The sequence below is a fragment of the Acomys russatus genome, chromosome 2, assembly GCF_903995435.1.
Source record: "Acomys russatus chromosome 2, mAcoRus1.1, whole genome shotgun sequence".
In the NCBI taxonomy this organism is placed as follows: Eukaryota; Metazoa; Chordata; class Mammalia; order Rodentia; family Muridae; genus Acomys; species Acomys russatus.
Window position 1 is genome coordinate 19,737,663 of NC_067138.1, and position 121,896 is coordinate 19,859,558.

Below are 121,896 nucleotides of genomic sequence, written 5' to 3' on the forward strand. Positions count from 1 at the left end.
GTCTAAGGCTGTGCACCTTAGTTCAGAAAGACTATAAAAGAGCTTTCTTCATGTGACCATATATATTCACCAGCCACTAGTCTTTGCCTTCGCTAATGTTCCTTAGGCAGAATAGCTAACGCTGTCTGCATCAGACGCCTAAGAAGCAGAGAGAAGGAAGGCAGAACATTGGTGCACTTGGTGCTCGCGTCTACGTCTTTAGTCTGCAAACAGCTGGTAAGGGGTCCTGGCTAACAGCAGAGCATCACCTCTGCACAGCCTTCCTTCAGTCTTTTACACAAATCTATTGCTTGGATTTATCTGACCCATGAAGCAATAAAAGACATTTTGGTCAAGGTGTTAAAGAGAAAGCTTGACAGTAAGATTATGAGGCTAGGAGAGCATGAGGCCCAAATAAAGAGGGAAGAGAGAGACCAAATAAGGAGAGAAGAAAGAAGCCTAAATACAAAGGGTTGGTCGTGAAAAAAAGAAGAAGGCTAGAAAAACTAAGGAAAAGAAATAGCAAAGAGGACCTCCTTTAGATTTCAGCAAAAGCCTATGCTTAAAACAATAATGATAATGTGTCAAAAACAAACTACAAATATTTTCTACCTACTATGCAACTGGCTACCACTAAAAGCAGGTAAAAAAAAAGACAATGAAGAATAGTGAACATTCAGCTGTTTTTCTAAATGGTCTCTTTCATTCTAATGTTATTTCCTTAGTCTTATCTCAGAGTTGTAATACACAGTTTTACATGCATACATTTTACATACATACTAAAAATGCATACTTTTCTGGTATTCCAGAGTATCATATTTTATTATCCCACTCCAAAAAATTGCTAATATTAAGCTTTCGCATTAAAAAAATTTTCAAAAGACTACAGACTTCAGTGATTTGCAATTCTACCACAAGAAGTTCTTTCTTATGAAAACTAAATTTCCTTTTTTGAAACAGGTTTCCATTAGTGCACAGGTGAAGTGATAGCCACACCAAACTGAAAGCAAAATGGGGAAGGAAAGAGCTCACCCATCACCATCATCACTGAACATGCAGATTCAGGTAAGTCTACCACTACCGTCTGTCTGATCTACAAATACAGTGTTATCAACAAACAAAACACTCCAAAATGTGAGGGAGAGGCTGCCACATATGCCTTCAAGTATGCCTGCATTTTGGACAAAGGTGAGAACGATCATGGTACCACTATTGACATCTCACTGTGGAAACCTCAGACCAACAAATAATGTGTCACTGATGCCACAAGAGAGAGAGAATTCATGATGATGAAGATGACGATGTTTTGGTTGATGATGTTATTGGTGCTGGAGGTGTAAATTTGAAGCTAGTGTCTCCAAGAATGGGCAGACTTGCAAGCACGCCCGTCTGGCTTACGCACTCGGTGTAAAACAGCTACTTGTTGATTTCAACAAAATGGATTCCTCCATGCCACCCTACAGTCAGAAGAGATAGGAGGAAACTAAGGAAGTTAACACCTAGAGTTAATAAAATGCCTACAACTCCAACACAAGAGCATCTGTGCCAATTTCTGGTTAGAATGGTGACAAAAAGGCTGGGGCCAATAGTCAATACGCTTTGGCTTAAGGGATGGAAAGTCACCTATAAATATGGTAGCGTTCATGGAATCACACTGCTATAAGTTTTGCCTTATCACCAAACATATCCATCCCATAGGCCTTTGTGTCTGCTCTTCCAACATATCTATAAAATTTGTGGCATTGGTGCTGTCCCAGTGGGCGAGTATAAGCTGCTGTTCTCACACCTAACATGGTAGTTATCTATGTACATGCAAATGTCACAACTGAAGTAAAGCCTGTTAATAGGTACAATGAGAATTCGAAGGAAGCCTGGGACAACATGGGTTTCAGTGTAAAGATTGTATCAGAGACAGCAGATGCGGTGACATTACAGATGGTAGCAAGAATGGCCCTAGAATGGAAGCAGTTGGCTTCAGGGCTTGGTGAGTGTCCTGAGCCACCCAGGCCAAATTGTGCTGGATGTGGCCTGGGACTAGGTTGTCCAAAAGCTTACACAGCTTGCAAGTCTGCTCAGCTGAAAGGAAAGTTTTCTCACTGTTCTGGAAAGGAGCTGGGAGACGGCCCTGCATTCTTGAATTGCAGTGATACAGCCGTTGTTGATAAGGTTTCCAGGCAAGCCTGTGTATGCTGAAAGCATGCCTGTCCTCCTCGGGGTCATTTTGCTGTTTGTGACATGAGGGAGACAGTTGCTGTGGATTCATCGAAGGCATGGACAAGATGGCTGCTGCAGGGCTGGGGAGATGGCTCAGCAGTTAAGAGCACTAACTGCGCTCCCAGGCGACTCAGGTTCAATTCTCAGTGCCCACATGGTAGCTCACAACTGTCTGTAACCCCTGTTCCAGGGAATCTGACACCCTCACACAGATATACATGCAGGCAAAGCACCAATGTACATAAAATATAAATAAATAAATTTAAAGAAGAAGGAGGAGAAGGAGAAGAAGAAGGAGAAGGAGAAGAAGAAGAAGAAGAAGAAGAAGAAGAAGAAGAAGAAGAAGAAGAAAGAAGAAGAGAAAGAAGAAGAAGAAGAAGAAGAAGAAGAAGAAAGAAGAAAAGAGAAAGAAGAAGAAGAAGAAGAAGAAGAAGAAGAAGAAGAAGAAGAAGAAGAAGAAGAAGAAGATAGAAAAGAGGGAGGAGGGGGAGGAAGAGGAGACTGTTGGAGCTGGCCAGGTCACCAAGTCTGCCCAGAAGGCTCAGAAGACCAAATTAGTATTATCCCTAACACCTACCACTGTCAGTGGTGGAAGGCAGGCTCGGGACTCTCTGTCTCAGCTGGCCTTTTAAACACAATCTTAAAAGACTGGCTAATGATAGTGACGCATCAAAACCCCTTGGAGGAAAGCACACTTTCTGTATCTTTTTAGCACTTTTAAGCTATTCGTTTTTAAAATCAGCACTGTTTGTTGGAAACAATGTGACCAAAACCTACCACAGAACTTTGAAACCTTACCAAAACATAGCTTAATGAAAGAAAAAAAATCATCTAGATTTGAAGTTCCTTGAAAATGTAGGGCTTACTGCTGCTTTAGGCAAAATAGTGCCACGGACAAAGTTTATCTTCAGTGTTCCTGGGATCTCCCTTCAGTGTCACCCCCAATGATCTGTCTAAACTCCTATCCACTTGGTCAAGGATTCAGTCCCTCTTGTTCCTTTGTATTTTCTCCTACTCTGCTCCCACCCGAAGAGTCTCCTGGCCTGGAGTGCTCTCCCAATCTCACACGTGTACCTTGTTGACACATGAAAACATTCAGAATGCTAAGTGAGTCGTCATGCCTAAGCACGGAATCTTTTTCTAGCAGTAATTTTCTTTAGCAAAAGATACTGATTCATGAATGCTTTTCTAATCGAGGAGAATTTGAGATTCTGAGTACACACGTTGGTCATGATGTTTCTACTAGTGGTAACAGAAAAGGAGGAAGTAGGAGTTGGGAATAGGAAAGGCAGTGTATACAGCAGAATAATGTCAGCCGCCTGTGCCTTGATCTCGTCAGAGATCACAAGAGCTGAATGAAAACTAACCTTGAGCCATGGGACTAACCTGCTGCTTTTCTATAGAGCTGATAAGGTGAGACATACATAAGAGCTAACAGCATTTTATGCAAATTTCAGTGGTCAACACTATGACTATAGAGTCTTGGATTAGGGACATGATACCCACTTAGTTATGTCAAATGTGTAAGAAGAAGGCTGGCCTCAGGTCACTGTCAAGCATCTAAGTTTCCATGTGTTTGTGGAACTACACTGAAGCCTGAAGATAGAGCCAACAGCTCTGGACCATGAAGATGTTTGGACATGACATCAGACACCAAAGAAAGCCTCGTTTACGAGAGCTTTCTCCCCTAAGGCCAACTGAGATTTTTTTTCATCCTACTGAATTTCTAGCATGCAGAATTCTTGGGGTTTTTTTTTTCTAAGAAGCAAGCAATGGTGGCTGGAAATCAATTGCAAAGTATTTATTATTAATATGGAGCAGATGGAATGTTGTGGTTCTCTGTATTTCATATATTGTGTTTGTTATTTTATTTTCTTGACTTTAAGATTATTTATAATAACTTTTACAGGTTCCTAAAACTTCAATATGTCTACTTACCTGATAATGCCTTACATTCCTACCTGGATTTTTTGCCAAAAAGTTGTTCAGATATTCAGCCCTGTCAATGGAAGAGCCTACTCTATTTGGGTTGTAAGGGTGGGTAAAATCTTTTTGTTGCACATATACTAATTGTGTGAATGGAAGCATTTCACCGGGGCATGTCCACACGAGTGTGCAATGCAGTACAGTTTGTATTTACCCTCTATTATTTTCTCTTTGTTTCTCCCCCTGCTCCATCCCCTTCCCTGGCCTTAGTGAAGAAGAGATGCCCCTCCAGAACTTATAATAAAGGGTCTTATAAATTAAAGGCTAAAAACTCTCTGACAAAATTTAGACAGATTATACAAGATTGATTTTAATTAAAATAGTAAAATAACCTGCCCCGGGAGGCATTTCAGGTGTGGCTGCTGTGTCACTTGTGCGTCAGTAGGTGGCAGTGAGGAAAGATGCTATGTCTACACTCCCTGCTCTGGCCTGTGAACATCTGAATGATTAGTAGCCTAACAAGCCCTGAAAAAAAGCAATCTCGAATTGACCCATCAGTCCAGCTCGGCATAGGCCCAGACAGGCTCCCAGGTGGCGAGGGGGGGAAGGCGGGGGCAGGGGGGGAAGCCAGAGACTAAAAGAACCCTGCCTGGGCCCTGGACAGGAGTAACCCCAAGACAGACAACCATCACATGAGGCCGTTAGGGGAGGTCTGAGTGGGAGAGCAAGCCCGAGAGGACCATCAGTCCAGCTCCATCCAGGGCCAGAAGGGCTCCCAGGGCAGACTGTGGGGCCTGGATCGGAGTGAGGCAGAAACAGACGACCCTCGAATGGGGACACTCGGGCAGGAGAGGAGCAAGCCCCAAATGACCAGCAGACTGGTACAATGTGGCCCAGACAGGGAGCTAGCCTGAGATGACCACCAGTCCTGAGCCATGCAGGCCTTCGAGAAGGAGACCATGTGCAAGGTGACCCCTACGCGGCACCATAATGCACGAGCGGGGGCGTAGCATTCCTGCTACCACTCTCGAGACGACCCCAGACACTCAGACCCCGGGCGCCACTAAGAAAAGCAAGTAAGTGGTGGAGAAATGGAAAAGAAACAGAAGCATGTGGGCACAATGAAGAGAGGTAAATTGGAGAGTCGAGGGTAGTAAAGAAACAGCCTGGTGTGAGTAGCCAGGGACATTCGGGGCCATGTCTGTCTAGGCCCGTGGCCCTGCAGCAGCAGGGGTCTGTTACCACCAAATACCAGGTGGGCATCTGTGGTTTGGGCTGCTGCCGAGTACATGTCGATGTCTGAGGCTTGTGCAGAACTGCCCCCACCCTTTACCTGGACATCGTGGGAGAGCTGGCCTTGGAGGTGTAAGAGCAGGAGAGCTGACTCCACCCCTAGTCAGTTGCAGCAGATGCTCTCCCGTACCCTCACCCCTTGCCATTTATGGCAGGTCGGAGACTTGGCCCTGGGGTCATGTGAGCACCACAGTTGGCCCTGCTCCTCATCTGCAGCTTTTGGGAGAGTGGGGCCCTCTACCTTGCCTAGGCAGCACATTAGAGCTGGCCCTGGGTGCTGGGGTTGCTGGTGAGCTCGTGCTCAAGGGAAGGGCCTGAAAGCAGGAGAGCCGTCGGCTTAACCGGCTCAGATACCTCTCAGGCCCAGACCCAGGAATTTGAACTGGTGCACGCCAACATGAAGGGGCCAGTCCTACAGATCCAAAACTGTAGGATCTCCAGGACACAGAGCAACAACAGGATATCCAAGAGGAGTCCCAGTGAGGTTCCTGTATTGATAGTGCAGCAGAAGCCAGAGGCCTCGAAACAGGCCAATGGGTCATTGCATAAACATCTGCCAGCAAAGAAGTGTGGGCAAAAGGGTACACTGTGGGACACCCTGAGACACACTACAGCTTCCAAAGTGAGACTTTTTTCCTCTGTTGTTGGGGAGGTTGCAAAGATGAAGTTCAGATACAAGGGGAGGGGGACATGAGTGGGATTGGGGTGCATGATGTGAAATTTACAAAAAAACAATAAAAAAGTTTTAAAATATTATAATAAATAGTATGCAGTGCAAAGAATTATGCTGATTTTTTTTCAGAGCATGTGGATATCAAAACTCAGTTCTATATCACTTTACCATGTTGGGGTAAGTCTATTATGCATGTGTAATGTCCTTTCATGGATTTAGACAAATATCACCCTCAGAAATATACACTGAGGAGGGAATAAAGCTTCCATGTTTGCCAATCATGGGCTGGCGCTGGTAAGCAAAAGATAAAATATGAAAGTGTATTTAATGTTTTTTAATGACACAGACTTCAAATGAAGACCTTTTTTTTTTTTTTTTAAAGTACACTCGTCTATTTTTGTGTTTAGATCTTAGAAAGAGTAGATGCACATCTGTGGGAAAATATGATTAGTTTGACAAAGAGATAAGGTCTATTGTTCATAAACAGAGGCGAACGCGGCAGCAACTCTTCAGACTCTCCTGCATCTCTGTGTCCTGGGGACTAGGGATTTCTTCTGCTTTTGAGGCCAATGCCTCTCCAAGGAGCATCTTGTGTGCTAAAATTCACAGCCAAACATTGGGAGGAACGCAGGGAGTCTCATGGAAGAGTGGGAAGAAGGACAGAAAGACCTGGAGGGAACAGGAGCTCCACAAGAAGACCAACAGAGCCAACAAATCTGGGTCCGGGGGGGGGGGGGGGGGCCCCTGCGGAAACTGATGCACCAAGCATGGAGAGGACCTAGGCCCCCTACAAAGATGTAGCCAATGGCAGCTTATCTCATGTGGGTCCCCTAGTAAAGGAAGTGGGGGCTATCTCAGACAAAGACTCTGTTGCCTGCTTTTTGATCACTTCCCCCCTGGTGGGGCTGCCTTGCCAGGGCACAGGGGAAGAGAATTCACTCAATCCAATGTGACTTGATAGGCTGGGGTAGATGGGAGGGGGGACTCCCCTTTTCTGAGGAATAGGGGAGACTGGATGGGAAAGAAGGAGGACAAGTGGGGCCAGGAGGAGAGGCTGGAGAGGGCTGCAATCGAGTTGTAAAGTGAATAAATAAATTAATTTTTTTAAGGAGGAGGAAGAGCAGGTGAAGAACATGGACTTCCTCTTTCTGCTGTTTCCTATCTGTAGTCTGTGGTTCCCAGGAGGCTTGTTAGAAGAGCTTTGATGAGTAAAGGGCTTTTCAGCCTTCCTTTGACTGAAGGTTAGTAGACTGAGAAGTACTTTAAAAGACCCGAAAATTTCTTCTTCACTTTCTTCCACATATCATCACGGAGACTGACACCTGTTCCGTCTAGGAGCAAGTGTGGCCCTAGAGGAATAACTAACTCACAGTGGTTGGAAAACGCTGACATTTGCTGTACAGAAAAAAAGGGGAAGAAAGAAGCCTTGGCAAGCACAACAGCACTTTACATTTGCAAAGAGCTTCACAGGATGCAAAATATTTTCATTTCCATTCTTTTATTTGGTTCTTAAGACACCCTATGAGGTAAGCAGCAGCTGGTATTTCTATTTTTCCTAAGGAAATTGAGTCTATGGGGTGGTAAGTGGTTTGCCTGAAGTCCTCAAATTGTTAAGTAACGTGGTCACACTGTGAACCCTTCCAGCAACAGCCAGCTTCTCAGCACCACTCAAAAGCAAGCATCTGAACACGGAAAGAGCAGTGGGCAGCATCCTGAATGCAGTCATCCTAGGACAGAGAGTGGGAACCGCACGTGACTAACATATGAAAAGTGTCTAAGAGACATGGCCCTCTGTCCCCGTGCTGCTCCTCTCCCCCATCCGCTACCTTCCCCTCTCCCTAAAACAGTACTAAATCTTTCCTTTCAAAGAGCAGGGGAGAGACAAGAGTCCTGTCTTAACTTCCAGCCACTGCATGGGAAACCATGCCATCTGCAGCTATCTCATCAGTGAGTTAAGACACCAAGAGGAAGCTGAAGTCTCGTTATAACAGACAAACTGGGAAATCTGTTTCTGTGCAGTGCTAAACAAACAACTCAAGGGAGAAGAGAAGGGATCTAAGCTGCTGCTCAACATGCAGCCAGATCTCTTTCTTCAGAGCTTCCTGGTGTACGTCTTTGCCTGTAAGCAGTGTTATGAAATAGTGTGATTTTAATCAGCTCTGACTGCACCTTGCTCTCAAGGTTTATGCAGTGTGGTCCTCAGAGGCACATTACTACTCGGCTCCACTCCAGGGAAGAAGTCTGTTCTTCATCAGGGTGAGAAAGACAGGAGTGCTTTTGTCTCACTGTTCAGAGCCAAAGGAGGACCAAAGAGCCAGATGGCTCGCCACGGACTTCATCTCGTCAAACTGCAGCTACATTGTAAACAGAGCAATGTGTAATTCAATTCTCTAGTAATGAGTTAGCAAAGATATGTCAGAAGACTGGAGGTACAGTCTCCGAAATCCTGGTACATTCTCTATAGTGATTTAGTACAAATAAAAGCCCCAGGCCATCAGGAATATTTGGCAAAATCCAGCACGAATGCTGCCCAATGTATACATCTTTCTGCCCATAGATTTCACAGATGTCTCCAGGATTTCTGCAGATGCTAATGCCTGGTACAGGTCATTAATTTGTTATTATACAGTGAGTAAAATCATAATGTCTTGGACTCACAGACTAAGGGATTGATGACTCTGTGGGTAAAGTGCTTCCTGTACAAGCATAGTGGCTTCAGATAAAGTCTCCATCACCCACATAAAAAGCCAGGCACAAATACATATGCCTGCAGCCCCAACATGGGGAAAGCAGAGACAAGCAGACGGCAGGGCCTCGCTGACCAGCCAACCTACCCAAAACTGTGAACTCCAGGTTTAGGGAGAGACCCTGCCTCAAAAACAATAGACAAGTAGTTAAGGAACCTATCCTTAGATCAGCTTCTGGTTACCACATACACCCACAAGGACAAAGGCAGCCACACACATGCACACACTGTCTACACACATGAAGTTTGTCATCTAACCAATGGATTATCAAACCAGAAAACAGAATTAAATGTGATCACAAAGTAAAAGAAGTATGAAGGTTAAACTAAATAAGGGAATGTAATAGAAAGTTAGATAACATTGATGAAGTAGTTTTTTTCTATAAAATAACCAAATGTTTTTATATAGGATAGAATTTCAGGGGACTTAAGCTAACACTTGGAAGTCGGAAAGGAGCTGATTGTGAGAAGTGCACAGAGAAAGTACTCCAAATTAGTGATCTGAGGGAAGGTGACGAAGATCAAAGGCCTGCAAAAAGTCAGAGTAACAAAGGAAGGAATGTTGAGGTTGGAAAGGTGAATCTAGCCCATGCAAGACCTCAGAGTCTGTAGTCAAAATGTTTACGGTAGTCAAAAGATGAAAGAGTTAACTCTTTAAAGTTGGAGACGAGCCAAGACCTATCTATACTGCAATCATATTTACCTGTTAAACCTAGAATGTATATTCTTGTGATGGAAATAGACTAGTAATTGACATGACCATGATTTTGGTCAGCTAACAATTAACATGTATTACTTACTTATCCTAAGCAGCCTGCAATAGCACTTCCAAAGTATTAGAAGTAAATCTCGTATTATAGTTGAGTTGTATGGGTACAATACTTGATATTAGATAGAAATATATATATATATAATGTGTGTTAAGAATAATCTTAAAGCCGGGCGTGGTGGCGCATGCCTTTAATCCCAGCACTCGGGAGGCAGAGGCAGGCGGATCGCTGTGAGTTCGAGGCCAGCCTGGTCTACAGAGTGAGTCCAGGATGGCCAAGGCTACACAGAGAAACACTGTCTCGAAAAACCAAAAAAAAAAAAAAAAGAATAATCTTAAATTTGAACTCTACCATGTATCAAAATTAAACTTGTTTTGCATCAATATTCTATTCTATAGAATTCAAAATTCTATACCATTGAATTAAAAAGCTGCTTGCCTGCACTTCCTGTCTACTCAGATAGTTAATTTTATTCTTTCTAAAGTCTCTGATAGGGTTGAAGACCAGATAGTTTATTTTTACAATTAAGTTTAGTTGTTTAAGGGATAAGACGTTTTTAGGTCTAGATAGATGTTTTAAGTTGATAAAGATGAAATACGATAAATATCGATTTACATTCAGAATTTTAGATGCACCAAAATAGGAAAGATGTTCTCTTCAAAGTTACCAAATACAAATAGTCAAAACACTATGAATGTAACATTTATATAATCTTGATTGTTTCATGGTTCTTCTTGCTGTAGGTAGTTTATTGTATATATGTGTAATAATATAAATGTATATGTAAAAAAGAAAAATAAATAAATGGTTACTAATTGAAAATGAACAAAAAATAAAGTAACATACTTCCACAACAGACACCAATCACCCACTTCCTGTAATGAAGCATCTTTCTTAAGATCTGAGTATACAGACTAGATCCTTCTATAAGCAACTAGCAACTACATTTGTGTCTGTCCCTAGAGAGAAGCCAAAACATCAGAGCAACTGAAATCCTGAGCAAGCTTGGTTCTATCTATTTCCATCAGTGCCCCTAGTCTTCATAATAACTGCTTGCCACAGACCTCTGCTGTAGGCTTAGATCTTTCAAAACCTACTTTATTTAGGGTTCTTAAACACTTCCACCTCACTTCTAACACACCAACCAGAGGAAGAGGAGAAAGAATGTTAATAAGAAAAAGGGGGTTGTGGACCTGTTTAGAGGTAGATCCTTGGGCAATTCCATGCTGTGTTGTCAGGATACCAGCAGTCCAGTCCAACAGCCAACAGCTAAGAGCAACATGAATCTGCAGCAGCAGCAGCACAATTCAGCAAAAACAGCAAGGTTCCACCAAATTGGCACAAGTCTCTGGAACATTTCTCTCTGCAAAGCAAAGACCAGCGAAACATTGCATGGTGACATAGCAATGCAAAAGTGTCATCCCACTGTCCATGGTGTTTGTATTTATACCCTTTCTAAACATCGCATGCCCTCTCACATGTCTGCTCCCAGAAAAACATGACATGCCTTCTCACAAGACATCTTCCAGAAAAACACCAAACACACAAACTGAGTCTTCAAAAGAGCAAGAGTGCCTCAGTAACTTTGGTTCCTCCCTTTTGCATCATAAATCAGAATTATAGAAACACCTATGCGTACTGATGAGATTCAGATACCTAAACTGAAAAGAAACACAACAATTGTCCAATTAGTCAATTTGGTTGGTATATTTCAGCATGATTGGCTACACAAGTACTATACAAAACCTCTTAGTATTAAGCTATTTTTTTAAGAGAAATCAGCTGGGCAATGGTGGCGCACGCCTTTAATCCCATCACTCAGGAGGTAGAGGTAGGTGAATCTCTGAGTTCGAGGCCAACCTGGCCTACAGAGTGAGTTCCAGAATGGCCAAGGCTACATACACAGGAAAAAAAACTAATTTGAAAAAACAAAACAGAGAAGGAAGAGAGAAATGGACATATATATATATATATATATATATATATATATATATATATATATATATAGAGAGAGAGAGAGAGAGAGAGAGAGAGAGAGAGAGAGAGAGAGACAGACAGACAGACAGACAGACAGACAGACAGACAGAGACAGAGAGACAGAGAGAGAGAGTCAATATATTTCATAATTTATTGATCTTGCTCGTTAGCCATGGAAAATACACCACCAGCTACCCTTACTATAGCTTAGGTTTCCAAGTTGTTTCTCGACTACTGTAGGAGGCATGACGTCCTAGTGTTCACAGATGAGCACTAGGGCAACCAGGCTTGTTAAACATGCAGGAAGATATGTGGACCTGTTTTCTACCCAGAAGGCCAGAGCAGAGGTGGGTAAAGGTTTAATGGCATTTAATTTATCTATCTGTGTGGCCTCGGCCACACTGGCTCCTCCTCCAGACTCTATCATGAGCTCTTTTTTCCCCAGTCTCTAAGAGCCTATCTTAATGAAAGACTCACACATACTTTACAAGAGTTCCCATGTAGGCATGTCTTAAGCTTTATTGCTCACATGGGATTGAGCTAATTATCACCCAGAACTTTTTCCAAGTTGTGCTGTGCTTAAATATGCATACAGTGAGTTGCCAAGTGTCAGACTTAGCATTTGATGCAACACCAGCTGCTGAGTCATGTTGAACCAGACATCCTTCTTGCCCCTGGTGGACTGACACTGCTGGCCATAGTGTTTGCAGAGACCCTCTCTAATTATAACCAAACAATAGCAATGGCATTTTACCACAAGTTGTGACCTTAAGAGAAATCAGCACTTCACTTTACAGGCAAGGAAACTGAAAGAGAAAATTAGTATATTTGACCATGTCCCCTGGAGGGGGAGACCTGGTGGCACTCAGAGGAAGGATAGCAGGCTACCAAGAAGAGACATGATACCCCCATGAGCATATAAAGGGGGAGGAAATCCCCCTCAGGCACAGTCATAGGGGAGGAGAGTAAGGGGAAAATGGGAGGGAGGGAGGAATGGGAGGATACAAGGAATGGGATAACCATTGAGATGTAACAAGAATAAATTAATTTTAAAAATTTTTTAAAAATATATGAAATGGGTTTTTGGTAAACCAACATTTATTTTTTCCAAAAGCTTACATCTGAAAAAACCAATACAAAACCAGTGAACATAGTATGGGGCAATACTTTCTGTGAAGGAAAAAAAAATGTAAAACTACATTGTAGTAATAAAAGAAAGGTCGTTGAAATCTAAAAGTATTTTACAAATGAGAACTACAATAAAATCTCCCTTATCCCCCAGGGCTTGAAAGACTTCACCATGTCATTTAAGGCCCTCATCACTCTGAATTTAAAGATAACATATATTATAAAAATGCTTGGTAGCTATTATTACTACTTGTGGTGTCCTTGGTTCTCATTTTCCACAGACAGTAAGTGTTTCGGACGCAGTCCTCCTTCGCCATTAGTGGTACTAGTTGAGTCTGGGTTCTCGAGTTCCTCACGTGACATACAAACGCTAGTGTTTACATCGTTCTTAATCTCTGCTGGGCATCTTAAAACTGTGATAACTAACATAGCTCCCCCATTTTATAGAAGGAAAACTGAGGCAGGAGAAGTCAGTGAATTCTTTAAGATCACATGCCTGATAAGGAGTGAAACTAAAATCATAAAGTAGGTGGTCTGATTTGCTAAGGTCAAAGTTCCTATCTGACTTTGTATTGACTTATAGCCAAGAGCTGTGGAATTAAAGATGAGCGCTAAATAATTTAGAAAACTGGTCTGACTGATTTATGCTGTTGTTTAGCTTTTATTAATTCATTTTCACTAGCATACAAAGTAAGAGGTTTCATATACGTGTCAGTATTAACTGACATATCATGAACCTCTTTCTACTTTAATGAGACAGATAGATATTTAAATGTAGACTCCAGATATGAGAAATATGTGATGTTTGTCAGAGATTGGCTTATTTCACTCACCGGATGATGACCAGTTTCATCCATTCTCCTATAAATATCCTTATAAGTGAGCAAAATTCCACTGTGTACGTGTACACACTTCTTTTCCCACTCATTTGTTGAAACGCGTCTAGGCTGGTTCATATCTTGACTACTATGCACAATGCAAAAGTATCATAATAGCCATCATCTAGAAAGCAAGTGCCCACACATGCTGCTGAAGTAGTGGGAAAAGTCGAGCCTTTTTATGCTGTTGCTGAGAAACTAAACTGATACAGTCACCTGGAAATTAGCATAGAGGTTCCTCTGAAAAGGACTAACATATGATCTGGTATACCAGCCCTGGATATAGATATAGATAAAAATATAGATATATAGATATATCCACGGGGGTGAGACAGCATGCCACAGAGATACTTGATACATTGATCTTATTTTTTTTTAATGTTACTTGAAAACAATGTATGCAAGACATTGTATAAAAGACATCTCAATTATAAAGTGTCCTGGTTAGCTTTACTTGTCGACACAAAGAAGAGTCATCTGAGAGGAAAGCCTCGATTGAGGAATTATCTAGATCACTCTGACCTGTGAGAGTACCTGTAAGGGATTATCTTATTGTCAATTCTTATGTGAGGGCTTAAGCCCACTGTGGACTGCTTCAGCCTTGGGCAGATGGCCCTGTACTGTACCAGAAACCTATCTGAGCATCGGCCAGCCAGCACTCCAAGGTTTCTGATCAAGATTCCTGCTTCAGAGCCGGGCATGGTGGCGCATGCCTTTAATCCCAGCACTTGGGAGGCAGAGGCAGGTGGATAACTGTGAATTCGAGGCCAGCCTGGTCTAAAAGTGAGTCCAGGGCAGGCAGGGCTACACAGAGAAACCCTGTCTCAAAAAAGATTCCTGCTTCAATTCTTTCCCTTTCTTACCTCAGTAATGGACTATGATCTGAGAGTGTAAGCCAAGTAAATAAATCCTCTTGTCCTCTATGTTGCTTTTGTTAATGCTGTTTTTCATAGCAACAAAAAAAGAAACTAGAACAGTGCAACACCATTTTTCCTCCCAACCTGTCCTTTGTGTTTGACAAAGTATTGCTACATCATACCCTCAAATAGTATGATTACTGGAGAGAGAACTTACTTAAATGAAGCTAAAAATTAGGGTCCCAAACATTAAAATTAAAGCTAGAGTCATCCTTCTCCTGAGTCTAGGCAGATGAGTCCACCTCATACTCCCATCAATACAACCTGCCCAACTCCACACGTCTAGTCCAGGTCTCAAATCCAATACACCTACCTAATCTGGCCACCCCTCCATGTAAGACAATCAACATCTAGGCTTCTGCCAAGACTGCCCTACATGCTCCAATGCATCAGCCATTGCATACTGCATCCAACCTCTCTACAGATCCTACACAACCTTCGCTATAGTCTATCAAGGTGAACCTACCCGGTCCTCCCACCTATGCATCCTCCCCAACCACCAGACCTGCCCCAGCCTCCAGGCTTACATGAGGATTTACGTCTGGTATACCATCCCAGTCCCTGGTGTCTACCTAACTTCATTCCACTCCATACCCAAGTTCTAGGCCCAAACTAACGTACACGTCCTCTCTTCTACCCTAAACTTCCCTATTCATGTCAGACATGGACCTAAAAAAGAAATCCGCAAGCCCATATCTCATCACAAAAATGCATACATATGAAAGATTAAGGCACTATCTCCCCCACAAAAAAAAAAAAAAAAAACAGTTTTATAGAGATGTTTCCATGTGAAAACTACTTAGGTGAACCCCAGGAACAGAATTTCAAAGAATAATTACAAACTTTAAAGAATTCAAAGAGTATAAATAAGGTACAAAGAATTAGTTCAATGACATTAAAGAGAAAGAATGTAATAAGAATAAATGATTTATGATGCCCAACAATAAGGCTGATGGAAATAAAGACAATCCAGCATTTTAAAATATAATTTGATAAAGAGGTAACAACACAGAAGAAGACTCAAGCTGAAATGTAGATGGGCCTGGAAAGCCCTATGATGTAGCAAAAACATCTCAGAGAAAGCCTTACAAACAGAACGAATCAAGAAGAAGATATACTATCAGGACTCAAAGATAAAGCAAAATATCTAAATGAAGTAACCAAAGAATATTTTAAAATTTTTCAAGCACAAAAAAATGACATGCAGAAAATGTGGAACACCACAGAAAGAACAAATTGTTGAATTATATAAAGAAACACATAGACCACCAAACACACAGGACCAGGAAGAGAAACTCCACATATAATATAATTAAAAACATGAAGTATACAAAGCAAAGAAAGAACACTGAAAGCTACAAGAGAAAAAACACAAGTCACAGACAAAGAAAGACCCACCAAAATAAGAGCTGATTTCTCAACAGAAAGTTTGAAAACCAGAAGAACCAAAAACAATGTACTCCAACTCTTAAAAGACCACAAAGGCTAACAAAGACTAATATACCCAGCAAAACTGGCATATTTTAAGGAGAAAGAAAAGCTTTCTGATAAAGAAGCTAGAAATATACAATGGAAAACAGAAAGCATCTTCAACAAACGGTGCTGGTCTTACTGGGTGTTTGTACATAGAAGAATGCAAATAGATCCGTATTTATCACCCTGCACAGAACTTAAGTCTAAGTGGATCAAAGACCTCAACATAAAACTGATACACTGAACCTGATACTAGAGAAAATGGTGAAGAGCCTTAACACATGGCACAGGAGACAACTTCCTAAACAGACCAATTTCACATGCTCTAAGACCAGCAGTTAGTAAATGGGGCCTCTGCAAGGCAAAGGGCATCATCAATGGAGCAAAACAGCAGCCCAGAGAATAGGAAAAGATTTTCACCCCCACATCTGACAGATGGTTGACATCCAAAATATATAAAGAACTCAAGAAACTAGACATAAACAAACTAAACAATCCAATTTAAAAATGAAGCACATATTTTAGGTTGATGATGTTGAGATAGGATAGATACTGATTTACATTCAGAATTTTAGACGCACCAAGATAGGAAAGATGTTTTTTTTTTCAAGGCTGCCAAATACAAATAGCCAAAACATTAAGAATAACATTTATATAATTCCTGATTGTGTCATGGTTCTTCTTGCTGTAGGTAGTTTATTGTATATTTGTGTAATAATATAAATGTATATGTCAAAATATTTAATAAAATAAATATAAAATAAAAATTAGGTACAGAACTAAGCAAAGAATTCTCAACAGAGGAATCTCGAATGGCCTAGAAGGACTAAAATGTTCAGCCTCCTTAGACATCAGGAAAATGCAAATCAAAATCATTCTGAGATTCCATCCTTCACCTGTCAGAGTGGCTAAAATAAAAACTCAAGTGACAGCACATGCTGGATGGGAAAGTGGAGCAAAGGAAACACTCCTCCACTGCTGGTGGGAGTACAAACATGTACAGCCATTTTGGAAGTCAATATCTAGATTTCTTAGGAAATTGGGAATAGATCTACCTCAAGATCCAGCTATACCACTCCTGGGTATTTACATAAAGTACACTACATCCTCTCACAAGAACACTTGATCAGCTATGCTCATAGCAGCTTTATTTGTAATAGCCAGAATCTAGAAACAACCTAGATATCCCTCAACTGAAGAATGGATAAAGAAACTCTGGTACATTTACACAATGGAGTACTGTTCAGCAGTTAAAAACAATGACATTATAAAAATCTGCAGACAAATGAATAGAACTAGAAAAGAAAGCATCCTGGGTAAAGTAACCCAGATCCAGAAAAACAAACATGGTATGTGCTCATTTATAAGTGGATATTAGCTGCAAAGTAAAAGACAATCATGCTACAATCCACAGACCCAGAGAGGCCAAGAACAAGGAAAACTTAAAAGGGTGAGCAAGGATCTCCCAGAGAAGAGGAAATAGAACAGATTTTGTGAGTGGACTGGGGGGCAGGTAGGATTGGGAACAGGAAGTATCAGGTTGGGGGCAGGAAGGGAGGAAATACTGGGGAAATGACTAGAATTTGGTGAAATTTAAGGGACAAAGTGGAAATCTAGTGCAATGGAAACTCCATGGAATCTACAAGAGTAAATCTACAGACTCCTAGTAATAAAGGACACAGAGCCTGAACTGTCCATCTTCTCTAACCAGACAAGTCCTCAAGTGGAGGGACAGAGACACCAACCCAGACACAAAACCCACCTACAGTGTGTCCTGCCTGAAGAGTGTTCGGAACCAGAACCTGGCAGAGTTGTCATCAAAGAGACTAGAGAGACTTCATCCAGCAACTGATGGGAGCAGGTGCAGAATCCCACAGCCAAACATTAGGCAAAGCTCATGGAGTCCTGCAGAGGAGGGGAGGAAGGATCAGAGGAACCAGAGGGATCAAGGACACTCGAAAAACATAACCCACAGAATCAACTGACCCAGATCGTGGGGACTCATAGACATCAGGGAGCCTGTAGGGTTCTGACCTGGGTCTTCTGCATATGTGTTACAGATAAATAATGTAGTGTTCTTGTGGGAATCCTAACAGTGAGATCAGGGGCTGTCCCTGACTCTCTTGCCTACTTATGGGATCCTTTTCTTCCTACTGGGTTGCCTCTCCCAGCCTTGATGTGATGATATGTGCACAGCCTTATTGTAGTTTGTTATATTGTGTTTGGTTGCTGTCCCTGGGAGGCTTGCTTTTTTATGAGTGGAGGTGGAGGGGGTGGGTCTGGAGGAAAGAAGAGGTGGGGAGGAGATACTAGGGGGAGTAGACAGAGAGAAAATGTGGTTGGTTTATGAGAGAATAAAAGAAAAGCAAGAAGAAATTTTTTCCATGATATAAATTCTCTGTCTCTCTGTCTCTGTCTCTGTCTCTGTCTCTGTCTCTCTCTCTCTGTCTCTCTCTCTCTCTCTCTCTCTCTCTCTCTCTCTCTCTCTCTCTCTCTCTCTCTCTCTCAAACAGAATGTAAAGAAAATATAGGAATGAATATTCCAGGCTGAAGATGAGAATGAGCATACCCACAAGACCATAGAAAAAATACAAAGCCATAATTACTAAAACACAAAGTACCACTGAGTACAGAACACCACCAAAAATCAACAACGCAACAATGGTAGTTAATATACCCCTTTCAATAAAAACTTTAAATATTAACAACCTCCAATCTCCATTCAAAAGACAAGGGGTAACTGAATGCTGAATCAAGAAACAAAATCTATCTGTTGTCTCCAAGAAGTATACTGTAGCTTTAAACATAGGTACCACCTTAAGAGTAGAAGAATTTGGAGGGTGGAGTGGGATTACTCCAATCAAACAGGCCAGGAAGGAAGAGGTCATCCCTGTCTTAATAAAGGACAAATAGACTTCAAAATAAAACTAATCTGAAGCAATAAACAGGTATACTTTCTTTGAGCCAAGGGAACAGCTAACTAAGAAGGCGTTACAAGCACAAAACTCCAGTGCACTTGATATCACGAGAAATCTACTTGTGCATTTAATGGCACAGATTAACACCAATCCATTGATTGTGGGCGATTTCAATAAGCAGGTCATCTGGATACAAAAATAAGAAGGGAAACTTAGAATTCACTGGCATCATACATTAAAGAGAATTAACAGATATCTATAGCATATTTCATGCAAACATCGAAGAATACGCATCATATTCAGCAGCACATGGAAGCTTTGCTAAAACAGACCACACCCTGGAGCACAAAACGAACCTTTACAAACTCAAACACATGAAATAATCTTATGTATCCTACTTGAAGATGATGTAATAAAGCTTGAAACTGACAGCAAACAAATCTCTAATAAGTGCACAAACTCATGGAGGTTACACAACGTATTACTGAATGGCAAATGGGTCAAAGAAGAAATCAAAAAAGAAATTTTAAAATGTCCTGTAACTAAATGAAAACAGCAAAATCACTCCAGGGTTCTCGTGTTTCACACTGGCCATCTTCCTTTTATATATTTTTCTCTCTGTTTCCAAGTATTTCTCTCCTTCTGGTCCTGATTATTAAATTAAGTAATCCAATAATCAATAATGAACAAACAAACTGGGCTATTGTTTTTATGTGCTGTTGATTAAATTAGACTTACAAAGATTGTACTCCCAATAAGTCATTTAACAGACAGGAAGGGTTAGAACTGTGACATCTTTGCCAAGAAGACCATCATCCACAGCACAAGAAATTTCACTTCTAGCTCCTAACCTATAAGAACTGAAAATAGATGTTTAAGAAAATCAGTGTATGGATGATTGCTGGAGTGTGATTGATAGTAACAGAAGTGTAAGTAACTCATATGACCACGAAGTGATGAACAGATAAAATTTAAAGTGACAGGAAGAAGGGACGTATTGATAAATACTGTGACACAGATAGACTCTGAAAATACTTTCACGATGAAAAGTGAAAGATTCCACACTCAGATAGTTATATTATGTAATTCCACTTATGTGAAATGTTAAAGGCAAATGAACTCAGAGTCAGAAAACTAGGTGTGTGTTCTCCAGGGAAAAGGAGAAAGAAAAGCAGTAGCTGTCTACAGTCTCTGGGGTCATGAGCAAATGTTCTACTGTTAGTAGGGTGGGCGATTTATTGTATCTGTGAAAATAACAGAACAACCCTAAGATGTACACTTTAAAGCAATCTGGTTTTATTTATAAAGTTTGTCTTCATAAAAATAAATTTTAACAAGTTGTAAAGTTGTAGATGCATATACATCTATTAATGCAAATCTACAATGAGAGTATACTGATATTTCTCGTTTTAAAATGCCTCTACAAAAAACCCCACAAAAACAAAAAAAATGCCTCAACAGAAATGAAGACCTATAAATAGGTCCATGCACCTATAGACTCCTGATTTTTATTTAAAAAAAGAAAAGAAACACACACTGAAAAAATTACCATGTTCAGTAAATGGTGCTGGTCAAACTGGATGGCTGAGTGTTTTAGAATCCAATTAGATCCATACTTATCACCATGTACAAAGCTCAACTCCAAATGGACCAAAGACCTCAACATAAAACCAGGTGCTCTGAAGCTGATTTTGAGAGAGAGAGAGAGAGAGAGAGAGAGAGAGAGAGAGAGAGAGAGAGAGAGAGAGAGAGAGAGAGAGATGGATAAAGAAACTATGGTACATTTACACTATGGAATACTAATCAGCTATTAGATAGAGAGTAGCTAAAATATATAAAGAACTCAAAAAACTGAACTTCTGGCCAGACAGTGGTGGTGCACATCTTTAATCCCTGGCAGAGGTGGGTAAATCTCTGAGTTAGAGGCCAGCTTGGTCTACAGAGTAGGTTCTAGGACAGCCAAGGCTACAGAGAGAAACCCTGTCTCAAAGAAAAAAACTGGACATCAAGAAAACAAACCAAATAAAATAAAATAAAATAAAAAATAAAAAAAATTGGGTGCCTATCTAAACAGAGAATTCTCAATAGAGGAAACTCAAATGGCTGGGAAGTACTTAAAGAAATGTTCATCATCCTTAGTCATTGGAGGAATGAGAACAAAAACTACGTTGATATTTCACCTTAAACCAGTCAGAATGACTAAGGTCAATAACACAGCTCATTCTGGTGAGGATTTGGATTAGGGGGACACTTATCCATTGCTGGTGGGAGTGCAAACTTGTAAAACCTCTGAAGAAATCAATGAGGCAGTTCCTGAGTTCTGGTCCTCACCCTCCTCTCCCAACACCTGACCCCGCCCCCACCCACCCACTCCAGTTACCCACTCTAGCCCCTCTCCCTCCCAGTTCCCTCTTTCCATCTACTTCAGATATATATTCTATTTCCCCTTCCTCTTAGTACTGTTTTCATTGTGTTCCATAAGTTTGGGTATGTTGTGCCTTCATTATCATTGAATTCTAGCAGGTTGTTAATTTCTTTTTTATTTCATCCCTTACCCAGAGGTCATTGAGCAGAAAATTGTTCAGTTTCCATGAGTTTGTAGGCTTTATGTTGTTGCTGAGTCCCAGCTTTAATCCATGGTAGTCTGATAAAACCCAAGGGATTATTTTGATCTTCTTGTTTCTGTTGAGGTTTGTCTTGTGACCAAGTATATGGTCAATTTTGGAGAAGGTTCCATGAGGTGCAAAGAAGAAAGTGTATTCATTTGTGTTTGGGTGGAAGGTTCTGTAGATATTGGTTAGGTTCATTTGATTTATTATCTCTATTAGTTTCATTGTTTCTCCATTTAGTTTCTGTCTTGATGATCTGTCTATTGGTGAGAGTGGGGTGTTAAAGTCTCCCACTATTAATGTGTGGAGTTCAATGTGTGATTTAAGCATTAGTAATGTTTTTTTATGAATGTGGGTGCTCCTGTACTTGAGGCATAGATGTTCAAATTTGAGATGACCTCTTGGTGTATTTTCCCTTTGATAAGTATGAAGTGTCATTCTTCATCTCTTTTGATTAGTTTTGGTTGAAAGTCTTTTATTTGATACTAGGGTGGCTACTCCAGCTTGCTTCTTGGGTCCATTTGTTTGGAAAACCATTTTTCAGCCCTTTAACGTAATGTCTATCTTTACTGCTGAGGTGTGTTTCTTGTATGCAGCAGAATGATGGGTTCTGTTTTCACATCCATTCTGTTAGCCTGTGTCTCTTTACTGGGGAGTTGAGGTCGTTGGTGTTGATAGATATTAATTACCAGTGGCTATTGGTTCCTGGGGTTTTTTGTTTTGTTTTGTTTTGTTTTGTTTGGTGGTGGTGGTGATGGTGGTGGTGGTAGAGTGTGTGTATTTTCTTTCTTTTGGTTTTGAAGATGTGGGGTTATTTATTTATTTTGTTTTCCTGTGTAAAGTTACCCTCCTTCAATTAGAGTTTTCCTTCTAGTATCTTCTGTAGGGTTGGTTTTGTGGTTAGGTACTGTTTAAACTTGTTTTTATTGTGGAATATCTTGCTTTCTTCATCTATGATGATTGAAAGTTTGGCTGGGTATAGTAGTCTGGGTTGGCTTCCATGGTCCCTTGTGTCTGCATGACATCCATCTAGATTCTTCTTGCTTTCATTGTCTCTGTTGAGAAGTCAGGTGTAATTCTGATAGGTTTGTCTTTATATATGACTTGAAATTTTTCTCTTGCAGCTTATAATATTCTTTCTGTTTTCTGATGCCACACCAACTCAATAGATTTTGTGTGACAAGTTCCACAGACTGAGACATTAACTTCAAAGGAAGGAGGTCTCCTGGAACCAGTTGTGGAACTCTTGGCTGGAGAAAAAATATTGAGCTGTAATTCTCATGACAATTAATCTATTATATTCCTCATCTTATCTATGAGATGTTCCTTATAGCCTAGGCTTAGATTTTTAGTGAGAAATTGGATAAAAGACCACCCCTTGAGATGGAGTCACTAGCCATGACCTTATCTCTGGGAGAATCAGTACTTCACTTTATAAACCATTTATTAAATTAGAAAATAGTATTATGATTGATAAAAACTTTCCCAACAACAAAAACATATGGTTATACGTGTGCTGTCAGAAGTGGGCTTTGGAATATCATTAAGAGAGCCTTAAATTAAAATAGTTTAAAATCACACCATGAAGATTCACAGAAATATAGGCAAGATACTACTGATCATAAGAATTTTTCACCTGCTCTTGGAATTATGCCATTCTCCCTGGATAATTTTGTACTTTCCTGTGCCAAATAACTATGATGTTATCTGTCCTATCCATTATTGCTTTACTACACACATCTTCTGTGTCCTATCTGTGATTGCTTCGTCACTGATCATGTCTTCTAAGAGTCGTAATACTCGTTTCATTGTGTATAAAAATTTTTGCTTGAGAGCTGCAAGATACATTCAGATTCAAACTGCCTCTGTGTTTATTTCTATTTGTCACCACTGAATCCTTACCCACCTAGTCTTCGAGGACCCTCATCCCAGGGACCCCCACACCCAGCTGGGGTGGTCCATGGCATTTTGTAGGTTTAGTGTTTTGATTATTATGTAGAAGGAGGACTTTCTTTTCTGGCCCAACATATTTGGAGTTTTGTATTCTTCTTGTATATTTATGGACATTTCTTTCTTTGGGTTGGGTAAGTTTTCTTTTATGATTTTGTTGAGAATATTTTCTAGGCCTTGGAGCTGGGAGTCTTCTTTATTTTCTATTCTTATTATTCTGATATTTGGTCTTTTCATAGTGTCCCAGATTTCTTGGATGTTCTGTGTCAGGAGCTTTTTAGATTTAACATTTTCTTTGACTGTTGTTTTGATTTCTTCATTCATATCTCTATGCCTCAGATTCTATCTTCTGTCTCTTTTATTCTGTTGCTGATGTTTGTGTCTGTAGTTCCTGACCTCTTCCCTAAGTTTTCCATTTCCAGGATTGTCTCAGATTGTGTTTTCTTCACTGTTTCTATCTCAATTTTTAGGTCTTGAATCCTTTTATTCATTTCCTTCTCCTGTTTGATTGTAGTTTCCTGTCTTTCACTAATGTCTTTAAGGAGTTTGTTCAATTCTTTCATCTCTTTCTTTGTACATTCCTGTTCTAGTTTAAGGGGTTTATTTTCCTCCTTTAAAGCCTCTATCATTTTCATAACCTCAGATTTGAAATCTTTCTCCTGTGCATCAGATGTGATTTTATCTTCAGGGCTTGTTGTAGTGGTGGAACTGCCGGTTTCTGGTGGTATCAAATAGTCCTGGGAGTTGTTGCTGGTGTTCCTATGCTGACCTCTTCCCATTGTGGTGTCTCTGGTGTCTGATGTTAGGAGGTTTGGTGGTCTCTGATGGTCAGACAGTTTGGGAGTAGGTATAGACAATGGGGCTTTGGTCCCACATCCTACTCTCTTCTGCTGAGATCACTGTCTCTGTTGGCTCCCTGTTTATGACCCAGGGAGGCCAGGCACCTCTGTGGAATTCACTGTCTCTGTTGGCTCCCTGACTGTGAACCAGGTAAGCTGGGGAGCATGCAGAAAGATATCAGAGCCGAGAGCTGTGGGCCTGCTTGTCTCCAGGGCTTGAAGGGCAATGTGCGACCCTGGTGCTTTAGCAGTCCACAGTTGTCTGGGCCCCGGTGTCACAAATTTCACTCCCACCAGGCATGTTATGTCTTGTTCTTAGAGCGTACCTGTGCCTGAATGGACCCAGGAACTCTCTATGGATTGGCCTATTGATTCAAGGTCATACTTACCCATGTGCTAGGCTGTGTGGTTCCCTGTGGGCCAAAAACCTCAGATATTCGAGTTTCAGCAGGCCACATCTCTCTCTGAGTCCTGGAGGCCAGAAACCGTGCTCCCACCACGCGTGCTCCAGCCAGCCCCTGGAGTATGCCTATGTCTGCAGGGACCAGGGAACTTTCTGTGCATTGGGCTGTGGAAATGAGGTCAGATGCACTTGTTTTCTAGGCTATGTGGTCTCCATTGGACCTACATCTCCAGCTGCTGAAGTTTCAGCAACCCACAGCTCTCTCTGGGTCTCGGAGGTCAGAAATTGTGCTCCCACCAGGCATGCTGCGGCTCGTCCTTGGAGTGGGTACCCATGGATACAGGGACCCAGGAACTTTTCTCTGGATTAGATGGGTGGCCTGAGGACAGATCCACCTATGCGCCAAAGGGTTTTCACCCCTCTCCCCTGGGGATCAATAGCACCAGTGTTTTGTAGTTCTCAGTTTGGTCCTTAGGTTTCTGTACAGTCACTGCTGGCCTGCTGATCAAACCAGGTGTGTGTTTTACCAAGCCATTCTTGTTCCATATATTTTCACTATTCTGGTAATGACACATTTTAACAGACCCACTTCAGGTAAACTCGTGTCATCTCAACGTATTTGAAACTTTTCTTGCCTGAAGTCATTTTCTGAAGACTGCAAATAGTGACAACACTTTATCATCTCAAACCTGATAGTCATTCTTCAAATAAACAAGAATGGGAAAATGTCAGTATCCCCTTTCCCTTCAGAAAAGATCATGCCTCCCAGGGATATCAATCAAACATGGCATAATAAATTACAATAAGACTAGACACAAACCCTTATATCAAGGCTAAATGAGAGAACCCAGTACAAGGGACCATGTCCCAAGAGCAGGCAAAAGAGTCAGAGACACCCCAGCTCCCACTGTTAGGAATCCAGCAAAAATTCCAAGCTGAACAACCACAGTGTATATACAGAGGATGTAGCACAGACCTATGCAAGCTCTGTTATTGCCACTTCAGTCTCTGTGAGCCCCTGTGAGCCATGCTCAGTTGATCCTGTGGACTGTGTCCTCTTAGTGTCTTTGGCCTCCCCTTGCCAGGAGATTCCTCCAGGCTCCACCTAATGTTTGGCTGGGGGTTCTCTGTATCTGCTCCCATCCGTTGCAGCAGGAAGCCTCTTTGATGACAATTGGACTAGGTACCAATCTATTGTTATAATATAAGAATTGCTACACAGATGAGTAACAATCTCAGTGGTATATTGATGGTTTAATGCCATACCCCAAGTCTGACCACTGTCAGGGACACAGCAGACTCAACAGCCGAACTTGTTACATTGGTCTGCTTCTAAGTCAGGCTTTTTACAAGAAAATCCATAACCAGGTAACAGCCAGGTAGCCAGGTGGGAAGCAAGAGGGAGGGCAGCATTACATCACTCTGATAAGCTAAACACAGGAAGAATCAATTTTGTTCTGAGCACAATGTCCAGGTAGCGAGACAAAGAAGGCATTTCAAGCTGATTGGCTGGGATCTAGGCTTGGGGACTTTCCAATTTCCCATCACTCTGAGAGAAAGGAACACGGCAAGGTATTGTGGCTTTGGTTAAGCAGAATGTAAATCATTATTTCAAGCAGAACATTCAGGAAGTATTGAATTGTAAGTAAGAGGCTGTTCAAGCTCCCAGGCAGGTAGAGTCTGAGAACCTGAACGTAATCTCACTTTATGATCAAAATGGAGAGTTGGGGGTAAAATGGCTTCTGATGTGCTAAAAGTGGCAGCAGGTGTTAATAGAAGAAACACAGTTGTGCTAGAAACTAAAGTAGGGCTCAATGGAGGGGCTATAGCAGGCCAAGCAGGTTGCAGCAGTATGGGCAACAGCAGAGCATCAATAGGAATCACGTCAATCATTTCATTAGTAATAGCAGAACATCAATAGGAATTACATCAATCATTTCATTGACATGTGTATTCTTATTTTTTATTTTTTTGCCAGTTGTGATTGGTTCTACCTTAGGTCTCTGGGCTAGCCAGGCAGTGTCAGGCGTGGGCTCCTTCTGGTGGTTGGGCCTCAAGTTAGACCAGTCATTGGTTGGCCACTCCCACACACTGAGCCAACATTGCCCCTAAAAGCCACAATCCTGCAGGCAGGACAACTGTGTGTTGTAGGGGTCTTGGCTGGGGTGGAGTCTCAGTCCCACCACTGGTAGCCTAGGCTGTCACTCTGTTCTGTACTAGCCCTTATCATTGCTCCAATAGCTTCACCAGAAAGGCAAATAATCTTAAATAAATGGCTTTATCTAGACACAGTTCCTCATCTGTTACAAGCAAACACGATTTGCTTAATGCCGCATCAGTAGTCCTTGCTGAGCTAACAAGCAAACCATTTACAGAACCTACTTTGGGCAAAGCCTGCCTTATTATTTTTGGAAAGAAGTGTTGTGATGAGGTAGTCTCTGTTGAATTTTCTGACTTTTTTATAACAGCTGCTTTGCTGAGCTTGAAATACTGTGACAAATGATCTGGTTATGTAAGAGCTTGCTGTCAGCACAGCTACAGTGTAACTGCATAAGAAACACACTGTTTGACCAGCTGATTTGCTAACAAAACAATCCAAACTTCACAGTGCCTTAGAAGCATGATATCCAAAATCCGCTCTTCTGGTTTTGACATGATATGGTTGTAGTGGCAATTAAAAAGTAAATTGAATGTCACGGCGCAATGATACATGGGTAGTAAAATGCTGCTGAGTTGTAACTAAATCGCTGCAGTTTAGTCACCAAACAGCAACGGGAAGCAGCAAGGCCTCACATATGTTCTCCTTCACACCCTTCCACACAGATAGCAGAGCATGGGAGGCACCACACGCAGCATAGAAGCAAATGAGTGTGGCTCCGCTCCAGTAAACTGAAAGATGAATTGCGCAGGATAGTAATCCGTCAAGAAACATCATTTTGAATGTTTTTAATCAGATAAAAATGTAAAAGCTTGACATCCCCACTCCCTGGGATCTAAATCAGTCCATGAAAAGATGAAGTTATGAGGGCTTTGCTCTGGTTTCTAGCCCCAGCCCTGTATAGAGAGACCCAGCATTGCAAGCCCTCCCCCGCCCCCCGCAAAAGGAGATGCAAGGAATAACAAACTCCTCCTCTCTGTGACCCAGCCCATGAAAGATCTGTGGCCCGACCTTGGCTGTAAATTGGACCATCCAGAGTTTTGAACAACTGCTGTGACCTGCTCCATGAAGGAGCACCAAGGAGTATGACAGTCTTCTGCAGGCCCAGAAAGGAATGTTAAAGTAAGGTTACAACCAGAAAAGACCCCATTCAGACTCTGTAATTCCCACCAGATCTCTGGCCTTCATATTCATTTCCCCCTTTTCTTCTTTTTATTCTCTATTCTTTCCTTTTTCCTCCCTCACCCCTACCCCGTTTTTTTCTTTTTCAAAGACTGTCTGCCAGCTTGCTTTGTTACGACTCAGGTGTCAACTTCTTAAAACCTGAAGTGCTCTTAAATTATCTGCGGTTCCTTACTTCCCTCTTTTCATGCCACCTTTAGCCACAACTACCTCAACCCTCCCACATTCCCCTATTGTTTGCCCCTTCACTTGACTTCCCTCTCCTCCACTACAAACTCAGTCTTCCTTTTTCCCTCCCACTGCTGCCTACAGCAGCTAATATCTCAGTGCATACCGTGCCACCAGTATGAGAGTTGAAGGAGTACAGTGACGTCCTGCTATCAGCATTACTGTATGCTCACAGTTGGTCTGTCTTTGGATGGGTTTTTTTTTTTCAGTTATATATGGATGGCTTATTGAACACAATACCCCAAGACTGACCATGGTCAGGGACACAGTGGACTTGGGAGCCAAGCTGTGGCATCCTACTTTTAAGTCAGCCTTTTTATAGAAAAACCAAATGTAAGCGATGAAGGGAAGGCAGTAACACATTTTGGCTAACTGTACAAAGCAATAGGGATTGTTTCTAAGACAGTATTCTGCTTTTAGGGGAGGACAGAAGACTGACACTGGTACTCTAAACCCAAGTATAGCAAAGGAAACCGACACCTCAGCCCTGATAAACTTAGCCACTCTGGAACATTGCAAACACTTCTGAAGTGTTGTATGCTACCTCTCCCCACATGTACAAGTCCAGATGCAAAAGTACAAAAACCATGGAAAACAAAAGCAATGTGACTCCTCCAGAAATCACCAACCCCACATAAACTTCTCTCATTAGAATGAGGTAGGTGAAATTAAAAAAAAAAAAATCCAAAGCAAACACGGGAGACACAAGAAAACATCTGAATAGGTTCCAGGAAAGCCCAAACCAACAAGCGATGGTAATGAGAAATCTCATGTAGAATATGAAAAAGAATTTAATAAAAGTGACAATGAAAGAAATCGAAAGGAGATTTTTTAACTGGAAATGAAAATTAAAAGGCCTATTGAAAGCCTCACCAATCGAATGAATGGAGAGGAGAGCAGAATCTCAGGGCAACAGGAGAGGGTAGAAGAACTGAGACTTCAACACATTAAAAAGATTCATTTAAGCCAGGCATGGTGGTGCACACCTTTAATCCCAGCACTCAGGAGACAGAGGCAGACAGGTCTCTGAGTTTGAGGCCAGCCTGGTCTACAGAGTGAGTACCAGAATAGCCAGAGCCACACAGAAAAACTCTGTCATGAAAAACTAAAAAATAAAATTAAAAAAAAGATACAGATGCATTTATAAGAAGTACAAGCATAATACTCCTGTTGTATGGGACAGTGAAAAGACCAAATACATAAGTTATAGGCACAAGAGAACTTTATCTGAATTGTACAGAAAGGATTTTTCAATAAAATTATACCAGCAATTTTCCCAAATCTAAGAAAAAAGATGCGCATTGAGGTACAAGAGGCATTTAGCTAGAAGATCATATAATGGTCAAAACACTGAGTGTGCAGAACAAGGAAAGTATAGTGAGAACTACAAGAGGAAAATGCCAAGTTACATATGAAGACAGACCCATCAGAATGAGAGACTCAATAGAAACTTTAAAAGGAAGGAGGGTATTGAGTTCTCAAATACTAGAACCACCCTTCCAGACTGCTGGACACCACGAAATACCTGTTATGACTGGAAAGGAAAGAAAGATTGTCTGTGATGAAAAAGATGAAAGGAATTCAGGACCACTAAACTAGTGCAGAGAAGATACTGGAAGAACTGATGAGCAGGATAAAAACTGTTCATGAGACTAAAGAAAAGACTATACCACAGTAGAACAGTAGTTATGCAAATGAAGATTCAAAAGATGCAAAATCAAGAAAATGTCAGGAACTTCCAAACACCTTTCACTAATAACCTAGAATATCGGTGGTCCCAATTCCTCAATCAAAATACATACACTAACACTCTGCCGATGCCGCTGTTTCTGTTGCCATTTACTGAGCCATGATCAACCTGTATTTACTGAGCCATGATCAACCTGTATTTACTGAACCATGATCAACCTGTATTTACTGAGCCATGATCAACCTGTATTCTTCGACATCTCAGCCCGTGGCGAGTCCTGGGGCTATGTCTCCTTTGAGTTGTTTTCAGACAAAGTTCCAGAGACAACAGAAAACTTTCATGCTCTAAGCACTGCAAAGAAAGTACTTGTATATAAGGGCTCCTCCTTCCACAGAATTATTCCAGGATTCGTGTGACAGGGTGGTGACTTCACATGCCATAATGGCACTGGCAGCAGGTCCATCAATGGGGAGAAGTCTGAGGATGAACACTTAATCCTGGAGCATACAGGTCCTGGCATCTTGTCCATGGCAAGTGCTGGACCAAAACCAAATGGTTCCTGGTTTTTCACCTACACTGCCAAGATTGAGTGGCTGATGGTAAGCATGTTGGCTTTAGGAAGGTGAAAGAAGGCACAAGCATTGTGGAAGCCATGGAGCACTTTGGGTCCAGGAACGGCAAGACCAGCAAGAAGATTACCATTTCCAACTAAAATTCTTTTGACTTGTAGGCATCTTACCTACCAGACTCTTCCCTCTGTAGCTCAGGAGAATGCCCCCACCCCATCTGCTCACAGTACCCAATAATTTCCACTCTCACTGACGTTTTTTGGGTTCATTATTTTTCTCATTCCCCTGTAAGTCTAGCTGGATCACAGAGTTACTTTTATGATTATGAATAAGAAGCAAATTAAAAATACATAGACTATCAAGTTGGTTTTTAAGATGGGATTCAGGCTAAGGAGATGATTTGGTAGGTAAAATGCTCATTACACAAGCATAAAACAGAAGTCAGTATCTCCAGAACCTATATAGTGCCAAATATGACCATGTCTGAATGTAAGCCCAGCATCCCCACAAGAAAATATGAGGTCAAGACAATAAGAGAGGGTAGACCTAGGGGAGGAGAATAGGGTGAAAGTGGGAGAGTGTGGGGGAACAGGAGGATACAAGTGAAGGGATAACAATTGAGTTGTAATCTGAATAAATAAAAAAAGAGAGGCTTTGTCTCAAACAAGGTAGAAGGTAAGAATTAAATCATGAGGTTGTCCACTGACCTACACACACTTGCTGTGGCATGCCTTCACTCACACACAAATGTATACATACAAAAAACACATGCTAAATAAATTTTTAACAGAACTCATTTCTTTGTGGTGTCTTAGAAAAGTCTTTGCCAACAAAAATCAAACCTTAGGGCTAAGTAATGGAAAAAGGTTTGTGGAGCAAATAGAACTGGGAAACAAGCAGATATCTGTGTTTGAATACATGATGAAATACACTTCAATCAAAGTTGGTCAGAAGAACACTACATACAGATAAAGGAAACAATCCCTAAAGACAACATTTTAAACATATAAGCATGAAACACAGGATACCCAGTTTCATAAAGTAAATACTACTAGATTAGAAACACAGATTAGGCTGGAGAGATGGCTCAGTGGTTAAGAGCACTGCCTGCTCTTCCAAAGGACCCGGGTTCGATTCCCAGCACCCACATGGCAACTCTCAACTGTCTGTAACTCCAGGATCTGACACCCCCACACCAATGTCTACAAATTAAAATTAAATAAATACTAAAAAAAAAAAATCCAAAAAAAAAATTTCTGAATAACTTCCTGTGTATGGACAGCCTGAAGAAGCTGCTGCAGGACACTGCCAACCTGAGACAACTGACCAGGGAGATGTACCCTGCCCCCACTGAGGTCTATGATGAAAGAGGTGCTGTCCTCCCAGGAAGATTTACACAATGCTGTTCTGAGCTTATGAGCATGCTCATGGCTATAAGGCAGCCAAAAGAGGCCTACTTTGTGAGTGAGAAATGCAAAAACTGTCACGAATTCTGCATCTACAAATCTACATTGGAAGATGGAAAGTTCTCCTTCATTCGTGCATCAGGAGAATTAACATAGTAAAAATGGCCATCTTACGAAAAGCAATTTACAGATTCAATGCAATCCCTATCAAAATACCTACAGAATTTTTTAAGACATTGAAAGATCAATCCTCAACTTCATATGGAAGAACAAAAAACCCAGAATAGCTAAAACAATCCTGTACAATAAAAGATCCTCCAGAGGAATCTCCATACCTGATCTCAAGCTGTACTATAGAGCAACAGTAATTAAAACTGCATGGTACTGACACAGCAATAGGTTGCTTGATCAATGGAATTGAACTGAAGACCCAGAAATGAATCCACAGACATATGGTCACTTGATTTTTGACAAAGAAGCCAAATCTATTCAATGGAAAAATGATAGCATCTTCAACAAATGGTGCTGGTCTAACTGGATGTCTACATGTAGAAAAATGCAGTTGGACCCATATTTGCATGCACAAAACTCAAGTCCAAGTGAATTAAAGACCTCAACATAAAACATAAATTGGTTAGAAGAAAAAGTGGGGAAGAGCCTGGAACACATTGGCACAGGAGACAACCTCCTGAACAGAACACCAACATCCCAGGCCTTAAGGTCAACAATTAATAAATGGGACCTCATGAGGCTGAGAAGCGTCTGTAAGGCAGGAGACACTGTCAACAAAACAAAGCGACAGCCTACAGACTGGGAAAAAATCTTCACCAACTCTACATCTGACAAAGGTCTAATATCCAAAATATATAAAGAACTCAAGAAATTAAACACCACCAAGCCAAATAACCCAATTGAGAAATGGAGCTCAGAAATAGAGAATTCTCAATGGAGGAATATTGAATGGCTTAGAAACACTTAAAGAGATGCTCAACATCTTTAGTCATCAGAGAAATGCAAATCAAAATGACTCTGAGATTCCATCTTACACCCATCAGAATGGCTAAGATCAAAAATTCAAGTAACATCATATGCTGGCAAGGATGTGGAGAAGGAGGAACACTCCTTCATTGCTGGTGGGAATGCAAACTAGTGCAGCCACTTTGGAAATCTATCTGGCACTTTCTCAGAAAACTGGGAATAGAGCTTCCTCAAGACCCAGCTATTCCATTCCTTGAAATATACCCAGAAGATGCTCCACCACACAAGAAGGACATATGTTCAACCATGTTCATAGCAGCCTTATTCATAATAGCCAGAACCTGGAAACAGCCTAAATGTCCCTCAGTTGAAGATTGGATAAAGAAACCATGGTACATTTACACTATGGAAAACTACTCAGCTATTAAAAACAAGAAAATCCAGAAATTTGTGGACAAATGGATGGAACTAGAAATGATCATACTGAGTGAGTTTACCGAGAAGCAGAAAGATTCACATAGTGTATACTCACTTATAATTGGGCACTAGCCCAAAAGGTATGTCCCATGAAATTCTTTACTTATCAGGAGATTGGCATAGATGTGAGGACATCCTACTAGGACTCTAGGTAAGAGAAATATAGGAGATGGAGAAATAGAAGGACCCAGAGGGTCCTAGAAACCTACAAGAAGAACATCGTGATAGGTGGATCAGGGCCCAAGGGCGGTCAGCTCAAACTATTGCATTAACCAAGGGCAATATAAGTAATAAACATCGAACCCCTACTCTGACCTAGCCAATGGACAGGACATTCTCCACAGTTATGTGAAGAGCAAGGACTGACTTAGACATGAACTCTGGTGCCACATATTTGACCACCTCCCCTTGGTAGGGAGGCCTGGTGGCACTCGAAGAAAGAATAATCAGGCTACCAAGATGTGACTTTATAGCCTATGACCATATAAAGGGGGAGGAGGTCCCCCTCAGTCATAGACCTAGGGGCAGGGAATAGGGTGAAAGCGGGAGGGAGGGAGGAATGGGAGGATACAAGTGAGGGGATAACAATTGAGTTGTAATCTGAAAAAATAATTAAATAATTAAAATAAATAAATAAATAAAAATTTTAGAAAAAGATGAGAGAAGAAAAACAAATTTTCGGGAATGGCTTCCAGACTTCTTTTGAAATCTAAGATTACTTTTTAGGGCACAAAGTTCAAATTAATTGAATATATGTACTATTATTGTTTTTACATGAATGTGTTCTAAATCTGCATTGACTATAGTTATTGTATGTACTAATTATACCTAAGGACATTTTCATACAAATATATATTAAATGTATTATTATTTATGAAAATTATTTATTATAAAGAATAACACCAATGAGAATTCACAAGGACCAGAGCAACAGTTATGAATTCTCAAATTTTATTTCAGATGAAACATGCATGGAGCCTCTGTGCGTGTCTGTGTGTGTGTATATCTGCATGTGTATGTGTGTGTGCGTGTGTGCGTGTGTGTGTGTGTGTGTCTGTGTCTGTGTCTATGTACACACATATATAAATACACTGGGGACGGAATCCACACCACACTGAGATATATCTCCAGCACCTACTGGGGGTTCCTGACGTTATACTTAGGTCTCTAGAGATGGTAAAATACAGAAGACAAACTCACAGCATAGCCTCGTGGTCTGTGTAACAGAATGGTTCGTGTTGTCACCCACAGAAGTCGGGAAGGGTTCTTAAACATATACAGTAAGAAGAGCTCCTTAAGCATGTGCCGTGCTTTTAGATTGCCCCGGGGCTGCCAACCTCCAGCCACTTGCCACCATTTTCTGGAGTGCAGAACTGTCGGCTCCATTATGTCAAGACTAGTACCGACCACTGGGGAAGCACTGAACAGGCCTGCATCTCATCCAACCTGCCTTCGAAGCATCTGCCCACATCCCCTGCCATGCCTAACACAGCACCCTAACCAAAGAGCGGTATCATCGCAGGCCTTTGGAATGCCCGAATTTCCATTGCCTTCTGAAGCTGACAATTTCATCGCCTTCTGGCTGGTCTCTGCAGGACTGGCTATAACACATTTTGATTTCATGGGCTTGTGAGGCTCCTGAGTCTCCACTACCATCCGAGACCTGTGGTCTTCTTCTAAAATATCTGAACTGTAACACTCTGTGGAAAACTCACTTTCCACCTCCCGTGGTGAGACCGCGAACCTGGCCTAGCGCCAGGGCCATGAGTCTCACCCTGCGTGCTCTGAGCTGCCCCTGAGCAAGAAAGGGGGCCTTGGGACTTTGACCCTGAGGTCCGTCCATTCTCGGCCAGAGGCAAGCAGTGCCTGGCCAGACCTGCGGGACATGGGACCCAGGACACCCACTCGTTGCTGAATGACAAGAGAGAACGATTTTTGGAATGGCTTAAATGCAAAACAGACAATAAAGCTTTAGGAAGCTAGTGAGGTTATTTCAAAATTGAACACAGAGGAAAATGTTGGACATAACACTATCCTATGATTCATCAATTTAGTCCTAAAAGAACTCAGAGTGGGACGTGGGCCTGTACAGCAACATTCACCCCAATATTCTTCACAAGATCCTAAAGACAGAAGCAACCCAGTCATCTATTGGTGGTTTTGAAACAAAATTAAACACATGAAAACAAAGCAAACCTCTGAAAACAAATGTGATCACACATACAATAGAAAGGGCCATAAGAAGCAGTAAAACACTAACGTATACTGCAATACTAATGAACCTTAAAAACACTGTGAGTGAAATGAATCAGAAACAAAAAGACAGTCCTGTGTGATTAAATTAAAAAAAAAAAAAAAGGTTTCTAGAGTAATTAAATAAAAAATATCAGAAGTCAAAGAGAGCTTGCCAGGGTCTCTCAGAGAAGAATAAAAAATTATTCTTTAGTGGCTACATGGTTTTTGTTTCCAGCGGTTGAAAACACCCAGGAACTAAATAATGGCAGTAGTAGGGTCATGCTTAGTATAACGAACGCTACTGAATTCTAGATGTAAAATGGTAAATATACATTACTTCTCGAATAAAAGGTGGTAGCAACTATTGAGCATTAAAATAATAGCTCATAAAGTACTTTGTGTCGTGCAGTGGACTGACTCTAAGGCATGAGTTCCCGAGCTGAAAATGTGGCATACGTTGTTGCTGCATGACAAACAAAGATTAGTCCGTTATTATCCAAACATTTAAAGTAGCTGGATGTTTAACTTAAAAATCAGTAATTATCTTATCCAGGACTTTACCACCCTACAAACTAGCTGCAAGCCAGGAGGTATGTTCTATTTGTCTTAGAAGTAAACAGAGCAGGCAAACATCTGTTGTCTTAAAGGAATTGGAAGTAGCTACAGACTGGTGCCTGAAATCAATAACTGAACAAGAATTTTAAATGCCATTGGATTTAATCAGTCACAAATAACTTAGTGATTACATTAAGTACATATTATTTCAAAATAACAGTATAGTAGGATATGGCAAAAACACATCAATTAGAATGTTAGGTCCCCTGAGGAGTTAAAATGAGCTGTACTCTCCTAGTGTCCACGCTCCTAGAAACATGGCTTCATAGAGTTGATTTGTTTATAGAGTGTTTTTGATGATAGGCAACTCTTGGTTGAAAGTTAAGTGCTGTTTTATATGAATAAATAAAGAAGGCTTTGGTCTGAACTAATACATTACTTTGACAGATGTTTATTGGAAACCCAATTATGGGTTCATAAATCAGAGTTCTTTGTGGTCCATCAGGTGAGCTCACCAAAGCCACCAGATGTTATGGTGTATACCAACAGGATCATTAAAACAAGCCCATGGGATCCTGTCCCTTTCCTACACAGTGACAGTAGTCAAAACAGGAAGAAATGGCTTATTAGCGCCTCTTTAGCTTACTGGAAATATTACTGCAAGGAATCGTAACAACAACTTCAAAGACTTTGGAAAAGCACTTGTTTTCTGTTTATTGTTAGATTCAAGTGGCAAGGTCAGGCACATGATATTCAGACATTTCCCACAGTGAAAACGATTCATCTGCATCTGCCCATATCTACACTGTATTCTTAGAATTCTTTTTCTTCTTGTTCCCTTTTCACCTTTCCTTTCCCTATGCTCCTCCTTTTAAATTCCTGTCATTCCCCACCTCTTTCTTTCATTTTAAAGATTCTACCCATTCCTGAAGAAGGTGCTCTTAGTAAAGCTTAGTTAACCAACAGAAGGAACAGTCAATGGCTGATAGTGTGTAAGCCTGAGCTACGAGAAAATTTCTATAATGGAAGCATATATTCTTCCATAACAAAGTAGGAATGTTGGCAAGGCAATTCTTGAGTACCTGAAAATTCACTTTCAACTCAAAATTGGAAGAATCCTTTACCCCTCAGAGTTTTGGCACATGCCTATGAGCCACCATTTGGGAAGCAGAAACAGGAAAGCCAGGAGTTCGAAGCTATCCTCTGTTACCTAGCAAGTCCAAGACAAGCCTGGGCTACACGGGATCCCATCTCTAAACCAAAATAAAACAAAACACAAGGCTTTTGAAAGTTTCTGTGATGTCCTAGTCCTGTCAACCATGCAAAGGAAGAATATAAGGTACTTAATTAAAAGACGCATTTGCATATTATAGCTAAGTGGGGGAGACACTGATATTTGGTCATCTTATCTTGGTAAAAATTGTAGAAAAGAAACACACCTTAGTGATCAGCAGAAATAAAATACAATAACTATGAACTGGGTCTCCCAGAACATCTTTGATTGTACGTCATCTAGGAAGACTTGAAAAAAAAAAAAAAAAAAAAATATATATATATATATATATATATATATGATTAAATAGGTCCTGAAAGGCCCTGAATTCTTACAAATAGAAGACTTTAATGACATATGTTATAAAAAATCTTCTTAATATCATATCAGTACACAGTTGTCAAGCACATCGGTGTGCCATGACAGCGTGTCCTAGTTCACTTTCTAATGATGTAAAAAACACCCATAACCAAAAGCAGCTTGGGAAGGAAAGGGTTTGTTTGTCTTACACTCAGAAATCCCAGTCTATCATTGAGGAGAGCTAAAGCAGGAACTCAAGCATGGCAGGAACCTAGAGACAGGAACCGAAACAGAGACTGCTGAGGAATGCTGCTTACTAGTTCACTTCCCTTGGACATATTCCAAGTACCCTTCCAAGATGTAGTGGTGCCCACTGTGGCCTGGGCCTTCCCATACCAATCACTAATCAAGAAAATTCCCCCCACAGACTTGCTACAGGCCAATCTGTGGAGGCATTTTCAACTGATGCTTTCTCTTCCCAAATGGTGCTAGTGTGTATCAAGCTAGCCAGCACAGCACCATGAGGAACTCCATTGGCCTACTTGTCAGACTGTGGGATTGTCACTTTAAGATACTGGTCACTATGCATGGACTGGACCTAGGCCCCCTACACAGAGGTAGCCAACGGGCAGCTCGGGCTTCTAGTGAGGGGAGCTGGGGATGTCGCTGACATGGACTCTGTTCCTGCGTGCCTTGCCAGACCACAGAGGAAGAGGACACGCTCAGTCCTGATGCGGTTTGATGTGCTGGGGTGGCTTGGTGAAGGGGGAGGCTCCCGTTTTCCGAGGAGAGAGGGAGGGAAGGGGAAGAGGAAGGGAGCCTGGGACAGGGAGAAAAGGAGAGAGAAGGCTATGATCAGGACGTGAAGTTGATTGATTAGCTAACTTTTTAAAAGATACTGATCACTGGGTCACTTTGGGGGGATGAATGAAGATACTGGTCCCTCTAAGAGACTAGGTAGATCTACATCCTGGAGAGATCAGACCATACCCCTCCTCTCTCCATCAGACAGAATTAAGAAATGGCCATGCTACACGGAGAAGAGTGTGGGGCCATGGCACTGCATCAGGCTGCAAGCACAATAACAGTCATGCCTGGAGCAGCAGGCAGGGAGATGTGCAGCAGCCTGGAGCTTCTTTGGATGCTGTGCTCAGACTCACTGCCCAGTTGAAAAATCACCATGATTCTGGGCCACAACAGGATATCCAAGGCAAGTCTCAGCCATAGTGCAGTAGGCATGGTACTTCAGAAACTAGAAGCCTTGAACCAGACCAATGATTCACTGCAGTAAGTATTTGCATGTAAAGCTGTTTGGGCAAAAAATATATACTATGTAGCACAGCAGTTTGTGATGCCATTTTGATGAATAAGTGTGGGATGAAGAGATGGGAAAAACGGCAGAACAGAGAGAAGTGGAGCTAGAGATGTGTGGCACCTGCGGCAAGTGTAAGAGGGTGGCTGTGGTGGGTGGGGGTGGTGTGCAGCAGCCTGGAGCTCCCACAGGCTCTGGCCCCTAATGTGTGGCTGCTGTGGTCCGTGCTACCGCCAGAGGCTGTGCGGATGTGCATGGTCCGTGCTGCCACTGGCTGTTACAGGCCAGGAAGTTTCTTCTGAAGTGGTATCAATGATTACAGATTCATAATTGAGAATGGGAGACCTTGAAGGCTTCTTGACAACCCCCAAAAAAAGAAACAGCCCAGCCAGGAGGCCATTGAAGAGAGTCTTTTAAAATTGTGATAGGTTCCTGACGTGTAGCCCTTCACAGACGACGGCTTCTGGCAGAGGAGGTGGGGGACAACTCAGCTGTCTTTAAAGGGCTGGCCACTGAGAGTTAGGTCATACTTCAGTGAGTACAAGGAAAATGCAAATTGGACTTGATGTGTTTTCTTTTTTCTTTCTTTCTTTCTTTTTTTCTTTCTTTCTTCCTTCCTTCCTTCTTTCCTTTCTTTCTTTCTTTCATGGAGGGGGTAAAGGTGGAGGACCTAGGAGGAATGGAAAGTGAGTATGATAGACTACATTGTGTGAAATTCCTAAATAATCAATAGAGATATTGAGGAAAAAACAAAAAAAAAAATGTGTTTTTAATGCTGTGCTTAAATTCTTTTTTAGTATTTTATTAATTTATTCATATTACATCTCAATTGTTATCTCATCCCTTGTATCCTCCCATTCCTCCCTCCTTCCCGCTTTCCCCTTACTCCCTTCCCCTATGACTGTTCCTGAGGGGGACCTCCTCCCCCTGTATATTCTCATAGGGTATCAAGCCTCTTCTTGGTAGCCTGCTATGTTTCCTCTGAGTGCCACCAGGTCTCCCCATCCAGGGGATGTGGTCAAATATGGGGCACCAGAGTTCATGTGAAAATCAGTCCCCACTGTCGACTCAACTGTGGAGAATGTTCTGTCCATTGGCTAGGCCTTATTCATAATAGCCAGAACATGGAAACTGCCTAAGTGTCCCTCAGTAGAAAATGGATAAAGAAACTGTGGTACATTTACGCTATGGAATACTACTCAGCTATTAAAAACAAGGAATTCCTGCAATTTGTGGACAAATGGATTGAACTAGAAATGATCATAATGAGTGAGTTCACCCAGAAGCAAAAAGAGTCAAATGGTATATACTCACTTATATCCGGACACTAGCCCAAGGGGCATGTCCCATGAAAGCTGTGCTTAAATTCAATTAAAATTCGGAAAAAGAAGAAGAGGAAGAGGAGGAGGAGGAAGAGGAAGTAAACTTGTGCTGTGGCTTCACTGACCCCCTCCGTCCTTCAAAGCTGCAAGAGAGATCAGCAGCACCTGACTTGTAGGCTCTGTTGAATTAAACCTCCCGGTGTAAAACTTCCCGCCAGTCCACCAGGATGAATAAAACCAGACTATCCCTTTTGTTCATGAATTGTTTCTGAAAGCCTGCTTCCCTCCCGCCCCACAATGCCTATGGTGGCTCTCTCCTTTATTCCTCTGCTTAAAGCTGTATTTTATAATGTTCTCACAATGCCTGTGATGTTTTCCACTCAGGACGGGATCATGGCGCCCATGGACACGAGGCTCTCTCTCCTAATAAAGCTCATTTTTTTTAAGTGAGCCATTTCAAGTCAGCTTCCTCCCGCACCTGCTGCTCATCTCTATCACAACTTCCGCACCACCACCACCACCCGAAACGCTGGTGGAAAGTCTTTTAAAAATATGGCTTTGCACGCAAGGAAGACAGTCTACCTCCAAGGCGCACAAAACTTCGCAGAGAGCAAAGGCTACACCCCACCCTCCCATCTCAGTGCTGCCAACCCAGACAGTCACAGCCAAAAGAAGCTCCAGGGATCCGTACTTCCCAGCTTCCAACAGCGCCGTGCTCCTTCCTAGGAGGAACAAGTGTTTCTTATCTTGCTTCTGGCTCTCTGGTGCTGAGTCCAATCTAGACAGGTGTGGTCAAGTGGAGGAGCTTCCAACTACGGAACCAGGTCCCGGTCCACTGAGCATAGCGCACCAATAATACTGAGGCCCCAAAGAGACGCAAAGGCCTCGGGCCCACTCCAGCTGCCCAATACAGCTTCTCCAGGGAAGGGGGCTTGTTGCAGTCCTCAGCTCCCAAAGCAGGCAATAAGACAGATAAGTGGCTCCTAACCAATTCTAAGGCGCCTGACTTCATTTGCAACGCGTTAAGGTAAAATTTAACGTAGTAGTACTGTCAAAGCGGTAGAGTAGGCCTGGAGCGAGGGCTTAGTGGTTAAGATGGCTTGCTGCTCTTCCCGAGGATCCCAGTTCTGCTCCCAGCACCCACAGCAAAGGGCTCCAGCTTCAGGGGCTCCGATGCTGTCTTCTGGTCTCCATGGTGTTACACATAAACATTAAAAAAGCAAACAGTGGAGGTTATGTGAAAAACCAATGAGGAATGAAGTCTTGGGTTCAATCTGCGGGACAGAAGAAAGGATACTGGCAGAGAGGAGATGGAGAGACGGGAGTGGAGTTAAGGAAAAGAGACTAGGAGTCTGGTGAATCCAACTAAGAAGTCTAAACTTCCTAGCTAATTCTAAAGACGAAAACTGAAAAATAAGATAGATGGGAGGGTGCCCCTTGGGTTTAGGTCAAACGTCAAGTACTGACGACAGGAAGAATTGTTTTCAGACGGTCACGGTGTGACTGGGTTGGTATGTAGGAAATTTTACACCCCCGAGTGCTGCTGTAGACAGCAGGCAGACGGGCCAGGTGCTGTTCAGCAGGAGTGTGGTCAGGGAAAGAGTTGAAGGCAGCCTTACCACTTACCACTGTGGAGGAAGGAGCCACCAAGAAGGACCGAAAGAGCCAATCACTGAACAGATAAACAAATAGCAGTACTGCAGCCAGAGTAAGGGACCACTACCTACATTACCTATCCAGTATTACTACCTACGGAAAATTAAGAGGTACACAAAACTCCAGAAAAAAAAAAAAATAGGTATTGCTTGTAAAAGTAACCAAATGTCCATTATCACAAAAAAAAAAAAAAAAAAAAAAACAATTGTAAATAGCCATCTGTTCTAGCTTACTTCTCTAACTGTGATAAAAGACCAACTAAAAGCAATTTATACTTCCTCCAAGTAACAGTCTGCCATTAAAGGAAGCCAAGGCAGGAGCCCAGAGGCAGGAACTAAAGCAGAAGCAGAGCAGGAAAGCTGCCTGTTGCTCGTTCCTGCTGCCTAGCTCAGCCACCTCTTTATTTATCCCAAACCCACTGCACCACCCACAGTGGGCTGGGCATCCCACATTCATTAGCAATCAAGAAAATGCCCACCCGGGCATGCCCCCCGGCCAATCTAACATAGGCAATTCATCGATTGAGATTCCCTTTTCCCAGGTGTGCCTAGGCTTGTTGTCAAATTGACAACAACTGACTATTACACCATTGTCGCACAACCCAATGATATAAGTGCCATATCGGGTTGTGAAACTTAGCACATAGATGGTGCCACCAGCCAAAATGAAAACAAAGACCTAATCCACCAAAGCCCATAGTTCTGGGAAAGTCTCTAAATGTACTAGCCTTGCCTGTTGGCTGCTGTAGTTCTGCTTCTGGTGAACTGATCTTATTAACTGAGGTATGACAACCCTGAACATGGCTTTTGTGCTTGAAAGCTCACCCTGAGAACACTGGGTGCTTGAGATCCCAGTGTAGCACCAAGATACATTTATAAAGACTTTCTATTGGCTTAAATCCATGTCCAGTCTTCTCTGGTGAATATCCCACAATAAGCACCTTAATATTTATCTGTAGATGTAAATTAAAATATGATATAAAAAGCAAATAAAGGTATATTCCAGTATTATACCAAATAGAGATTACCAATAAAGAGATGAAAATTACACAAAAAGAATAAATTAAATTAAATAATATACAAATAAATTAAATTAAATTTTAAGCTGTTAGATAGTCTAAAGAGTATATTTGAACTGACAGAAGAATTAGTAAGTTCAGGATTATCTGATACAGACTATGCAAATCAAAGAAAAAGGAGAAAAACGAACAGCAATGTGGCAAAGTATGAAGTGTATCAATATGCACAGAAAAGCCAAGGGTACTTGCCACCAAGCCTGATGGCCTGAGTTCGATCCTCAGGATTCACATACTGGGGAAACACTTTGTTTCTTTTTTGCTCTGCTTTTTTGCTTCTCTCTCTCTCTCTCTCTCTCTCTCTCTCTTACACACACACACACACACACACACACACACACACACACACACACTCACTCACTCACCCTATAGTTCTGAATAAAAACAGTAAACAGTAACCATGATACAGCCTCATGGAAGCCTGCAGAAAAACTTTGCTCCAGAAGACAGCACTTCAACGTCCCACCACTGCTCAGCTCAGCTGTGCTTTTTTTTTCTTCTATGGTATCAACTGGTTGAGTTCACCAAGCCTTTCCACCCTGGACGGGAGCAGATTTTCCTTGCCCAGCGCACAGAGTCAAGCACCTTTCTCCCCTGCCTCACAAACACACCTAGAAACAATGCTTTGCCACTTACTTTCCATCATCACTGTGACAAAACTGCCAACAGTGGCAAATGAAGAAGTTTAGTTTGGCACTCAGTTTCACACAGTATAGTCCTCTGTGCCAAGAAGGCATGGTGATTAGAATGGCTTGGTTCACTGTGCCAGGAGCTTGCCATAAAACCTATTTACGTGTTGGCAAATTAGGAAACAGTGCTCAAGCCAACACCAGAAGTGTATACAACCTTCAATCTCTGCTGGCTAAGCCATGGGTGCCCAATGGTCCCCAACCTCCCAAAATAGTGCCCCCTGCTGGGAACCAGGTATTCAGATATGTGAGCCTGTAAGGGTCACTTCACATCCAAACCATAGCACAGGCAATCTGAATATCCCTTAACCCATTCTTGCTGGCATTACATCTATTTTGGAGGCTGGCAAATCCAAGATCTCCACTGTGGGCCAGTAGACTGCAGACACAGAATGAGCCAAGGCTGCAGTTCAAGTCCAAAGGTCAGAATTTTTTCTTGTCTATCAGAGGTCAATATTCTTTCTATCTAAACCCCAAGTCTATTAGATGTGGCCCATCCACACTAAGAGAAGGGAGATGAGCTGAGCATGGTGGCTCACAATTTTAATCCCAGCACTTGGGAGGCAGAGGCAGGTGGATTGCTGTGAGTTCGAGGCCCGCCTGGTCTACAGAGCAAGTCTAAGACAGCCAAGGCTACACAAAGAAACCCTGTCTTGAAAAACCAAGAGGGAGGGGGGGAGATAATGTTTCAAGTCCATTAGTTGTTGATGTCATCCAAAAGTATTCATAAAAATGATAATAATGTTTGGCCACATGTCTGTCCCTGGGGGTCTAGGCTATGCTGGCATGGAAAAGTAACCATCACAGAGGTGATAGCTAATACTAAGGGTTTCTTTCTGAGGTGGCAAATTGTTCTCAGACTGACTGCAGAGATGGTTGAAGTTCAGGAAAAGGTCAAGGCAAAGGACTCTAATTAGGTCAACTGTGTGGTGCATGACTTGCATACTGATAAAGCTGTTTTAGGGGAAAGAACAGACTACAACAGCCATTCTCATATCCTTGACAATTGCCAAAATGTCACCTACAATTCTTTTTAAAAAAATAGCTTTTATCTACTGACCACGGAAGAAAATACAAATCACTCTCTGAAGTAGTGCTCAACTGGTTAAGCAACCAGCATTTGCTAGGACATTCTAGCACTGTACTACTAGCCAGCCCTCAGGAAGACATACTAATAGACTACTTGATTGCCACGGTCACAAACGTCATCAACTGGACACAAACCTAGACTCACCTGGGAAGAGAAGATTTCAACTGAGAAACTGCCTCCTCCAGATTGTCCTGTAGGAAAATCTGTGGGGCATTTTCTGGATTGTTGATTGATGTAGGAGGGCCTGCTATGAGTGGTGCCATCCTGGGCAAATAATCTTTGTTGCATAAGACTGCTGGCTAATCAAGACTCAAGGATCCTCCCTTGGCCCCTTCTTGGCTTCTTTGGGTCTGTGGATGGTAGCATGGTTATCCTGTACTGCATGGCTAATGTCCACTTATAAGTGATTATATACCATGTGGGTATTTCTGGGTCTGGGTTACCTCAGTCAGGATGATCTTTTCTTGTTCCATCCATTTGCCTGAACATTGCATGACACCTTTGTTGTTGTTGTTGTTGTTTTTTAAACATTTTTTATTATGTATATAGTATTCTGCCTGTATGTCAGAAGAGGGCACCAGATTCTCATTATAGATGGTTGTGAGCCACCATGTGGTTGCTGGGAATTGAACTCAGAACCTTTGGAAGAGCAGGCAGTGCTCTTAACCTCTGAGCCATCTCTCTAGCCCGACACCTTTTTTTTTAATAGCTAAGGAGTATTCCACTGTGTAAATGTACCACATCTTTTTCTATCCATTCTTCGGTTGTGGGGTATCTAAGTTGTTTCTGGCTACGAATAAAGCTGCTATGAACATAGTTGAACAAGTGTCCTTTTGGTATGGTGGAGCATCTTTTGGGTATACCGCCCAATAGATACTTGAAGTAGATGGAGGGAGGGAGCTGTGTGGGAAAGTGGGTGGGGAGGTTAATGGGTGGGGATCAGGTGTGGGGAGAGCAATGGAGGGTGGAGAGGGGGAGGGCCAGTAGAGAGAATGGAAATAGGTGGGGGAGCATCTCTGGGACAGGAGAAGCCCCTGGGAGTCTATGGGGCAACCCTAGTGGAGATTCCTAACAGTGGGGGATATGGAACCTGAAGCTGCCACCTCCTATAGGCAGACAGGACTTCCAATGGGAGGGACAGGGACACCAACCCACTCATAAAACCTTCCACCCAAAATCTGCCCAGCCTACGAGAAATGTAGGGATAAAAATGGAGCAGAGATTGAGGAAATGGCAAACCCATGACTGGCCCAACTTGCAACTCACCCCATGGGAGAGAGCCAACACTTGGCCCTATTAATGATACTCCTCTATGCTTGCAGACAGGAGCCTTACATAACTGTCTTCAGAGAGTTTTCATCCAGCCGCTAATGGAAAAAGATGCAGAGACCACAGACAAACAATAGGCTAAGTTTTGTGGAGTTCTGTGGAAGAATGGGAGGAAGAATTGAGAAAGACAAGAGGGGTCAAGGACACCTACAGAGCAAAGTAATCTGGGCCCATGGAGGCTCACAGAGACTGAACTACCAACCAAAGAGCATGCATGGACTGGACACACACCCCTTACACATGTGTAACAGATGTGTAGTATGGTCATCATGTGGGTCCCCTAACAATGGAAGAAGAGGTTGTCTGCAACTCTGTTGCCTGCCTTTGGATCCCTTTCTCCTACTTGGGGTGCCTTGTCTGGCCTCAGTGGGAGAGGATGTATTTAGCCTTCCTGTGACTTGAGATGCCAAGGTGAGTTGGTACCCCTTAGCCCCCCGCCCCCGCCTCCCTTCTCTGAAAAGAAGGAGAAAGGGAAATGGGATGAGAGAATTGTGAAGGCAGGACTGGGAAGAGAGTGCGCTGAGATCAGGATGTAAAAGTATTAAATAAAAAATATAATTTAAAAAAAAGAGAAGCTGGAAAGATTGCTCAGTGGTCAAGAGCATTGTAAGATATGTATCCCTTTCTTCCCCCAAAGTGTTTTTTGCTCAGTGTTTTATCACAGCAATCTCAAAACCAAATATGCTGCTTGCTGACTGGCTTGCTTTTTTTTTTTTTTTTTTTTTTTTTTTTTTTAAGAGTTTCATGTAGTTCAGACTTGCTTCAAATTCCCCAGGTATTCAAAGAGGACCTTGAACTTCTGATCCTTATCTCTCCACTTTTGAGTTCTGGGTGGCAGGCATGTTTTACCACACCAGCTTATATGGTGTTGGATGTTAAACACGGGGCTTTGTGCACACTAAACAAGTACTTCACCAACTGAGCACATGTTCATTATAGAGACTCAAGAAGAGGAGCAGTGCTCTGCTACTAAGGGACAACCCTTCACACTCTATGCAAAGTTGTCTGAGGGACATGGAATTATAGCCCCTTATTCAAGAGGACTATACTCAAATTTGCAAGCACACAACCACAGAATAAAATGTAAATTGTGCTCTGCTAGGTGAGCATTTCCCAGTGAATAATCTTATAGCAACCATAACTCCAGAAACCTCTGGTCTAAAAAAAAGTAAGAAAAATATTTGTATCAATATACGTTGAATAAAATCTACTATCTAGGCGTATGCATGAATACATACTCCACAAACATTCTCAGGTGCTTCCAACTAACTAGCCATCTGAGATGTCTTCACTATCTCCTTCACTATGAGTTGGTTGTACTAAGGGTCTGTAGGCCAGGTGTGGTGGCACATGGTTTTAATTTCAGCATTTGGAAGACAGAGGCAGGCTGGTCTCTCTCTGACTTGGAGGTCAGCCTGGTCAACATAAAGAGATCCTTTCTTTCTCAAAAAAAGAAAAAATATCCATATACTACAGGAGAGGGAGGGTAAAAAGGAAGAAGAGAGGGAGAGAGGGAAAAGAAAGGAAAGGAAGGGAAGGGAAGGGGAGGGGAGGGAAGGGAAGGGAAGGGAAGAGAAGGGAAAGGAAGGGAAGGGAAGGGGAGGGGAGGGCAGGGGAGAGGAGGGGAGAGAAGGCAAGGGAAGGGGAGGGGAGGGGAGGAGAGGGCGTTTGGGGGCTGAGGACCTTTTCCTGCCATGATGCTCGCTCTGCTGCCATTCCTGACACAGTCAGGTCTGCTGGCTCCATGGGTGTGAGGGCAGCTGGTTGCTTCTCCTTCCATGAAAGGGCTTGCATGGACTTAAGGCCATAAAGACACGGCTGACAAATTACATGATTGCTCTCCAGTGTGCCCCAGCTAAGCGTATCCCCCACTGCAGCCTCCTTTAAACAACGCTCCTCAAAACCCCTGCTTTCCTGATGCCACTCAACATAGAAGTGAGCAGGGTGCAGTCGGCCTTCACAGGTCGGGGCATTTTACAGAAAGGTGTAACATGCAAGCTCAGTGATGCTCAGCCCTGCCCAGGGTATTGCAAGAGGCCTGCACAAAGGAATATCCGCACGTCTTCAGAGTGATCTGCTTGACTGTGAGACTACCCTGACTCCTGGGCAACATGGCTCTGCATTTGCACTGACTGCTCGGAAAGCTGGGTTGACCAGCAACCTGGGAAGCCTTCAACTAGCAGTCTTTATCACTTTATTTGGGCTCACCACATGGTACTGGATAACCAATTGGTGTGCTCTTCCCTGGGGGAGACTATTTCTCCCACTCTCAGCATTTCTTCGCTGCCTATAGTTATCACATTTGCTCTACTAAAACCAGAACGTTTGCTCGCTCGCTTGCTGACATGATGGTGTTATTTTAAAAAGACATTTACTTCTCATGCCACCAGACTCTGTATGGAAGTGTTAGTCTCACTCATAAAACAGCCAGCTCAGTCCTCCTTGGTGTTCTCACAATGTGGGTAAACTTGTCTGGCCCTGGCAGCTTCTTGTATGGGAACCAGCAATCGATGGCGTGCAGCCAGGACAGCAAGGAACAGCATCTCAGAAGCAGTTGGTGACAGGAATCTCTGGCAGAGATGGGTGTCATGGGAAATGGGCACACTAGGAGGTTATGCATCAAAAAAAGAAGAGCTGAGAGCCCCCTCCCCCAAAAGAGAGAGAGAGAGAATCCTGAAGCTGGGCCTGTAGACACACAGAAGAACCCAAATAAATTTGGGGAGCTAGTGTGAACAAGTGGGTGGTAAGAGCTGGAACAAGAGGGGCAGCTAAACTGGCTATGGTGCTGTGGTGTGAGAAGCAACAGGTGGCGCAAGAGCAGTCAGCACGCAGGCCGCTCCAAGTGAAGGATTTCCATCTTTCGCAGGATTCGAGTGTTATTGCTGTCTTCTGAATCCTTCATATGTAAAGGGTTACTGTGTCATACCTGTGTCCAGCATTGATAAAATGTCCATCCAATCAACACATCACAATAATCATATAATGGTAATGGTAGTGGTATTTGCAAGCGTTGACACAGTTTGTCAACGTAATACTCAGTATGAAATGATAGTAATTATATATGTATGCATATATAGATATATACATATATATGTGTGTGTGCATATATATATGCCATATATATATATATGGCATAAGAAGATTAACAGCAACGGAAGTAGTACTACACAGGGTAAGAAGGGAGTATGGTTGAAAACACTATGAACATGCATAAATGATCACAGTGAAACCCATTGTTTTATACAATCAATATATCCTAATTTAAAATGTTAAGTTCTACAATACAATAAGAAGTAATTGTTGGTCAAGTCACTAATTAAGAAGGATGTTGTATCAGTGTTTCATTGCTGTGACAAAACTCATGGCAAAAAAAAAAAGGAAGGGTTTATCTGGACTCCCAAGAAAGCAGTCTGTCGTGACGTGGAAGGCTGGGTGGCAGGAACAGGAGTCAGGTGCTCACTTGCACCCACACGCAGGAAACGGGACTCAACGACTGCTGATACTCCTCCACTTGCTTTCTCCTTTTAATCCTGTCCAGCAACTAGAGTGGGTCCTCTTGAGAGAAGCTCCGGCACGCATGCCCAGACTCTGGTCTCCCAGATGACGCTAGACCCTGTCAACTTGACACCCACCGCCTCAGCACAAACTCTGCTCTACAGTACAACTGGGAGTGAACAATAATGCATTAAATTGATGAGTGGTTTTAATAGTCTCGTGGCTTGTGGTAGTAACAAGTTAGCAGAAAAACTGAAGGAAAAAGCAGTGCGTCCAATTTGTCTGTGCTTCCACTGCCCTCTAGTGGTTACATTGAAAGTAGTTCTTAACAGCTGTTGATTCTAGCATCAACAACACCTGGGAATTTCAGACATCAAAGTTCAAGCGTCACCTGGTGACGACACCATCAGTCTATTTTAGTGGCTGTCCAGGTAATTCTGATACAAGCTAACAGTTGTGAGCCATCATTCTAAACGGAAAGCATCCATATTTACAGTCAACATGAAAGATTTAGGCATATTTGTATGTCATTAAGTAAGACCATTGTTCATTATTCTCTTTTCTCTTTTAGAATTGTATTACATTTAGTGTGCATGTTCATGTGTGTGCATGTGCCTATGTGTGCGCGTGTGTGCATGTGCCCGTGCACGTGTTTATGTGCATATGCCTGTGTGCGTGCATGTATGTGCACCTGTGCCTATGTGTGTGCATGTGTGCGTGTGCCTGTGCCTATTCCTCTCGTGTGTGTGTGTGTGTGTGTGTGTGTGTGTGTGTGTGTTAGCATGACCCACACAGCATGTGTGGAGGTATGAGGATGACTTTCAGGCAAATCAAAACTTTTTTTTGGTTTTTCAAGACAGGGTTTCTCTATGTTAATCTACCAATTTTTAAAAATTTGTTTATTATTATTTTTACAGTATTCTGCCTGCTTGTGCGTACAACCAGAAGAGAGCACCAGATTTCATTATAGATGGTTGTGAGCCACCATGTGGTTCCTAGGAATTGAACTCAGGACCTTTGGAAGAACAGCCAGTGCTCCTAAACTCTGAGCCATCTCTCCAACTCCAAAAGCCTTTTATATATACAGAGTTATGGAGAAAGGGCTAAAAACTTAATACTTTAAAATCTTAAAGGTTCAAAGCCATAAGTGAATGAGACAGGAAAAGGGATAAATAGATAAAAAAGAAATGTATTAGATATTAAAATTAGTTATTAAATTTTCATCTTTAGAGTAGACAAACTAAGCAAAAGTCTAACCAGGCTCTAGCCGCATATTTAAATATGTGGCTAACTATTGTTCGTACTATCAGGGACGTCGTCCCAGCTCTCTTGTGCCAAGGCTGAAATCACTGGGGCATTGCATGGACAACACTCCCTAGGGGTGAGAGTGTGCGATGTCAGAGAGATCATTGTTTCAACTAACGTTTTGGGTAAGTTTACACTATTTCTTGGAGTCCCTACAACAGATAACTTCCAATTGGGGATCTAAAGTCTCATGTTGGATGGGTCCTTACAGGGTGGACGGCAATGACATGTCTTTGCTCTTTACCGAAAGCCTCCAGCTAGATGGTACTCTTATGAGCTTTTGGGCAGTTTAGAATGTTGTGTTTCCCTGGGGCCCAGGGTGCAACTCAGATCCCATTCTTTCAATTAGCCATCAGAGTTCTGCACTCTGGGTTTCTGGCATCACAGGCTGCTGACTGGGAGGGAAGACTCCATCCTAAATGCACTCTCTTGATCTGCTAGTATCTGACTGGGAACCTAATATGTATCCCAGTTTTCTATGTCGCCAAGTCGTTATAAGGGTTAAATATGTGGACATAAGAGAATTAAATTGTTAGCTAAGAACACTTTAAATGAGGTGTTTACTTAAGGTAATATCATAATAAGATTGGCAAATATTACAGAAACTGAAGATGTAAATATGCAATCATGGCTACTGTCCAACTCCCATAAATAACCACTATGAACTGTCCAGGAGATACCCCAAAGCACTCCAAAGATAAACAAAACAACAGGAAGAAAGAAGAAACAGTGCAGAGACCCCAGACAGAGCTGGGCTGATGGTTCAATTAGAAAAGCACCTGCTGCTGCTGCTGCTGCTGCTGATGCTGCTGATGCTGCTGATGCTGATGCTGATGCTGATGCTGATGCTGCAGCCTGGGGAGCTTGGTGAGGATCCCTGAAGCCCATGGGAAGTGGGAATGAAGGCACAGCCTTGTCAGAAGAGCTGGTGCTGTGCTGAGACAGGCAGAACCATGAAGCTCACTGGTAACATGGACTGTCGGAATTAATGAGCTCCAAGTTCAATGAGAGATCCTGGAAACTGGTCAAGGAGAGATGCCCAAAAGAGACCTCTGGCCTCCATACAAATATGCAGACACACACACATACAAGACAACATACACACACAAAATACACACCACACACACATAAAAATTACAAGCGCAAATAGAACTCTTATTTTTAAAAAATCACTACTATTAGAAAATCTACAGTCTCAGTGGTATTAAGGCCCAAGTGACAAAATGTGCTGTGACCTGAGCTATTCAAAGGGGAGAGGGAACTCTTGGAAATGAGAAAGCCAGCAGAGATGAAAACTTATTCCATTTACTAACCATGCTTGGCTATCTGGCTGGTTCTGAATTGTATACATGAAGGACATATTCTAAGCAGCCTCCTAAGGATAAACATTACTTAATATTCAAAGTTTAAAGTTCAAGTAAGATGCCTGCCAAAAAGAAAATAAAACTGCTGTGAGGAACAAACAGAATCAAGATAGCCTGGTATTTGGAGCAGCCAAGATGGCTCTGCAGGTAAAGATGCCTGTATCAAGGCTGACTGCCTAAGTTCAATCCCTTGGGCTCACCTGATGGAATCAGAAAACCCAAAAGTATCCTCTGATCCCACACACATGTAAGTCTACACATACACATAAGTCAAATAAGTGTAATTAAGAGTTTCAAAATAAAAAGGAAGGCCTGAAGGAGATATTCATAAAGCCAAGACACAATTCAAAATTAGTATATATTCAAGGAAACATAGAAATGTGTTCCACTCACAAAAAAAGATACAAGAAATGGAGACCAATCCCAAAACGACCTGGATATCAGAATTTTAAAAGTATAAAGCAGTAGGATGAAGGGAAATATGCATATGGTGAATAAAACCATATAAAACTTTAGCATTTAGAAACCATGAAAATTCTATAAAACAATCATGTAATATATGAATTTTAATTAATGGAATAAACATAACAGAAAATTTAAGGAAGAAAAATAAATTAATAAATTGTAGACAATTCTCATCTGAGGAACCAGGAAATAAATTGGGAAAAATAAGCTTCAGAAATATGTAGGCTGTTAATAATAAGGCTAGCATAGCTGTGAACAGAGCTAGATCAGAAGCAGAGAAAGGGAGGAAAACGGGTGTGAACGACAGCCAGATGCTTCCTACCTTGGTGAAGACCAAAAATGTATATTTTCTAGAAACTTGAAGAAACACAAATTGAGATGAATATAAGGAAGAAACCGCACTCATTAGCACAGTGGTCAGACTAGTGCAAAGCAAAACTAACTGTATCTCAAGCCCCACCAGAAAATAACAACACATTCACAGAACAATTTGAACGGTCACCAATTTCTTATCAGAAAACATGGAGGCCAGAAATAAGTGGAATCGTTACCTAACAATGAAATAAGTACCAAAAAGTTGAAAATATCCTACCAACCCAGAATTCCGTATCTGGAAAAAAAAAAACTGTTAAAAACAAAGAAAAGAAAAATCACAGGATTCAGGTTTAACAGTAAACATGTTACAATCGTGGGCCCAAGGTAAACTACAGATTCCCAGTTCCTCCGAAAGGAAATGGTTCTAGAAGGGGAGATTGCTTGGTCGGGAGCAGCCTTGTGTGAAGTATGAAGACCCAAGTTCAGATCCCTAGAATCAATGTTCATAAATAACGCATCTATTATTGTAGTGCCCCTGACATGAGACAGGAGACAGAAACAACAGAACAATCTCCAGGAGCCCTCAGGCCAGGCATCCTGGCACACAGCAATAAACAAGGTCCAAAGTTGTACTCTGACTTCTACGTGTGCACTGTGGCTCATGCACATCTGTACTCACCCACATGAACATAGAGGGAGGGAGGGAGGGAGAGGGAGGGGGGGGGATAGTTCTTCCACACTGCTGTTTACTTTTACAGCACAGGGGGTGTACTTCAGTAAGCATTCTAAAAGACGGCTGTTGGCTTTTGTCAAAGCTTCGGCATGTGCCCTTTTCAAGCAGCAGACTCTGTCCACATCTGTCCTGGATCCCCAACAGTGCCCAGCATAGAGCTAGTGCCAAATGTTTTCAAACAGCTTTGATTCTTGGCGATCTATTTTATCCTTTAGGATTCCTCTTCTAAAGAGTTACTCAACTGTTTCTTATTGTTATAAGACTAAGTAGGGTGTGTCCAGTGTTTCTATTAGTAACAGAAAAATGGATTTTTAAGGATTCATCCATCAAGGCTCAAAGTAAAGAATGAAGAACAGAAGCCAAGGCAGCTCGGTGGGGAGGTTTGGTGTTTCCAGGAACCCGGCCTCATATAAGTGTCCTCTTAATTACTCCTAGGACCAAAATGGACTCCTCAGAACTGCCAGGACAGGGCTTGGTCACTTCCAATACTCTGCTCACTTTAAATCAGCGCATGGGGTTGGTGGTTGTTGTTTAATTAAAGTTCTTTATCTTGGACACAAGCAAATCCTTATAGAAGGTGGGCCAATAGCCATAAACACATTAAAATGATGTTCAGAATCCCTACACATAGAAATTGGAAATTAAACAATAAAGATATCACTTCATATCCACTGGGATGGCTGAGAGAGACTGAGGAAGACAGACAGACAGACAGACAGACACAGAGGGGGCCACAGAGAGGTGGCACAGTGTACAAGTGCTTCTTGACAAGCACAGCGGGGGGGGGGGGCAGAGTTGGGATCTTCGGCAAGCATTATGGCCTCCCCAATCTCAGTGCTTAGGAAGCAGAAACAGGATCTCCAGAGCAAGCTGCCTAGCTAGACTAGCCGAGTCAGCGGAGTTCTGGGCTCAGGGAGAGAGATTCTGCCTCCATAAATAGTGATCAAAGAAGACACTTGATGTTGAGCTCTGAATTTATTTGCTTGGAACCAGTGATTTGGCTGCAGGTACAACTCCGTGGGGATATGCTTGGGTAGCATATATAAGGCTCCAACCTTCATCCTCAGCAACACAAAGAAGAAATCATTTTAAAGAATAAAATATAATATGCCCTTATTGGCCCTGTACTATAACTCATTTCAAGTCAGAGGTGAGAAAATAAATAACAATACATGCATATGACAGACATTTTCTTTACTAGGCAATGAAACAAAAAATAAAACATCTCTCATAAATTCATAACTTAGTCCATTAGAAAATATCTTATTCTGCAATCTGTCTGAGGCGCTTTTCCATCAACTTCATCATGTTGTGTTTCTGTATTTCTGTTTGGATGGAAAATTCCATAATAAACAATTAGAAAAATAATCCCAAGAAGAAGACTGAGAACTATGATTGCACTAATAGGGATGAAGTAGTCTGAATTAAAAATAAAGAGAGGGTAAACCCAAAACACAGCCAAGATGCCCAGGGTGCCTAACACCCTTACAGTGTAATAGCAAGACATTGGCCATCTGGTGTTCTGTCCCTTGATATTAAAAAATGTAAACACGAGGATGAATCCAACAACAACCCTATATAAGAATTCCATACCTGCAGAACTGCAAAACTGAGTTCGGTTTATAAGTGCCCATACGAATCCCATGATCCAAAGAAATGACAACAGAACCAAAGCAACCTTCACATCTAAAAACAGCAGAAGTACTACAGTCAGCATCCATGATAACAAGGTAAACAACTTGTAAAAGAGATACATGAGTTTGGGGCAGAGTCCACTGAGGAGTCGTTTATCAGGTAATGATTTCCTTAGAGCTATTTGAAAATCAACCGTTGACCAAGAAATAGCACAGCAGGAAACCATGATGACTGCATCTACAAAACAAAAAAAAAAAGGCGTGCTGGTTTAGAAACGGTAACAATATTATTGGTAATAGTAATAGAAAATTAGCATGTGCCATGCATGCTTTAGTGCTGTGGACACACAACAAAACATCAGGTGGTTTACTTATCTAATCCTTTGAGGGCAGGTTTTGATAGCCTCATATTGCATTAGGGGAGCTGAGGAAATATATTACTTGATTTTTATCATGCACTAGAATGTGAAGGAACTGAGACTTGAAACTAAAATTATCTGAAAGTTGGTATGCTAACCAACCGTACTCTACTGCTCCAGAATTACCTTGAATAGATTCAGTAAACAATACTTTGATTAAACAGTACAATTATCAGTCTAGGCTTCCCGTACTATTTGGTTTTGACCTTGTTCACATACTGAATTCACTGAGAGATGGCTTAATGGTGTATGAGACAGTTTAACAGAAAATTTAACATAGGTGTACACCATTAACAAAACCTTTTCTCATAACCTGCAGGCCCTTAGTCACATGAATAAATATATTCTGAAGTTCACAATGTCCTATAGGTTTGACACCTTTACCTATTTTGTTCCAGCAAACAGCAGAAGAAGTTCATCACTGTTCTGGAAATACAAGCCGTCATTACCTCACAGTCAAAGCAGGGAGTGGCTTAAAAGGCGAGTCAAATATATGAAAAGTCAAATGAAATAGTGGCAGAGACCACAGAACGTGAGTGACTCTGAGTGAGCAGCATCCAAGATCTGCACGTGCACAACCACATTTCCAGTCATGTCTCCTGATGAGGACAGGCTAGGAACACCGTTCTCCTCTCGATTTTGGCACAAACCAGTCCAGATTTGGACTAATTTTTTTCCTCTTGTTTTGTTAAAATATCACTCTCTCCTAAATTGTCCAGGGATTTTTTTTATATGTCTTTTTTTCTATGGATGCTTTGCCTGCACGTACCTGGTGTCCAGGAAGGCCAGAAGAGGCCACAGAACCTCCTGGATCTAGAGTTACAGGCGACTGTGGGTCTTCACACAGCTTCTAGAACCCTGCGCAAGAGCACTAAGTGCTCTTAACTGCTAAGCCATCTTTCTATCCCACGTGATTGATGGTTTTTATATTGGGGGGAGGGGTTTGTTTCGTTTTGTGAAACAGTCTCACTGTGTAGTCCAGGATGCTTTTGAACTCGCGTTAACCTGCCTTCCTCAGGCTCCTGGGTGCTAGACTTATGAGGGCTAGACTTATAAGTATACACCACCACGCCTGGCTTCGATCCCCTCCAAATTAACGCATCCACGTGGTTTTAAAAGTTCTGCTAGCCTTAAGGAAACCCAGCAGTCAGTTCCTGTTGTTCCCGACACTGAGCTGTAACGGCAGGAGGACATGCCTGTGAGCTCCACTAGCTGCCCCTCTGACGTGCACTAGCACGCTTCACAAAACACACAGCCTGAGTTAATCTGCAGGAGACACTGCTCACTTGACTTCTTTGCAGAAAAAGGAAATTTTAACGCATATAAACATGGCCTTCCTAAAATTTCCTCTCCCTCCAACAGCCCAAATGTGAAACAAAATGGTGTTTGGTAAAAGCCCTCAATGTTCACCTTATTACAACTCTGTAAATAGGAATTACTAGTTATGGAATCTGACACTGGAACTCATATAGAGATCACGACAAAATTGGACATCGCTTTTGGTAACACAGTCATTTTCTCCATATTAGTTCTGCCAAGCAAGGACCATGGGAAATCCTTCCATTATCTAGTACCTTCTTTGTTTTGCTTTGATTTTTTCCAATATCTTGAAGTTTTCATTGCACAGGTTTTCCTCTTCCTTAACAAGGTTTATTCCTAGGTGCTTCATTTCTCTAGTGTCTTTCTCTGTGAGGTCTTTGTTGTTTGTCTGAAGGCACTGGTTTTCGTATATTGATTATGTGTCCTGCAGCTTTACTGGAAGTACTTTATTAGGGCTGCAAGCTTTGTGATAGAGTCTGTGGAGCCTTGTAGTGTAGAATCATACAGTCTGCAAGTAGGGACAGTTCGACTTCTTCCTTTCACACTTTTATCCCTTTTATGTCTTTCTGTTGTCTTGTTTATCTGACTAGGACTTTGAGCTCTCTTCTGAGTAACAGAGATGAGAACAGAAGTCCTTGTCTCGTTCCTAATTTTAGAGGCGATGCTTTCAGTTTTAATGGTAGCATAATATTGGCTAGAGGTTTATTGCATATGGCCTTTACCATTTGGAGGAACGAGCCGTCCATTCTTAATCTCAAGACTTTTATCACAAAGGCATGTTGCACCTTTTAAAATCTTTTCTGCATCTCCTGTCCCTAAGTTTATTTATATAATATATTATATTTATGGAATTGAGTGTGTTAAACTAACCTAGTATCTCTGAAATGAAGCTCATTTAGCCATGATGTATGATATTCTACCACATTTTTACATTTGGAATAATTTTTATGATCATCAAATAACATCCAAAAACATTAAAAAGATGAAAAAATTTCATTCATCTTTCAACTAGTAGTAGAAGCCATACTTAACATTTTGGCACACTTTCATTCAAATTTCTTTCTTTCTTCTAGTCATTTGTATCCTTAAGAATATGCTGATGGAAAACCTCATAAACAGTTTCGATTAAGTTTGATCTTATAAATGCTTATGCGTTAAGTTTTCTTTGTAAAGACTCTTCTAAGAGTTATATGTTTTATTCTAAATGCCTACAGAAACTTATTTACCAAGTTCTCTGTTGCTAAATAATATTTCCTCCCCCCCCCCACTATTTTTAATTAACTTTCTTCAAATTCTTCCCTTAAGAAAAAAAAAAGAACAAGCTGGGCGGTGGTGACGCACACCTTTAATCCCAGCACTCAGGAGGCAGAGGCAAGCACTCTCTGTGAGTTTGAGACCAGTTTGGTCTACAAAGAGAGTTCCAGGACACCCAAGACTACACAGAGAAACCCCGTGGAGGGAGAGGGAGAGAGAGAGAGAGAGAGAGAGAGAGAGAGAGAGAGAGAGAGAGAGAGAGAGAGAGAGAGATATGAAACAAAGAAACAAAGAAAAGTGGAAACCCAGAAGTCATATCCATTTGATAACCATTTGCAAATGAAAATTTAGTTTTCTCCAAGGGAGTCTCAGTGGGGAACCAAAGCACTCTTAGTGTAGGTCACATACCCAGCAGTAAATGGTAGATGCCAGCAGAAAATGAACTTAAGGTTATCTTTGGAGGTTCCTTGTTTTATAAAGCATGTGTCGGGTTTTTTCTTTTTCTCTTTTTAACTTTTGACTTTTATCTATTTGTTTGTTTATTACGCTATAGGTCCTTTGTATATATATTATGGCTTCTGGTTTTGTATTTTTATGGTATCACTGTGTATGCAAACTAGTGGGTTTCTGTGCCTATATCTGCATCTCGTCTCCTTTCTTGGACTCTTTTCCTTCTGTTTGTTTATTTTATACTATTCCAATTTGTTTGGGGTTTTATGTTATCTTATTAATTATTATCCCTTAGGATAATATCAGGATATATTGTTTGAAAATATATATTTTTTTAAATAAAAAATATCAACTGAAAAAAGAAAAACAGCTACAATAAGGACAGCATTATAACAGAAAGATGCAAAAGTTAACTTGTCACATCATTTAATAGTCAAATATTCTAAAATACAGCCTAAATTAATATAAATATCAGAGTGGCTGGTAAGCTGTGGTTTATCTGTCATTTGTAGCACGCTGTGTGTGCTAAGAAGGATGGGGAAAGCCAGTTGCTATTTTCTTGGTCTTAAGGGAAAAGATAAAAGAAAAGACAGCATACATTTTCCAGGCTCTCTGGAGGACAGCAGTAGTCCCCCACTGGACAGACAGAGAAGGAACGTGAAGAACAGAGAGAGAGATTATAGCTAGACACATTTCTTGGTAATCGAAACACGTTGTGAACTTCATTTCAAAAGGTGGTTTTTAGGAATTAAAGATTTTTAAAACAATGCTAAGATTTCCGTAGTTACGATAGGATCTTGGTGGCACACATGTAGCCCAGAGCATTAAGAAAGACTTACACTGACTTAAATTTGCCTGGCCATACTGCAGGAAGGCATAGAGTTGGAGGATGAGTTGTGGGCACCCTTCCAGGTAGGTCTCAAACAGCCTGAGCATGCTCAAGTCAGTGGCTGTGTCGATAGCTTCTTTGTGAGGATCCGTCTGTTCCTCCACGACATTGCTTGTCCTGTGGCTATGTTTGAAAGCCACATGGTAACCTTGTCTCAAGGCAAACCAAAACCTGTAAAGTAAACATGAGCATTTCTCTTCAGTCATACACTTTTAGACATTAAATTCATTTAAAATAACATGTAAGAGATAAAATACATATTTATGAGACATGGATGCTTCAAAACATGTGCACGTTCAATGTTTAAATCAAGTTAAACATAACACCTCAAATATTTGTTACTTTTTATAATGAAGATTTACAAAAAGAATTGTTCTAGGGTTTTGAAATACATATAATATTATCCACAGGCATCCTACCATACAATAGACCTTATTACTTTTCTTCTCTTACTATTATTCAGCACCTATTGATCGACTCAATGCAGTTAAACATTTTGTGGCCTATTCTTCTGGGGAGAGAGCGAGAGAGAGAGGTAATGTGTAAGTACAGAATTTTTCCACACATATTCTCCAGTATATCTCCTTATCATCAGTTCACAGGCTTCACTGAGATTTGGACATCATGAAATGTAAGTGTCTGTGTGATGCATCTACTAAGTACAGATGATTATACCTCATTTTCACAATAATCATGAGATAGTTAGGAGCTTTTTTCATTTCACAATTGGAAAAACTAAGGCTGCAGACAGTAAAACAATTCACTGACACTTATATGGAGAGCAGTAGGCCAACCTAAAGTCCAAACCCAGATTCTGGAATTCCTGATGACTGCAGTCCAAAAGACAAGCTCCAATTTAGTGCTTATTGGTTTATCTTAACCTCAGCACAGAACATTTCCTTTCAGAATGTGAAGGCTGAAGAGGAGACTGAATCTTTCTCATTTTTAATTTATCAAAGCATTAATACCAACTGACAAGGGGACTCTGGGCATTTTCATAGTAAAGATATTTAAAACAAAAAACAAAAATCTCAAAGACATTTAAAGAATACATGTTCTTTCTTTCTTCTAAAATAACTTAATTAAATACTCTTCCTGCTGCCTGCTGATCTGGATGTAGCACTCCACATCACGTCTACCTGTGTACCACCATACTGATAATGGACTAAATTTCTGAACTGTAAACCAGCCCCAATTAAATGGTTTCTTTTATAAGAGGTGCCTTGGCCATAGTGTCTCTTCACAGCAATAGAACAGTGGCTAAGACCACCTCACTAGGCTTTAACCTGCCAGGACCTCAATAGTCTCTAGAACTGTGAGATATAAATTACTTTAGCTTAAAAGCCACCTGGTCTGTGGTATGTTTTAAATGTACGTATTGAGCTAAGGTAATAGCTCAATAGAAACCAAACTAAAGCACAGAGAGAAAAATAAGAGTGTGGGTACCTATGAGATGAACTTCAAAACACTGTGCAGAATTTTAAATAGCAGAAGAAAAGGAGACTAAAAGAGGAAAATCAACTTGACAAAATATTTATGAAAATATATTTTCCACATGATCAAAAATAGCAATTTGCAGATCCAATAAGTTTAATGAGTCTAAGCAGAAAGAATATAAATAAAGCCACCCAGGGCCACATCCTTGTTAACTGCTGGGAGTCCAGTATAGAGAAGATAGGTCTTCTACACAGGAAAGCAATGAGAATGCTGCTGATTTCTAAGGTAAGCCAGAAAAAAGAAAAAAACATTATCAGTATTACACTGAATAGAAATAGATTAAACACCCCACCTAAAAGAGGCTGACAGATTTTGGTTTTTTTTTTTTTAAGGGGGGGGCACGGCAGGAAAAATAGTTCAAAGATTCAAATCACTGGCAGACTTCCCCCTCGCCCGCCCCCCCACCCACCCCCCCACCCCCCCCTCACCCCCCACCCCCCCGCCACTCACTGCCGTCTGTAACTCCAGTTACAGGGAATCCAACACCTGATGGCCTCTACCGGAGAGCTGTGCATGTAGAACATAGACATAATGCAGGCAAAACACTCACACACATAAAACAAAAACAAATAAATCTTTTTAAGATGATGCGAATCTATGTGACTAGCACATAAAACACAAATAGTTTCAAAGAAAATCTCTGATCTCCAAGACGAAACAGACTAGGGAAGGAGTAAGCAGGATGAGGAGGAAGTGCCCTACTGCTGTCAGAATTGACTCTCCGTGGTAGCACAGCTGCCCAGGTCTGCATCCCCAGCCCAGAGATGCACCAGGTCTGCATCCCCAGCCCAGAGACGCACCAGGTCTGCATCCCCAGCCCAGAGATGCACCAGGTCTGCATCCCCAGCCAAAGACGCACCAGGTCTGCATCCCCAGCCCAGAGATGCACCAGGTCTGCATGCCCAGCCCAGAGACGCACCAGGTCTGCATCCCCAGCCCAGAGACGCACCAGGTCTGCATCCCCAGCCCAGAGACGCACCAGCTCTGCATCCCCACCCCAGAGACGCACCAGGTCTGCATCCCCAGCCCAGAGACGCACCAGGTCTGCATCCCCAGCCCAGAGACGCACCAGGTCTGCATCCCGCCCCAGAGACGCACCAGGTCTGCATCCCCGCCCCAGAGACGCACTGTACTTAGATGCAATAGGCACACACACACACCTGATAAACGATACTCGGCAGCGTTCCTTACATCTGCCAACACAAACACTATTTAGTCTTATTTTTTAAGAAAATGATCCCACAATTCAGGAAATATCAAGTTTTCTATACAAACCTGTGGATTTAATAAAGTGCTCTAACTTTTTTTGCTTACTTCTCACTATTTGTCTCCATAGTCTGACGTGTTCTAGACTAAGGAATTAAAAAGTAAAGATTAGAAGATGAAGGGACTTTTGTTACATGTCCTTCACTAATGGCCAACAGAATTCAGTGGATTTTCTTTCTCTACTTCATTTAATTGTTTACCGAGGATTGTTTAAGGCAAATGTGTTGATTAATCTCTACCACATTGGACTTTTTGATCCCCACCCTCCCCAACGACCACAATGCATTATTATTAGTTTCCTGCGGACGTTCTCAAGTTCTTTATGTGCATACAAGCAGATATAAGCATTGACCCCTTTCACAACCTTTGTCATCAAACGATCACAGCATGCGACTGCAGCACGTACCATGTCTTAACACCTGACTTTTTCCTCTCAGTATTATTCATTTGTTTTAATAGCAATGCAGCTTGCTGCTGCATAGATATACCATGACTCTATCAGTGGAAATTAAACTTGTATTTAACTACTACAATGTTACAATTAAATATTTGTACACATGTGTACGCATGTGGGCAAATACAGTAAAAGGGACTTTATTATACAAAAATACATATTGTAGTATACTTACTTGCAAAATGGTCAAACTACCCTCTACAGAGACTCCAAAATCCACATTTTGATCAATAAATTATAAAACTATCTATATATATTATCACTAGGATTTTTGCCAATCTGATAAATTACAAATATTCAATGTAGTTTTTACATTTTTATTATGAATGAAGTTAACCATCTTTTAGACGATTGATAAACCATTTATACTTCTGTATGTATGGCTATGCTTCTTTTTTCTCTCTCTCTTTATTTTCCTATCAAGTAGACCATCTTTTACTTTCCTCCTCTGCCACCCTCACCGATGTGGTGCTGGGGACAGAATCTGGAGTCTTCTGTCTGATGGGTGAGCATTTTCCTACTGGCCCACATGCCTAAAATTCAGGCTATAAATTCAAATGTTTTTCCTAATGTCCCTCTTCTTTGTGCTTTTGGTTGTTTGTTGTTACTGTAGTCTACTGGAAAGTGCTTTGGTTTATGGTTGAATCTACACTACCTTTCTGGAAATTTAAACACCATCCTGAAAGCATCAAGATGCTGAGCCACAGGCTTTCCCCATTCTAAGAATATAAAGGAATTCTCTCATTTTTCTTAGTTCTTTTATACTTTAGCACATATTGAATATTTTTTCAACAAAGTGTATCCTGTTGTCTGGTTTCCTACCTAGAAATACAGCCCCTAAAGTGCCATTGACCTTTATCAATTCCAAATGAATCCAAACCTTTCCTGTCTCCTTCTACATACGCTTTCCTCTGGGACTAGTCCCCCCTAAACCTCAGGAACCAAGTCAGAACTGTACACGTTTCATTCTGCACTCTTTCTTTTAAATTCCCACCACAGAATCCCACTCAGCTCTGCTTTTCTAGTCCCAAAGTCCAAACTCTTCCACACACCTCCCACAAACCAGTCCCCAAATGCTATCAGCCACACACCCAGGTTTATCAGAGATGTGGCCACATTTCTAGGACAACTTTCCTATATTAACTGGTTTTCCTCACTGTTGTGACTAAACACCTGAAAAGGCAACTTATTAAAGGAAGAGTTTATTTTGTCAAACAGCTTAGGGGTGCAACCCATCACAGTAGGAAAGGCATCAAGACAGGATCATAAAGCAGCTGGCCACATAGGAGCCACAGTCCAGAAGCAGAGATCCATGGATGCTGGTGCCTGGCTTGCATTCTCCTGTTTGTTCATACAGGATTCCAATGCATGGAACTCTGCCACTCATCTTCCCATCTCAACTAAGCCAAGCTATATGCTCTCCCACAGACATGCAAGGGGCGTCCTCCCTGATGCTCTAAATGTCATCAAGTTGACAATGAAGGTTATCCATGACAACCTTCCATACCCATGGCCTTACAGAAAGACAAAGGAATAGACTAGAAGAGTCAAAATTAAACCCACAGAGGTACAGCCATAGGACTCCTGACAAAGTCACACACCCAAGAGAAAAGAACCTCTTCAGCAAGCAGTGCTGGGAACCAGATATCTGCATGAAGATGGTTAAATGAGATCTTTATCTCTTACCCCACATAAAAGTGCATTCACGATAGATAATCATGTAAGACATGAAACCTGTGACATTTATTAAAACGTAGGGCAAACATTTCCATATATGGACACGGGCAAGGACTTTCTGAAAAGGACTCCATCAGCTCATGAAATACTTAAAAGGAATGAGAAACACGATTCCATGAGATGAAAAGCTTCTCTGCCATGAAGGAAACAATTACTAGGGTGAAAAGACAGCATGCAGGAGGAGGGTCTTTGCCAGATACTGACTGATCTTAGAGGAGACTAAAATCTAGAACCTACAAAGAACTCAAATAACTAAAAACCAAAACAACCGATCATCTGTCTTCGTTAGTGTTTCCATTGCTGTGAAGAGTCACCATGACCACAGCAACTCTTACAAAAGAAAACATTTAGCTGGGGCTGGCTTACAGTTCAGAGGGTTAGTCCATTATCATCATGGTGGGAAGCATGGCAGTGTGCAGGCAGACACGGTGCTGGAGAAGCAGATGAGAGTCCTATATCTGGATCCTCAGGCAGCAGGAAGGAAGAGTGAGCTACTGGGCCTGGGTTGGGTTTCTAAAGCCTCAAAGCCCGCCCCTAGTGACACACACACTCTCCAATGAGGCCATATCTCCTAATAGTGCCACTTCTTATGGTCCAAGCATTCAAACACATAATTCTATAGGAGATATACCTAGTCAAACCACCACATTATTTAATTAATAATTGGTCAAATGTATTAACTAGAGAGTTCTCAAAAGAAGTACAAAAGGCCGATAAGTATATGCAACTCAAAACTCACAGAGATTCCATCTCAAACCAGTCAGAAAGGCTACTGTCTTTAAAATAAAAACTAAATATGTTGGTGAAGATACTAGGGTAAATGAACATTTACAGAGTACGGTAAATAATTAAATCACTGTAGCCACTAAGTAAACCATTATGGAGCGCTCTCAAAACATTAATGATTAAACAACCACAACAGTCCAGATGCTTATTAACAAACAAATGGGTAAAGAAAATGTAGGGGTCTGAAGACAAGGCTCAGTGGGTAAGAGCACTTGCTATTTGGATCCTAGCACCCATATACGAAACCAAGCATGACCAAGTGAGTGCCTGTAGCCCCAGGGGTATGGGTGACGGAGATAGAAGACTCACTATCGCTTCCTTACTTCCGGTCTGGATTCAGGTGCGGGAAGAAATTCTGTCTGGAGGTACTAAGGTGAAAGGGAAGAGCAGTATCTTCTTCTGGCCGTGCACGCATGCACAGGTGTGTGCAGCTGCTCACATGTGCAAAGGCACATACAACACACATATAAGCAACACACACACACACACACACGAAAATGTGATACGTATTAACAATGGCATTTTAGTCAGTCATAAAGAATGACATTGTACTATTTGCATGAAAATAGATGGAACTGGAGACCATAATGTAAGCAAAAGAAACCAAACTCTAGAAAGAAAACTGTTATATTTTGCCTACTACACCAAATCCTGGATATGTATGACAAGAAGGTGGAGGAAGTACTATTCAAGGGGAGGAAGAGTTAAAAGGTGAAAAGGATGGAAAGAAAAAAGATGTAAAAACTAGGAGAGAGGCAAGCATCACACATGGTTTCCTATATATGGAAAGCCAAACCTGTAAGAGTCATGAAAACAGAAATAAGACAATTTTGGTAGAAGAAAGAGATGAGGAAGAGGGACAAGAGAGGATAACAAAGGGGAGAATGCGTGTGAGCACAGCACAGTGATATGCGTGTGTAAAAATGTCCTGAGGAAGCGTACTACATTGACTGCTAATGAAAAGATTAACATAAAAATAAACGTCTTCAAGTGTAACTCATGTCTTTTGATTAGTTTAACTGCATAACTTTTATTGCTTATATGTGCCACACAGTAAATCTTACCTAAATATATCTACTTGCGTGTCAGCACTAACCGCTACACCATTCCTTTTCACCTAATTGAAAGTGTGAACTTCCAGGACTAAAAGTAAGTACTGTTTTTTCAGCTCCCCTAAAGCCAGTAAACTCCTTTCTAATTGCATGTTTTGTCTCTCTTAAACAAAGCAACATGTTCTATTAAATCAAGAACCTGTATTAATGAATCTGGAAAATCCTGGCACTCCAGCAGTGACTCATAGAAATAGCAATACCAAAGAGCAAGTGACCTTTGCGCTATCTTCAAATAAAGAACCTTTGTACCTTTACTCATTTGATTACTCAGCTTCAAAAAATGGTCATGTCTGTTTGGATTAAAGAGTAACAACGTTGGTTACTCTCACACTCAGTCCTGTAGCAGCCAGTTTGTAGAAGGCCCTCCGCCCACCCCCAGCTCCATTCACTGAAAACTCCACCTCTTAGTGCTGACCCAGACTGACCCTGTCCCTTCCATGCCTGTCTCTCATCCTTTGTCCTGTGACTTGTCCTTTGTCCTCCTGCAGCCTTTGTTCTATGTTAGCCTGCCTGCAAGAGCCCCTCCCCCCACCACAGGTCTAGTCCCTGGGAACTGCTCTTGGTGTTGACCCGGTCTCCAGCCCCTCTCACTTCAGTTCTTTTCTGTCACCACCAACTTACCAAGGCAATCTCTACCAGGAACCAGACAGCTACGACATTTGCCTAGGATTCAGAGAAGGTAACTGAAGACGGGAACACCCACCCAACAATAACAAAAGCAAATATCAACACCAAGAAACACCTCAAACATCATAACTCAAGACACTTAGACTTGAGTGCAAAAACATAAACATGAACAGCCGTGATAAGATGTCTCTCCGAGAAGGCAGTAGCCGTATTACTGCAGGCCCTGAGAAATGCCGTCTAGCTGAAATACAAGACAAGGACTTCAAAATAGTAATTATGAATATGTTCAAGGAGCTTAGCAAGACTATGAATAAATTCCTTAATGAAGTCTGTGAAAACACAGATAACTGAATAAAAAAATAAAATCAATTCACAAAGAAAGAGAATCATGGGGCTGGAGAGATGGCTCAGTGGTTAAGAGCACTGCCTGCTCTTCCGAAGGACCTGGGTTCAATTCCCAGCACCCACATGGCAACTCACAACTGTCTGTAACTCCAAGATCTGACACCCTCACACCAATGTACATAGATTAAAGTTAAATAAAAATATAAAAAAAAAAAAAAAAAAAAAAAAAAAAAAAAAAAAAAAAAAAAAAAAGAAAGAGAATCATTAAAGAAAACCAAACAAATAAAACCAGAAATAAAAATGTCAGGATTTCAAGCAAAAACCCCAGAGGGAATCTTGCCAACTGTGGTGGTCTGAATAGGAGTGGCCTGCATAGGCTCACACATTTGAACGCTGGGTCAACAGGGAGTACTTCAGAGGGATTACGAAATGTTGCTTTGTTGAAGGAAATGTTTTACTTTGGAGTGGGCTTTGGAGTTTTAAAAGCCCAAGCCAGGCCCACTTCTCTCTCTCTCTGTCTCTCTGTCTCTCTCTCTCTCTCTCTCTCTCTCTCTCTCTCTCTCTCTCTCTCTCTTTCAGCTACCTTGTCTGCCTGCGTCCCACCATGCTTCCTGTCATGAAGACAACAAGCCTCTGAAGCTGTAAGGCAGCCCCAGCTAAGTGCTTTCCTTTACAAGAGTTGTCATGGCCATGGTGTCCCTTTTCAGCAATGGAATACTGGCTAAGACACCAACAAACTACAAGACACAGAAGAGAGAATCTTGTGTGTTGAAAGCAAGTCAGAGGACATTGAGAGCTCAGTAAAAGAAAATAGTAAATCTAGAAGAAAATGCAGGTTCAAAAGATCCAGGGGGTGGAAAAGCAGATCCAGGAAGTCTAGGACATTATGAAAAGAGCAAAGACATGAATAAAGGAGTAAAGTAAGAAGTAGCTCGGGTCAAAAGAAAGCATTTTTAACAAAACAATAGAAGAAAATTTCCCCAAACTGAAGAAGGAGGTCACGATTAAGGTACAAGAAATATACATAACACCAAATAGACAGGAACAGAAAGGAAAGTTCCCGTGACACATAATAATCAACACACTAGATGTACAGAACAACCACGGCAACAAAGAGGATATTAAAAACTCTAAGGGAAAAAAAACGAGTGATATATAAAGGCTGAACTATTAGAATAACACCTGGCTTCTCAAAAGCCATAAGGACCTGTAAAGAGGTTCTACAGATTCTGAGACACCCCAGGTGGTAGCTGACACTACTACAGTCACCAGAACTATCAACCACAATGACACAGAGAGAGAAGAACATTCCAAGTAAAACCAAATTTAAGCAATATCCAGCTATCAATCCAGTGCTACAGACAGCACTAAAAAGAAAACCACAGTCTGATGAGGATAACAACACCCAAGAAGAAGAACTGATAAATGTCAGGACAGAAATAAAAACAAGGAGAAAACATATGCACACAACAGCAAAATAGCAGGAATCAATAAACAAGACTCATTGATAATGCCCAATATTAGCAGTCTCAGTTCCTCAAACAAAAGACACAGATTAACAGACTGGATTAGAGAACAGGAGTTATCCTTCTGCTACATCCAAAAAATAAACCTTAGCACCAAGAACAGACATCAACTCTGGGGGTAAGGATGGAGAAAGGTATTCCAGGTAAATGGACTCAGGAAACAAGCAGGCATAGCCATATTAATAGACAAAATAGCCTTCAAACAAAAAGTAATCAAAAGAGATAGGGAAGGACACTACATACTCATTAATGGAAAAAATCACCAAGAGGATAATTTGATGATAAACATGGGGCACTCAAGTTCATAAAAGAAACACTGCTACAGCTTTAATCACACATGCACCCTCACACGCTGATAGCCAGGGACTTCAATACCTCACTCCTGCCAATAGAGACGTCATCAAGACAAAAACTATTGAAGATAACTGACATCATAAATCAAATTGACTTAACAGATATTACAGAACACTTCATCCAAACACAAAAGCATACAGCTTCTTTCAGTACCCCATGGAACTTCAAATTGAACACATCGAAAAGATTATCAACCATAGCCTTCATCCCAGAGATACAGGAATGGTCAGCATACTTGAATCAGTAAATATAATCTGCTACATGAACAGACTGAAAGGTCAAGTAATACGATCATCTCATTAGATGCAGAAAAGGCCTTTGACAAAAACCCAACACCCCTTCATGATTGACAAGCACAAAAAACAAAAAAGCTGCACCAGGAAAATTTTCCAGCTGATAAACACTTTCAGCAAAGTAGCAAGATGTAGATTTAACACACACACACACACACACCCCACCACCACCAACACCAACAACAAAACCTCAGTGCCTTCCTGAGAAAGCTGAGAAAGAAATCAGAGAAGCAGTAAATTTTGCAATAGCCTCAAAATATGTGTGTATCTTAGGATAACATTGCTGGAACAAGTAAAAGACTTTATAATAAAAACTTTAGAACAGTGAATAAAGGATTGAAGAAGACATCACAAAATAGAAAGATCTTCCATGTTCATGGATTGGTAGGATTAGTATTGTGAAAAGGACCATTCTACCAAATGCAGTCTACAGAGTCACCACGTTCCCAATCAAAATTATAGTACAATTTTTCACAGAAACTAAATAATATTCAACTTTATATAGAAATTCACAAACACACACACACACACACACACACACACACACACACACACACACTCATTCAAGGATAGCTAAGAGAGTCCCGAATAATAAAATAATGTCTGCAAGTGTCACCATCTGAGATTTCAAGGTATACTACAGAACTATATGTAATAAAAACAACATGGTATTGGGATAGAAACAGACATAATGATCAATAGAATGAAACTGAAGACAGAAATATAAATCCAAAGACCTATGAACACTTGATTTTTGACAAAGAAGCCAAAAAGGCACACTGAAGGGAAAACAGCATCTTAAACAAACGGTGCTGATCAAACAAGATGGCATGCAGAAAATGCAAATAGACCCATACATGTCACTCTGAACAAAACTCAACTATAAATGGATCAAGAACCTACACTTAAGAACAGATACCCTGGCCGGGCACGGTGGCGCATGCCTTTAATCCCAGCACTCAGGAAGCAGAGGCAGGCAGACAGATCTAGGCCAAAACAAAAAACAAAAAAGCTGCACCAGGAAATTCTAGGTGAGTTCTAGGCCAGCCTGGTCTACAAAGTGAGTCCAGGACAGCCAAGGATACACAGAGAAACCCTGTCTCGAAAAACAAAAAAAAAAAAACAAAAAAGAAGGAGGAGGAGAAGAAGAAGCTCTGAATCTGATAGAAAAGAACATGAGAAATAGTCTTGAACTCACTTGTACAGGGAAAGTCTTTCTGAACAGGACACAGCACAGGTGCTATATCCAACAACTAATCTCTGTGCAGCAAATATTGGCCATCATCATTCAGGCTACTGAAAGGGGAGAGGTCTCTACAAATTGCATACACCTACTAGAGGGTTAGGATAAAAAATTATAGAGAAATAAAAAACTAGCCATCAAGAAAACAAATAACCAAATTTAAAAATAAGGTACAGAACTAAGCAGAGTTCTCAAAAGATGAAACACAATGGCTGAGAAACACATAGTGACATGTTTAGCAGTCTTAGCCATCAGGGGCTTTGAGAATTCCTTTTTCTCCAGTCCGAATGGCCAATATCACTAGAACAAATGACAGCACATGCCGGTGAGGATGTGGGAAAAGAGAAATTCCCCTCCATTGCTGGTGGGAGTGCAAATTTGTACAGTCACTATGGAAATCAGGAGTGTGGCAGTTCCTAGGGAAGCTGGGCATAGATCAGTGTAGAGATCCAGCTGGACCACTCTTGGGAATGTATGCAAAGGATGCTTCATCCTGCATCAGAGGTATTTAACCCTCTCATTCAAACCACTGCAGGAGGCAATGGGGGGGGGGTGACGGAGGAAGAAGGGTCTATTGATGAATCCAGAAAAAGCCTAAGAGTTCAGCAATGACTTACATAAAACTAATGGTTAAGAACCAAGTAATATTTGTTCTACTTGCAAAGAGGGAACCTTGAGATTTGACTATCTAAATTTAAAATTGGACCTTCTGCTTGGATAAAATAACAATGCTGAGGATTAAACATATGCACTCACCTTGTAAAAACTCCTCCTTGCAAGCAATGAAGTAGAAGAAAATGTTCACTTTCTTGTCCTGCTTTCTTTAAGTCAGCCTTCAACCATGAATAGCTAAAGCATTGCACTATCAATGTTCCACAAAGCACAAAGCTTAATGTTAAAACGCCAAAATCATATTGTCCATCATGGAAATACCTAACAGATAGGAGGATGTCTGCAACTAAATCAGTTACATAGATTATAATGCCAAAAACTGACATCATAAAATTGCATTTGGTGTATCTCATTGTGAATGACTATGGTTCTTGGATAGCTACTCTTTTTCAGATACAAAAATAAGAAAAATGCCAGGATGGATATTAGTTTTTCTTTCAGTTTAGCTCTGACACTTGCTGTCTACTCTCTTGAGTCTACATAGAGAAAAGAGTGTGGAGCTTTTGTTCAGAGTGTTTATCTAATATCCATAAGGTCCCATATTCAGTCCCTACCACCAAAAATAAATAAACAGGTATTTTGAAATTGGAACACTAAAACAAAAGTGAATAATTTTAAAGTTCTTTTTTTTAAAAATCTACTGTAGATGCAGTGAAACCAGAAGGCTTTGCTGTATCTTCTCCCTCATCATGATCTTCATTAGACAGTGATGCCTAAAACAAAAAACAAAACATGTTTCTAACTCTTAAATGTAAATCTTGGCCCAAGATTTTGTCAAGACCCTGTGTTTGTAAACAGAGCATATTTGAGCTAAATATGCTTCTTACACTTAGAAAAGTCAAGAAATATAATTACTAGCTGATATTGTCATCAAACTCAAGTACTTAGAATTTTAAGCTCTGTCTTCTCAAAAAGATTTTATTATAGGACCATTTATATTTGCCAAATAACATGCAAACAACCCAAATAGTACCTGGTTCCAAATCCCACCACAGAGCCCCAGTAGCAAAGGCAGCACACCCCTGGCTCAAATACACACACATGTATACCAACACGTCAGACTAGAGAACCCAGAAATAAGCCCACATAGCCACAGCAGGCAGGTCCTTCACAGGTACCAAAAACAGACGCGAGGGGAAAGGCAACCTATTAAAACAAAAGGTGCTGAGGGGTCTGGATGTCCACACACAGAAGAATAAAATTAGATTCCTATTTCTCACCTTGTGCAAGAATCAATTAAAAATGAATTAAAGGACTTAATGTAAGTAAGACATGAAACTTTGAAATAAATAGAAGTTAGGAGAAAAAAATCAAAATACAGACGCAGGCAAGGGCTTTCTGCAAAGGACTCCAAAGGCTTGGAGCTGAGCGAACCTGAGAAGCATCTACACAGAAAGGGAAACAGCCACTAGAGTGAAGATTCTCCATGAAGAATGGCAGAAAAGCCTGTGTCACTTACTAGGGATTAATACCTAGATTCTATTTTTTTAAATCTAGAAAAATTAAACACTAAACCAACAAAGCATATAAACAAGGGACAAATAAAGTGAGCAGATAGTTCTCAAAGGGTTAAATAAAACTAGTCATAAACATATTTTCTAGGTTCAACACCCTTTGCAATTATAGAAACATTCATTAAAATCACATTGACGGGCTAGAGATGTCTCTCAGCTAGTGAGAGCATGCACTGCTGTCCCAGCAAAGGACCTGAGTTTGATTCCCAGCACCCACATCAGGCAACTGACAACTGCTTGTCAACTTCAGTTCCAGGGATCTGACTTCTGGACACTATGGGTACATATTCATATATGTGTAAACCTAAAACCCCCTACACACACACACACACACACATATATAATTAAAAATAAAGACTAGATCTTAAATAAATAACTACATTGAGATTCCATCTCATTTAATTACAATGTTTTTTTAAAAAATCACTAAATACCCAAACAACAAATAATATTGGTGAGGATGTGCCAAAAAAAAAAAAAAAAAAAAGGCTTTTATACTATTAGTGTCCATATAACTTTCTGTGATCACTATGGAAACCAGTGTGGAAGCTCCTCATCTAGATGCCAGCAGAGATGTCTACTAACGAGGGAGTGGGCAAAGAGAATGTGGAGTCACTATAGAGTATTATTTAGCCATTTGCAAGAAAATGAGTGAAATTGAAGTTTATAGTGTTAAATACAAGCAGCCTCAGGAGAGACAAATACATCATGCTTTCTCTCATGTGCAGAGTCCGGACTTTAAAACAATACTGGAAAGCAAAAGGAATACTATTAGGAGAGGGAGAAGGCCCATAGGATAGGGAGGGGAAGTGGTTATGGGAGGCGAATCAGATCGAATTGCATGACACACATACATAAGGATAAACTAAGGAAAGCCATTGCTCATTGCTTTAAAATATACAAATAAGATTATTAAAAAAGTATCAAGATATAGCTGGGCGTGGTGGCACACACCTTTAATCCCAGCACTTGGGAGGCAGAGGCAGGTGGATCACTGTAAGTTCAAGGCCAGCCTGGTCTACATAGCCAGGACAACCAAGGCTACACAGAGAAACACTGTCTCCAAAAATCAGAAATCAAAAAAAAAAAAAAAAAAAGTATCAAGATACATTTAACAACAGTACAATAACTGAAAACTCTTAATGTGCACTTGACGCAGAAATACCATACAGGGTGCCAGCCTAGGGTTATTTTTATAACTAGGAACAGAGATATGTACTCTTTTATAATAATAAAAACAGGAGGCTGCCTAAAGGAGAGGCCTGGTTCAAAAAACTATGATACATATTTATAGTCAAATGATGCAATCTTAAAGAATTCTAAGTAACTTCATTTGCGATGATCTCAGAAGATCTCTAAGGCATATTTAGTGAACACAATGAGTGTGAGAAAGATAAATGCTAATTATGCTTTTTAACTGTATGTGGAGAGAGAAGGGAGGTGAGCATGGGAGGAGCATGCAACTTCAGTCACTGGTCACTGCCTTTTATGCTTCCGTGTTGTTTGAGCTTTTCTAGGATGCATACATGTACTTGTGTGATATTTGAAGAGTAAAACAGGAATAAATAACAAGAGCAAATTGGGTTACTAGAGAAAATGTTCGCTCTACCTCTGAGCTAAAATTAGCAAAAGTGCCTGCCTGAAGCTGAGCTAAATGTGGTTAACTGCCCCAACTTAGTTCTTACAATAAATGTAGGCTGCACCTACTGCTATGAGCCCTACCGTATAAATGTGATGAATGCAATCTCAGAGCGAGACTGATAGGACTCAAGCACTTTTATGTTCTTTCCTAATTACCAGTAGTTCACCAAACAAATGGACAAAAATTCCAGGTTTCTGTCTGCTACTCTTTGGCTCAGATTTGAGAATACTGTATTGTATGAACTGCAGCATTCTTACAATATCTATAAAGTTTACTGCTCTTACAGTAACAGTGATTTAATTATAGAAAACAAACATTTTGAACATTTTTATGCTTTCGTTCCCTAGCATGTAACTATCAAGTCCATGTATCTTTGGATTTTGTTGTGTTCACATGCTTGATTTTTAAAAGTATTATTTGAGTTACATTTTTAAAAAAAATAGAAGCTGGGCGTCGTGGCACACGCAGGCCTGTAATCCCAGCAGTTGGGAGGCAGAGGCAGGTGGACCATTGTGAGTTCGGGGCCAGCCTGGCCTACAAAGCGAGTCCATGACAGCCAGGGCTGTTACAAAGAGAAACCCTGTTTCAAAAACAAAACAAAACAAAAAAAGAGATAAGTGACTTTTGGCTTTGGGTTAGGGAAGAAGCACTAAAATGTCATTGACCATTTCTGCCATTTTGTGTTCTGTAACTACACAAGACGCACACCCAGCCCTGACAACTGTAAAGTGCTATCGACTCCGAAAACTTCTGAAGGTGCTCATTGCCCTGCAGTGCCAAATAGTCAGCCAAGCACATCCATCTTATCACTATACACATCTTCCTTCATTTTTAATAAAGGGTAAAACTATATGTCTACTAAAAATTGTCATAAAATGAGTTTTCTTTATAATTTAGTGTCAGTAAATGTCAGTAAGTGATTTCAATTGCCTTGATGCATAAAGCTGTTGGGATAATCTGATTTATTTTGATGCTAATTACTACCTGTTGCCTCTGATTTACATTTTGCTTAATAAAAAGCCATCCCACCTGGGCAGGGCAAAGGAGATAGGTGGGGCTAGGAAAGAGGAAGGAATTCTGGGAAAAAGAAAGACCGCCACCAGGAGAAGGTGAGAGACCTGAACGGAGGAAAGGAAAGCTGCCATGGGTTAGCTGGAGGAGAAGCATGTGGCTGGCGTGGATGGAGAATCCAGCCCAGATGAAGAACATGAGCAAGTATATGGGATTATAGATGGGAGGTAGCTTGATAGAAGTTACTAGAAGCAGATGACATGAGATTGAGGCAGGGATCCCATGCCTGACCCACTTTGGGAGGTAGTTTAGAGGACTGATATTTTCTGTGCCCCAGGTTAACTAAGGCTATTTTAAAATATAACAAGCGTCGGTGTCTTGATTGATTGCTAGCCAGGCCTACAGATAATACAGATAATTTTAAAAGCAATATAAAGCTGCATAAAATTTTCACAGATCACAAGTGGAAAAGCTGAAGAAGCTTTGCCTTATTGGATTGTTATACAGGTTAAGAAAGACAACCCACACAGCCACAGAGCCCACACAGCACTCAAGACGTGGCCCTTGGTTTGCTGTCTGCCTGGTTGTCTGACCATAAGCAGCTGAGTTTACCTCGACCCTGGCTTACTTTTATTTAACAAGAATTGAAAGGTTCTTTTTCAAAGTGTCCCATGGTGTGACCTCAGAGTTTTTGGAACACTGTAGGAAAATGTTTAAGTGTTGACTGTGGTTTGACCTGAGAAATGAACATTTCCCAGGACTGGTCAGGAAAATGTTTAAGTGTTGACTGTGGTTTGACCTGAGAAATGAACATTTCCCAGGATTGGTCTCCTTCATCAAGCTCTACCGTAGGCTTTACATTAAATTTGTCCCCTCAACATTTATATATTGAATCCCTAATTTCCAAGTTTGACCATATTGGGAGATGGGAACTTTAAGGAGAAATCAACATATCACCAGCTTCTGGGGGTGGTGGGTGCAATAAGACCAGTCACCTTAGAAGGGCTGGCAGTGCTGCTCAGGGTAGAGAAAACTTGCCTAGCTCCGCCTTTGATCCTCAGTGTCCCAAAGGGGCAGCTCAGGGGTGGGGAGGAGAGACACCAGAGAAAGGGCCATGTTAGGATATAGTAAGGAACCGCCACCTGCAACGGGAGGAGAGAGACCTTCTCCAGAAACCACCCCTGCGGCAGTCGATCTTAGACTTCAGTCTCTAAAACTGTGATAGAACAGATCATGCTCCTGTGCTCCCAACAGTCCCTGCTGCTCTACGATTGGCTCACTACTCTCTATAACGAACACTTGGTGCTCTGAAAGCCCACAAGGGAAAGGGTTACAAAATGCATACATGCAAACTAGTACCTACTGTTTCATATTATTTTACCACTTACAAGCATTTTGTTGAAGAGTCTACAGAATAATGCTAGGAGGCATTGTACTCTACTTATGGAACAAGAGTAAAATTCTTTAATTCACTTACCGCCTCTTCCAGCAAAACTATAACCAGGAGATTTCAGAATATTAAACCCAAAATGCAATCGTTGAACTGAAATTTCACGTAGGATTTCTAATATCTGTAGCTTACTCAGAGTTATAGGCTATTACACCTAAGTAGTCTCTGTGTATATTTGTCAGCCCATCCATAAAGAGAATCCCCTTTGCCTGACATCATTAAGGAAAACCCCAGAAAATTTTTCATTAACATTTTACAACTTAGAGTCATTTCCAAGAAACAGAAACTGTATCATTATCAGAATATTAGACTTAATAGATTCGTTAACATAGCAATGTCCACATTCTTGATTCTGTCAGAGAGAACATAATTCCAACAGGAAGTAAATCTACACAGCAAGCTGATAAACAATGTAGCCATCATGCAGACATCCCACGACTCTCTGAATGCAGAGTTCTATAACTTGTATTACAGATAGTTCGTCTTTACCTCCACAGTTGATCACTATTCCGATACCACCCGAGTGAAAGTGACAGCACCTATAAAATGTGGCTTCTACTTATGGACCTAATAGAATAGCCCGGTGAATTTCATTAAGAGATCAGCCCAGCTGTGTAGCTAGCTGGCTGCCAGCCAAAATATATAACCTTTGCCCCAGTGCATGATCATTCTGCAATAAAGCAGACATTTAAATAAAATAAAATAAAACTAAAAAAGTTTCGCTTACAACCAAACTCAATTCAGGTAAAACTAGACTTACTTGTGACAAATGTAAAAAGGCTTCTTCAATTCAATGTCCTTTCTTCAAAATCTTCACCTTATGAATTTTATTTTTTGACTGAACACACGGATATAGAGTGCACAGTTGTTTAGGATCAAGTACTAAAGGGAAACCAAAGTCACCTGTTAGTCACACGGAGCACTCTAATCTGTTGATAAGATTCTGTACAACGCAATGACAGTGCACCTTGTAAGCCTGGTAGAGAGAAATAGCATGCTTCCTCTTTATGTTTAAACTTCAAGGTTTAACATGGTTATCATTTAATATTAAGAAAATATAGGAACAAATCTAACCAACGAATTAAAATAAAATGAACACATAGACACTGGAGGGTGGAGAGAGAGTGAGCATGCTTGTGGAGAGACAGATCTAACTGTGAAAATGGTGATATTGCCAAAAATGATCTACAAATTCAATGTACTCCCATCTGATGCCCAATGACTTCTTCACAGAATTAGGCAAAAGTCCTAAAATTCACACATAAGCACAAAAGGCAACACGTAGTTAAAGCAAACAGAACCATGCTGGAGGTATCACAATATCCAATCTCAAATAAAGTCACAGAGACATAATAGTCTACAGTGTGGTGAGGGCAGAAAAACAGGCATGCAGACCAGTGAGCAAAATAGATAGCCTAGAAGCAAAGCCACAGTTATGGCTTAAACGTGGAGAAAAGACAGTCTCCTTAACAATGTGCTGAGCCGGGCACTGAGGCATACATCTTTAAACCCAGTACTCAGAAGACTAAGGCAGGCGATCTCTGCATTTGAGGTCAGCCTGGTCCAAAGAGTGAGTGCCAGAACAGCCAGAGCTACACAGAGAAACCCTGTCTTGAACAAACAAAACAAACAAAAAACCATGGTGTTGAGAAAACCAGGTTTCCACAAGTAGATAAATGAAACAGTTAAGTCTCAAACTCTGAAACTCTGGGACTAATGACTGAGGTGCCTATTTAACATTATCAAAGTGGGCATGACCACCAGGCTCTCCCAGCATCCCTCAGTCCCAAACTGTTAGCAGCAGGCTGGCATACCCCACCCTCTACCCTCAGCCCTTCCCCCTGAGGCTCTTCCCTGTATAATCCAGCCCTTTGGTTTACCTGTGCTCTTCTGTACCTTTGGCCTTCTGACTGCCTGCCGCACCTGGTTTCCTCTCTTCCCTCTCCGTTCCCCTCCCCCTCTCCCCACACTGCTCAGCTCAGTCCAGTCATGTCCACTCTGGACTCTCCCTAATGTCCCTGCCTCTGCTTATGCTCTCCTACAAACCTATAATAAACTTTCCCCTCCACCATACACTCCAGGGGGTTTGATCCAGTTTGTTTTCTCTGCCAGTTAAAGAATTAAAGGGCAGGAAACTTTGAAGCACAACAGGTGGCAGCAGACAGACCTCGAACTTTGAACTTCACAGCCAGAGCCAGCAGTTGGAGAAAGGTGTTGATTGGGGGGGGGGGGGTGAGAAACACACTGAGCAGCACACACTGAGCAAAGACCCTCTGCAAAGCAGAGCGGAGACTCAGACAACCAGTCTCCCCTTGAGGGTGTGGGCTTGAAAGCCTCTCAGCGGCTTTCCTCCCTGAGTGCAGGGTTGGTCAGTTTGAACACAAATAGGATGGTTGAACCACTGGTCCAGAACTGTGTGTGACAAGTCCTGATACAGCCTTGAACTTGTAGAGCCAGTCCATCAGCGGGGGGTCCTGCTGGTCTCAAGAAAGGAAGATGACATAGGGGAGGGGAGTAAGGGGAAAATGGGAGGGAGGGAGGAATGGGAGGATACAAGGAATGGGATAACCACTGAGATGTAATATGAATAAAATTTTTAAAATGCAAAAAATGAATAAAAAGAGATTAAAGAAATAAAGAAATTAAAAAGAAAAAAAGAAAAAGAAAAGAAAGAAAAATGAGGAAGGAGCTGGCCATCTTGGAAATTTACCATCTTTGTTCCCTAGCCATCTAGCCATGGCCCCTCTCCCTGTCTGTCTGCCTCCCAGGAAGTCTGTCTAACTCCTAATAGCATAGCAAAAAGGCACATTAACACGCACCATGTGGAAAAGGACAGCTGTATTGGAATGTCCTCCACAGATGCTCCCCACCCAGCCTGCTCAGCCTCAGTTGCACGCCTTGCTACCCTGTAGCCAAGACCATGTAATCATACCGCCCAACTCATCGTTGGTTATGTCAGTGAAAAGTGGTGTGTGACAGACTTTTCCTGGGAAGACACAGCAGCACTGCCCAAAGCAACAATTGTATCATCAATGTCCAACTTGGTGATGTTAGGATCCTGCTTCAGTCTGCCTACCTGTGATGTCATTGCTTACCTGCCACGGGAGTGTGGCCCTAGCCAGGGCCATATAAAAGGATAGATGCTCCGTGAGGTCTCTCTCTCTCTGTACTCTCTCCTCTTACTCTTCCTGTCTCTGTCTCTCTCTGGGGTACCCCTCCCCTTTTCCTTCTCTCCCCATGCTTATTTAATAAACCTAATATAACATAATATCTGGTGCTGTCTATGTATCATTATCTTAGTCTCATATACAAAAGATAAATCAATGAACTTTTTTTTTTTTTAAACTGGGGTTACCGGCCACGCATGGTGGTGCACGCCTTTAATGCCAGCGCTCAGGAGGCAGAGGCAGGCGGATCACTGTGAGTTCAAGGCCAGGACAGCCAGGACTGTTACACAGAGAAACCCTGTCTCAAAAACCCTAACAACAAAACAAAACAAAGCAAAACCTAGGGCTACCAACAGGAGTATGGGATGACTCAAAGGCAGCTGCACTCCCAGACAGCCCACCCCAATGTGGGGATGACTCTGACCTGACACACTGCACAAAAAGATGGACTTTGGAGCTGTGTGCAAGCACTGTGGGGAGCGGCAGTGATGCTGGGTCTTTCAGCAGTCGGCCTCCACAAGTGCTGTGAATAAATCCTGATGGGATAAGAACCTGACTTAAATGATTTTGATGGGTACTCTCAGGGCATATTGGGCATCACCCAAAAAACAACAACAACAAAAAACAAAACAAAAAACAAAAAACCGACGTGACCCTTTCAGTACTGCTTTTCAAATTAAGTTCATTCTTGCAACACAAACCAGAAACTTCTTAGACATAGCAAATATACATTTCAACTACTCTGAAAGATTGAGCTGTATACTTGTAAAGCCATTCCTTCTGTAAAGAAGGATTTAAAATCGACTGTCCTAAAAGTCAGACCAAAGACTTATCAATTGCACCATTGCTTCTAGAAGGAGTGGACTAAGTAGTGCATATGCTCTACATAGATTCCGTGTGTTTATTAAAGTAACTTACAACCCAAATTTTTAAGTGGGAAGCAATGGTTATTTCTTGTCAATTGGAAAAGATCTCATTACAGAGAAAATAAGTCACTTTCACCTTGGACATAAAACCAGCCTATTTCTCTGGGCAAGAGTAGGATAGAGAGGAAGATAGATAAAGCTCCTCTCGTCTCCGCAGATGGGATCATGTGTTGATGCAAAACAAGTAGAAACAGCTTGGTTTTGGGTTTTTGGGGTTTTTTTTGGGGGGGGGTTGTTTTGTTTTGTTTTGGTTTTGGTTTTTTGACACAGGGTTTCTCTGTGTAGCCTTGACTGTCCTGGACTCACTTTGTAGACCAGGCTGGCCTGGAACTCACAGCAATCAGCCTACCTCTGTCTCCCGAGTGCTGGGATGAAAGGCATACGCCACCACCGGCCGGCCCATTTTACATTTCTAACATGGTGATAAACTGTGCCTGTTAAAGAGTTGAGGACTACATGGGATTTTAAGAGTTGGGGATTAAAGCGGGATGAAAGAGCTTGCCTTGTGAACATGACAACCTGTGTGTTTGAGCCTCCAGAATCTACGTAAAAATGTGGGGCATGATGTCACGTTTTTATAATGCTTACCCTGGGGAGACAGGGGATTCCCCGGGGCTGTCAACAGCTGGCCACTCTGGCCTAAGTGGTGAGTCCAGGCTGGTGAAGCGTAGAGGGGCTTCCTGAGGTGACACGTGAAGATGCCTTCTGGCTTCCACAGGTGTGCAGGGACACTTCTCCCCCTGTTGTTGAAGACTGAAAAGGGATAACCCAGGGTGGCATGAAGCACTCAGCTTCAAGTGCTATGTAAGCATCGCTTGCATCATATATTACGAAAAGTAAATTACTCTCCAATGTCACACCGTGCCGCTGCCTAAAACCTAGCCTGCCATTCCTTCCCGGGTCAGTGACTCAGCCTGCCTACCCTTATCCGCCACCTTCCCCCATCTCTGCAGGGTAACTTTCCTAAGAAGTCGTGTCGCTCATCGTCACGGATATGCTCGACTACTTGGGTACAAAGTCTGGAGACCCACCAGGCTCCGAGACAGAGCCGGCTTTCGGCTTCCCCTCAGGTCAATGCCGGTTCAGGCCACCTCAGATCTCTGTCCGGAAGGCGGAGCCGGTCACCTGATGGCGGCTGCCAATCCTCTCCCGGCCTCCGCGCTCTGTCTCTCACGTGACCGCCACCCCGCCCACCCCACGTGACCGCCGCCTTGCCCACAGGGTCCGGGGGCAGCTGCGCACAGAGTGACGGCGAGCTGGGCGCCGCGGTCACCCGGGGTAAAGATGGCTGTGACTCTGCAGCGCATCGAGCAGCTGTCCAGTCGGGTGGTGCGCGTGTTGGGCTGTAACCCGGGTCCCATGACCCTGCAAGGCACCAACACGTACCTGGTGGGGACCGGCAACAGGTAAAGCCCCGACCCCCGGCAGCTCACACACTCGCGTGGCGGGGAGGCGAGGTTTCCCGAGCTCCGCCGAAGAGAGAAACACAGACTTCCCGCTTCTGAATCCCGCTGTACTTGCTGTCCCGCCGCCCGCAGGGAGTGACCGAGTTAGTTCACCGGAGCCTGTGCGTTGGTGCACACTTGAAATCCAGAGTTTGGTCACCGCAAGTTCGAGGCCATGTTGATCTACATAGCCAATTTCAAGCTTGGTAGCGTCATATAGCAAGGCCCTTGCTCCTGTGCCCCAAAAGTGTACAGTGTTGGCTTCTCTGATTTCGTTTTTGCCCAGAGTCTCCCCTAGTGAAAGCTATTGGCTGTGCCAAAACCGTTCTCTTACAGTAGAGGGCAGAATTTTGCTTCCAATTCAACCTAAAACCGAAAGAGCAACGCAGCCCCTGCGGAACCCGGTTTGCTTTTTCCTCTAATCGTATATGGCTTGTACGCATTTAAAGTGTCTACCATAGTTACCCTTCTTGAGTAAAAGAAATTTACAAGCAGCTGACTCTAGGGAAATGGGAGTATTCTAAGTCATGCAGGCAAGTAAGGAGAAGCCCAGTGTGAACAAAGCCAGGGTCAAGTGCGGGACCTTGAGACTTCCTGCACACTTGTAGGGAGGGGTAGAGCATTAAGCAGCCTAGTGCCTAATTTCTAGGGATTGGCCTGAGTTGGGTTGCCCTCAGCCCAGTGAGTACACGGGCATTCTCTTTGGTGTGTCATTTTAAACTCTTTCTGAAGTCGGTACCTAAGAGTCCAAATAACCCTGGAGAATGAATGCCCTGTTGGAGTGGGGTGGATGGTCCCCGGAAATTCAACACAACCTGCCTTTCTTTGAGGGTTAAAATCGTTGGGTTGCATTGAGAGGCTAACTTGTATGGAAAATACACACTGACTTCCTTACACGTTTGACTCACACTCAGCACAACCAAATACTTGTCCTGGAAGAGCCTTAGGAGAGCTGAAACCGAGGAAGAGCAGACCCATGGTCATCGTCCCCCCACCCCCGTCCCCATCCCTGCCCCTACCCCCTCAGCCTCCCACCCCCATCTTCCTAAGAAGGAATGTGCAGTGGACTCACTCACTCCGCTTAAGTGATATAGTTTTAGTTTATAGGCTGGGTAAGTAGTAAGGAAAGCTAAAATATTTCATGTGCAGATGATGCCAGTCAACATAACTGAAGGGTGACTAGAAACAAATATTAAGTGGGTCCAAATCAAATGTGCCAAGATTTGTGTCCACTATTTGACCTCAGGAGAAGGTCCAAGGCTATAGGTGGCTCTGCCTCATTAAACTCAGTGGCATTTTTATATTCTTTTTGTGCTAACGTTGGGACTCACTGGTCATTCCCTCCTTGATTTGCTAACACAGTATCCTGTCCAGCATCTCTCAGACCTTTGCGTCCCTCTAAATTCAATCCTCACTTCATCTTATTTAAATGCATTTATTTATACCTGTGTATGTGCATGGGGCAGGGGGGCATTCACACACCATGGCTGGAATATTGAAATCACAAGATAACTTATAGCATGCAATTCGTTTCCTCTCACCCTGTTATTCCTGAGGATTAAACTCAGCTTGTCAGACTTGACAGCAAGCGCCCTAACCACTGAGCAATCTCACCTGCCTACTCCTAACTCCCTGTGATGGTCAACCGAGACTAACGTCAACCTTACTGAGTTTAGAATCGCCTAGAATACAAACTTCCAGAAGGGAATTTCAAGGAGAAGTTTAACTGAGGTAGGAAGCCCTACGCTGAATAGCAGAAACGTACTGTGTACTCAAGTCCTAAAGTGAGTTTTTAAAAAGAGAAAGCAAACAGATGACCAAGCATCTGTCTCGGTCTCTCTGCTTCCCGGCCATGCACAAAATATGGCCAGCTGTCACTTCCGCTGCCGTGGCTAGAGTGGCTCTTGCCATCACTCCTTCCCTTCCATATTGGCCTGTGTCCTCAAATTGAACCAAAGCAACCCCTTCCGTCAATTGCTTTTGTTAGGCACTGTGCCAAAACAGTGGAAAAGGTAACGGACACACCACTGCTGTTTCATACGCTATAGTTGGTGCTCTTACGTGCTTCCTTGGCTTCACCTATCTTCTGTCTGTTAATAACACTCAAATTTAAAACAAGCCCAACCTCGATCAGGCTCGTAGCTTGCTGCTTTCATTTTTTGTTTTGCGAGACAGGGTTTCTCTGTGTAACCGTGGCTGTCCTGGAACTCTCTTTGTAGACCGGGCTGGCCTCGAACTCACAGAGCTCTGTCTGCCTCCCTGAGTGCTGGGAAAGGCATGCACCACCACACCTGGTGCTTACGGCTTTCTTAGCTCTCCTCTGTTATCCGCGTCCTCCTGAATTGCTGGACTTTTTTTTTTTTTTTTTTTTTTTTTTTTTGGTTTTTCAAGACAAGGTTTCTCTGGGTAACAGCTCTAGCTGTCCTGGAACTCACTCTGTAGACCAGGATGGCCTTGAACTCACAGAGATCCACCTGCCTCCGAAGTGCTGGGATTAAAGGCATGTGCCACCACTGCCCAGCTTGGACCCTGTCTTGGTAAACAGAACCGGCCGTGTATTTTATCAAACAAAATGTCTGAACGCTCCCTAACATTTCTCTCCTTCTGGCCCACATCTAAACCATCTTGGGAATGTGTTTTTGACTATTAGTCAGTTCAGTCCTTAAGGAAATGTCTGTATTCGCCTTCTAACTGGCTTACCTGCCTCCCCTTTTGTCCCCTGTCAGTCCAATCTCCCAAACGTAGCCATCTTGTTCATCTTAAAAGGCTCTGGTCCAGCCATGCTGGCCTTCCTAGTGTCCCAGATGAGGTGTATTTCTCCATCCAGGCTTTGGTTTGCACTTGATTCTGTTTCTCCCACTTCACCTAACTTCATTCACCCGTAAGAGCACATGTGAAATGTCATTTTCTTGTGGAAGACCTGTCAGACTATACTAATTTGCACTATTTTTGCACACCGTGGATTACATGGTGTTTATCTCAACAGCATTTCTTTTATTTTTTTTTTAAAGACAGGGTTTCTCAGTGTGGCTCTGGCTGTCCTAGACTCACTTTGTGGACCAGGCTGACCTTGAACTCAAAGAGATCCACCTGCCTCTGCCTCCCAAGTGCAGGGATTAAAGGCGTGCGCCACCATGCCTGGCAACAGCAATTTTTTTTAAGATTAGGGTCTGTATGAATAAGAAATTCACTGCCTTTCTCTACTTGGCCATGTGTTGATGGAAGCTCCACAAGGACTTATTTCTGTCTCCCCAACACCAAGTCTTGCACAGAGGAGATGGAAGAGTGGATCCTCGCTGCGTGTCCCCTTGCTTTTTTCTTGGCGTGCTGACAGCCCTAGCTGTTCTTCCTCCCTTGTTTTGGTCAATGCAGAGATATTTCAATTCACTAGATCTCTGGTACCTAATTTGCAGACACTCTAGAAGCCTTTCCAGGGCATTGTCACCTTTCTCCTCTGATAGCTGAAATCCTAACCTTTCCTATCAAAATTGTACATACTCTGAGGATAGACTTTGTATGTTATAATAGAAGAAAGGCCACGGAGATTTTGTTTGGTTGGTTGGTTGTTTGTTGTTGTTTGTTGTTTGGATTTTCGAGACAGGGTTTCTCTGTGTAATAGCCTTGGCTGTCCTGTCCTGGACTCGCTTTGTAAACCAGGCTGTCCTGGAACTCACCTGCCTCTGCCACCTGAGTGCTGGGAATAAAGGCATGCACCACTATGCCTGGCTAAGGCCATAGAGTTTTAAATGTTTCTGGTACGAATATTATTTTGTATGACATTTTACCTCTTAATGCTTGTTCAAACTCATTTTTTTCCAGTTTTATAATGTCTGGATACTGTGCCATTCTGAGGAGGTTGTGTTTGTGCTAGGACTTGCTCGGGTCATATTAGCTTCAGTCCAAGTGTCCTTTGCCATTTGTTTGTTTGTTTGTTTTCTGAGACAGGGTTTCTCTGTGTAGCCTTGCCTGTCCTGGACTTGCTTGGACCTTGGCCTTTGAACTCACAGCGATCTACTGCCTCTGCCTTCCCGAATGCTGGGGTTAAAAGTGTACACCACCATGCCTGACTGCCAATCTCAATTTTATTAGACCAAAACTGGCCAGTTAAGTCTACCAAAAACAAACAAACACAAAGGAAGGCCTGGGAACCTCAATTGCCCGAGGTTGTTTTTACTCAGCCTTTGATCTGCACACAGGCAACACAGGCATTCCCAAAGATCTATTTTCTCTGTTACTGGCTTAAGTAAACCTGTTTATTAACCCTGTTAATTTTGTCGTAACTTTTTATCGCCATGATATACTCTGGACTATAAAAATTTAAAGTCAGTGTTAGATTGCCAGGTGCTTCAAAACTGCTTCTTAGGGGGAGGACAAGGCAGTGATTTAAATGTGGTAATAAGGGAGCTTTGTGGCTTGAAAGTTCATAGTATTCTTGACACAATGCATGGACGGATTCTTTTTAAGGACCTTAGGCAGTTAAAGAGCAGTAAGAATTTGGAGTAAACATTGAAAACAAAAACAAACAAAAACCCACAGAGACAGCCAAACTTCTAGGATCATGGCCTAGTGGGTGATTAATCGGATATATTGAGTTGTTATTTTAGTGTGACTGAATGTACAGAGGGCCAAGCATTCCATAGTCGGTTGCAAATATGGAGGTACCTCAATGGACTCCCAAACAAACAAATGTGTCCTTCCCTCATGGGGCTCAACAATGGTAAAATGATAGAGGGTATGCAGACGGCAGTGAGTAAATTAACACAGCACTATATGTCACATAAATAATTGGGGGTGGGGCAAGGGAAGGTGTCTAAGGATGCCATCTAAATAAATTCTCTGCAGCCCAAGTCAACCTCGCCTCAGAATGACTGCCTTTTCCTGCAGGTCCTGTTACTTATACCTTCCAAATGTTCTTTATGGCATTTCAGGCTTTCTGTGTTCACTCGTTAGGGCCTTCTGCATCCTTGAGCCAGCATGCCCATATGCAGAAGAATTTACAGTATATTTCTGAAGTCCACCCACTTGTCCCCTCAATAAAGATTAGCAGTAAGGTCACTGTCCTTACTACGTTCATGCATTTAATTCTGTGAGTGTTTTGTTTGTGTGTGTTTTATTTGTGTGTGTGTGTGTATATGTGCCAACATGCAAGTGGGAGTCACAGGACAACTTGAAGGAGTCAGTCTCCCTCCCACCACGTGGGCCCTACGGACTGAACTAAAAAGTTGTCAGGCTCAGCTGTGAGCGCCTTTATGAGTTGCTTACCTGACAGGGCAACTTTTTAAAGTTTTGTCTTTCCTTATAATGTAAAAGCTTCAGCAAAGTCATGAACACATTTGGATACTTGCACAATGCTTAAGTCAGATTAAACATTTATCTCCTCGGACATTATCATTTGTTGTGAAAACTTTCAAAGCCCTTTTAGCTTTTAAGATATGCACATAATGTATTATTGTTCTAGAAGTCACTACCCTGTACAAGGGCACACTGCACTCCCTGCTCCTACCTTCCTATCTCCCTGCTCCAGTACAAGAGGAGTTGGTTGTCTTGGCTGTAGGTATTAGAAACAAACCCATCAAATGAATATAACCATCCAGTTATCTCTTTGTACCACCTGGGGGGGTACATGTATGTATGTTGTATATGGGTATGTTCCCATGGGTATGTTCCCATATACATGCATGCAATGTTTGTGTATATATGTAAGTGTCTGGGGGAGGTGCTAAAGGGTGACGGCAGATGCTTTCTACCTTATCTTTTAAGACATGGCCTCTTACAACTGGAACTCACCTTTTTGGCTCCACTGACTAGCCAATGAGGCCCATCATCCACCGTCTCCTGTAGCCAGTGAGCCCTAGTGTCTGAGGGTCCTCCTGTCTCACTTCTGTGGCCCTCCCATCTACCCGACATTCATCCCTCCTGCCCTCCTGCCCCTTACCTCCTTTTCTTCCTCTTAGCGCTGGCGTTACAGGCCCAAGCCATCATGTGCCTGCCTTTTTTTTGGATGCTGGAGATCCTAACTCAGGACCTCATGATTGAAAAACAAGCAGTGCTACCCTCTGTGTGCCCGATTTAATGCCCTGAGAAAATGCCTTCTGCTAGGTATTGGTTTTGGTCCTACACAGCTACCCCTTCCACCCATCATTGGAAAGTAAGCAGGGCTGTTTATATTCCTGCAAGAATTGATGACATGGCACAGTTGGAGATGAAGAATGAATGACTCATGCCTGTCAAGGCTAATCTTTCTCAGACAGCCCAAATCAGTGAGGTGTGGTTATGAAATGCCAGAGGTTAAAACGTTCATGGCCGGGCAGTGGTGGTGCAGGCCTGTAATCCCAGCACTCAGGGAGGCAGAGGCAGGCAGATCTCTGTGAGTTCAAGGCCAACCTGGGCTACAAAGTGAGTCCAGGACAGACAAGGCTACACAGAGAAACCCTGTTTTGAAAAACAAACAAACAAAAATGTAGATCCCGCATCAGAAAACATGTTTATTGTATGGTTTTGATGTCAGGGTGATAGTGGCTCGGTGGAATGAGTTTGGTTGTTCCCTTTCAGTTTGAGAAGCACTGAAGTTAACTGTGCTTTAGAACTCTAGAGTCAGCTAGTAAACGTGTCCATTGATGGCCAAAATGCCTTCGTTATGGCTGTATGTAGAAATGTATCTATTTCCTTGGTGAAGGGTGTTTATCTGTGGGTATAAACCTGCTCAACAAGAAAGATACCATTCCTGGAACTAGAAGCCTGGCTAACTTCTTAGCGCTAGTGACGTCATGGTCATTGGGGGAGAATCTACAACCAGTAATTTACTAAACCAGCATTATCCGAACAATAGTCTATAAGTATGCCATTTCACCCACAAATAGACCGCATTTCTTTAAGGATGGTGTTAGATTCTGTGAGATACTTGAAAAACATACAGCCTGTCTGGAATGTATACTACATAAGGGCACATATTCTGGTATCAGAAAACCTGAGCTTGAGTGCTGCTTCTACCATTTTATGGCAAAGTAACGCTAGGCAAGTGACTTAATTTCTGAACGTAATGGTGAAATGTCTGCCTTAGGAATACATTCCAAGTGGCACTGGGTTTACTTGAAATGCCATGTTTGCTCGAGATCTCTGCTGACAGCCCGTAGTTCACAGTTACACTTAGCCATAATGTCTTTCCAAGAACTTCCTTACAGTAAGATTGCTTTAAACTGGAGTAATATGTTAAGAGTAGTTTATAGTTTCTTGAATTGAATCAAGTTCCCTGGGTAAAACATATGCTAATGTGAACTCTAGGTTCCAGCTGTGATCGCCTTGCATGTCTTTTGTAGGAGAATCCTCATTGACACAGGAGAGCCGTCAGTTCCAGAATACATCAGCTGTTTAAAGCAAGCGTTGGCGGAATTCGGCACAACAATCCAGGAGATTCTAGTGACTCACTGGCATCATGACCATTCCGGAGGCATAGTAGATATTTGTAAAAACATCGGCGGTGGTAAGCAGAAAACATGGTGCTCACTGCAGAAGGCTGTGCTTGACAAATAATTGATAATTTAAAGTCTTGTTTCTTTTTCTTCTCTTTTCTTTTTCTTTTTCTTTCTTTCTTTTTTTTTTTTTTTCTCTGTGTAGCCTTGGCTGTTCTAGACTCACTTTGTAGACCAGGCTGGCCTTGAACTCAGAGAGATCCGCCTACCTCTGCCTCCCAAGTGCTGGGATTAAAGGCATGTGCCACCTTGCCCAGCTCTTTTCTTTTTTAAATACAAGTTGAATACTGTCACTTGTAACAGAGGTGACACAGAAAGTGAAAAAGCTAAGCTTTAGTTTGGGCTCTGTGACAACCACAGTGTCAGACTTTAACAACTGTTAAGCACTTACTGTTTGTCAGGCACCACACTGAACACTTTCCCTGGGTACTGTAAGGTCGCTGCTATTACTGTCTGTTCCCAAGCAGATTACCTTACATGATGTTACATAATGTTAAAATAGCCGCTAATATATATGGAAACCCAGACAACAGATCAGTGTACCGATAACTTTCTCTGCCTGAGACCTATTCAGTACAGACATCCTGCCTATTCTCGTAATTCCTTTATCCTACCATCAAACTCTTAGATGGAGACATTCATTGACCAGACAGTCAGGTGCCTGCTGTGTGTCAGGTACTGTGCTTGGCACAAAGATAACAGCAATGACCACAGGAGAGAGTGAGCATCCTTAAGCCCAAACACACCAGCCTGACACCCCGGTTGGGAACTTCCATACTGGACTCCATGTGACAGATGACAGTCAAAATATAACACTCTAAAAGTATTAGAGAATTATAGAAAATCACCTTTTGGGTACTCTAGAGAAAAATAGTTCTAGGTTCCAGACAAAATAACAAATATTTATGTAAATATGACCATTCAGTTGATTAAGAGAAAGCAGAAGAGAGGTTTAACACACCCTTTTATAGCTACTAAAATTTTAGTGCCTTTTTTTTTTTTTTTTTTTTTTTTTTAAGAAAGATATTGTTGTCTGCCTTTCTGGGCCTCGCAGGAGCTACACAAGCTGTGTGCAGACTTAGGGTGGCATGGAAATGGTTCCAAGATACTTTGCTTCATGGTTCCCTTAAAGTTCTGCATAATTTCTTCCCTGAATCCCTGGGCACTGTGTTCTTAGACTCTTCAGTTGTACAGTACTTTCCCCTGGTTTGTATTGTTTTACTGATTAATTACCAGGAGGACAAATGTGGTTCAAGTAGTTTTCAGTGCCAGCTACCTATATGGTTTTTTTGGTTGGTTGGTTGGGTTTTTCTTTTCTTTTTTTTTTTTTTTTTTTTTTTTTTTTTTTTGGTTTTTCAAGACAGTGTCTCTGTGTGTTAGCTTTGGCTGTTCTGGACTCACTTAGACCAGGCTGGCCTTGAACTCACAGCAATCCTCCTGCATCTGCCTCCCGAGTGCTGGGATTAAAGGCATGCGCCATCACGTCCAGCTCTTCGTTGGTTTTTCAAGACACGGTTTCTCTGTGTAATATTCCTGGCAGTCCTGAAACTCTCTTTGTAGACCAAGCTGGCCTTGAACTCACAGAAATCTGCCTGCCTCTGCTTCCCAAGTGCTGGCATTAATGGCATGCACTCCTGAATCCATTCTTAACAGCACATTCTTTGTCTTAAAAGCACTCTTGTTGATTTTCTCTGCTGACTTGTCTCTTCAGCATTTCAGAAGGAGTATCCACTATAGGTCTTCACTCCATTTGAAAGTTCCATTTCTCCAACTATGTCAGATTTTAAGTGCTTTTATTTTTTATACATATATACTGTCCTGGTTAAATGACTGGCAGTGCTGATTGGTAAAGTAATGGTTTTCTTCCTATTCGTGAGGAGTCATATATGTTTATTTCAGGTGTAGAGTCTCTGGGACCCCTTTCAACACTAACAACATAGGTAGTCTTGTTACTAACTGCGACCATGACCCCTTCACCGTTAAGTGGGCACCTAGATAGAGAAGGGTGCTCATCTTCCATCTGACCATCTCCCCATCACCTCCCTGGTGTCAGAAGCCAGATGACATTATGAAGAACTACTTTGAAACGTACACACAGAATAGAAATGACTAGAAAATCTCAGAGGCAGCAGGCCATGGTGAACATGTGTCTTTAATCTCAGCACTCAAGGAAGCAGAGGCAGATGGATCTCTGTGAGTTCAAGGCCAGCCTGGTCTACAGAGTGAGTCCAGGACAGCCAGGGCTACACAGAGAAACCCTGTCTCAGAAAACAGGGGTGGGGATGGGGTGGGGGAGGGACTAAAACAAAGAAAGTCACATAGGCTTTTATGTGCCCTAAAGGGGCATGGGAGAGTAAAACGCTCTGGGAATACCTGAACTAGTCTTATCTCAAATGATGGTGCTTTAATTCTTCCTGCCTTCCTCTTGTCCTGGTGCTAGTACGTGTGCAGCCACCAGTGAGTGTTACCTGTGTGACCTGGTGCTAGTGCTCGTGCAGCCACCAGTGAGTGTTACCTGTGTGACCTGATGTGAGTGTGTGTGCAGCCACCAGTGAGTGTTACCTGTGTGACCTGATGTGAGTGTGCGTGCAGCCACCAGTGAGTGTTACCTGTGTGACCTGATGTGAGTGTGCGTGCAGCCACCAGTGAGTGTTACCTGTGTGACCTGATGTGAGTGTGTGTGCAGCCACCAGTGAGTGTTACCTGTGTGACCTGATGCGAGTGTGTGTGCAGCCACCAGTGAGTGTTACCTGTGTGACCTGATGCGAGTGTGTGTGCAGCCACCAGTGAGTGTTACCTGTGTGACCTGATGTGAGTGCGTGTGCAGCCACCAGTGAGTGTTACCTGTGTGACCTGATGTGAGTGCGTGTGCAGCCACCAGTGAGTGTTACCTGTGTGACCTGATGTGAGTGTGTGTGCAGCCACCAGTGAGTGTTACCTGTGTGACCTGATGTGAGTGCGCGTGCAGCCACCAGTGAGTGTTACCTGTGTGACCTGATGTGAGTGTGTGTGCAGCCACCAGTGAGTGTTACCTGTGTGACCTGATGTGAGTGCGCGTGCAGCCACCAGTGAGTGTTACTTGTGTGAAGGCTGACCTCTTAGAATATGACGATGTATTTACATGATTTGTGCCTAGACACGACCTACAGCATTAAGAAACTTCGACGGAATCCTCAGAGAGAAGAAACTATAGCAAACGGAGCACAGCAGTATGTTTATATAGAAAACGGAGAGCTGATTAAGACAGAGGGAGCCACTCTCAAGTAAGTGAATATCCCGTAGGAAAAGCGAGGTGCCTGTGTATCTGTGTTACAAGGAAGGATGAAGGGCAAGTTAGGTGTGTCTGCCTATGTGTGGGAAGATCATGAGGAAGGGAAACATCTTACTCACCCCATGCTCTCTGGAAGGAAAAGGGCTTGCGTGCAAAACCAGAAAAGGAAGGCATGTTACTTGTCAACTCTCTGTATTGTTTTAGGTGGGTTTTAATTCATACCTCCGTTTCACACAAATACAAATGGAAAAGACTAGGCCAAGGCATGAATGTTCATGGGAGGCTGAATCAGGGATATTGCGTGACTCAAGGCCAGTTACCTAAGAAGTTCAGGCCACCTTGGCTACAGCAGGAGACCCTGGCTCAAAAAGCAAGTTTATTTATTTTAAAAGTTAGCATTTTCCCCTTGGGTGACTCAGGGATCTACCTCAATGTATGGTTGAAAAAATAGTGAATACTTTGGGGGTCAACCTGTTTCAGGGACAAAGGGTTTTCCAGCTCAGATATTTTGAATTGATAGTCTCTGTCTCCTAGGGTCTATACTTGCCTTCAGCTCTCAGAATGTCCACTGTGCTCGCACCTGGGGAGTCATGCAGGATTGCTTTTAACCGTTTAACTCTTTTCCACCTTTACCATGTCCTGACCCTTCCTCCAACTGGCTTAGATTTTGCCTCAGAAGTACTTGTCAAGGACAGCAAGATGCTCAGTGGCTAAGAAGGTTTGCTGCCAAGCTTAATGAGCTGTGTTCAGTCACTCAGACCTACATGGAAGAAGGAGAGAGCTGACCCCCACAGGGTGTCCTCCTCCCTCCACACTTCATGCCCCCACCCGACCCCTACATATCAATAAGTTAAATGTAATTTAAACAAAATTAGAAACACTTGTTAGCGTTGTCCCCTCTTCGTGTGTATTCCTGTCCCTCCCTCCCTAGCCATCCATCTCCAGGCTTTCCCCTGTCTAGTCTGCCCTCGCCCCTCTCACTTGAACCCTGGATGATTCACACTGCCTACAAGAAAACTGCCCTTACAGCTCCAGGGTCCGTCCCAAACAACATTTCTGGTCCAACCTCCCACTACGCCTCTCACAAACACAGCTAGGCAGATGTAAATGCCCGTGGGCATATTATCCGTTCAGCCTTTGTTCACTTCGTCCGTTTTCCTGGGCACTGCTCCTTTCCTCGGACTTTTCTCCCTGGTAAACTATTGTTTGCCCAGTTCACAAGCTACTTTGAATATCTTTCCTGCACAGAATTAATTGCTCCCTACTCCAGCTCTCATATAATTCTTGGTACTTCTTTAAAACACTTATCGTGTTAGTTTTTTGTGTACATGAGTAGGTGTCTTCTCAGCTCCCACAATGCACAGTAATAGTTAATGCCAGTCGCCATAGTACACTAGCTTAGAAATAGAATAGTTCAAATATTAAAAAAGTTTCTCAGTCACATGAAGTCCCAAAACAGTTCCTGATTTGTGATTGGCCTCAGGGTGTTCAGCAGGACAGTGATGTGGGTTGCTTGACCTTGTGGCTCCTTGCTCCTTTACACTTGGCTTTCAAAGTCCCCTCGCTTAGCTCGATAGAGAAGAAGATAGAGAACATTTCATACAGGAGGTTTCAAGGGCTAGGCCTTCTGCTGCATTAGCCGTAAGCTCAGCCAGGCCCCATGAGAGAGAAGAAACAGTCCTGGTCATTAGCTAGTCATCTTCTTACATAGGCATGTGCCAAGCCCATCCTTGTACCCTCAGTCCCTGGCACATAGAAGGCACTGCGTATCCTACAAACAGGGTCTTTAACTAGGCAAGTGGATGTGTGCTTGAGTGGGAAGGGGAAAAGGAAACACCGTGTATCCATTGTACTCTTCCAAACCAGTGGGTACTTCTCTCCAAGGTGCCAGGCATTTTTTTTTTTTTTTCCATTTCCTTTTTTTTTTTTTTTTTTTTTTATTTTATTTTTTTTTTTTTTATTTTTATTAATTTATTCTTGTTACATCTCAATGTTTATCCCATCCCTTGTATCCTCCCATTCCTCCCCCCCCCCCCATTTTCCCATTATTCCCCTCCCTTATGACTGTTCCTGAGGGGGATTACGTCCCCCTATATATTCTCATAGGGTATCAAGTCTCTTCTTGGCTACTTGCTGTCCTTCCTCTGAGTGCCACCAGGTCTCCCCCTCCAGGGGACATGGTCAAATGTGAGGCACCAGAGTATGTGAGAAAGTTGTATCACACTCTCCACTCAACTGTGGAGAATATTCTGACCATTGGCTAGATCTGGGAAGGGGTTTAAAGTTTACCTCCTGTATTGTCCTTGGCTGGTGCCTTAGTTTGAGCGGGACCCCTGGGCCCAAATCTGCCTATCATATTGTTCTACTTGTAGATTTCTAGGACCCTCTGGATCCTTTTATTTTGCTGTTCTCCCATGCGTCTCTCATTTAGAGTCCCAATAGGATGCCTTCCCCTCTGTCCCAGTTTCCTGGTAAGTGAAGGCTTTCGTGGGACATGCCCCTTGGGCTAGTATGCAGATATAAGTGAGTATATACCATTTGATTCTTTCTGCTTCTGGGTTAACTCACTCATTATGATCATTTCTAGCTCAATCCATTTATCCACAAATTTCGGGAATTCCTTGTTTTTAATAGCTGAGTAGTATTCCATAGTGTATATGTACCACAGTTTCTTTATCCACTCTTCTACTGAGGGACACTTAGGCTGTTTCCATGTTCTGGCTATTATGAATAAGGCTGCTATGAACATGGTTGAGCAAATTTTCTTGTTGTGTGCTGGAGCATCTTCTGGGTATATTCCAAGGAGTGGAATAGCTGGGTCTTGAGGAAGCCCTATTCCCATTTTTCTGAGATAGCACCAGATAGATTTCCAAAGTGGCTGTACTAGTTTGCATTCCCACCAGCAATGAAGGAGTGTTCCTCTCTCCCCACATCCTCGCCAGCATGTGGTGTCGCTTGAATTTTTGATCTTAGCCATTCTGATGGGTGTAAGATGGAATCTCAGAGTTGTTTTGATTTGCATTTCCCTGATGACTAAGGAGGTTGAGCATTTCTTTAAGTGTTTCTCAGCCATTTGATACTCCTCTGTTGAGAATTCTCTGTTTAGTTCCAAGCCCCATTTCTCAATTGGGTTATTCGGTTTGGTGGTGTTTAATTTCTTGAGTTCTTTATATATTTTGGATATTAGACCTTTGTCAGATGTAGGGTTGGTGAAGATTTTTTCCCAGTCTGTAGGCTGTCGCTTTGTTCTCTTGACAGTGTCTCCTGCCTTACAGAAGCTTCTCAGCCTCATGAGGTCCCATTTATTAATGGTTGACATTAAGGCCTGGGCCGTTGGTGTTCTGTTCAGGAAGTTGTCTCCTGTGCCAATATGTTCCAGACTCTTTCCCACTTTTTCTTCTAAGTGAGTTAGTGTCTCTGGTTTTATGTTGAGGTCTTTAATCCACTTGGATTTGAGTTTTGTGCAAGGTGACAAATATGGGTCCAGTTTCATTTTTTTACACATAGACCTCCAGTTAGACCAGCACCATTTGTTGAAGATGCTATCCTTTTTCCATTGAATGGACTTGGCTTCTTTGTCAAAAATCAAGTGACCATATGTGTGTGGATTCATATCTGGGTCTTCGATTCGATTCCACTGATCAACCAGCCTGTTGCTGTGCCAGTACCATGCTGTTTTAATTACTATTGCTTTATAGTACAGTTTGAGATCAGGTATGGAGATTCCTCCGGAGCATCTTTTATTGTACAAGATTGTTTTAGCTATTCTGGGTTTTTTGTTTTTCCATATGAAGTTCAGAATTGAACTTTCAATGTCTTTAAAAAATTGTGTAGTTATTTTGATAGGGATTGCATTGAATCTGTAGATTGCTTTTGGTAGGATGGCCATTTTTACTATGTTAATTCTCCCGATCCATGAGCAAGGAAGATCACGCCATCTTCTCAGGTCATCTTCAATCTCTTTCTTCAGAGTTTTGAAATTTTTTTCATACAAGTCCTTCACTTGCTTAGTTAGGGTAACTCCTAGATATTTTATATTGCTTGTGGCTAATGTGAAGGGTGTGGTTTTCCTAATTTCTTCCTCTGTAAGCTTGTCATTTGTGTATAGGAAGGCTACAGACTTTTTTGAGTTAATTTTGTATCCAGCCAATTTGCTGAAGGTGTTTATCAGCTTTAGGAGTTCTCTGGTGGAGTTTTGAGGGTCACTTATGTACACTATCATATCATCTGCAAAGAGGGATAATTTGACTTCCTCCTTTCCCATTTGGATACCCTTGATCTCCTTTTGTTGTCTTATTGCTCTGGCTAGAACTTCGAGTACTATATTGAAGAGATATGGAGAGAGTGGGCAGCCTTGCCTTGTTCCCGATTTGAGAGGAATTTCCTTGAGTATCTCACCATTTACTTTGATTTTGGCTATTGGCTTGCTGTATATAGCCTTTATTATGTTGAGGAAAGTGCCTTGTATCCCCGATCTCTCTAAAACTTTAAACATGAATGGGTGTTGAATTTTATCAAATGCTTTCTCTGCATCCAAGGAGATGATCATGTGGTTTTTTATTTTCAGTTTGTTTATATGATGGATTACATTGATGGATTTCCGTATATTAAACCATCCCTGCATGCCTGGAATGAAGCCTACTTGGTCATGATGAATGATATCTTTGATGTGCTCCTGTATTCGTTTTGCAAGTATTTTATTTAGTATTTTTGCATCTATGTTCATAAGAGAAATTGGTCTGAAATTCTCTTTCTTTGTTGAGTCTTTGTGAGGTTTAGGTATCAATGAGACTATGGCCTCATAGAATGAAGTTGGTAATTTTCCATCCATTTCTATCTTTTGGAGTAGCTTGAAGAGTATCGGTATTAGCTCGCCCTTAAAGGTCTGGTAGAATTCTGCACTGAAACCATCTGGCCCTGGGCTTTTTTTGGTTGGGAGACCATCGATGATTGCTTCTATTTCTGTAGGGGAAATGGGACTATTTAACTTGTTTATCTGTTCTTCACTCAACTTTGGCAAGTGAACTTGATCAAGAAAATCGTCCATTTCCCTTAGATTTTCAAATTTTGTGGCGTATATGCCTTCAAAGTAGGATCTTATGATTCTTTGAATTTCTTCAGTGTCTGTTGTTATGTCTCCCTTTTCATTTCTGATTTTGTTCATTTCAATACTGTCTCTCTGCCTTTTAGTTAGTTTGGCTAATGGTCTGTCTATCTTGTTGATTTTCTCAAAGAACCAGCTTTTGGTTTTGTTGATTCTTTGGACTGTTTTCTTAGTTTCTAATTTGTTAATTTCAGCCCTGAGTTTGATAATTTCCAGGCGTCTACTCCTCTTGGGTGTTTCTGCTTCTTTTTTTTTCTAGGTCTTCCAGTTGTGTTGTTAAGATGCTTATGTGCGATGTTTCCAATTTCTTTTTAAAGGCACTTAGTGCTATGAATTTTCCTCTTAGCACTGCTTTCAATGTATCCCACAAATTTGGGTATGTTGTTTCTTCATTTTCATTGAATTTCAGAAACTCCTTGATTTCTTTCTTTATTTCTTCCCTGACCCAGGTGTCATTTAGCAGAGAGTTGTTTAGTTTCCACAAACGTGTAGGCTTTTTGTTATTTCTGTTGTTGTTGAATTGCAGCCTAAGAGCATGGTGATCTGATAGGATACAAGGTATTATTTCAATCCTCTTGTATCTGTTGAGGCTTGCTTTGTGACCTACGATGTGATCAATTTTGGAGAAGGTTCCATGGGGTGCAGAGAAGAAGGTGTATTCTTTCTTGTTTGGGTGAAAGGTTCTATAGATATCTGTTAGATCCATTTGACCCATGGCATTGGTTAATGATGTTATTTCTCGGCTTAGTTTCTGTTTCAATGACTTATCCTTCAGTGAGAGTGGGGTGTTGAAGTCTCCCACTATTATTGTGTGGGGATCGATGTGTGGTTTAAGCTTTTTTAGGAGATCTTTTATATATGTGGGTGCCCTTGTATTGGGAGCATAGATGTTCAGAATTGTGATGTCATCTTGGTTGACTTTACCTTTGATGAGTATGAAGTGTCCTTCCTCATCCCTTTTGATTAATTTTGGTTGAAAGTCTATTTTGTTCGATACTAAAATGGCTACACCTGCTTGCTTCTTGTGACCATTTGCTTGGAATATTTTTTTCCAACCTTTTACCCTGAGGTAATGCCTTTCATTATGGGTGAGATGTGTTTCTTGGATGCAGAAGAATGTTGGGTCTTGTTTATGTACCCATTCGGTTAGTCTGTGTCTTTTTATTGGAGAATTGAGGCCATTGATGTTGAGAGATATTAATGACCAGTGACTGTTAAGAGTCTTAATTTTGATGTTGTTTCCAGTCGAGCGTTTGTGTAGTTGTGTTTTTGCCATGGGATAGTTATCTATTTCCTGGGTAGTTTTGGTTGTAGCTTGACCCTTTGGGATGGAGTTTTCCTTCTAGTACCTTCTGTAAAGCTGGGTTTGTGGATAGGTACTGTTTGAATTTGTTTTTGTCATGGAATATTTTGTTTTCTCCATCAATGGTTATTGATAATTTTGCTGGGTAAAGTAGTCTGGCCTGGCATCTGTGTTCTCTTAGGGTTTGCAGGATCTCTGTCCAGGCCCTTCTGGCTTTTATGGTCTCTGCTGAGAAGTCAGGTGTAATTCTGATAGGTTTACCATTAAATGTTATTTGGCCCTTTTCCCTTGCAGCTTTTAATATTTTTTCTTTGTTCTGCATGTTTTGTGTTTTGATTATTATGTGGCGGGCAGTTTTTCTTTTCTGGTCAATTCTATTTGGTGTTCTGTAGGCCTCTTGTATGTTTATAGGCATCTCTTTCTTTAGATTGGGGAAATTTTCTTCTATGATTTTGTTGAGAATAGTTTCTGGGCCCTGGAGTCTGATGTCTTCTCTTTCTTCAATGCCTATTATCCGCAAATTTCTTCTTTTCATGGTGTCCTTAATTTCTTGGATGTTTTGTGTCAGGAGTTTTCCAGATTTGGCATTTTCTTTAATGGTTGATTCAATATCTGTGATTGTATCTTCTAGCCCTGAGATTCGTTCTTCCATCTCTTGGATTCTGTTAGAAAAGCTCACCTCTGTGTTGCTCGCCTTCTTCTCTGAGGTCTCACGTTCTCGTTTTTCTTCTGTCTGTGTGTTTATCATTGAATCCATTTTCATTTTCAGATCTTGAACTGATTTTTTGATTTCTTTCATCTGATTTTTTGTATATTCCTGAGTTTCTTCCATTGCCTCTTTATAGGTCTTCAGAGCTTGAACCGTTTTAGTTATTTCTTTCATCTGGTTGTTTGCATTTTCCTGCAATTTTTCCAGTTCCACTCTATGTGCTTCTTTTATGTCTCTCACCTGTTTGTCTGCGTCTTCCTGCATTTGATTACGAATTTTATTTGTTTCCTCCATTATCATCCTCATTACTAAGGATTTGAGGTCATTTTCTTGTATTTCCGTTGTATTTGAGTTCTCTGGGTGGTTTTCTTTGGGATAGCTGGAAACTGGAGACGCCATGTTGTTTTGGGGTTTTTTGCGTATGCTTTTTCGTTGTCCTTTAGACATCTTGCCGTCTTTGTTTTTGTTGGGTAGCTTCCAGAGTTGAATGGAGGGTGTCTGACGATAGATTCACTTGTTTTCTTACGATTTCCCTAGGCTGCGAGCTCAAAGCTTCACTGGTGTGGATGTTAGGAGGTTAGCCCTGTTGTTCTGGTCTCTCACAGCCAGTGATCCTCAGTCCCCCTCTGCTGTGGATCCTGCAATTGTTCTGGGTCTCTGAATGAGCGTTGGGTCAGGCCAAGGTATCCACAGCCTTCTGTGTTCCCTGCCAAGTCCAGCCAGGAGCACTGGGACCGAACCACGGGCTGAACTCAGCTAGATTCTCAGGGCCAGAACCGTCTGCCAAGCTCAGCTAGGGATTTTGGGCCCAAAATGCACACAGGGCCCAGCCAGAATTTTTGGGCTGGGACTACGCACCAAGCTCCACTAGGGCCTTTTGGCCCAAAGTGCGTGCTGTGGTCAGTTATTGACTCAGGGCCCGAACTGACCACCAATCTCAGCCAGGAATTCTGGATTCAAACTGTACACTGTGTCCAACCAGAGTCTTAGAGCTGGTGGAACCGAGAGCTCTGTCCAGCCTGTGCCACAGCAGGAGAACTGTGGCTGCTCTGAGTTAGCGCCAGTGGTGGAACAAGTGCTCCGCCCGCACTGTGTCCCCGCAGGGGAGCTGCCGCTGAGCTGAGGTGGTGCCTAGGATGGAACCGAGCACGTCACCAAGCCTGCGCCACAGCAGGAGAACTGCGGCTGCTCTGAGTTAGCGCCAGTGGTGGAACAAGTGCTCCGCCCAGACTGTGTCACCGCAGGGGAGCTGCCGCTGAGCTGAGGTGGTGCCTAGGATGGAACCGAGCACGTCACCAAGCCTGCGCCACAGCAGGAGAACTGCGGCTGCTCTGAGTTAGCGCCAGTGGTGGGACAAGTGCTCCGCCCAGACTGTGTCACCGCAGGGGAGCTGCCGCTGAGCTGAGGTGGTGCCTAGGATGGAACCGAGCACGTCACCAAGCCTGCGCCACAGCAGGAGAACTGCGGCTGCTCTGAGTTAGTGCCTGTGGTGAAACCAAGTGCTCCGCCCAGACTGTGTCACCGCAGGGGAGCTGCCGCTGAGCTGAGGTGGTGCCTAGTGTGGATCAGCGTGCTCAACTAAGCCTGCGCCACAGCAGGGGAGCTATGGCCACGCTGAGTTAGTGCCTCAGGCAGAATTGTTTGCTGGGCCGGGCCAATACCCGGGACTCTGGGGCCGAACTGTCCGCCGAGTCCAATCTGGGTCCAAAGGCTCCACGCGACCCAAATCCTGCCCCGAGTCCCCTCTCCCGCAGCAATTCCCACCAGCCACCACACCAATCGCCTCCACCGGAAGGCTATGAGCTGCAAACCTCAGCCGCCGCTGCTGGTGCCGCTGGTGCTGCCGCCTCTACCGCTGCCGCTCCGATCAGAGAAAAACCACGCTCCTCCCGTGTGCAGGGGCACGCAGGTCCACCGCACCCTGGTCCCTCCGAACCGTGGAGCACTCCTGCTGCCGTGATGTTCAGACCTCGGTGTTCCTGGCTCAGAAATCTGTGCAATTCCCTGAATTGTTCACTGGAGCCTCCAAACGCGGTCCACACTGCTCGCCGCCATCTTGGATCTCCTCCTGCCAGGCATTTTTAAAACTTACTTGTACAGGGGGCTGGAGAGATGGCTCAGCGGTGAAGAGCACTGGCTGCTCTTCCAAAAGCCCCAGGTTCATTTCCCAGCACCCACACAGCAGCTCACAACTGTCTGGTCTATAATTCAAGTTCCAGTGGAACTGACTCCCTCACACAGACATATATATGTAGGTCAAACACCAATTGTACATAAAAATAAATAAGTTTTTTCAAAACTCATTGGTACAATTTATATACCAGCTAGTTTGGAGTAGATATCTTAAAATCACACACACATATACACACAGGGTAGACTTAGTGGCATGGTACTTGCCAAACATGTAAAAGGCCCTGATTGTTTGTTTTGGTCTTTTGTTTGTTTTGGTGTGTTTTTTTTTTTCTTTTTTTTTTTTCTTTCTTTTTTTTTTTTTTTGTTGTTGTTGTTGTTGTTTTTTGTTTTGTTTTGTTTTTCGAGACAGGGTTTCTCTGTGTAGCCTTGGCTGTCCTGGACTTACTTTGTAGACCAGGCTGGCCTCGAACTCACAATCCACCTTTTTCTGCCTCCCGAGTGCTGGGATTAAAGATACACGCCGCCACCACCTGGTTTTAGGCCCTGGTTTTAATTCCTAATGCTGCATGGAAAAAACAACTCACACACACACACCCCCATATATGTAGGTGATTAAATTTTCTCACAATAACAAAGGGAAATAAACATTGTCCTTTGCTACTGCTGTGACAAAACAGTGTGACCAAGCAAGTAATAAGAGAAAACTTGTAATTGGCCTCACGGTTTCAGAGGGTTAGAGTCCATGAGGGCAGAGCTAAGGCATGGTGGCAGGGACAGCTGAGAGCTCACATCCTGATCCGCAAACGGTATGTCCCCTAAGCCGAGTTTTGTTTTTTGTTTTCTGAAGCAGAGTTTTTCTATGTGGCCCTAACTGTCCTAGAACTCCAGGACAGCCAAAACTACACAGAAACGCGCCTTGGGAAAAAAAAAAAAAAAAAAAAAAAAAGGTGGGGGTGGGGGGTTGTCAGAAGAGGGAGGCAGAGAGAGGGCTGGCTCTTCACTGGTTATGTCATTATAAGAGTCTAAGAAACTGTGGTATATTTACACGATGGAATACTACTCAGCTATTAAAAACGAGGAATTCCCGAAATTTGTGGACAAATGGATTGATCTAGAAATTATCATAATGAGTGAGTTCACCCAGAAGCAAAAAGAGACAAACGGTATACTCACTTATATCAAAACACTAGTCCAAGGGATACGTACCATGAAAATCTTTACTTACCAAGAAAGTGGGTCAGAGGAGAGGATATCCTATTGAGACTTTAGGCAAGAGTAGCATGGAAGAAAGGGGAAATAGTAGGACCCACAGGGTCCTGGAAACATACAAGAAGAACTTTATGACAGGCAGATCTGGATCCTGGGGTCCTCCTCAAACTAAGGCACCAGCCAAGGAGAATATAGGCAGTAAGCTTCGAACCTAGAAGACCTAGCCGACGAACAGGATATTCTCCACCGTTGAGTGGAGAGTGAAATCTGACTCTCACACGAACTCTGGTGCCCCTTTTCTGACCATGTCCCCTGGATGGGGAAACCTGGTGGCACTCAGAGGAAGGATAGCAAGTTACCAAGAAGAGACTTGATATTCTAAGAGCCTATATAGGGGGAGGAGGTCTCCCTCAGTCACAGACATAGGGGAGGGGAGAAGGAGAGAAATGGGAGGGAGGGAAGAATGGGAGGAAACAGGGGAAGGGCTAACAATCGAGATGTAATATGAATAAATTAATAAAATTATAAAAAAAGAAAAAAAAAGAGTAGGCACCATATACAACTGAACCAGCTGGTAAACTATGCTTCCTTGGCCTTTTCCTCTCCTGCAGCTAATCATGGCTCTGTCTTGTAGTTTTCTGTGTATTTACCACTAACTCAGCTCCGCTTGTACAAGCCTTCCAGGGACATAGCAGATCAGGGACTCCCTCCATCACAGCTTCCCAGAAGCCTGCCTCTGCCTCCTGCCTCCTTGTGTGCTTTTTGTCACCTGGACAGCTTTGTCTGCAGCCCCCAGTGCTGTCAGCTGCACTGAATGACTCTCACCTGGGCTTTCTTTGCCTCTCCCCAGTGTTGGATCTTCGATTTTCTGGAACCCCTGACTTTACTATACCCCTTCTTTTTGAAGACTCATGTCCAATGGCTTCTAAAAATAATGGCACTTTTCATATCTAGATGTGCCTTTTAAAGTGCAGCTCTAGGCTGGGATGTCACTCAGTGGTACCATAATTGCCTGACATGCACAAGGCCTTAGGAAATTAAAATTCTAATTTGATTTAAGATAATGCTGGATGAGTCGGGCAGTGGTGGCACACACCTTTAATCCCAGCACTCAGAAGGCAGTGACAGGCAGATCTCTGTGAGTTCGAGGCCAGCATGGTCTACAGAGCTAGTTCCAGGACAGCCAAGCCTACACAGAGAAACTCTCAAAACAAACAAACAAAGATATGCTGTATGAGTTCTGAGTTACAGATAGATAGAAGTAAAAAGCTCTAGTGTGTTGTGTTGTTAGCCAGCAAGATGGCTGCAGGCAGTAATGTACTGCGGAATTCAGAAAGCTAGAAGAAAGGATTCTGAGTGCATTTACCATAAATGATCATGTTTGTGCAAATAGGTGTGTTTAACCCTATTAGGCGTTACACAGTAGATACTGTTTTAAAACACTACATAGCATGCCAGAAATAAATACAGCTTTTGTATTTTGTGTATCAGTTCTGTTAATTTAAACAGGTTTTTGTTTGTTTGTTTAGTTTCTTGGTTGGTCACGGTGGCATACGCACCTGTAACCCCAGCACCTGAGAACGTGAGGCAGGAGGAGCATGAGTTGCAGGGCAGTTGAGGCTACAAAGCTATCAAAACAGAAAGACTGGAGCCGGGCGGTGGTGACACACGACTTTAATCCCACTTGGGGGGCAGAGGCAGAGATAGAGGCAGGCGGATCTCTGTGAGTTCAAGGCCAGCCTGGTCTACAGAGTGAGTCCAGGACAGCCAAGGCTACACAGAGAAACCCTGTCTGAGAAAACAAAACAGAACAAAAAAATTCTTTTAAATTTTTATGTAGATACTATGAGAGTAAAATTTTATTTTTGGAACATGTAGCACTTAAGTTGCGTATGATCACCTTGTCTCACCTGTTTTCTTGGTAGATTTCCTAACACTCGCTATTTTGTCAGAGCTCCTGTGCTCATTGCTCACGTTCCCTCCTGCTCCTGAGTTCTGTCTGTCATGCTTTTTACTGCACCTGGGAGGTTTGTGTCTTTGTTTCCTCATACTCTGTCCCCTCAGTGCTCCTGTCACACTAACCGAGCATTAAATCTAAATATGCAGTTATATTTGCCCTGTTCCCATAGACAGCTCATTATTGAGCTTTCTTTAAAATGTTTCGATAACAGAAAAATCAGTCTGTCTAACTCAGACAGACAAAGGTAATTGAGTTCGTCTCTTTAGCTAAATAAAACTAAATTGGAACTGTCTTCATCAGACATGTATTGCTGCCTCCTGGGATTCGGTCATCTAACATGGAAAGGCTGGTAGAACCCACCCCAGAGTGGTGAGGGGTCAGACATGCAGCGCCCACTCTGCTGAAGTCAATGCTGAGCCGCGAAGTGGACAGTGGGAAAGCAGAGGGGTGCTGCCTGTCAGCAGACTGACTGGTCCACAAGTAAGGCAGTGTGTTACCATGGAATACAAGTGCAATTTATGATGCACAGTGAAACAGGGAAAGTAACAGTACAGAGGATTAGCTCTTTACGTAGCTGAGAAACCAAGAGGTGCTTTGCAGAACAAATTATTTGGACTTAGCTCTTATATTTTTGGTAGCTGTGATATAAAACAATGTGAATATAAACGAAAGCCCTTTAAAGATTTCTTGTCACCTAGGTATCATAATCAGTTTTGAACATTAAGCATTTTTGTTTGTAAATATTAATTAATAGACAATAATGGGTTTCATTATGGCATTTACATTCATGTATATAATACATTTCATATTTACCCTTTTATTATCCTCTGTCCTCTCGTTTCCTTCCCACTCTGCTGATCTTTTTCCTCCTCCCATCTTGTTCCCTTCTACTTCCATATCTCTTCTCTCCAGTCGGGGGAGGGCAGGGGGTGAGGGGGAGGTGTGCGCACGCACTCATGCACGCACGCACGCACGCTCACACGCACATTTCTACCAATGAGTTTGATTAGGATTTCTTACAGGATCATGGATATGGGGTATTTAGAGTTGGGGCAACCAAATCAGTAGCTGCACTACCAAATAAAAGCATAAACCCAGTTCTGTATACCCATAAATAGGATCGGTTATGGGTTTTTATTTGATTCTAAAGGCTTGTTATCTTTCTGTTCACATTGTTTTAAATATTTTTATGGCTTACAAATATTCTTGATATATTAATAGGCACCTCACCTATACTTATTAAAATTTGTTTTGTTTTTGTCTTTTTGAGACAGAGTTTCACTGTGTAGCCTTGGCTGTCCTGGACTCACTTTATAGACAAACTGACAGCGATCTGCCTGCCTCTGCCTCCCTGAGTGCTGGGATTACACACATGCACCATCATGCCCAGCTTAACAGAAATATTCTTAAATGTATTTGTTTCCATTTACATTTAAAATAAGTATAGAGGCTGGAAAGCTGGCTTAGCAGTTAGGAGTGCCTGTAGGTCTTGCAAAGGACACAGGTTTGGTTTCCACCACTCGGTGGCATAAAATCACCTGTAACTCTGATTTCAAGAAATACAACACCCTCTTCTCACTCCTGCAGGTACCAGGTATGTGTGTAGTGCACATAACATATATGATGGCAAACCACTTAAACAGATTTTTAAAAATCTAAATAAGCTGGGCATGGTGGCATGCACCTGTGATCCCAGCATTCAGAAGCAGAGGCAGGCAGATCTCTGTGAGTTCGAGACCAGCCTGGTCTACAAAGTGAGTCCAGGACAGCCAGGGCTACACAGAGAAATCTGTCTCAAAAAACTAAGAAAATAATTCTTTTAAATTTTTGTATAAATATTATTAGAGTAAAATTTTATTTTTGAGACATGTAGCACTTAGGTATTTGCCTATAAAAATTTAATAATGTTGACAAATGCAATACAGTAAATGTCAAAAATCACAATTTCATTTTTTACTTGTTAGCATAAGAAATTGAAAAGCTATGTTTTTACTAAAATTATTGTGTCTACATAATCTTGGGTTTTTATCTTTTTTATACATCTTCATGTATCTCAAATTTGTTGTAATCATCTTTTTATTTATAACAATAAGAAAAGATTTTATTAAATGTGTACTTCTGAATAAGAAATGTGACCTAATAATGGGGGATATTTTTCTGGGGTCAATTTTCCATGAGCAACCCCTGGAAAAAATGGTATTTGTCATTCTGTGGCAGCACGTGCAGACGTCTTGTCCGTGGATGACAGAATTCTTTACTTCTCAACAGTCCCCCAACCTGAGATCTCATGCATGTTGTCTAAGGTTCATACCCTCTGTTCCTGACTAGAGTTTTATACACTCCTGGCCACACTGATGATCACATGGCTTTACTCCTGGAAGAGGAAAACGCCATCTTTTCTGGGGATTGCATCCTAGGAGAAGGGACAACGGTCTTTGAAGACCTCTCTGATTATATGAACTCACTAAAAGACTTACTAAAAATCAAAGCTGACATTATATATCCAGGTGAGTAATGCCTTTTAACCTAGCAAGCCATTCTTCTCCCATGACAAGGAATGTTCACGTGGCTTACCTCTGGGTTGAAATACATAGACAATTTAAAGGTTTGTATCAGCATATATTACGTGTTTGAGTACGGGGTTCCATGATGGCCTTTTCATGCATGCATTACATAGTGTACCTCGATTGTATTTATCTGCATCACCCTCTTTTACGACCCCTGCCACTGTCCTTCTGCAACTTTTATTTCTTTTAAGGATTTTATTTTTAATGACGTGTGTCTGCGTGTGGGTTTGTGCATATTGGTGCGGTGCCCATGGAGGTCAGAAGAGGCTGTCAGATCCCCTGGAGCTGGAGTTGCGGGTGGTTGTGAGCTTCCTGACTTGGGTACAGGAAAGTGGACTCAGGTCTTCTGTAATAGTTGTCCATGTGCTTAGCCTGTTAGCCATCTCTCTCTCCAATCCCATCATTGCTTTCCTTTCTTTCTTTCTTTCTTTCTCTCTTTTTTAATCTAGATTCAGCATATGAGTCATGTGATATTTGATTTTTCTGAGCCTGACATGATGATCCATCCATATTCTAGCAAATAACATGATTTCACTCTTTATGAGATATTCTGTTATATATAAATACTTTTTCATTTTCTTTCATCCATTGACAAGTACCTATGCTGATTTTAGAACTTTCTATTGTAATTAGTGCCAGGATGATGTGGACATTCAGGTAGTCTTGGTTCCTTTGGGTATGTACCCAACAGCGGTACAGCTAGGCCATGTATGTGGTAGTACTGTTGGAAAGTTGGTTTCTTTTTACAGTAGTGAGGGTGAAACCCAGGGACATTTACATGATAAGCAAATACACTGCATCTGAGCTACAGTCCAGCTCCGTTTTTCATTTTATGAGAAACCACCCTGTTGACTCTGTGTTGACTGCACTACTGTGCAGCTTCATCGGCAGTGTTTAAAGGTTCTCTTTCCCCACAGCCTCACTAGCATTTCTTGTTTCGGCTTTTCTGGAAGATAGCTCTTCTGACTGGGGTGAAGTCAACTCTCGGTGTAATCTGGGTTGGCATTTATTTCTCTGGTGGCTGATGATATTAAATGTTCTTTTTTATGTATTAGCTCTTTGTACTTCTTTTGAAAATTGTTTCATTGGAGGCAGTTTTGGGTATGATGGTGTGTCTGGAACCCTGGAACTGAAGGCAGGAAGATGACAATAAATCCAAGGCCAGCTTCAGTACCACAGCAGACACCAGGCCAGCAGTACCAGCAACGTAATGAGATCCTGTCTCTACTCATTTTCCCACTTACTTTCTGCATTACTTGTTCTTTTAGTTCTTGGTTAAAAGAAAGAAAGAAAGAATTACTCAAGCACTGTATTGAATTAGAGAGGAAAGAGTGGACATCTTGTCTGTTTCTTGGATTTAGAGGAATGCTCTGTTTTTCTCCCATTTGTGCGTCAGCCACTAAGCTTGGCAGGCACAGCCTTTGTTACGCTCCCATCTGCCTCTCCTAGCCTAGCTTCTTCAGGGCTATTATCATGAAGGGATGCTGAATTGTTTCAACGTCTTCTCCTGGTGAGATGGGCATTTGATTTTTGTCTTTGATCCTATTTGTGTGCTGTGTTTGTTTACTTGTATACTTTGAGCCATCTCTAGAATTAGGTCAATTTGATCATGGTAATATGATCTTCTTTGTGTTACTGGATTCAGTTTGGTGAGTTTCGTGTTGTTTGAGGATCTGTGTTCAGTATGGACATTGCCTTAGTTGCCTTTACTGTTGGACCATTGTCCAGCAACATCAGAGCAAGGTAGCTGGATTCATTCCTGTCCTGGGTCCTTTTCCCTCTCGTGGAACAGCTGGAGGATCATTGGTCCTACTGTTCTTAAAGGGGCAGTGCTCTCCAGCCAATTCTTATGGTCCTGGGCTTTTCCTTGTTGAGGACCCACAATGCTACTTCAGTCCTGTTTCCCACTGCACGTGCTTGTTTCTGTCCTCTCCTTTTTGATCTTACTGAGTTATATGTGGCTAGAAATTCACCCATTTCTTTTTGCTGTTCCAGTGTAATAGACTAAATTTACAGAATATTGTGCTGGGAAGTTCAGTAGGCTCCGGCAGTATTTCCTTTTTTATGTTCTATTTTGTTTAACTCTTTTCTCCTTTTAGTTAGTTTGGCTAAGAGTTTGAGAATATTATCCTTTTTTAAAAAGCAGTTCTCTTGTTGATATTTTGTAGTCTTTCTGTCTCTATTTCATAGTCATTACTTTATTCCATGAACTGTTAATATTTCTATTTACTTTGCCCCCAGTGGATCCAACAACTTTATTTTTTTCTCCCACAGTTTATATATCCCAGCAGAATCTTTCAGGCAGTACAGAAATTAGTGTGGGTACATTCCACTTTTCTTTAAGTGAACGGTTACAATGAGTATATATAAGAAAAATATGTTCCCCCGTACCCTCACATGATCAAATATTTTATGTATTATAGGTGAGAAATGAAATATGAAATATGAAAAAAATTATTCCCAAGAACCCCTATACACTTCAACTAAGCAACTTGTTACAGATTAACAAAGTGTAAGCAAGCAAAGTATTTTTTCAGCCAGTATCTCTTCACTGGCAAGCTGCAAATTGTGGTTACAAAGAAAGAATCGATTATCTTAAAAAGAAATCTTATAAAAAATTTAAAAGAATCAAAAATCTAAACTTCTTTATAAAAAAACAATCAGCCATTGTTACTTTAAATCCTCAAGATGCACATCTACTCATTAACAGTTTTTATTACATCCTATCAGGAACCTGAAAGCCAAACAGTACAAGAATGAATCACCTTGGAGGCCAGCTTCAGTGAGAGTCACGCCAGCTAGTGCTAACTAGGGTCTTGTTCTTGCTCGCCAACTTCAACAAGTTCCTAACTACTAAGAGTGTACTTTTCTGGACTTTAAAATGCTCCTGAAGATTTTCTACATCAGAGACACTGACAAAAACATCTTAACCTAACTTTCTAAAACTATTTAAAGCGTATCAGCAATTCTATAAAATCATTAATTCATCTACGCAATATTATTTTATGAAAGTTCATCTTCATATTGATCTGCAGGAACATTGCCCGAATGAGTGGGCTGTCACTCAGGAAACGATCCCACCAGACTATAGACAGTGAGGGTCTCCCCATGCCCCATCACACCATGTCAGATAACAGGAATATAGCAGTGACAAACATGGGAAGGTCCGGAAGCAGCAAGAAGCAATGCAGAGGTGAAGCCCTCGCACCACAAGGTACAGCCATCACAGCCATGCACGATGGTGCGCTGTCTCCAGGAAGCTCACCTGCCTGCTGCAGCTCCTCCTGCATGGCGTCTGCCACTAGCTTTGTACTTTTATCATCTTTCTGCATCTACTAAGGCGTCACTAAACTTACTGAACTCCCCTGTGGCCTCTTTAACTCTTTTGGTAACTATTCTGTAACACACACACACACACACACACACACACACACAACTGACACACACAGATGTGATCTGAGAGTTCATATTAGTATGTTGATGCAAAAATACTATTTCTATTTCTATAATCTTGGGTTTCACTTATTCATATTTTAAGATATCGAGGTGCTTAATATGTGTGCACGTGCATGCACATAGCACACGTGGAGGTCTGAGGACAACCTGGAGGAGTTGGATCTCTCCTTCCACCGTGTGGGCTCTAGGGATGAAACTCAGCTTTTCAGGCTTAGTGACAGTGCCTGTACCCACTGAGCCATCTCCCCAGCTCCTCTCCGGTTTTGTTAATGCAGAGCTTTCATAGCTGTTGGGTGACTTCATCCGAGGAGATTGATTTAGTTCATGCTCACAATGGGAAGTCTTCAGAGGATAACTTCTCTGAGTGCATACTAGAGCTGGTCGAAGGTTGCTCAGTCTGCTTCCCAGGCCTCAGGGTCCTGCTGACATGTCTGCTCTTATTCCGGTAGATTTCCCTTTGTGATTGGACATGCCCTGTGCAGCTTCTGTGCTCTGGCCGTGTACGGCTGGCTGTAGTATGACATGGAAAGGCTGTTTTCTGGCCATGCTTTGGGGATTCTAAATGCCTCCTGTACTTGAACACTCTGCTGTAACATTACTGCATGTGATTTATTTGTCCTTTTTCAGTAACTTAGTTTCTTTTTCAACACTACCCGTCCCTGGGTTTGATCACTTCATCTACCACAGAGGTCTTAGGTGTTGTGGCCATGGTGGCTTGCTTTGGTTTTCAGTCTCATCAGTATTTGAATGTAGTATTGTCTTTGTCTCCAACGCTTGATGTTGCTAGCACTGGGGTGTCTTTCACATTAGAGCTTCCCTTCTTATGTCCAGGATCCACTGCCAGAACCGAGTTTTATGGCCTTTGGAGCTAAGCAGCTTCTCACTTGCTCCAGAAGTCTCCCTAGTTTTTGTACTCAAGGATGGCAAGTTTCCAAGCCAAGGTGCATGCACACATGTGTCAGCGTTCCTCAGTGGACACCAAAACCTGAGGGAAGTCAGCAGTGTGGCCACTGGTATCAGGGCCTCCAGATGCTGCCAAGTACTTAAGCACAGTGCAGGAAGAAGGCATCAGGGGAACTTCCTGGTCTCTCATACCAGTTTAGAGCTGTCAGTCCTGCCCTGACACATGAACAAAAACAGCTTCTGAGGCCAAGCCGTTATTGGCCGAGGCCCACAGCTTTCCATGAGCGATGTGGTGAGTTCCTGACCCCACAGAGTAGGGCCACCCGTCACCACAACCCCACAGTACAGTCTCTTCCTGTTCCCTGAACTTCTAGGCAACTCCACATTTAACATACCCCCGCCCCCCTTTCTTGCGGCCTACTCCTGTATAGACAGACATGGCGGCAGCCTGTCCCCCAGCTCACTAACTTGTAATTACTGTTTGACTTCAGGTCCCCAGCATAGCTCAGTCTCAAGCAATGCACCCCTCTGGAGAGCACCCCAGGCTGCAGCACCCCTAGGTGTGGGAACAGAGTAACAGGTCCCTGCTTTGCCCCTGGCTGCCACACAGACGTCTCAGTCACACCAGCTCCCCACGCTGGATTTAAGGCCTTCTAAAATTGTGGGTCTCTCCCACAGCTGGGACTGCCAGTCTGTTGACATCAGGATTGCCTCCCTTCCCTGTGGTTGCAATGGCAGCTTCTCCCTTCAGGAGCAGAGGAGGAACCGCAGATTGTTCCAAGGCCACATCTGTATCACCTGTGCTTCTCTGTGCTGCTTAGATGCCCCCTTTCTCTTTCTTGGTCTCAGTGTTCTTCTCTCACTTTCCCCTTGGTGCAGTTTGCTCTTTTTTACCCAGATTCTTCTCACCCATGACCTTAGAGGGAGCGTGCAGTGCCACCCACCCTACTCCTTTAGTTACACATTTGGTTCTTTTTTTTTTTTCCCACATTTTTATTGAAAAATAAAATCATTCATATTACACCTCATTTGCTATCCCATCCTACTCATCCTCCCATTCCTCCCTCCCTCCCGCTTTCACCCCATTCCCCTTCCCTATGACTGTGACTGAGGGGGACCTCCTCCCCCTGAATATGATGCTAGGGTATCAGGTCTCTTCTTGGTAGTCTGCTATCCTTCCTCCGAGTGCCATCGGGCCTCCCCATCAAGGGGACATGGCCAAACATGGGGCACCAGAGATACACGTTTGGTTCTTTGCTGACTGAGAGCCATGTCCATAACACTTTCTGTAAGATGTTCTCTTCAACATCCACACAGCTGTTGACTAAACTATGAGACAAAACAAGCTTACATGGGAACAGGGAAATGCCTCGGTCACTGTTGTTTCTTTTCGACTGACTTCTCTGGCAAACCGCATTTTAGCTGGGAAACCCTGGGTTTCTCTGAACTTTAACTCACAGTGTTGATATGTCAGGTTTCCATAGCAACTATAAAATGGTGCGTATCCAGTCTTCGGAAGAAGAAACCTGTTATGTGTAGATGTCACTGCACTGTTTACAATATGAATGTCCTCTCTGTCATAGAAGCTACAGAAGAGTCCCAGAAGGGAAAGGGGAATTGGTTAATTTTCTGACTTGCTCCTAACAAAACAGCCATGGGACGATCCTGCATTCTCCCATGGTTCTAGGTGCTCAGAGACTAGTCAGTGCCTCATACGGCTGGGTTTGTGTATTACCAGGACCTGGGCGGAGTTGGCTCAAGGAGCAGCTGCAGGGGCACCCCTAAGCTGGACCAGGGAGAGGCTGCCTACAAAGATTCTCAGAGTGTTTGCATCCAGAGAGCCTTGTGTATTCTTAGCAAGGAAGTTGTTTTTATGTAAATGATGCTCTGTCACCATAGTTACCATATGATAACTATAGTACCATATAGTTACCATATAGTAAAGACTGCATCCCTGCAGGTATCATGAAATGGCCTTTATAGCTCTGTGCTTACAGAAGCCCTGAGAAGTAGGTGCTGCAGAATTAGCTCAGAGAGGCTCACAGTTTTCCTCCCAGAGCTAAGAAGGATCAGCCTGTTATGAACCAAAGTGCAGTGCTCGTCATGTGACACCAGGTTAGCCTGCCTCTGAATGTTTTGTTCTCAAAGATTTAAAATATCTCTTCTGTGGACGCCTGTACCGTGCGGCACTGCTTAAAGAGCAGACAGATTTCAGTGTAACTGCATCTGGGTTGTCACAAGGTCCGAGTTGCTACATTTGCTCTAAGACTTTGTTCTACTGCGTGTCTTAGCCTGCATTTATTCTCCCATTTCAGTCTTTTTTGTTAGTAAGCTTACGCAGCCATTAAGAGGGCCTAGTGGGAACCTTAGCTCCACCTCTTCTTAGCTATGTAGCTGCAGTCAGATTACATCCCTTCCCTGGGATATAATAGTGCCAGCCACACAGGCTCTGTGTAAGCACAGAGTACTTCAAGTGCGTGCCACAATGCTGAACCCCAGTGAGCTCAGCGTTACATATTACCTACCGCTATTGTGGGCACTGTTTTAGTACATGTATTACAGGTAAAATCAATCTTATATTTTAAAGTGCATAATAGCATTATGTATGTTTATTTGATATAATTTACTGAAGGTTTTTGGCATTATACACAATTTTTTATTGTTGCCATTAAAGTTGTATTTTCCCCAAGCTATCTGAATGTAGGGCAGATTTATTAGCACATATTAATTATATATAATAATCAGTCTTATGACATTTTCATAGGTTTATATAATATTTTGGGGGCTTGAGAGAGGGCTCAGTGGTTAAAAGTGCTTGCTCTTTGAGATAATGAGCATTCAGTTCCCATGTGCTCTGGCTCCCAAGTACCTGGAACAGCAGCTCCAGAACAACTAATGCCCTCTTCTGTCTCCATGGGGACCCGTGTACTTAGTCACAGCCACACAGAGGCGCATAAATTATAGAATAAATCTTTAAAGATTATATTTTGATCATTTTACCTCCTAATGGAGTTCTTGTGCCCTCTCATTCCCACTGACCCCTTTTCTCTTCCCCAATGCCCTTCCTCTCCTTCCGCTTTCATGTCTTCCCATGGTGACACTAGTTTAATTAGGGTTGCTTCCAGGGGCATGGCCATAGGGTATTTGCAGGAGGAGCATTGGCAGGTCACCAATGGCTACACTACTGAGCAACTGTCAGCTGACAGCAGCTCCTCAGGGAGAGGGTGGGGATATCATGGGCCGTCCTCCCATCACAGCATGTTGACAGGCCACTTCCAAAGTCCTGTGTGCAGTCTTTAAACCTGAGCTTTCCAAGCAATGCATCCCTATGTATGTAGTGTGCTTTTCAGGGCAGTGTATGAATTATTTTTAAATAGAGTGAATTAGCTTTGTACTTAGTGGGCCTTAGTGAATTAGCTTTGTACCTAATGGTCTTTATTTGGTCACAATAATTTATATAATTCTCTTAATTCAGGACATGGCCCGGTAATCTATAATGCTGAAGCTAAAATTCTGGAATATATTTCTCACAGAAATAACCGAGAAGAGCAAATTATTACATTATTCCGTGATAACTTTGAGAAATCATTTACAGTAACTGAACTTGTGAAAGCGATTTACAAGGTAACGTTCTTTCATCGTATCTGTACATGGCCACTACGTGTAGGCTATTTGGGGAACGTAATGTGTGACAGCAGACAACTAATGTTTGGATTATGTAGGTCCTGCTAATTGTCTAGACTTGAGACTCACAGTTTAAGTTTAAAAAAAGAAAAGTGCCCATAGGGAACAAAAACAGCCATCCCAAGCCACTTTAAACCTTCCTTACTTGCCCCAGCGAGAGAAAGAGCTCAGGATAGTTTTGTAATGGCACGTGCTATTCTAGCCATCTTAGTCATCTGGTGTCCACCTTATTAAGTGACAAAATAAAACAATTCCTGAGGACACTAGCAGTGGGAAGCTGTAGCCTCGTAATGGAAAACTATGCATCAAAAATATGCATAGAATACTTATAGGAGAGAGCTGCAGACCTCAGTGTGTGGGCTCTGGACACATTCCTGTAGCACACATGGCTCAATTAATGTCACTCCATGTTTTAGTGCGTTTAATATCTGTTGTGCAGATATGTGTGTAGGATTTGGCAGATTATTTAGGTTTTAGAAGTCCCGCTATGGTGAAAACAGTCGCACACACATAGAGTCTCAGCACTCAGGAAGCAGGAACTGTGAGTGAGAGGCTACCCTGCAGTGACCTGGAGACATAACGATTAGTAAAGACACTTAAAGCACCTCAGCTGCTAAACCGAGTGTGAGATCCCACACCTATAATGCAAGAACTTGGGAGGCTGAGTGAATTTGAGGCCAGCCTTGGAGACAGGGAATAGCCAGATAGAACTGTCTCAAAAGGGAGAGAGTGAGCCAGTGGTACAACCCTTTGTAAACAGCAGTGTTTCTTTGCAAATATCTGTGTTTTGTTTTATTTTGTTCTGAGATAGAGTTTCTTTGTGTAACAGCCCTGGCTGTCCTGGACTCACTCTGTGGATGAGGCTGGCCGAGAACTCACAGAAATCCACCTGCCTCTGCCTCCTAGAGTGCTGGAATCACAGGTGTGCACCAATATGTCTAGCCAAATACCTGTGTTTTAAGTCTACAGCAAGAAGACTATGGATGCTAAGTGACATGGGATAAATACAGAAAAAGCAGTTCTTCGAAGCAAGCTGGGCGTGGTGGCACACGCCTTTAATCCCAGCCCTCGGGAGGCAGAGGCAAGCAGATCGATGTGAGTTCAAGGCCAGCCTGGTCTACAAAATGAGTCCAGGACAGCCAAGGCTACACAGAGAAACCCTGTCTCAAAAAAAAAAAACAAAAAAAAAAAAAAAAAAAAAAAAAAAAAAAGGAAACAAGCCAGTTAACTTCATGTACAATGAGACAAACAAATCCACCAAATTTTGACTGAGATAATTTGATAATCTTGGCAAGATATTTTCAGGAAGCTGAGACACAGAGTGTTCTGGTTTCAATCCATTGCTGTGATAAATCCCTGACCAGAAGCCACTTGTACAGAGAAGGACTTATTTGGTGTATACTTGCAGGTCACCGTCCTTCATTGAGGTAAATCAAGGCAGGAACTCAGCAGGGGACCCACAGAGAAACTGCTTGAACCAGCTTTCTTATTTTATATAACCCAGGGCCCACCTGCCTAGGGACTGTGCCATCCACAGTAGGCTGGACCCTTGTAGGCCAGTTACTAATCAAGACAGTCCCCCACAGACATGCCTCCGGGACAGGCTGATTTAGGCAGTTCCTCAGCTGAGGCTGTCCTGTCACTTGTCTGTAGGCTGTGTACAGTGACAAAGCTAACTAGGACTCAGAGGTAGTGAATGTAATGAAAGAAATTGGCATCAGAACTATAATCCTTATTTAAATAATAAAATGAGCTTTCTCTTTTATTTCAGAAGACATATCAATATTATATTATTATTTTAGCAAGAGTAAAGGAAAACCGTAAGTCACAGATACAAAGATTATTATAATACCTAAAAAAGCATAAAGCCACTCAAAAGTATTCAGAAACTAAGAAGAAATTTTATATTTACTCAGTCCTTCATTTATAAATATTAATGAGTTTCTATTGTGTGGCAGTATGCATTAACACTAGGAATTCAGGAGTGAACAAAATAAGACACTGCTATTATTTGGTGGCATTTAATTATTTTATCTATAGAAATAGAAAGGAATATTATTCTAAAGCAAGACCATTTGCAAAGTAGAAATTGTTTAAGTTGGTAGTATATTTTTTATTCACTTTTGCTTTTTTTTCCTTTTTTTTAAAATTTTTTATTATTAATTTATTCTTGTTACATCTCAATGGCTATCCCATCCCTTGTGTCCTCCCATTCTTCCCTCCCTCCTTTTTTCCCCTTATTCCCCTCCCCTATGACTGTTCCTGAGGGGGATTACCTCCCCCTGTATATTCTCATAGGGTATCAAGTCTCTTCTTGGCTACCTGCTATCCTTCCTCTGAGTGCCACCAGGTCTCGCCCTCCAGGGGACATGGTCAAATGTGAGGCACCAGAGTACGTGAGAAAGTCATATCCCACTCTCCACTCAACTGTGGAGAATGTTCTGACCATTGGCTAGATCTGGATAGGGGTTTAAAGTTTACCGCCTGTATTGTCCTTGGCTGGTGCCTTAGTTTGAGCGGGACCCCTGGGCCCAAATCTGCCTATCATAATGTTCCGGTTTCTCTTCAGATTGCGTAAATCTCTCGCCTTTCACCTTTGCTCTTTTGAAGCAGGGTCTCATTATGACAGGCTGGCTTTAAACTCACAATGTAGCCAGGGATGACCTTGAATGTCTGACCATCCTGCCTCCACCTCCTGAGTGCTGAGACTACATGTATGCTACTTACCCAGTTTATGTGGGGGTAGGATGGCTTTGTGTATGGCAGGAAAGCTGTCAACTGAGCTATACCCCTGACTTTGGTTAGTGCTAAAGTGTGCTCAGGTTAAATTTTCTATTGTGTTTGTGTGTCTTGTTTAAAGATTCCAAACAATTAAGTGTTCTTTAGAAATGAGACTCCTTTTTATCCCTTTTTCTTTCAGAATGTTCCAGAGAATTTACTTAAGATGGCAGAGCATAATCTCTTGCTTCATTTGAAAAAACTAGAGAAAGATGGCAAAATATGTATGTATACTTTGGAATTGTAATGCATTTCCCACTGGCATTTAAATGTTTTTGCAGGTACTTGAGTTTGGTTTTCATTCAAACAGCAGGCATCTGCGTTCTCCCTTAAATACACATTCAGCGGAGCAATATAAACACTAGGAAATAGGGTCCAACTCCTCCATGGTGACCCTCAGACTTGTGCATCGGGAGGACAGTATTCTAGATGCCAAGATCAGGAAGACTGACACGTGGTACCCTTGATGGCAGGCACAGTTCTATAATTATTTCCTGATGGTGGACTAAGTTGTCAAATCAGGCAATTTTTATAAAAGTTTAGTCCTTAAAAATCAAGAAGTTCACCAAAGCTTCAATTTTATGTAGCTGCTTTGGCTGTATGTTTACATACAGGAAGAAACTCATTTTATAGTCATCAACAAAATTCCTTTAAGGAATGGGCACTTTGTCTTACTACGGAAAAATTTGAACTCCAGTGTATACTTAACCTCTTGTCTTTACTTCCTGTTTTTTTTCTTACAGTTTACGTCACAAGTCCTGACAAGAAATGGAAAGCTGTCCTTTAGTTTCCGATCAGAAGCTCTGTCTGGTTTTACTTTTACAGGATGGTAGGTGCTTTTAGCTATAGATTATTTATAAAAAATATTGAATATAGGGCTTGATACCTTTGTGAGCTATGTAAATTACATAGCATATCTTTAGGACAGGTTACTGTTCTAACTTTCAGCTTGGAAAATTTTACCAACAATTCAGAATCTAGCACTTTTCAACTCCCTGTGGATTACGTAAAATGGTCACTTAAGAATAATAAATTTGGGGGGCTGGAGAGATGGCTCAGAGGTTAAGGAGCACTGGCTGCTTTTCCAAAGGTCCTGAGTTCAATTCCCAGCAACCACATGGTGGCTCACAGCCACCTATAATAACTGGACACTAGCCCAAGGGGCATGTCCCATGAAAGTCTTCACTTACCAGGAAAGTGGGATAGAGGTGAGGACATCCTATTGGGACTCTAGGTGAGAGAAGCATGGGAGAATAGGGAAATAGAAGGATCCAGAGGGTCCTAGAAACCTACAAGAAGAACACTATGATGGGCAGATCTGGGCCCAGGGGTTCTGTTCAAACTATGGCACCAACCAAGGACAATACGTGCAGTGAGCATCAAACCCCTACCCAGATCTAGCCAATGGACAGGACATTCTCCACAGTTAAGTAGAGAATGGGGACTGACTTTCACATGAACTCTGGTGCCCCGTATTTGGCCATGTCCCTTTGATGGGGAGGCCTGGTTGCACTCAGAGGAAGGATAGCAGGCTACCAAGAAGAAACTTGATACCCTAGAATCATATACAGGGGGAGGAGGTCCCTCTCACTCACAGTCATAGGGGAGTAGGGTGAAAACGGGAGGGAGGGAGGAATGGGAGGATACAAGGGATGGGATAACAGTTGAGATGTAATACGATTGAATTAATAAAAAAAACTGTAATAACAAGTAAATCCAAAAAAGAAATAATAAATTTTGCATAGTTCAAGCCAGTTAGTACTTTAAATGCTATGTGATTAATAATAATTTTTAAGGATTTATTTTATTTTATACATATGGGTATTTTGCCTACATGAGTGTCTGTGTGCTCCATGCATGCAATGTCCATGGAGGCAGGAGGGGCACTGGATCCCCTGGAAGCTGGACTTACAGGCATGAGTCAGCATGGGATGCTTGAAAGAAACCTCTGAACTGCTGAGCCATCTCTCCAGCGCCTGAAGAATTATCTTTGTAATCTGTTAGTACAACCAACACACTTCACAGGTTTAAATTTTAGTACAAAAATAGTCATCAGTTTATATATGAATTTTATACTGGAAAGTGTCTTCTTTTAATAGCAAGTTTGCAAGATAGGCTTTTTAAATATATAAATAACATTCTTAAACAATGGTTAGCTTACTAGTATTGTGTAATAATTTCCTCTGAATTGAAATATTCAAACCTTGAGGGAGGCTCCTAAGACTCAGGAAGTAAATAAAACTTATAGGGCTCAGGAAGTAAATAACTCACAAGTCTCAGAAAGTTCCTGGAACTTAAATGATTCACCAGGTCCAGGTTATCTCAGCAATATTGATTGCCGGGGAGAGGAGACTTTCTCACCTCTTGAGCTACCTACAAGTGATATGGGGAAGCTCCAGGGTTGTGGCTCTCATGAGTCATCA

At 42.2% G+C, this 121,896-nt stretch overlaps 2 protein-coding genes and 1 non-coding gene across 5 annotated transcripts; 2 read left to right on the forward strand and 1 right to left on the reverse strand.

Moving 5' to 3' along the window:
• Nucleotides 1-4,510: 4,510 nt before the first annotated feature.
• On the forward strand, nucleotides 4,511-4,642 carry LOC127207730 (small nucleolar RNA SNORA17). Its single transcript, XR_007832960.1, has one exon. It is a non-coding gene; the product is annotated as a small nucleolar RNA SNORA17 (small nucleolar RNA).
• Nucleotides 4,643-54,944: 50,302 nt separating this feature from the next.
• On the reverse strand, nucleotides 54,945-79,533 carry Xkr9 (XK related 9). Of its 3 annotated transcripts, XM_051158891.1 has the most exons (6): nucleotides 79,270-79,533; nucleotides 78,150-78,271; nucleotides 77,879-78,059; nucleotides 71,857-72,485; nucleotides 59,811-60,031; nucleotides 54,945-55,766 (listed from the first exon to the last, which is right to left on the reverse strand). In XM_051158891.1, exons 4-6 carry the CDS (start codon nucleotides 72,123-72,125, stop codon nucleotides 55,138-55,140), a joined length of 1,119 nt encoding a protein of 372 aa, XP_051014848.1. In that variant the 5' UTR covers nucleotides 72,126-72,485; nucleotides 77,879-78,059; nucleotides 78,150-78,271; nucleotides 79,270-79,533; the 3' UTR covers nucleotides 54,945-55,137. The 3 variants fall into 3 exon arrangements, with proteins under 3 accessions (XP_051014848.1, XP_051014840.1, XP_051014856.1); XM_051158883.1 differs by lacking the exon at nucleotides 79,270-79,533 and having other exon boundaries at nucleotides 78,150-78,395; XM_051158899.1 differs by lacking the exons at nucleotides 77,879-78,059; nucleotides 79,270-79,533 and having other exon boundaries at nucleotides 78,150-78,395.
• Nucleotides 79,534-82,710: 3,177 nt separating this feature from the next.
• On the forward strand, nucleotides 82,711-120,367 carry Lactb2 (lactamase beta 2). Its single transcript, XM_051158912.1, has 7 exons — nucleotides 82,711-82,888; nucleotides 90,244-90,407; nucleotides 93,533-93,659; nucleotides 108,414-108,592; nucleotides 116,487-116,635; nucleotides 119,616-119,697; nucleotides 120,217-120,367. Exons 1-7 carry the CDS (start codon nucleotides 82,767-82,769, stop codon nucleotides 120,258-120,260), a joined length of 867 nt encoding a protein of 288 aa, XP_051014869.1. The 5' UTR covers nucleotides 82,711-82,766; the 3' UTR covers nucleotides 120,261-120,367.
• The last annotated feature ends 1,529 nt before the right edge of the window (nucleotides 120,368-121,896 follow it).

Bases quoted from the DNA above. Each gene is read 5' to 3' on its own strand.
- Lactb2 (XM_051158912.1), top strand. From the start codon at position 82,767: ATGGCTGTGACTCTGCAGCGCATCGAGCAGCTGTCCAGTCGGGTGGTG. The intron at 93,660-108,413 runs GTAAGTGAATAT...GTTCCTGACTAG, and splicing joins ACAGAGGGAGCCACTCTCAA to AGTTTTATACACTCCTGGCC. The intron at 119,698-120,216 runs GTATGTATACTT...TTTTTCTTACAG, and splicing joins AGAGAAAGATGGCAAAATAT to TTTACGTCACAAGTCCTGAC.
- Xkr9 (XM_051158891.1), bottom strand. From the start codon at position 72,125: ATGAGATACACCAAATGCAATTTTATGATGTCAGTTTTTGGCATTATA. The intron at 60,032-71,856 runs GTGAGTGCATAT...TTTACTTTACAG, and splicing joins CAAGGAGGAGTTTTTACAAG to GTTTTGGTTTGCCTTGAGAC. The intron at 55,767-59,810 runs GTAAGTCTTTCT...TTTGTTTTGTAG, and splicing joins CCAGGCAAATTTAAGTCAGT to ATGCAGTCATCATGGTTTCC.